The sequence below is a fragment of the Phalangium opilio genome, unplaced genomic scaffold (genome assembly GCF_054372755.1).
Source record: "Phalangium opilio isolate 3A_F unplaced genomic scaffold, DU_Popi_V2 ptg000537l_1, whole genome shotgun sequence".
Taxonomy (NCBI): Eukaryota; Metazoa; Arthropoda; class Arachnida; order Opiliones; family Phalangiidae; genus Phalangium; species Phalangium opilio.
The window spans coordinates 1,203,135-1,325,030 of NW_028324243.1; the positions used below are offsets into that span (position 1 = coordinate 1,203,135).

Here is a 121,896-nt window from a genome sequence, read left to right on the forward strand (position 1 = left end):
ATAATATGATTTACTTTTCTACTTAATGATCGCTCCAGCTCACTTTCAGTTCGCTACACACTGTAGAAACTAGAGGTCTAAAAATGGTCTCTTCATGGTTTAAACTAAAACATCATACCAGTAATAGTTTAAATTTAGGTGTATTATGGTTTGAAAATCGATTCAGTCAAAGTTAACCATAAATGGTTTGTCCATAAAGCTAGATTAAACCAACTATGTTCTGGAATTAGACATGGAACCGTTATGTTCTACTGTCAGACCCTTTAACTAATGTTCTGCTTTCAGAATATGATTCAGAAATGTACCGATTTTAAACTATATCTCGTTAATTTTCCGTCTTTAAACCATATTCTGTTAATTTTCTAATAATAGAGGTAAAGTTTAAATGTTCTAGAATGAGAATGAAAAATTTACTATTCTGATATCAGAATTAAAGTTTAAACGTTCAAACAGCACCTATGATAGCATTCTAATAAGGTGTAACACCCCGAAGCTCTTTCTACTGCCAGTTCACTTAAAGGGAGGGTGGTGTGGAAAATCAAGTGATTTTTTATCGATTCTTCTTCTAATTATAAGATCAGTCTGCACAGTGAAACATTCAGGAAATATCACCGAATGATTTTAAAATTCAAATTAGGTTCCGATTTTAAGAATAATTAGAAGTAATTCCCCTCCGACCAATCGCGTAACGTCCTGCCTTTTTATTAATAAAATTCTCGTGGCACGCTCCGTGTCGAATGAAATTTATCGCGAGATTTGATAAAATTTGCGCGCGATGTGACAATCGTGGCGCGAGACACGGAGCGTGCCACGAGAATTTTGTTAACAAAAAGGCAGGCCGTTACGCGATTGGTCGGAGGGGGATACTTCAAATTATTCTTAAAATCGGAACCTAATTTGAATTTTAAAATCATTCGGAGGTATTTTCTAAATGTTTCACTATGCAGACTGGTCTTATAATTAGAAGAAGAATCGATTAAAAATCACTTGATTTTCCACTTCACCCTCCCTTTAAGGAGAATAATCCTTACTATAAACTCAGTGCCCGGTTAAGATGGGATGAATGAATGTAATGAAAACTTGTCTGTTCTGCAGGATTCTTAGGGCACTGCAGTATTCCATGTAACAATAAATTACATTAAGTAATACACGTTGGTACAAGTATTCCATGTAACAATGAATTACATTAAGTAATACACGTTGGTACAAGTGCACTTAAACATGCAATAAACCAAAGCGGTTAAAGACCACTGACAGGTATCTCCACCCAAACTGCAGTCTACTTACAGCCCTTTTGCAACTCACTTACAGCTAATCACTGAAGCCCCATTGGAAGCACCGTTATAGTTGTTCTATCCCTTTCAGGGCCCTCATGTAAACGAAAAGACGCAAGATCACATAGAAGTGTGTTTATAGCGATAAGCTTTAATTATAAAACTTTATGTAATTTAACCTATTTTTGCCCCTATACCGATCATTTTAATTGGCTGACAGATATTACGTGCAGAAATTTAGCACAGCTTCATAAAGTCTGTTTTTAAGATACAGCATCTTATTTTAAGGGCTGCTTACAGATGTATTTGATGTTATATTCCAGTCAATGAGATTTGCAAACTCCTTTCTTCTAAGCTTGAGTACATCTATATTAAGGCATATCACATCATGGGCTACCATTACAGTTTGATTTCAGTCATGTTGTAGTATCATCAATTTGACTTATTTGCAAAGCTTTTCCAACCATCTAACAGCGATAACTTGAAAATGGTCCAAAGAAACATTCAATTTACAGTATTTTAATACCTGCAGCTATATGGCTACTTAAAACTTTTGCAGCTAGATTTAAGTCAGTTAAGCTGAACTAGCAGCTGTAGTGCAGCTCTTTATCAACTTTAGCAGAAAAATTCAGATCGATTTTTTGGCTAAATAATTTGCGGGATGAGTCTGCAGTCAAATGTAGTCTAGGTTCACTGGTTCAGAGAAGGTTCAGCCAACTATTCTAAAAACAGCTATAGTTTACACCTTATTAACAGCCACAAATTTATGTTCGGGAACGGTTTTCCATAACCGTTGTTTTTGATTCAAATTAGTCATATTCCTAAGGTATCGCACAACGCACAAAAATTAACCTCATACTTTTGATATATACCTGGTTTTTCATGTTTTTTAGTTTCGATGAGTCTTGATAACGTATTAAATAATTATAAATTATAATCGTAATCAGAGATTCATTTATTTGTAATAGAGAATATATCTCGTTTTGTGTTTTATTTGAATTTTTACGTTCGATGTGGGGATTTCACTTCCTACAGCTTTTTGTGGTCTTTGCTTTAGATGAAGATTATACATAATAATACATATACATACAAAATACGTATTTTTTTCGCATCTTCCTAATTCATTAGACTTAAAAATCAATCCAATATGTTTTTGGTGTGAGTTTTTAAATTCGATTTTGGGACCCTTTTTCTTAATGACTTCAAGGAAGTTTTTTTGCGTTTGATGAAAATTCTTAAAATTCGAAATGGAGATGTTGAGCTCTCTGATGAAATTACTCAACAAACATTACTTCCTGGAGTCAATGATCGAAATTATGCAAAATTGGGAAAGAAAAATTGACAATATTACTATTAATGAGGAAGTTTATTGCTTATGTGGATTCCGAGGAACCGCTTCAAATTAAGAGTGTTGTCCCACCCGAAGATGTTAAGGGATACATTTCTATCGAAACTTACAATCGCACGTCAAATGAGCCATCAAAGGTATAGGCAATCACAGAATTGAACAATAGGCTGACACAATGGTGCCCATTATAAAAATGAGGGATGTTGAGGGATGTTTTGAGGGTGACCAAGGACCAGGTTCAACTTAAACCTAAACAATAAGTTCGATTTAAAAGAATTATCTATTATTAACTATTTTGATATATACCTTTATAATTGAAATGTATAATTCATCCCATATTGTATGTAATTTTCAATTTTTACATATGCTATGTGGCCCCTCGTTCTAACGTTTTTCCATAATTGTTTTAGATTAAAATACGTGAGCTTCGTAAGGTTTAGGGTATCGCAAGTACGTTGAATTTTTGGTATCTACCTATTTAATTAAAATTTACAATACATACAATTTTTAGTTTCATTTTGACTATCTTCATCCGGTATTAGGACCTCTTTTCTAACGGTTTTTCATTATATTTCTTATTAAGGTGTCGTACAAAGCACTAAAATTTACCTATCATTTTTGATATATACAATTTTCTTTGAAATAAATAGAAAATTCAATTTTGGCTTTTTAAATCCGCAGTGGCAACCCTAGTTCCAAAGATTTTTCATGTTTTTTTAAGTTTCTATTAATCTAGATAATTTCTTAAGTTATCAAGTAATGCACTACGTAAGAATTGTAATCCAGATATACATCTGTTTTTCCTCAGACCACTAATATAGGGACAGTAAACTCAATGGTAATCGCCATTTTACATATGGCAACGCGTAGCAACCGCCACCTCGCGTCGAAAGCGTGAAATTATCGTACCCTGGGTCATGTATTTTTTGCCAAGGCTTAACTATATATCTCAATTTCACATCATGAAGCTTTCATAATATGTTTATTACTCGTTCAACATCTACGTAAATTTGAAAATAATAATAACTTTTAACTCACCTTAATATAATTATTTAATTATAATCCTCCTTCGATTAATTTCATCCTAATGTTCATCCTTGAGGCTCGTATTAGTTTGAGCTCATTGAGGCAAGACCTGACCTAAATTACAGCCTACATAACCGTGTTTACTACTGTTTAGAGGTACGTGCATCAGCTAGAGTTCGAAATATTCCAAAGTCGCCACCGCGGCGCTGCAATCAGGCGTTGCTCTAATCTAACCTAGCCTACTATTAAGATGACTGTCCCTATATTAGTGGTCTGAGGTTTTTCTAAATTGAGAATAAATCACACTTTGTGTTTTATTTTAGTTTTTACATTTGATATGGGGACCTTTTTTCCTACAGGTTTTCGTGGTCTTGCTTTAGATGAATATCACACTTAATCAAGCCAGGTATTTCTTCTATCTTCCAAATTCATTAGACTTAAAAATCAATCGAAAATGTTTTTGGTGTTGAGGTTTTACATTCGATTTTGGGACCCTTTCTTCATGATTTTTAAATTTTTTTGTTGAAAATTATTAAATCTCCTAAGGTATGACGCACTGAAAATTGCCTCGAATTTAATATATAAACATATTAAATTGAAATTTAAAATAATTCCATATGAAATCTATTTTAGAATTACGTCCGTTATGCTGATCGTTGTTAAAAGGGTTTTCATATGTTTTTAGATTAACTAAATAGACGCCCAATGGTGTACTTAAAATAGGCTAAAAAAATATACCTCTATTTTTCAAATTGAGAATTAATCCCTTTTTGTGTTTAATTTTGACTGTTTATAGGCGTTATGAGGACCCTTGTTATAAAGGTTATACATTTTTTCGTCGAAAATTTCACGAGCTATCTCCTATTACACTTAAAACCGCTCGATTTTTTGAGGTATTCTAAAATTATTATTATTATTAATAAATCCAATTTTATGTTTAATTTGTCACTTTTACATATAATATGGGAAAATTCATTAACAATTTTCATGTGTTTCTTTTCTCTGTTTATAGGGAATTACAAAAGTGATAATAGGATCCAAGTGTATTTATAGTCAAAAAAAGTATAACTGTTATATTTACGACTTAATAGTGTTCTTTCCTAAGAAAAGTAATTAAATGTATAAAACAGTAGCATTGAAAATTAAGAGCTAAAATTGAAAGTCGTTAAGGCTCGCCATAGAAATTTAAGGCACGATAAAAGCCCGAAACCAGATTTTCAACATGCAGCTAAAGGCTCGATGCTGGATAAGAAACTCGAGACTCGGCTCGAAGCTTGAAAATCGAAAAGAGAGAGGCGGGAGGCTCGACTCGAAACCAAAAAATCAAGACTCGCACAGCCCTTATATATAGTACATTATATATCAAAAATCTTAGTTACGACACCTAATCAAGTTTACTATTATTCAACCAAAAGAAAAATAATGAAAAACCGTTAAAAAAGGTCCTCATAGCGGATGTTGTAAGTCAAATTTAAACAGAAAATTTTATTTATCACAAATATCAATTAAACAGGAAGATATCAAAAATACGAAGCTACTTCAACTTCGTTATACGATATCTCGAAAAATCGCATTATTTTCACCTAAAGCAAAAAACATGAAAAACCGTTGGCTCAAAGGTCCCCGTAAAGGGCTTAAAATCCAAAATTAGACACAAAATGGTGTAAATTATAAAATTCAATTAAAAAGGTATATATCAAAACTTTTAGACATCATACCTTACGAAGTTTAATTACTATTATTCATCCACAAGGAAAATAACAAAGAACCGTTGGAAAAAGGGTCCCCACAGCGGATGTAGTAAGTCAATTTTAAACTCATATTTAAATTAAACAGGTATACATCAAAAATACAAAGCTCTTGCTACTGCGTTATACGAAACCTTAAAGCCTACCTGCACTATCCCCTTTCCCGGAGGGTACTTTCACGCAAAGCATCTAGCTCCGTCTCTTGTTTCCGTAAAGCCAACGGCGCATGCGCAAGCGAACAGGGCCCGTGACGTAGTTGGCGACAAACAAACGGGTTTCGGGCTTCGGCGCGACGTGGATAATAACGCGTAGATCATAGGAAGGCGTTAAGTTTCGCTAGCGGTTATTAATTTATTTTGTTTCTAAAATGGTCTATTGTTGTGCTTATTCGTGTAAATCTTCAAGCGCAAACCCCGGTAATAGTTTTTATCGTTTTCCTTTGCATAATAAGGATCTTTTAAAGCAGTGGCTAGCTAAAATTAAAAGGAAAAACTTCACGCCTACAAAGGCTTCGCGTGTATGTCATTTGCATTTTCAACTGGATTGTTTTGAACTAAGTGGAAGAAAAGAATTTTTGTCCTCAATTGGTTACAGTGGTAGTCGAAATTCAAAATTAAAACCCAATGCTGTACCAACAATATTCTCGTTCAATGAACCAAAGTTGGCACCTAAACGGGTGGCTGCGTTAAAACGGCGTAGAAGAGAGGTAGGCCTATTTATGAAGTTCGAAATATGCGTTTTTGGTTTCTATTATATTTTATTTTACATCTAGGTTGTGAGTGACTTAATTAAAGTTAAATCAGGTTCAGGCACTTTTGATCAGGAAATAAATAACGAGGAAATGCAGGCTGATTCCAGCGAACCTGATATTGACGAAATAATTATGGCCTCAACTAGTGGCATACCTTCTTCAAATAAGGTATTATGGTGTAAAATGATGAGAGTTAATAATTTAGACATAAAAATCATGATAAAGGTATAAGTGTAGATATTATATATTACATTTAAATACATACAGAAACAAGTAGAAGCCAAAACAAAACCTGCAAGTAGTCAAACCCCGAGAATAAATTATCGTTCAAAACTATCTCAGACAAAATTTGCTAGTAATACCAAAGGTAAATCTTAGCTGACAGAAGTAAATGTTTTTTTGGTTTAAATTAAAAATATTCTGATAATGTCGTTTACCTTTAAAGCTGTACAAACTGAAAATATACCTGAGATTAAGAAAACTAGTAACGCTGAGACACAGTGCAACCTTTACACATCTAACGAGCCTATAGTGGGTTTACGAAAAGAAATCCTTTTTACTGGTGATGATGATGATAACAGCAGCAATGAAGAGTTCCAAGATAACGAGAAAGAGGACCCATCTTTTAATCCCATTGATATTTCAGGGTATTTTTTTTCTCTTAATTAAACGGAATAGAAATAACAAATGAAAACTTTACAGATCTGAATCTGACGAAGATTTGCCCAGTCACGACATGAAAAATGAAAGAAAGTTTATAGTTTTTGAGAGCTGTCTGATGAGCCTTTTTGCAACCTGCTTAGTTTGTTCTAGTTCAACAGTAGCTAAAATTAAACAGGTTTTGGGTACAATGGTTGCCATAGAAATTGGATGTGTCAATCGTCATGTGAGAACTTGGTTTAGCCAACCAACTCATGGAAAAATGCCACTTGGAAATTTAATCTCAGCGGCAGTAATCTTGTTTTCTGGTGGTCACTCAACAAACATCATAAGAATGTTCAACTTTCTCCAAATCCCATTTATTTCATCTCGGACCTATTTCAAAATCCAGAAATTTTACTTGCATCCTACGATTATGCTTCGCTGGCAAAGAGAAGAAAAAGCTCTTCTTGGCTATTATAGAGCAAGGGCTGAAAGGTACACTTTTGGAGGGGATGGTCGTTGTGACAGTCCTGGCCATAGTGCTAAATATGGCTCCTATACCCTCATGGATTTAGAAACTGGAGAAATAGTAACATTTCAGCTAGTACAGGTACAATAACACGTTTGGTTTTTAAATAATGGTTTTTTATCATATTGAATTGGGTTGATTACGTAGAGTAACGAAGTTACATCTTCCACCGCCATGGAGTTAGAGGGTTTAAAGCGTTGCATGAAGGTACTGGACAGTAACGAAGTTTACCTAAAGACCCTAATTACTGATCGTCACATCCAAGTCAGAAAATACTTGAGAGAATCTTATCCTGAAGTGGCTCATCAATTTGATGCTTGGCATATTTCTAAAGGTACGTTTTAGTTCAAACATGAGTATCATTCCATGGTATTTATTTAACCATTTTAAAGCCGTTGCCAAGAAATTTAACCAAGCTGCAAAGATCAATGATTGCCAAATAATTGAGAGATGGACTCAAAGTCTCACAAATCACCTTCATTGGTGCGCTTGTAGCAGTCCAGGAAGACCTCTAGAGAAAAAGGACAAATGGTTGAGCTTGCTTAACCACATATCAAATAAACACACGGACCATGATTTGGAATTTTTCAAAAATTGCGTTCACCCACCAATGAATCAAGAAACGCGAGTGAAAGGGACGAAAAAGAAAAAATGGATTAGAGAGGGTAAGCTTTACCCTTATCAAATTACGATGAACCGTCAATTTTATAAAATTAAAATGTAATAACTAAAATTTAGGTACAATGGCGCACATTCAAGTGTCAAAAATTGTAAAAAATACTAGGCTTTGCAATGATATCAAAATGATATCCAGCGATGGTCAAACGAGTAGCCTTGAAGGATACCATTCGCAATTACTAACAATGGCTCCAAAAAATACACACTTCTTTTATGAAGGCATGCAGTCAAGGTAATGGACTTTATTTTAAACTCGTGTATACGGGATGTTTCTGAAAGGTCAATCAGAAATTAAAGGGGGTGTTCTTTTGGGCAAAATGTCATAGAATATTTTTAATTTCTGATAAACCTTTCAGAAACTCCCTGTATATCTCACGTCTAAATTAACAACAATCATTTCCTTATATGGGTTTTTCAGGTTAGCTCTGGCGGCTTTGCACAACAATGAGAACAGTTTCAGACGTCAAAAAGAAAATGCCAATGGAGAACTGCGCTACAAAACCAAATTTCCCAAAGCGAAGAAAGGGCGCTGTATTGTATCTGCAGTCAAAGAAGAGGCCACATATGGTACAATATTTGTCCTCAGTCAAAAAGAGTTCTAATTATAATTTTTAACAGATTACGTGGATCAACTAATTGAATTAGTTTTTGAAAGGAGAAATGAATTTCCATCTTACGAAGAAGCTAGATTAAATCTAGAAATGCAACCAAATCTTGTGCCTCCTCCTTTATCAAACACTTACACCACACCACCACCTAAAGCTGAATTAATTAGAAACCATGTTTCTAGATTCCAAAATTAAGGCTGATGACACTGGATTTTTTAATTTTTAAAATATTGTTGACCAAAGGTCTATTGTGTTATTTGAGTGCAGTTAATGCACTTTTCATATTACTAAATAAAAAAATACTAAAGAGCTCCCTGCTCTATGTTTTAATTTCATTCATCAAATCATATAACTTTTAGGAACTTTTAATGAGCAATAATTTGAGTTAGTAGTATCACAAATTTAATTTTATGACTTAACAATGTAGTATCATAAATTTAGTTTTAAGACTTAACAATATTTTAGTTTATCTTGGAAGATCAGAAATAAGATTTTGTATTTTAGTTTTTAAATATCACAAATTTTAGTTTTTACTTTTGACTTAGAAAGTTAAGACTAATAATATTTTAAACTCAATTTCTGGTTTAAACATATACAAATCCTTTGTATATCAAGTTTGGGGCAGGAAATCTTTCCCTTATCTTATTAACAACACAAGCTGGTATGATTACCCTCTGGCGTCTACCCAAGTGTTGATAAACAAACCGGACGAATTGTCGGTATGCTGTGTAACGATGTCTCCTAAAACGTATTAATAGCTAATTAACCTGGTAGTTTAACAATAAAAACTAACATCGTACTCGGCAGTAATCATGTTCCTATCATTCACGCCAAATCTTCTCATGTCCGCTCTTACATACGCGTTGTAAGCCGTCTTTAAAACTTCTTCTTCAAGACAGTTCAAAGAAAAGCCCACATGTTGTGTTACACAGAGGTGCCCACCTTCATTGGATTTTCTTTTAACTGCTACTTGTTCACAACAGCAGATACATTCTTCAGGGCTTCCCAGAACAACACAATTTTGACAGGTACACCTTCCAAATATACACTAATTGGTAGGATTGCACTAAATTTTTAAACTATTTTTTTCGGACTCCTCATGGTCCAATTAACTAGAAACCATTGTTAGTTGGATGGGTCACGTAAAGTGCAATCCTACCCACTAATTAAGGCTGAGTTCATTCAAACTAAATTGAAATTGAAAAACCCAATTACCATGTTCTGACATTCGTCATTCTATTTTCTATATCCATGGCACTCTCATCGGATTCTTCGCCCGAATCCCTATTTATAATTTCTTCGTCACTGGATGAGTCAGTTTCCGGTTCAAATTGATAAGGCTCAACGTTATTACCCATAACTATTAAGTTTTAATACTTAAATGTGCCGTACATTCCCAAATTATAACAAGAGAACAGTGAATTACAGCCTCGTCTGAGTCGTCTCTATCAAAAAATCCGCCGTATTTGTCTCCGACTACGTCACGCGGCTAGAGGGTGGCTAGATACAAATTCCCGCGGTTTTCGTGCATTCTGTCGTCTGCTAAAATTCGATCTAATTTAAAATATTAATTAAAAATTGGCGGGTGTTTTCGGGAAGGGAATATTATTTTCGTGTATTTTAATGTTGTATCTATCATTAGGTAAAATTAAATTTTTGTGTGCAGGTAGACTTTAAGGAATGGCATTATTTCCACCTAAAGTAAAAGAGATGAAAAACCGTTGGGTCAAGGGTCCCCACAAAGGGTGTGAAAATCCAAAATTAGACACAAAATGGTGTAAATTATAAATTTCAATTAAAAAAGTATATATTAAAAATTTTAGATACGACACCTTACGAAGTTTACCATTCACCTGAAAAATAGTGTAAAATGGGTGATATTAAATTACAATTCAACGGGAATATATCGAAAACTGATTTTATTTACTTACAAAGACTACTAACTAGAAACATAATGAAATACCGCTTGAAAAAGGCACCCCATAGTGGATATAAAGAGTTCAAAATTGAACAAAAATGAGACTAATTATGCATTTCAATGAAACAGGACAGGTAGATATCAAATATTCGAGGCTCTTTTAATGTGTTATACGATACCTTCGGAAATTATCCAGTTTTTATCTAAAGCAAAAACATAAAAACCCATTGGAAGAAGGGTCCATAAAACAGGTGTAAATAGTCACAATTAGACACAATACGGGATTTTATTAACATTTCATTTAAACAGGTTTACATCAAAAATTGTAATAATTTTTCGTGCGTTTGTTTGAGGAAGTTTTTTAATATTCATTAAAAGAAAAAAGACGAAAAATCGCTATCTCGGGTATGAAAATTTCACAGTTAAACTCAAGATGAATCATAAAATCTTAAAATTTTCCTTTAAAGCAAAGAAAGTGAAAAATTTGTTGGTACAAAAGTATTATAGATGTAATAAATCAAATGAAACACAAATAGAGTTTACTCTGAATATCAACTAAACAGGTACTTATCAAATTAATGATTATTTTTTAAGTGCAAAAATAAAAAAAATTAAAAACCATTGGAACACTTTGCAGTAAAAAATGAGCATGGAAAATATTTTGATAAAAGAGGAAGTTATTAAAAAATAAAACCCTATTCTAAGTTTAATTGACGATGCCTTTCGTAAATATATCCTTCTAACCTTTGTCATTCTTTAGAGTGTATTAGACTATAATAAATTGAAATACAGTATACAAAAACGAGTTTTTCTTCGCAGTGCTTAAAAAACTTCACATATAGACAATCATTGGCCACAGTTTTTTAAACTCACAAAGGCCCAGAAATTGGAAACTATTACATGTATTACCATTTGAATTTCAGTTTTATCAATACGAGAAATTTGGTTTTAATAGGTAGTTCAAACATTTGCTATGATTCGAAATTTTACAACAAAAACGTCTAACTCGCAAACCATTATCCACCTCGTAATGTTAAGCTCCATAGAGATTAGCATAACGATTTCGAATTCAGTATAAATAGAAAATATTCAAATACTTCTACTACGTGGTAGAACCTATTTTATTGTGGATATGCGTAAAAAACCTATCCTTTAAAAAATTGTTCTGGAAAGATTTAATTCTTGATTAGAATATCGAATCGAATTTTTTCCTCTCAACCCATTAAGCTATATTATATAATATCCAGAAAAATGGTGTGAGTTGCCTAATTTGGACATTTTTGGCTATAAAAAAATTCAAAATATTAATGCGGGAGTGAAAAGGGATTCAGTCTGGAATGATATTTCTCTTTGGATGAGAAAAATTCTCAATTTTTAGCTTCCACAATTCATTTTTTCTCCAGCGCGCGTTACGGTGAGCAAACAAGACGAGTTTATAGCCCTTCCGCCCCCCCCGTCCCAACCTTCTGAGTTGAGACTGAAGCTCGTTTATGTTTCTCTCGGCGCAAGCGCGACGTTTTAAAAATATCTTCCGCAGACCGATTTAAAAAGGGGGTTGAGCAGGCGGAGCGGACTCGTTTCCGCTGACGTAGTACCCCCTTTCTCACCGGATCTATCTCTCTATCAGTCTACTGAGGATAGCGGCCCCTTTGACGCCCCTTTTGATATCGGTCTATAATTGTTAAGTACCGTAGCATTGGCTTTTTGCAGTTTTTGATTGTCATTAAATTATCTTAAACTTATTATAATTCTAGGAGAGTGGTACCTCTCTTACATAAGCCTTCATACAGCCTTTAATGATTAATGAGGTGTTTTTTGATTGGTTTTAACCTTTTTCGTATTATTTTTACTGTTTTGAAAAAAATCTATAGAACAACAACCGGGACTCACAATATGTGGTTAAAATTTCGAAGAGATCCATCTAATAGTTTATTTTATAAAAAGTCAATTTGCTAAGGGTGGTTTTCATTAACATAAAATTAATCAGCCTTTATGGAAAAACTTGAAACTTCCCATTGAAATAACATGGGATTTTTTTTTATAAAAAAAAGCCAAATTCTGGACCGTATATTCCAAAAGTTATAAATTCCTTAGGATTCAAAACGTTTTTAAATGAACATAAGATCTTTATATTAGGTCCTTTTCTACTTTTCATCCAGAAACTTCTATGTTAAGTATATTTAGTTTTAATTTTTCAAAAATACCTCGATTTACGATTTTTTCAATGATGCCCTGTTTTATTAGAAATTGAGAGCACGATCGAAACTCGCATTTTTTAGCGTTTAGTGGCTGAAAACCATTGGAGTAATTCTATTTAAAGTTTTATGGATGAAATACTCTATAGAAAGTTAAGTAAGCTTGAATCCAAGCTCTGTCTGTTCGCGAGTCGATAACCTCGGTTGAAATCTAATTTATTTTCGTTAAGAATACAGCTCTGCACAAGTCTTTGGCATTAAAAAAAGAAGTAACATTGATTTCTTACTGTTTAAGACAAACAACGAAATTCTGATCATAGGGGACTCGAACTGTAACCTCAAAGCCACCACGCTATCGGCAAAGGCAAGACTACCTCTCAAGACACTGGGGAATTTCATACAAATGATAACATCCCCGATCAGAATTACCCTAAACTCAACAAGTTTGATTGATCATATTTATGTAAATCACCCGGAACGAATCACAGAGGTCATGGTAAAGGCATGTGGAGCATTTGACCATGACCTAACATGGATCATAAGGAAGAAAATGAGTATAAAACTGCATAAGAAAATTACCTCGAAATTCGTTCAAGAACTCCATACAAAATTAAACATGGCTAAGGAATCCATTGACAGCCCAGAAAGGGGCCTACAGATGTTACAAAATGAAATAATTGACCACCTGGACAAGCATGCTCCGCTAAAGGAAAAATATGTATCTACTAAAAGCGCCCCGTGGCTAACCTCAAATATAAAACATCAAATTCACATAAGAGACAAATTCAAGACAAAGACAACCATGCTCATAAGGAAAAGTACCAAAATATGTACAGGAAACAGACAAACTTGGTCAACGCTCTTATCCATAAAGAGAAGACAAGATACTTCAAAATTAATATTGGAATCGGCAGTAATGAAACGATCAATATTTGGAAAACCATTAAGCCATACCTCAAGCAAAAGAATACCAAACCTATAACGGAGATGGAATACAAGTCCAATAAAAACAAAGATCCAGAAACTGTAGCAAACATGCTTAACGAATGCTTTGTGAACATAGCAGGGGAACTGCTAAACATGAAGAGTGTATCAAGATGATAGCTAAAGCGCAAAAATTTGACTCACAGCTGCCAGCGCAAAAGCTAATATTACATCTCTGCAACATAATTACCACCTAGAAGTGCATAAATTCATGTACAGAATAAGAATTAGTTATTACCCTGACTTTATTCAAGGATGGTTTCAAACAACAAATAATCACGTAAAAACTCGTGGCACAACAAATAACTTCTATACGGAAAACTTCTCCAGATATAGAGATAAAAGCTTGAAGCATAAGGGTATAGTGCTCGGGAATAGACTACCAAATAGACATCAAACAAAATCAATCTTATAAACTTGTTATAGATAAGATAAACAATTAGTTGAACAATCTTACTAGTCTTGAGTAATAGCAGAAAAATTAGAGCTTTTCTCTCTTTAATTTTTAAATCTTAACTTAAAAGCAGGACACTTTTGTTAATAAAAAAATTCGAAAAGGTATATCCTAAATAAAAGCCTATTATTATTATTTAACATCCCACGATTATTTAGACATAACCCGGACACTTTTTACGTTAAAGGAGCTAGTTTAATTCCAATTAATAGCTAGGATGCAAAGTTCGTGCAATCTATTAAGTGAAAAATTCGACCTTTTCAATGCTCGTCTTCAGGATATAAATTAATGTTTACATTGTTTTGAGATTCTTTATAACATCATTTGTATAAATTGTATAATAATTGTCAATTACCTTAAGTCCATGTGTGCTTTATCTAATACAATTCCGTTTTTTTTTTTCATTTTACCATACTGTTCAGCATGTGCATGATCTCGTGTGTGTAAAAACATTTCTCATTGCACAATAAACAACACTTTCAATTCAATTATTATTATCATTAAACTAGATTACCGATTAAAGGAAGTTAAGCTAGATTACCGATTAAAGGAAGTTAACCTAGATTACCGATTAAAGGAAGTTAAGCTAGATTACCGATTGCAGAAAATTAAGCTAGATTACCGATGGCGGGTAATTAAGCTAGATTGCCGATTCGTAATAATTTCCAGTTAGTGTTTAAATTTCACTAACCACTTCTGCTATGAGGATCCTTTTTCCGAAGTTTTTTTTATTATTTTTCATATGGATGAATAATAGTAAACTTCGAAGGTTGTCGTGTCTGAAATTATTTAAAAAAAACCTTTGTAATTGAAATTTATAATTCACACCATTTTGTGTCTAACTTTGCATTTTTAAATCCTTTACGGGGACCTTTGACGCAACGGTTTTTCATGTTTTTTGCTTTTGGTGAAAATAGTGCGATTTATCTAGATATCGTATAACGAAGTAGAAATTTCTTCGTGGTTTTGATGCCTTTCTGTTAAATTGAAATCTGTTGTAAATCACATTTTGTGTTTAAGTTTGAAGTAATACATCCGCTATGGGGACCCCATTCCCAAATTTTTTTTATTATCTTTCATATGGACGAATAAAAGTTCACTTCGAAGGTTGGCGTGTATAGTATTATTCAAAAAAAACCTTTTACTTGAAATTTAAAATTTACACCATTTTGTGTCTAATTTTGAATTTTTAAACCCTTTACGGGGACCTTTGAGCCAGCGGTTATTCATGTTTTTTGCTTTTGGTGAAAATAATGGGATTTAATTAGATATCGTATAACGAAGTAGAAATATCTTCGTGTTTTTTATATCTTTCTGTGAAATTAAAATTTGTTGCATAACACATTTGTCTTTAAATTTGAATTACTGCATCCGCTTTGGGGACCAAATTCCCAACATTTTTTTATTATCTTTCATATGGATGAAAAAAAGTTAACTTCGAGGGTTGTCGTGTATAAAATTATTTAAAAAAAAACCTTTTTCTTGGTTTTTATAATTTACACCATTTTGTGTCTAATTTTGGACTTTCAAAGCCTTTACGGGGACCTTTGAGTCAACGCTTTTTCATCTTTTTTGCTTTTGGTGAAAATAATTCGATTTATCTAGATATCGTATAACGAAGTAGAAATATCTTCGTGTTTTTGATGTCTTTCTGTTAAATTGAAATTTGTAATAAATCATATTTTGTGTTTAAATTTGAATTACTATATCCGCTATGGGGACCCTTTTCTTAACGTTGTATTATTATTTTTCATTGTCGTATCTAAAATTATTTAAAAAAAACTTTATAAATGAAATTTATAATTTACACCATTTTGTGTCTAATTTTGGATTTTTAAGTCCTTTACGGGGACCATTGAGCCAACGGTTTTTCATGTTTTTTGCTTTTGGTGAAAATAATGCGATTTAACTAGATATCGTATAACGAAGTAGAAATATCTTCGTGTTTTTGATGTCTTTCTGTTAAATTGAAATTCGAAATATTCAAATTTTGTGTTTAAATTTGAATTACTACATTCGCTATGGGGACCCTATTCCCAACGTTTTTTTATTAACTATAGTTTTAAATATATTAAAAATAAGGCATTGTATAGTACACTTCAAGTTACCCATTAAAGCCTACCTGCACTATCCCCTTTCCCGGAGGGTACTTTCACGCAAAGCATCTAGCTCCGTCTCTTGTTTCCGTAAAGCCAACGGCGCATGCGCAAGCGAACAGGGCCCGTGACGTAGTTGGCGACAAACAAACGGGTTTCGGGCTTCGGCGCGACGTGGATAATAACGCGTAGATCATAGGAAGGCGTTAAGTTTCGCTAGCGGTTATTAATTTATTTTGTTTCTAAAATGGTCTATTGTTGTGCTTATTCGTGTAAATCTTCAAGCGCAAACCCCGGTAATAGTTTTTATCGTTTTCCTTTGCATAATAAGGATCTTTTAAAGCAGTGGCTAGCTAAAATTAAAAGGAAAAACTTCACGCCTACAAAGGCTTCGCGTGTATGTCATTTGCATTTTCAACTGGATTGTTTTGAACTAAGTGGAAGAAAAGAATTTTTGTCCTCAATTGGTTACAGTGGTAGTCGAAATTCAAAATTAAAACCCAATGCTGTACCAACAATATTCTCGTTCAATGAACCAAAGTTGGCACCTAAACGGGTGGCTGCGTTAAAACGGCGTAGAAGAGAGGTAGGCCTATTTATGAAGTTCGAAATATGCGTTTTTGGTTTCTATTATATTTTATTTTACATCTAGGTTGTGAGTGACTTAATTAAAGTTAAATCAGGTTCAGGCACTTTTGATCAGGAAATAAATAACGAGGAAATGCAGGCTGATTCCAGCGAACCTGATATTGACGAAATAATTATGGCCTCAACTAGTGGCATACCTTCTTCAAATAAGGTATTATGGTGTAAAATGATGAGAGTTAATAATTTAGACATAAAAATCATGATAAAGGTATAAGTGTAGATATTATATATTACATTTAAATACATACAGAAACAAGTAGAAGCCAAAACAAAACCTGCAAGTAGTCAAACCCCGAGAATAAATTATCGTTCAAAACTATCTCAGACAAAATTTGCTAGTAATACCAAAGGTAAATCTTAGCTGACAGAAGTAAATGTTTTTTTGGTTTAAATTAAAAATATTCTGATAATGTCGTTTACCTTTAAAGCTGTACAAACTGAAAATATACCTGAGATTAAGAAAACTAGTAACGCTGAGACACAGTGCAACCTTTACACATCTAACGAGCCTATAGTGGGTTTACGAAAAGAAATCCTTTTTACTGGTGATGATGATGATAACAGCAGCAATGAAGAGTTCCAAGATAACGAGAAAGAGGACCCATCTTTTAATCCCATTGATATTTCAGGGTATTTTTTTTCTCTTAATTAAACGGAATAGAAATAACAAATGAAAACTTTACAGATCTGAATCTGACGAAGATTTGCCCAGTCACGACATGAAAAATGAAAGAAAGTTTATAGTTTTTGAGAGCTGTCTGATGAGCCTTTTTGCAACCTGCTTAGTTTGTTCTAGTTCAACAGTAGCTAAAATTAAACAGGTTTTGGGTACAATGGTTGCCATAGAAATTGGATGTGTCAATCGTCATGTGAGAACTTGGTTTAGCCAACCAACTCATGGAAAAATGCCACTTGGAAATTTAATCTCAGCGGCAGTAATCTTGTTTTCTGGTGGTCACTCAACAAACATCATAAGAATGTTCAACTTTCTCCAAATCCCATTTATTTCATCTCGGACCTATTTCAAAATCCAGAAATTTTACTTGCATCCTACGATTATGCTTCGCTGGCAAAGAGAAGAAAAAGCTCTTCTTGGCTATTATAGAGCAAGGGCTGAAAGGTACACTTTTGGAGGGGATGGTCGTTGTGACAGTCCTGGCCATAGTGCTAAATATGGCTCCTATACCCTCATGGATTTAGAAACTGGAGAAATAGTAACATTTCAGCTAGTACAGGTACAATAACACGTTTGGTTTTTAAATAATGGTTTTTTATCATATTGAATTGGGTTGATTACGTAGAGTAACGAAGTTACATCTTCCACCGCCATGGAGTTAGAGGGTTTAAAGCGTTGCATGAAGGTACTGGACAGTAACGAAGTTTACCTAAAGACCCTAATTACTGATCGTCACATCCAAGTCAGAAAATACTTGAGAGAATCTTATCCTGAAGTGGCTCATCAATTTGATGCTTGGCATATTTCTAAAGGTACGTTTTAGTTCAAACATGAGTATCATTCCATGGTATTTATTTAACCATTTTAAAGCCGTTGCCAAGAAATTTAACCAAGCTGCAAAGATCAATGATTGCCAAATAATTGAGAGATGGACTCAAAGTCTCACAAATCACCTTCATTGGTGCGCTTGTAGCAGTCCAGGAAGACCTCTAGAGAAAAAGGACAAATGGTTGAGCTTGCTTAACCACATATCAAATAAACACACGGACCATGATTTGGAATTTTTCAAAAATTGCGTTCACCCACCAATGAATCAAGAAACGCGAGTGAAAGGGACGAAAAAGAAAAAATGGATTAGAGAGGGTAAGCTTTACCCTTATCAAATTACGATGAACCGTCAATTTTATAAAATTAAAATGTAATAACTAAAATTTAGGTACAATGGCGCACATTCAAGTGTCAAAAATTGTAAAAAATACTAGGCTTTGCAATGATATCAAAATGATATCCAGCGATGGTCAAACGAGTAGCCTTGAAGGATACCATTCGCAATTACTAACAATGGCTCCAAAAAATACACACTTCTTTTATGAAGGCATGCAGTCAAGGTAATGGACTTTATTTTAAACTCGTGTATACGGGATGTTTCTGAAAGGTCAATCAGAAATTAAAGGGGGTGTTCTTTTGGGCAAAATGTCATAGAATATTTTTAATTTCTGATAAACCTTTCAGAAACTCCCTGTATATCTCACGTCTAAATTAACAACAATCATTTCCTTATATGGGTTTTTCAGGTTAGCTCTGGCGGCTTTGCACAACAATGAGAACAGTTTCAGACGTCAAAAAGAAAATGCCAATGGAGAACTGCGCTACAAAACCAAATTTCCCAAAGCGAAGAAAGGGCGCTGTATTGTATCTGCAGTCAAAGAAGAGGCCACATATGGTACAATATTTGTCCTCAGTCAAAAAGAGTTCTAATTATAATTTTTAACAGATTACGTGGATCAACTAATTGAATTAGTTTTTGAAAGGAGAAATGAATTTCCATCTTACGAAGAAGCTAGATTAAATCTAGAAATGCAACCAAATCTTGTGCCTCCTCCTTTATCAAACACTTACACCACACCACCACCTAAAGCTGAATTAATTAGAAACCATGTTTCTAGATTCCAAAATTAAGGCTGATGACACTGGATTTTTTAATTTTTAAAATATTGTTGACCAAAGGTCTATTGTGTTATTTGAGTGCAGTTAATGCACTTTTCATATTACTAAATAAAAAAATACTAAAGAGCTCCCTGCTCTATGTTTTAATTTCATTCATCAAATCATATAACTTTTAGGAACTTTTAATGAGCAATAATTTGAGTTAGTAGTATCACAAATTTAATTTTATGACTTAACAATGTAGTATCATAAATTTAGTTTTAAGACTTAACAATATTTTAGTTTATCTTGGAAGATCAGAAATAAGATTTTGTATTTTAGTTTTTAAATATCACAAATTTTAGTTTTTACTTTTGACTTAGAAAGTTAAGACTAATAATATTTTAAACTCAATTTCTGGTTTAAACATATACAAATCCTTTGTATATCAAGTTTGGGGCAGGAAATCTTTCCCTTATCTTATTAACAACACAAGCTGGTATGATTACCCTCTGGCGTCTACCCAAGTGTTGATAAACAAACCGGACGAATTGTCGGTATGCTGTGTAACGATGTCTCCTAAAACGTATTAATAGCTAATTAACCTGGTAGTTTAACAATAAAAACTAACATCGTACTCGGCAGTAATCATGTTCCTATCATTCACGCCAAATCTTCTCATGTCCGCTCTTACATACGCGTTGTAAGCCGTCTTTAAAACTTCTTCTTCAAGACAGTTCAAAGAAAAGCCCACATGTTGTGTTACACAGAGGTGCCCACCTTCATTGGATTTTCTTTTAACTGCTACTTGTTCACAACAGCAGATACATTCTTCAGGGCTTCCCAGAACAACACAATTTTGACAGGTACACCTTCCAAATATACACTAATTGGTAGGATTGCACTAAATTTTTAAACTATTTTTTTCGGACTCCTCATGGTCCAATTAACTAGAAACCATTGTTAGTTGGATGGGTCACGTAAAGTGCAATCCTACCCACTAATTAAGGCTGAGTTCATTCAAACTAAATTGAAATTGAAAAACCCAATTACCATGTTCTGACATTCGTCATTCTATTTTCTATATCCATGGCACTCTCATCGGATTCTTCGCCCGAATCCCTATTTATAATTTCTTCGTCACTGGATGAGTCAGTTTCCGGTTCAAATTGATAAGGCTCAACGTTATTACCCATAACTATTAAGTTTTAATACTTAAATGTGCCGTACATTCCCAAATTATAACAAGAGAACAGTGAATTACAGCCTCGTCTGAGTCGTCTCTATCAAAAAATCCGCCGTATTTGTCTCCGACTACGTCACGCGGCTAGAGGGTGGCTAGATACAAATTCCCGCGGTTTTCGTGCATTCTGTCGTCTGCTAAAATTCGATCTAATTTAAAATATTAATTAAAAATTGGCGGGTGTTTTCGGGAAGGGAATATTATTTTCGTGTATTTTAATGTTGTATCTATCATTAGGTAAAATTAAATTTTTGTGTGCAGGTAGACTTTAAGTATTCAGATATTGATTTCTTATCTCCGTTATGGACTTTAAGAACCTCTCAGTTTTGGTATATTCAGACGTAATGGAAATTAGTAATCTATATATATATATATTATACTTTAGAGACATTAGGCTGTCTTATCTTAGAGGCCTACATAAACTTAAATATTGCTTACACCTTATAATTTTATTCATACTATTATTATCATTTGAAATTTAAAGTTCTTAAATTTTTATTAATACAGTAATACTGGCAACACATGTGCCTTTCCATAGTCGTTTTATATAAGAGCTAGTTAAGATAGTAAGTATTCATGTGCTTATCTTTTCAAAATAAAGAAAACGGTGCGTTTGTGTTTAATTTTTGTGATCATTGTTAAAATACCGCTTTTATGGGGCCTTCACTCGTACCGGAAGTAGTAGTGTGTGCTTTCTAGTTCTTGCGAGGACCGATAAGGGGGCGCTATTATCAGTCAGTGTGTTAAACAAAATCGGCCATGTGTAATTTACCGCCTTTGTGGGGACCACCTTAAAAACTAATTTTAAGCAATTAAAATCAAAAAATAATTAATTTGAGCATATGTTTTTTTTGGGTTTAATGGGGACCGGGGTGTGCGTCCCCATAAGTGACTACGGTCCCCACAGGATTGGTGTGTTTTCTCGTCGCGGTCCTCATAAGTATAGTAATGCAAACGCACCTTTTCTGAATGTATGATAAATGTCAGAAATACGACACCGCTTTTAAAGCCACAAATCAGAATGAGGAACCTCATTTTAGGAGTAGTAAAGCGACATTTTACTCGAAATAAGTGTTCTTATCTCTTCCACCCTGAAAAATTAAAATGCTAAAAGCTCATTTTGTATTTTTTTCACCTTAATTATTTGACAGGGATAAGTTTTACGGGAACAGATTCTATATAATTTCATTGGTGAAAATCTAAGCTCCCTTTATCTCGAAACGCCGCAATTATACCCGTTTTTGTTGTAAAATTTCTAATCATAACAAATGCTTGAACTACGCAATTGAAAGCAAATTTCTCATAACGATTAAACTTCATTTCAAATTGCAATACATACAATAATTTCTAGTTTCTGGCCCTTTGTGGGTTTGAAAAAGTGTCGCGGATTGTGTATAAATGCAGTTTTTTAAGGACTGCGAAGCAAAACTCGTTTTTGTATAATTACAAAGATACTCTACTAGAAATACTTAAGTCATATTATTGTTGTAAATGTCCCAGTGGAGAATACAGTGGTTGCAGCCCCCGTCCTAAATCATGCTTTTGCTAAGAAAGTGGTAATTAAAATGTTTACGTGTAATATTTTCAAGAATAAAGATTAAGATTGTTAATCTGAATAATTACGTTCAATCAATCAATCAATCTGTATGCGTAAAACACGTCTCTTATTAATAAATTCGGCTTAAATTCGCCTAACCAATTTAAAACTACCCCTTAAACAAGACTACAGTATACAAAAACATTTGCATTTTAGGCTTAAAAGTTAGGCCTAATATTATAGCAAAATGGAATAGAGGTTTGAAAACTTACAACCTATAGAAATTTTCGCCTTTACTTATTACGCAGTTTCCTCCCGATTGCGGCGCTGGAGTTCCATGTGAGAAAAAACTTTACAACTTTCCCCTATTCCAGCCCAGTGAAAAGACACCTTGTCAAATACCGTAGAAAGTACATTCAAAACCCCCGTTTAAGTAGACCAGAAAGCGCGCGCGTAAAAACAAACCCTCGCGACTAGTTCAGAAAACTTACCATGAATTTACTCAAGAACATAAGCGCATGAATGTAGAATAATAAACCTCGCCTCAGCCCCTCACTAGAGCATTATTAATACGAAAATTCAAAAACAATGAAGCTGTACACGTATTCATGGGTGTCTAGGACTGGAGCAACTTCATAATAAAGTATTTGACATATGTAGACGAGTTTTTACCTCTCCGAGTGACGATGACGTCACGGAGAGGTATTACACCGGCCGTGTCTGTCTGTCTGTCTGTGTGTGTGTCTGTGTGTCTGTCTGTCTGTCTGTGTGTGTGTCTGTGTGTCTGTCTGTCTGTCTGTCTGTCAGACCCCACGTGACCGCGTTCGCAGTTTACAAATCGGAGCAAACAAATAGCCTCGTTCGCGGTTCACGGAAATTTGGCCATTCATCTACCAACACCATTCTGGCTACGTTTAATTCGTCATCGTTTGGTTTCAAGATATACGCGGCGATCGGCTAGGGTTACGAGAAACGTCTAACCTCCCAATGGCAGGGCTTCCACCACCGGTTCACGCGAATGCGTTTTTATCGTTTGGTTTTAAGATATACGCGGCGATCGGCTAGGGTTACGAGAAACGTCTAGCCTCCCAATGGCAGGGCTTCCACCACCGGTTCACGCGAATGCGTTTTTATCTATTATTATAATGGAAACAAATCGTATATATACCCCAAAATTTGAAGAAAGCGGGCAAGAGGGGTACCCTTCACTTTAAACGTCAATATTAGCAAAGTTTCGAAAGATAAAAGGAATAACTTTATTTTAAACGATTTAACTATTTTTAAAGTTATTTACTGGCGATTAAAATAATAAATATCATTTATATTTAATTAATTATTTAAGATAAACTTATTTCTATGTAATGACACAAGTTAGAGTTTATATAGAACGTGTAATGAACATTGCATCCGAATCGAAACACTACACGCATATCAAAGTTAATATAAAGCGAGTAGGATGATAAGATCTCTTACAAAACGATAACATTTCCTTTTTGCAGAATATTAAATGGAAATATTTTAAATATTTTTCGGCATTACGATTTTTTAAGTAGTTGTGTAGCTATAAAGCTCTGTTTCATCTTAATATTCCAAGAATATCTTTTGATATTAACATTTCAAATTTGGTGTTTACTTTTTAATTCAGCTTTACTACTTTTATATATATTGTAAACGCATTTTTTATATTCAATAGATAATATGGATGTTAATTCTTCATCTATCCACAAGTGTTGAAACGATTGGGTCTGTGAAATAAGATATCCTAGATATAAACCAGAAATGACCTTGTTTCGCCTCCTCTTAAATTAGGTGTTAAGGGTTCAGGATGAGCCGAAAGTTAAATACACCCTTCAGTGATACATTTTAGGTCCTCATTAGAATTATTGAGGATACAAAGGAAATTGTTAAGCGCTTAAGCCTTTGCTAAAGACCTTGGCAATATTTCGCCAATTTGAACTATGTATTTCCGGTTTTTCTCATTGGCTGGTGGACCTGTGTTTAGGAAGTAAATTCGTCTCGGCTCGGAGAGGTTTATTTTGGTTTCCCAACTTGTTTAATATTTTCAACGAATAATGTATGGGTTTTATCCCTTGTTTTTTTGTTTTGAATTTGCGTGGACGTTTAATATGCTTCAATTATAATTTCCATGGAGCTACGTCGACTAAACTTTGGATAAAACGCAAGGTTTCGTTGCCAAATCATCATTCTCATTCTCGCAAAGATCTTGGAAGGACTTCAGCTTCAAACTCTCCTCTGCTTCAACTTGTTGGTAAGAAAACTTTCTGAATATTTTTATTTATTTAAAAACGGGATTTTAAACTACTAGAATTTCTTTTGAAATTTTCATTACAAAACGAACTCTTTTGTTTTTTAATAAATTGTTTTATAAAATTATTTGGGGACAACATTGGAGGTTTAAATTTCTAATAGAAGTTAAAAACCTAGTTAGAAGTTAGAACTTGAGAGGAAATTCAAACTACACTTTGGTATATTTAAATTTTTTGTAGTTTAATCGCGTTCGAGACCAGATTTTTAAAACTAATGCCTTAAATATAATTATAAAATTAAAGGGAATAACACGACGTGTCAGTTAAATTAATCATTACTTTCTTCTAATTAATTTTGATCTATCTTTTACTGAACTGAAAAGAAAACCAATGTCTCGAGGAATCCTGATTTGCTTCTTATTGGCTTGCTGCCTCGCCATTTCGATGGCCCAGCAGGGAAGAAGTAAGTTGCCTTACAGTTTTCGCAGAAAAAAGCAAATGGTTTTATTTCAAATTTTAAAATTACCTCTTTTCCTAAAGCATGTAAGAAGATAGGTGGGAATTGTCAATGCCGACCTGGTGCATTTTATTCAATGGGAATTTGCCAGTCGGATTCAACATGCAACTGCGATATAGGTAATTTAATTACTACAAATTAAGATAAACAACATGGAAAACTTTGGCGGGAGCAGTACTTGTAACTTTGAATCCCCTATCTTGTTTAATTACTTCTTTTCGTCCACATACCCTAATCTTAATATTTGCAGACGATACTGCCCCCTCCCCCACGTTGTAAAGGGTAACTTAAAATATAATTTTTATTTTATAGACTGCAGCGATGCTAAAAATAAGCTTAGAGAGGATAAAAATTATTCTTGCAAATGTCCCAACGGAGGCTACGGTGCGTGCAAAAAGGGAGAAAACAAATGCAATTATTGTCCAAACAATTGATTAAAAGGTTTATCTTGATGTGAAATATTTTCAAGAATAAAGATTAAGATTTTTAATCTCAATAATTACGTTCGATCAATCTATGTTTGTTTAAAACACGTCTCTTATCACTAAAGTTCACTTAACTTCACCTCATCTTTTAAAAACTACCCCAAAACAAGACTACACTACACGTAAACATTTCTGTTTTAGGCTTAAAAGTTAGGCTTAATATTATAGCAAAAAAATAAAAACTTAAAAAGGTTTGAAAAATTAAAAGCTCGGGAAGTTTTGCCTAAACTTATTACGCAGTTTCCTCCCAATTGGGTCGCTGCAGTTTCATATGAGAAAAACTTTCCAACTTTCCCCTGTTCCAGCACAGTGCAAAGACACCTTGTCAAATACCGTAGAAAGTACATTTGAAACCCCCGTTTAAGTAGACCAGAAAGCGCGCACAAAACAAGCCCCCGCGTTTTGTAAAGAGTGCATATCATGAATTTACTCGTATAAGCGCATGAATGTAGAATAACAAAACCTCGTCTCAGTCTCTCACGTAGAGACTACGCTATATTTCTACATATATAATATCAGGAGTTCATAATAACCCCCCTTCGGGGGAGAAGTATGAAACTGGCCATAGAGCTAATGGTAAAAATCGCAAACAACAAGATTCTGTCGTTGCGCATAGAAAGGATTAGCCTGTTTATGGACATACAACCTTACAGAATATCGCAGTGGTATCTATGCTCCTTGGTTTTCGTTCCAAAACTTCCGTTGGCTGGGATCTCCGTCGAAAAGAAAAATGGCGATATGGTGGACGTAGAAACACGTTGCAATTCTTATATTAAAGATACTGCGAATAAATTTGTCCAAACCGTTTTAATTTAACCACGGAATTCTCACTCACACATATCACAACAAAACATCATTGAGGATCGTTTAAATGTTTTGTAGAAAATTATAAACTCCGAATAAAAGCCAACTTCTTAGCCAAGGCTTAATTTACACCGTTCCGACAGATGCAGACGTGAGCCATTTTCGCTCCCAAAATCACAAGATAAAAATAGTGCTAAACCGGAAGTGTGTAAGTTAATGCGCGTGGGCGCTAAAAATGGGGTAACTATTTCTTTGGGAGTTAAGCGGTGTATGAATCCGCTGAGCTTTACGGCGAAACTTTGTTGTTACGGGCTTTTTAACCAGTTTTCGTACTTCGGGTTATTATGAACTCCTGATAATATTTAAATCAAAGCTGTATGTACATATTCATGGGTGAATTTGGATGAATTTGAAATAAAGAAGATAGATGACAGATGTAGACGAGGATTTCAAAATTTTAAACGTTCTCGTTCTTTCATATTGTCTTATTGTTTTGAATTTGCGTGGACGTTTAATATATTCATCAACTGTTTGCGTCGTCAGCAAAACAGTGGATAAAAGACCATGAACTTCGTTTGCCAAATCATCACTAACTCTCCCGGAGAACTCGAAAGTCAACTTCTTTAAAAGCGGGTTTTAAAACTTCGAAATTTTTATCTCAAAATTATTTGAAATTGGACTCATTAATAGAAGATTAAACAAACTTACGGAAACACCAAAGCGTGTCAATTAAACTAATTATTCTTAATTTAATTTCAAATTTTCTTTCGGAATTTTATAGAAAATGTCTCGAGGAATCCTGATTTGTTTCTTATTGGCTTGTTGCGTCGTCATTTCGATGGCCAAGCCTGGAGACGGTAAGTTCTCTTACAGAATTTCACACTTTTACAGAAAAAAGCAACTGCTTTTATTTACGATTTTAAAATCACAGTTGTTGGTAATGAATGTAAGACGAAATATAACATTTGTTACTGCGAATGGTGGAGACTATGATACGTTGCAGGGAACTTGCAAGCCAGACGGAACTTGCAATAGCGAAAATGGTAATTCAATTATTAGAAATTCTGTATTTAAAGATAGTTCCCGCTTCGAAGCCCAAAACGAGACAGTCCCCCAAACATACATGTTTTTTCGTGTTATACGTACAGTACTTATTATAATAGAGCTATTTCAGAGGGGGTAATGGCTACGTCACCAATGCTATTTTCCCATAGAGAAAACCTGCACAAAATGTCCGCCGCGGTCCGCCAAAGGCAGGCCCAATTTTCGTAGCAGACGAAATTTTTCCCCCACTGAAATAGCTCTATACTCAATCGATTAGTAAAAGATTTATTAATAGATCATTATTAAAAGAAGGGGTGTGTTTGAACACCTCCTTTGCCTTAAACGGCCTTAACATTGATAGGACGGTACGAGGACACAAAAGACGTGTGTAAATTAAGAACACAAGGACTACTTTGGTATATAAGTGGGACTGGTAACTTCGAAGCCCCCTATCTAATTAATTAGCATCTTTGTTGTTTTCATACCGTCCTAACAGTGTTCCGTCATTAACCCAATATACAGGGTGTTTGTTAAAGGTCCATTAATATTGAAAGGGCGTATTTATTGGGCCATTTTGAGTCGAAAATGTTCTATGACATTTTTCCGTCCGGGCCACTGTTTTCAAGTTATGATTGGAGAAATTTACGGATGACCCCTTAAATTTAATTAAGAAATTGAAAGACAGCGCTAATTTAAAGAAAGGGTCATCCCTAAAATATTCAAATCATAACTCGAAAACCGTGGCTCGGACGGCAAAATCATGTCATAGAGCATTTTCGACTCAAAATGGCCCAATAAATACGCCCTTTCATTATTGATGGACTTTTCACAAACACCCTGTATGAAGCAGACGACAATACGGCCACACAAGCCCTAACAAGTACCCCCTTTTGGAAAAGGGTACGTAGCTCAATTGAAACCGTTTCTTTACAGATTGCAGTCAAGTTGAGAAAAGATCCCCGATATCATCGATACAATTTTCCTGCAAATGTCCCGATGGAGAATACAGTGGATGCAGCAGTCATGGCTGCGATTGTTAATAAAATGTTTATCTTGATGTGAAATATTTTCAAGAATAAAGATTAAGATTTTTAATCTCAATAATTAAGTTCAATCAATCTATGTTTGTTTAAAACACGTCTCTTATGATCTTATCCCTATAAAGTTCGCTTAACTTCGCCTCATCTTTTGAAAACCACCCATAACAAAGAGTTAAGTAAAATCTATGGTAACTCTTGCGTTTTAGGGCTGTGTTTCTGTCGTAGAGGTGGAGCCAATTGGTATATAATGGGAAAATGCAAGTCGGATTTAACATGTAACTGCGAAATTGGTAAATAAATTATTACAAAATTCTGTATTCATAGATAATTCCCACTAACGACAGATTCACCCAAACTTGTCCGTTTTTTTTGTGTTACTTATATGATAATACTCTACCAAGGCTTAATAAACGAGTTAGGAATATACCATTTTCAAAAGTCTGTTTGTTTGTTACAAGCACCTTATTCGTCTTAGGATGATATGTGGACAACGAAGACGTGTAAATTAAGATATGGCTAATACCAGAAGTGAGATGAGACCAGAGGTACTGAGCTAACCAAATTCTTCACTCGGCGAAAGTGAATATACTTGATAACACAAGAACGGTTGGCCCTCTAGTAGCGGTTTCTGAATTTTCCCTCCAAAACGTGAGACGCTCGCGGTGGTAGACGGCCGAACTAGATTCAAGGAGCCGCGTCCGTGTTCGGCCGCTTTAGGTTGAGGGGAAGGGGGTAGGAAAGTTTTTGGAACTCGACCAATTTTTTTCTCTCTAGTGTAGGCGCGTTGTAAGCGGCATAAAATCCTCAAATTTGTTCACTAGTGCCAGGATCTACTATCAATGCTAGATCCCTTCACTTCTAGTCTCATCTCACTTCTGCTAATACTACAAGGAGTATACTTGGTGGGTGCAGGAGCAGGACTGGTAACGTCGAAGCCATTCCTATCTAATTAACGTCTTTGTTATTTAACATACCGTACTATCAATAATCCTTCTAACCCTTAAATATCAAGCAGACGATACTGCGCCACGCCCCCTTTATTTATTGAAAACTATTACCTATATTTTACAGACTGCGAACAAAATGAAAACTATATGGACAGTATGCCGTATTCTTGTAGGTGTCCCGATGGAAAACTCGGTTTATGCTACCGTTCTGTTCGATGCGATTGTGATGATGTGTAAATTTTCAAGGATAAAGATTAAGATTGTTAATTTCAATAATTACCTTGTTTTCTCAAAACACGTATCTTATCACTAATGTTCACTTAACTTCTCTTTATCTTTTGAAAACCAACCCTACAAAAGATTTTACTAAAATTTATGGTAACCCTTGTGCTCAAGGCTTAAAAGTTAGGCCTAATATTATAGCAAAATAAATAAACAAAGGTTTGAAAAAATTAAAATCTTGGAAAATTTCACCTATACTTATTAAGAAGTTTCCTACCTTCAAATGAGAAAAACTTTCCAACTTTCCCCTATTCTAGCATAGTGCAAAGACACCTTGTCAAATGCCGTAGAAATTACATTGAAAACCACTGTTTAAGTAGACCAGAAAGCGCACGCAAAAACAAACCCCCGCGTTTTGTTTAGAGTACATATTATGTATTAACTCGTATAAGCATATGAATGTAGAATAATAAAACCTAGTCCCAGTCTCTCACTACAGACTACGCTATATTTCTATATAATATTTAAATCAAAGCTGTATGTACATATTCATGGGTGAATTTGCATGAATTTGTAATAAAGAAGATGACAGTTGTAGACGAGGATTTCAAAAATTTAGACGTTCTAGTTTTTTCATATTGTCTTATTGTTTTGAATTTGCGTGGACGATTAATATATTCATCAACTATAGTTGCTCTGTCAGCGAAGCAGTGGATAAAAGGCCATGTTTCGTTTGCCAAATCATCACTAACTTTCCCTGAGAACTCGAAAGTCGGCTTCAAACTCTACGCTCTTCAACTTTGGTAAGAAAACTTTGAATTTTAATTTTTTTTAAAAGGGGTTTTAAAACTTTGAAAACAACGAACACTTCTTCGTAATTTGTTTTCAAAAAATTATTCTTAAAATTATTTGCAATTGGGGACAATATTAGATACAATTTAATAGAAGTTTAAGGAAAGTTCAATTAGTCTTTCCATTATCTAATTTTATTCTTTCATCCCCAACTTTGAAGAAAACCATGTCTCGAGGAATCCTCGTTTGTTTCTTATTGGCTTGTTGCGTCGCCATTTCAGTGAGAGCTTAGATTTTCACGTATGAAATAATATAGAATCTGATCCCGTAAAACTTATCCCTGTCAAATAATTAAGGTGAAAAAAATAGCGGATTGTGCTGAGTCGATTACAAACGCCTGCATTGAAGTTTTTGGTACAGAAGTTCCTAGAGTCTATTGTTGGGCACACGTGATCAGAAACATTGATAAACGAATTACGATGATACCAAACAAGGAGTTACAGAAACACATCCGAGCAGATATTTTAACATTGCAATTATGCAAATCAAACGCAGAGTTTGACGCAGCTACAGATTTGTTCGTCAAGAAGTGGCAGTGCGACCGTGGTGTTGAAAATTTTCTGTCCTATTTCACTTCCGAGTATTTGCAGAAATCGAGAGGATGGCACGTTGGGCAAAGCTTTGGTTCCCCTTGTACTAACAACGGTCTGGAATCTTTAAATGCATGCATCAAAAAGGACTATACGTTTCGCGAGCGTCTGCCTTTGCATCAATTCATTTATGTTTTGAAGAAAATGGTCACGGATTGGTCTCTAAGGTTATCACCAGGTGAAGTCAATCATTGTCCGTTCGCTCAAACACGAAGCGATAACTGGAAGTTGTCGAATCCATCAATTAGAACCAGAACATCAGGATGTGAAAAAATTTATTACATAACACCGTCCGGTAATCTTCCCTTGCAAACGTTCCTGCTCGATATTATGGATGGTTAAGATTAAATCAAACGACTGGGAAATAGGATCATGTACGTGTCCACCGTTTCTCAAAACATATGTATGCAAGCATCTTCTCGGAATAGCATTGATAGAAAAACTAGCAACAGTTCCTCCAGAAGCAAAAAATGTTCCCATTGGTGAGAAGCGGAAAAGAGGACGACCCTCAAGGGCTAGGAAGGCATTACTGGTTCAATAATTGCTTTTATTATTGTATTGTTTTATTGTAGACTTTAGTGAAATAAAAACAATTTTTCACAATTTTTGTAATTGTTGGTATAAATTACTTATTGAACGGGAAAGATCCACTTTAAAAAGGGTAAAAATAACCTAGTGAAGAGTGTAAAACGTACTAATTGTAAAATCACTTTTTTTGGGGGGTAAAATGTACATAAAAAGGGGGTTGATTAAATGGTACCCATACAAAATGAGCTTTTAGCATTTTAATTTTTCAGGGTGGAAGAGATAAGAACACTTATTTCGAGTAAAATGTCGCTTTACTTCTCCTAAAATGAGGTTCCTCATTCTGATTTGTGGCTTTAAAAGCAGTGTTGTATTTCTGACATTTATCATACATTCAGAAAAGGTGTTCATATGTGTGTTGTTACATCTTGTATAAGTTTTAAACTTCAATTCGAACTCGAGTCATAATCGTCCATTATTTAGCTCTTGCATGGTTCCGAAACGCCGCATTTATACCCGTTTTTGTTGTAAAATTTCTAATCATAACAAATGCTTGAACTGCGCAATTAAAAGCAAATTTCTCATAACGATTAAACTTCATTTCAAATTGCAATACAAAAAATAATTTCTAGTTTCTGGCCCTTTGTGGGTTTGAAAAAGTGTCGCCGATTGTGTATAAATGCAGTTTTTTAAGGACTGCGAAGCAAAACTCGTTTTTGTATAATATACTAATACACCATCTGCTATTGACAATATTATTTTTGTTAATTTAATTTATTGGTATTTTATTAATGGAAAAGTTCAGGTAACATAACAATATACCTTAAATGAACGGCCTTTTTCTAAACATAAATGAAGATAAATCATCTCTTATTACAAGATAATTAGCATTTAATTAGTATTAAAAACGTTAACTACTGCCCCGCCCCCGTCATTGGTGGCGTCTGCTAAATCAAACCACTAACGTGCGTGATCGAGTGGGCTATTCCATACCTTACAATTACCTATCTCAGTCTGTGAGAATTCCACAATTTCCGTAGGGATAAGTGGTTCGATATAGTAGACGGCACTAAACCAATGGCGGTTGGCGCAGTAGACCTCCTTTTTATGACTAATTAAGTGCTAATTATTTCATAATAAGAGATCATTTACATCTATCTATATCTATAAAAATCAAAGTCCTGACTGACTGACTGACTGACTGATAATCAACGCCCAGCCCAAACCGCTTGCCCTAGAAGGCTGAAAATTTGCAGGAACGTTACTAATATGTAGTAGGCGCGTACTAAGAAAGATTTTTCCAATCCGCCCCCTTCTTAAAAAATGGCGCCCAGAAATGTAAAACAAGTTGGGAAACCAAAATAAACCTCTCCGAGCCGAGACGAATTTACTTCCTAAACACAGGTCCACCAGCCAATGAGAAAAACCGGAAATACATAGTTCAAATTCGCGAAATATGGCCAAGGTCTTTAGCAAAGGCTTAAGCGTTTAACAATTTCCTTGAATCCTCAATAATTCCAATGAGGACCTAAAATGTATCACTGAAGGCTGTATTTAACTTTCGGCTCATCCTGAACCCTTAACACCTAATTTAAGAGGAGGCGAAACAAGGTCATTTCTGGTTTATATCTAGGGTATCTTATTTCACAGACCCAATCGTTTCAACACTTGTGGACTGGATAGATGAAGAATGAACATCCATATTATCTAATGAATATAAAAAATGCGTTTACACTATATATAAAAGTAGTAAAGATGAATTAAAAATAAACACCCAATTTGAAATGTTAATATCAAAAGATGTTCTTGGAATATTGAGATGAAACAGAGCTTTATAGCTACACAACTACTTAAAGAATCGTAATGCCGAAAAATATTTAAAATATTTCCATTTAATATTCTGCAAAAAGGAAATGTTATCGTTTTGTAAGAGATCTTATCATCCTACTCGCTTTATATTGACTTTGATATGCGTGTAGTGTTTCGATTCGGATGCAATCTTCATTACTCGTTCTATATAAACTCTCACTTGTGTCATTACATAGAAATAAGTTTATCTTAAATAATTAATCTATCTATCTATATCTATATAAATCAAAGTCCTGACTGACTGACTGACTGACAGACTGACTGACTGATAATCAACGACCAGCCCAAACCGCTTGGCCTAGATGGCTGAAAATTTGCAGGAGCGTTACTCATAAGTAGTAAGCGCGTACTAAGAAAGATTTTTCCAATCCACCGCCATCTTGAAAAATGGCGGCCGGAAATGTAAAAAAACTTCTTTATGCAATAACGTCCTATCGTTTCAACCAATTTCACAAATATTTAGTACACGGATTTCCTCTATCCGATAGACGGGCTTTATGTCCTTTTGGGTTAACTTTTTTGCCATCTTTTAAAATGGCGGCCGGAAATGTAAAAAAAATTCTTTATGCAATAACGTCCTCGCGTTTCAACCGATTTCACAAATATTTAGTACACGGATTTCCTCTATCCTATAGACGGGTTTTATGTCCTTTTTGGGTTAAATTTTTTGCCATCTTTTAAAATGGCGGCCGGAAATGTAAAAAAACTTCTTTATGCAATAACGTGATATCGTTTCAACTAATTTCTCAAATATTTTGTACACGGATTTCCTCTATCCTATAGACGGGCTTTATGTCCTTTTGGGTTAAATTTTTTGCCATCTTTTAAAATGGCGGCCGGAAATGTAAAAAAACTTCCTTATGCAATAACGTCCTCGCGTTTCAACCGATTTCACAAATATTTAGTACACGGCTTTCCTTTATCCTATAGACGGGCTTTATGTCCTTTTGGGTTAAGTTTTTGCCATCTTTAAAAATGGTGGCCGGAAATGTAAAAAAACCGATTTTATCCAATAACGTCCACGCTACGAGTAATTTTTGGTTGGGTTTACGGATTATTTTGAGGGGGCTAACTTTGAAATTTTGTGTGTGTGTGTGGGGGGGGGGTGCTCCACAAAAGGCCTAGCGACGCCACTGCACTATTAAGTTCCATAATCAGCCTGCGTTTGAGACTTTTTTACCAATAATTAGAAAAAACTTTCTTACATAAAGTTCAATATTGTGACGCTTTAAAAAAATTGAAACGTATGTCTAAAAAAATTAATACCCTGACTGACTCATAAACACCAAACACCCCTTACACAATAGCTTCCTTAACTAGCCTGCGTTTGAGACGCTTTTTTACCAATAGTTAAAAAAAATCTTTCTTACATAAAGTTCAATGTGTCACGCTTTGAAAAAATTGAAACGTAAGTCTAAAAAACGAATAATCTCAAAATTTTACGGTTTTCACCGCGTTCGGTCCTATTCTTTTAACAGTTGCAGATAAATTTATTCAATAGAGTTCGAGTTACTACTTATTCTTTTATTACCTCTCCGTGTGACGTAGTCCAGGAGAGGTTCTGTAACGGCCGTGTCTGTGTGTCTGTCTGTCTGTCTGTCTGTCTGTCTGTCTGTCTGTGTGTGTGTGTGTCTGTCTGTTGTTACACCCACGTGACCGCGTTCGCAGTTTGCGTATCGGAGCAAACGTGTTCGCCATTTCTGAACTGCTTTCACAGTCACGGAAATGGCTACTCTACTTGAGTTCCCACACCACCATCATCTGGTCTTTGTTCATCCCACACCACCATCTTCTGGTCTTTGTTCATCCCACACGTACACCAGTCTGTACTTACTGGCTTCTAATCACCACCATCTTCTGGTCATTGTCCATCCCACATGGACACCACTCGGTAAACACACTGGCTTCTAATCACCACCATCTTCTGGTCTTTGTCCATCCCACATGGACACCAGTCTGTACACCTGGCTTCTAACAACACCATCTTCTGGTCTTTGTTTTTGTCCATCCCACATGGACACCAGTCTGTACACCTGGCTTCTACTCCATCGTCATCGTTTGGTTTAAGACATTCGCGGCGATCAGCTAGGGTTACGAGAAACGTCTAGCCGCTCCCTAGGGTAGGATCGCTACCAAAGGTTTTCGCATTTGCGGTTGTTCTTGCTTATAACTGTAGTTCGACACCCTTATATACTACCTATTTGAGTAAGGCGAAGGAACCGGCGTATGCTTCATTTCAAACGCCAATATTAGTCAAGTCTCTCAAGAATTTTTAATTGTTCTTTTTAAAAAGGATGTAACGCTGAATAATGTGAATAACTAACGAAGAAAATATATTATAATAATTATATTTATTATATTTATTGTAGTATTTAAGGTAATCTTGTCTCTCAAAATAAAATTAATACGGAAAGGGTAAAACAGCAGTCTATGTGTTTGTCTGTGTGTGTCCGTCCGTTGTTACACTAGTGCTTCGCGTTAGCAGTTCGCCTTGTGTTGATGTGGAAAGAAATTCTACAAAACCTTAATGTTTGGTTTTCTCATAATGTAAAATTAATATATGGAAATATTTTTCGAAATTTCTATGCCTTTAGTAGTTTTGTAGCTTTAAAGCTCTGTTTCATTTTGATATCCCAAGAATATTTTTTATAATTATTATTTGAAATGGATGTTTATATATTACTTAAGCTATACTACATCTGTTTATAGCATAATCCTTTCGTTATTGATAACAAGAAGAACGCTACTATGTCGGTCAAATGAACTTATTTGTTAATAGGCCTAGTGAATCCAAAAGTAAACGCTTGGGTTTGGTTTTCGTTTCTGTAATACAGAGACATTAACGGTTCAGAGTGGGCCGAAAGTTAAATACACTTTTAAATAATCAGGCTTAGATTTTATAATTGAATAAAAAATCATGGTGAAAATCTAGGCCGCGTTCAGCAGAGCTCAGCGCTGTTAACAGTGTCACTCAGAAGGAGATTTTGTTTTTGAATTTTGACTCACGGTGCTCAGCGCTGAGCCAGCGCGATGACCAAAGAAAATAGTCGGGTTTTTGGATAACGTGACGTAAAACGCGTAGTTCTCAGCTTGGTTACTGATGTATAGAGTAATCATGATAAAAGCTTAAAAAATGTTTTATTCTTAATAAGAAAATAAAACATTTATTTTGTATCAAAAAATATTTTTGGTGCTAAGGTTGCTTTAGAAAAATCGAAACGGTTAGGCATTGGTAAAAAAGACAAAGGCCCACCTAGTTGAAAATAGACCTTTTAAATTTGCGGGAGCCATTCTTGAGAATGTTTCTTTGCTTGTATGTTGTCAATTTATCTACCGGTAAATATTTGTGTTTAGAAGTCGGATATTAAGTGGAATTAAGTGGTTGTAAAGAGCCAGCAGGTTTTTGTCGCTTCTTTTTGTGAGTATTTGATTATTGTATGTAAAATGGAGGAAGATAATGTTGAGAGTAAGGATGAAATGTTGAAGCGCAAAGCGCGGGAAAGGATGAGGGCAAAAAGGTTGACGTTTTCATTGGAAACTTAAGGTTATATAATCTTCTCGACACGGAGAGGTAATATTTTGGTTTTCCCAACTTGTTTTGAATATCTCAGTTAGTTGTAAATTGATTAGTTAACCTTTCGCGAAACAAAGTTTTCCGAATACCACGTGAAGTAAGGTGTATTTGAGCAAAGCAATGGAGTTTCTAAACGTTAATAGCGAGATGGTACCTCACACCATTGTTCCCATCGTTGGTGACGGTGCCTGCCTATTTCGGTCCCTCTCATATCTTATGTATGGCACACAGTCAAGGTGTACGGAGGTGCGTGACCGCATTGTGAGGCACGTGGTCAATAACTGGGAGGAGTTCTCTATCATGTCCCACGACAACGACGGCAACAACTACAGTACCTTCTCCGAGTACTTCGAGGACATGTCGCGAGCCTCAACTTATGCTGGTTTATGTGAGCTGAAGGCTGCTGGACAACTATTTAATTTCGTCTTTGAGGTATTTCGCAATGGTGACCTCTATGAAAGCTTCGGATTTGAGGGTCATCAGGTTAGGAGGTTACGCTTTACGCAGAACCTTTCTAGCGGCCATTTTGATGCCTATTTGCCTTCTGAACCAGAAAGACCGACCAATTCACCATCGCTTTCTCAGGCTGAATACGCCTCAATTCTGTCAAAGCCATCATCACCACCTATTCCCAAAAAGATCCCTGCAAAACGTCGTGCGAGATACAGCGACGATAAAAGAAGAAAACAACTTAAAAATGCAGCCAATAAATACGCGCTGAAAAACCCCGACGCACATCGCGCTGCAGTTGCCAAAAGCCAAAAAAGAAACCCCGAGGCGCATCGTGCTGCAGTTGCCAAAAGTCAAAAAAGAAACCCCGAGGCGCATCGTGCTGCAGTAGCTAAGTATCAGAAAAGCAACCCAGACACTCACCTTTCAGCATTGGCTAAAAGCCAGAAAACAAAACCGGACGCCCACCGTGAAGCAGTATCTATGTACCAAAAGAGAAATCCAGACGCCCACCGTGCGGCAGTATCTATATACCAAAAAAGAAATCCAGACGCCCACCGTGTGGCAGTATCTACATACCAAAAAAGAAATCCAGACTCCCACCATGCGGCAGTGGCTCAGTCGCAAAGAAGAAACCCCGACACCCACCGAGCTGCAGTGGCCAAGTATCAGAAAGAAAACCCCCAGGTTCACTCTGCATCTGTGGCCAAATATCAGGAATGTCACCCCGAAGTACACAGAGCGGCAGAGTCTCGGTATGACGAAAAAAACCCTGGACAACGAGTAGAAAGGCGAGTACGTCCGTGGAAGGTCAAGGCTCTCTCGGGCATGGCATATGATCCTGATCTAATTTATGAGGCTGATAGCATGGTAGCTCTGGGAACCATGTCCAAAAAGTGTCAGTACTGCAATGCCCTGATGTGGAAGGAAGAAGCCCCGGGAATGTGTTGCAGTGCTGGTAAGGTGCAACTGCCACCCTTTGAAAATCTACCTGACCCACTCCATAGCTTGCTTATGAATATCCACCCGGATCACGCTCACTTCATGGCCCGTCTTCGGAAGTACAACGGCTGCTTCCAAATGACATCCTTTGGCGCCCGTAACGTTGTAAAAGACGGCTTCATGCCTACTTTCAAAGTTCAGGGACAAGTGTACCACTTGGCTGGAGGTCTGATACCAGCAAATCAACAAGAAGCCAAATTTCTCCAAATATATTTTGTGGGCGAGGACGAAAGGGAAGTGAACTTAAGGTGTAGCAACTTTCCTGATGTTAAACCAGGACTGGTTAAGCAATTGCAGAAAATGCTTCATGATGTGAACAGATACATAAAGGACCTGAAAAGCGCGATGGACAAGGTGCCTGAAACCTGTCAGAATTTTCAAGTCGTTATAAATGCAGAAAGAAAACCAGTTGAGGCACACAAAGGGCGTTTCAACGCACCTACAGCTAATGAGGTGGCTCTGGTCATGGTTGGTCAGCAATTTAACCAAAGAGACATCGTACTGCAGAGTCATGACAATAAACTGCAGCGCATCAGCGAGATTCACCGGTCATACGACGCGCTACAGTACCCGCTCCTGTTCTGCCGTGGCGAGGATGGGTACTCGATTTCCATTTTTCAGCACGACCCCGTTACCAAGTTGCCCTTGAAGAAGACAGTCTCCGCAGCGAGCTTTTATTCTTACCGGATTATGATCAGAGAAGGGCAGGTCAATCACTTGATTTTATTTCGATCACTCTTTAGTCAATTTGTGGTTGACATGTATGCCAAAATTGAAACAGAGAGGTTAAACTACATAAGGAATAACCAGGCGCAGCTGAGGGCAGACAGTTATATTCACCTCAGAGATGCCGTGGGAAGGCAGGATTCTGATCCTGCTCAGCTGGGTCAGATGGTGGTGCTTCCTTCATCCTTCACTGGGGGACCACGATACATGCATGAACGAACTCAAGACGCCATGACATACGTTCGCCACTACGGCCGTCCTGATCTCTTCATCACTTTCACGTGTAATCCCAAGTGGAAAGATATCACTGATGCACTGTTGCCTGGTCAAAAGCCTCACGATCGCCACGACATCATAGCGAGGGTGTTCCATCTTAAGGTGAAAAAAATGATGTCTCTCTTAGACAAGGGCAGTCTATTTGGGACGGTAACGTGCTTTATGTACTCTGTGGAGTGGCAAAAGCGGGGTCTTCCACACATCCACATCTTACTGTGGTTAGAGCAGCGAATCTCTCCTGACATGATTGACAAAGTCATCTGTGCCGAAATACCTCATCCTAAACAAGACCCTATCCTTCATGACATCATCAAGGCCAACATGATTCACGGTCCCTGTGGAGCCTTCAATTTGAATTCGCCCTGTATGAAAGGAAATAACTGCAGCAAGAGGTACCCCCGACAACTTCTGAAGGACACCCAGACATTTGACGATGGATACCCGCAATACAGGAGGAGGTCTGCTGAAGATGGTGGCTTCTCGATAAATGTTAATGGAATCGAGCTAGACAACCGCTGGGTGGTGCCCTATAACCCTGTATTGTCACGTACGTTCAATGCTCACATCAATGTCGAGTTTTGCAACTCTGTCAAGAGCATCAAATATATTTGTAAGTACATCAACAAGGGCAGTGATCAGGCTGCATTTGCAATAGAAAATGCTAAGGATGAGGTGAAATTATACGAGAGCGGTAGGTACATCAGCAGCTCTGAGGCTGTTTGGAGGATTTTGGGGTTCCCAATACATGAAAGGTATCCAACTGTCTTACATCTGGCTCTTCACCTTGAGAATGGTCAGTGAGTGTACTTCACTGACAACAACCTTGCCGAGAGAATCAGAAATCCTCCTCAGACAACACTTTTGGCATTCTTTGACCTGTGCAAAATTGACGCTTTTGCAAAAACACTCCTATACTCTGAGGTTGCTTCTTACTTTGTCTACAAAAACAACAAGTTCTCAAGAAGGAAGCGAGGGAAGAATGTCGTCGGCTGGCCAGGAGTGAAGAAGGATCGCGCACTTGGAAGGGTGTACACTGTCCACCCGAACAACACCGAATGCTATCACCTCCGACTACTACTACATGAAGTGCGTGGCCCGATGTCTTTCTCTGACCTCAAGACCGTGAACGGTATCATCCATTCCACATTCCAAAGTGCATGTAACGCACTTGGCTTATTGGATGATGGAAAACACTGGGACACTACGTTGGAGGAAGCTGCCTTATGTCAGTCTCCCTTGAAACTGCGGGAACTCTTCACTGTGATGTTGGTGTTCTGTCAACTTCCCGATTCTCAAAGTCTTTGGAACAAATACAAAGATTATCTCTCAGAAGATATTATTCGACAAGTGGAGAGGAATTTGCTAGGCAACGCCCAGCACGTAATGGGCGAAGTATACAACCGATGCTTGGTGCAGATTGAAGACGCAGTATTGGCTTTGGGAGGAAAAGATTTAGCACAGTATGGCTTGAGTCGACCGACAAGATCTGGAGAAGTCTTTTTGAACAGGGATTATCTGAGGGAGACGAGCTATGACGTGAACGCCTTGGAACAAGAAGTGCTGAAGAACGAGCCTTTATTGACAAATGAGCAGCGGGCTTTGTATTCGAAAATAATAGCAAGCGTTGAGACAGGAGATGGGCAGGTCTTTTTCCTCGATGCTCCTGGTGGTACCGGTAAGACATTCGTCATTAGCTTGCTCTTAGCTAAGATTCGAAGTGGTCGTGGCATCGCTTTGGCTGTCGCTTCCTCTGGCATCGCTGCTACGCTTTTAGAAGGAGGTAAGACGGCTCACGCTGCATTTAAGCTGCCACTCAATCTCATTTATGCTGAAACTCCCATGTGCAATATCACAAAGCAAAGCACCACCGCCCAAGTATTGCGAGACTGCAAGCTCATAGTATGGGACGAAAGTACTATGGCGCACAAAGGAGGTTTTGAGGCTCTTAGCAGAACCCTCAAAGACATCAGGGCCAACGACGGTTTGATGGGAGGTGTCACTGTGTTGTTGGCGGGAGACTTTCGCCAAACTCTGCCGGTAGTGCCAAGAGGAACTCGAGCTGATGAGGTTAAGGCGTGCCTCAAAGCGTCGTATCTTTGGCCTCTGATTTGTAAAGTGTCTCTCAGGAAGAATATGAGGGTCCATTTGAAGGGTGATCCCTCTGCTGGGCTATTCTCTGAACTTTTACTCGAAATAGGAGACGGAAACTATCCCGAGTCCGAAGGGAAGATGACAATACCTACAAGCCTGGGATCAGTAGTGAAAACCCTTACAGACCTCACTGCCAAAATTTATCCTGATATATCTAATATCCACGAGAAGTCCATGGAATGGCTGTGTGAGCGTGCCATATTGACGCCCAAAAATGACAAGGCTGCCACCATTAACGACATCTTACTTAAGTCCTTCGAAGGAACAGAAATAGAGTACAGGTCTATTGACTCGGTATTGCGAACAGATGATGCCGTCCATTATCCAGTGGAGTTCCTGAACACCCTGAACCCTCCTGGCCTCCCTTCCCACAAGCTTCTTTTAAAAGTAGGCGCTCCAGTGATGTTGTTGCGGAACCTTAACCCGCCAAAACTTTGCAATGGCACAAGGCTGCAAGTGAAAGCCCTCCATAGAAACGTCATCGAGGCCACAGTGTTCACTGGCTGTGCCCGGAAGAGTCAGTATTCATACCGCGAATACCTCTCATACCATCCGAGTACCCCTTCGAATTCAAAAGGCTACAGTTCCCAATAAAGGTTTGCTTTGCAATGACAATTAACAAGTCTCAAGGACAGACGTTGAAGCTGGCAGGGATTGAGTTAAGAGAAGACTGCTTTTCACATGGGCAGTTCTATGTGGCCTGCTCCAGGGTGAGCTCGCCCACCAGTCTGGTAATCCTTGCACCGGAGGGAACAACGAAAAATGTTGTTTACAAGGAAGTTTTGTAAAAGGTAGTGGATTTAGGTCCGACCGTTTTCGAAGCTTTGACACAAAAATTGTCATAATAAAAACGTTTTTATTTGGATATATTTGTATTAAAATTCCGCAATATTAAAATACTATTAACTACAGATTTGATAGTGTGTATTTAATTGCATGAACATGTGCAAAGTCGCTGGCTAAAGCTTTCTGTTACAAAATCATATTAAATTTTCAAAATAAAACTTTACCCGGGCAACGCCGGGCACTCAGCTAGTTAAATATAAATGATACTAATTTTTTTAATCGTCAGTAAATAACTTTAAAAATAGTTAAATCGTTTAAAATAAAGTTGTTCCTAATATCTTTCGAAACTTTGCTAATATTGACGTTTAAAGTGAAGGGTACCCCTCTTGCCCGCTTTCTTCAAATTTTGGGGTATATATACGATTCGTTTCCATTATAATATTAGATAAAAACGCATTCGCGTGAACCGGTGGTGGAAGCCCTGCCATTGGGAGGCTAGACGTTTCTCGTAACCCTAGCCGATCGCCGCGTATATCTTAAAACCAAACGATAAAAACGCATTCGCGTGAACCGATGGTGGAAGCCCTGCCATTGGGAGGCTAGACGTTTCTCGTAACCCTAGCCGATCGCCGCGTATATCTTGAAACCAAACGATAACGAAGGGAAATTAGCCAGAATGTACCGACTGGCGTCCATGTGGAATGGACAAAGAACAGAAGATGGTGGTGGTGCTTGGAAGCCAGCAAGTACAGACTAGTGTCCATGTGGAGTGGACGAAAACTAAAACTCGTGGTGTGGGACAAACGCAATTTTCCAAATTTCCGTGAACTGCAATGCAGTCCGGAAATTGGGAACACGTTTGCTCCGATACGCAAACTGCGAACGCGGTCACGTGGGGTGTGACAGACAGACAGACACACACACACACAGACACACCCACACGTCCAGTGCAATACCTCTCCGTGACGTCATCGTCACTCGGAGAGGTAAAATTCTTCTCTACGCAACAAAGTCAGCGCGTTTCAACCGATTTCACAAATATTTAGTACACTGGTTTCCTTTAACCTATAGACGGGTCCTTCGGGCTCGATTTTTTGCTATCTTTTTAAATGGCGGCCAAAAACTTAAAAACCCTTCTTTATGGAATAATGTCCGCGTGAAAAGTAATAAAAAATGTCCCTAGGGGCTGACGGGCAACGCCGAGTGCCTTCGCTCCTAGGGTGCTACAAAAATATTAGTCATCAGTAAAATCTACCCTTTCTTTATAACTTTTTGATGGAAGTTCTTATAACACGCGATCGACGCCGCGGGTAACAGCCAGTTTTATACATACCTGTATTTTTTTCCTTTCATATATAGAAAAAGGCCGTTATTTTAAGATATAGTGTTATGTTACCTAAACTTTTCTTTTAAGATATTTTGAAAGAGTGGAGTCTTTAATAATTATAAATTAATTTTAAACTAATAAAAATTTAAAGCTTCCGGCCCTTCATAAGATTTCAGTTTTAGAAGAAAAGTTACGAGACAATTCTTGCTTGTACTTACTTGAAGTTTAGAGATAAAATAATGTAGTTGAAAAGGAATTTTGCATCGGAAGTAATTATTGACTCGCACATATTGTTAACAATACATATCAGCTCCCCCTTGAAATTATAATTATATTTTAGCATGGAAAGATAAATAACTCAGTAATATTTTTGATATGTGAGAATGTTTAAAACAACGGGCAACGCCGGGTAGCTTAACTAGTTTTTTATTAACATAAATAACAAGAAAAAGGGGGATACGGGTTTCATTAAACTTTGGGTAGACTAGTGGGAAAATAGAGCTATTTCAGTGGGGGAAAAATTTCGTCTGCTGCGAAAATTGGGCCTGCCTTTGAGTGTAGGGCGGACACAGGGTTGTTCATTTTTTTGATTTTTTCGAAAAAATCAAAAAAATCGATTTTTTTTATTTAAATCGGATTTTTTTGATTTTAATTGTTTTATTTGATTTTTTGGATTTTTATTGAACTAATAGATAGTAAATTACCAACGTGAAAAGTTTTGAGTCAAAATTAACCAAAAGCAAAATAATCATGACATTTAAGCAGAGTTCCATTTGATATTATTACTATTCAAATGCTTGTATAGAAAGACTAGCTTGACCGCTATTTCATTTCCTAGCCTTTCCAGCAAGACAAACTGGAGTTCTGGGAAAAACTTACATTGAAATATACCAAAACCATGATTATTTTTAATTTTAGGTCTTTTCTAGTTAAGTTTCTTCTCGAGTTTCTTAAACTAGGCCTACTTCTTGGAATCTTAGAAAACATTTTTTAAAAATAAAAATATATTCTTGATTTTAATCAAATGATTTTTTTAAAAAAAATCGCTTGATTTAAATCAAACAACCCTGCCCGGACATTTTATGAGGGTTTTCTCTATGGGCAAATAGCATTGGTGATGTAGCCATTACCCCCTCTGAAATAGCTCTATACAAACAAAATCCTATCCAAATCTTTCCTACGAAAGGAAAGTACTTAGCGCGAACAAAACCGTATTTTCACATCGAAGCGATCAGCGTAATCGGTAATATTCGCTTTGGACGATGCTCATTCAATTCATTAAAAGACAGGGTCAATTCCGAGGTTTAGTGGTGCTCTTAAAAGCCTTATCTCCAACAGATTTGTAAAAATCTCGGCGCAAATCTTTCTCAGGACATGCTTATAATATCCTGAAAGTTTGGTTTTGTATAGGAACTAGTAGTATTGATGTAACAGATGGATGAAGAATGTCACTTGTCGCTGTAGCGTAGGAAAACTTGGTACAAGACCCCCGTTTCATCAAGGAACATGGAGATAGGGAAGTTTCGTGTAACGCTATAACTCCGGTCGCCCAAAAATCCCGTTTTCGCGCGCCGCACTTTTCTCGCGCATCGTGCTGAGGTTTATACGGCACTACCGGTTTCCTGCGCAGTTCAAACTAACGCCGAATATAAGTCATGTGACCTGCTACATTTCGTGAAGAGAGATTCCTATTCTGACCAAACTTCCCTATCTCCATCTTCCTTGGTCTCAATGAGAATATTTCCATTTGGTTACTTTACTCCCAATGAATATGAGTAATGTGAGTAATGGTCGCGCTAAGCACTCTCCTTTCGTAAAATTAAGAAAAGATTCGGATAAGATTATGTTTGTATTTCCGAACTAGTCTACCCATAGTCGTAAATATTTTTCTAATAAAGTAACACAAACGTACAAATTTCTAATCATTGACTCAATTATTGTTGCAATAATGAAATCGTTCTTAAAAAACCATTATAGGCCTTTAACAAATTAATGAAATTGCATCTTACCCTTCGCACACCAATTCTAAGAGCCATTTCACTCGTTCTTGTTTAGAAAATGTCTTAATGCTTATTTGCCATCACTCCTAAGATTCGTTTCTTCTATATTTTTTCTTTGTTGCACCTTTTATACGGTTTTACCGAATTAATCATATAAATGTTGTCAAATAAAACGAATAGTAATGACAAACGTCATTCTTTCCTTTAATAACTTTGAGCGTAGCTAGTTATTAATGGAGGTAGTTTTGAATAGAAAATCCTTCAGCATTGTTAGAACGTTTACTTGATATATAACTTTTATTACGGATTTAGTACATTGTCAAACATCAAAAGATGCATAAGTGTATTATTGTTATGTAAGTCATAAATGGAACATTTCAGTTTTCCCAGCTAATAGCTGATATTATTCGGATTGTGTACGAACTACGAACGACTCAGAAAGTAAGAACAAGAGGAAGCCACGGAGGAACAAGACACCAAAATGATTGATGAAAAACATCGCTCAAATGCAAGAAAATTGTTCTTTAAGTAAAACTAACATAAAACTTTGAAACGCCTAATGTTTCCATTTAATTTATAGAAAAAGGTTAGGAAACATATAACATACCTTAAATTAACGGCTTTTTTCTAAACTCTTGTTAGATGAAGTACCGTTCTTTTGTAGACATTTATAACAAGGCTTAGTTTAATTGGACAATACTAGCAGTTACCCGCGGCGTCGCTCGCGTGAAATAAGAACTTCCATCATATATAAAGAATGGGTAAATTTTACTGATGACTAATATTTTTGTAGAACCCTAGGAGCGAAGGCACTCGGCGTTGCCCGTCAGCCCGTAGGGACAATTTTTATTACTTTTCACGCGGATATTATTCTATAAAGAAGGGTTTTTAAGTTTTTGGCCGCCATTTAAAAAGATGGCAACAAATCATACCCAAAAGACCATTCAGCCCGTCTATAGGTTAAGGGAAAGCGGGGTACGAAATATTTGTGAAATCGGTTGAAACGCGCGGACGTCGTTGTACAGAGAAGATTTTTACATTTTTGGGGGCCATTTATTAAGATGGCGGCGGATTGGAAAAATCTTTCTTAGTACGCGCCTACTATATAATATGAGTAACGTTCCTGCAAATTTTCAGCCATCTAGGACAAGGGGTTTGGGCTGGGCGTCAGTCAGTCAGGACTTTCATTTGTATGCGTTACTTTTAACAGTAGATTCCTTGCAAAATATTTAACCATGGTAATACTGTCCTACTCATTCCACTATACAGTATTACCATGGTTATATATAAATGCCATGAATATTGTGGATTCCTATAACCTTCCAACCTTGTGAATGAATGTAGAATAGTTAACGAAATGAAGTGAACTTTTCCAAATTTCTTTGAAAATGGGAATGCGATCCGTATTTTAAACTGCAAACGCGGTCCAGTGGCGAGTAACAACAGACACTTAGACACATCCAGGAACGTGCCTCTCCTTGACATGTGGCACTCAGAGAGGTAAATTAAAAGTTAGTATTCCTTAGAGTGTTGGTTTCAATCGTCAGATACTTTTCAGGAAAGATCATTTTCCACGGGTAGAATCTGACTCGACTGTCATCTAACAACTAAGTGACATTATCAAAATCAGAAAGACAAGTTTAGTTCTAATAATTTTTATAATTAAAAATATCATTTTCAAAGAGTGTACATGTATTGGCTCTCTAAAAATATAATGAAAATAGGACATTTCTTTTCTATCTTCTCTAATAAAAACTTTGGTATTTAAGTTTTTAGAGTGTTCATTATCTATTATTATTATTATTATTAGCGGTTTAGAAATCCAGAAAATTACCATAGAAAATATATAATTTTATTTTCTTAGTTTCGCCATTTCACATGCCGCAGAAAGACTTTATAGCTTTGACATGTTTGTTTATTAAAAAACAATCCTGCAGTTTTCGTTAATTCCAAAATTATACAGCAACCCCTTTTATCAGTTTAAATATGAAACGTCAAAAGCGTCATTTTTTCACTTGTATTTTCAAGAGGTAGCGGGTCAATGAACCTTGAAGGTTGTTAATGCAATTTCATCTGATGATACCTAGGAGGATATAGTGGTGAGGGAGTCTTCGACTGCCCGTTCTTAGAGCTCAGGTTTCGGCCTCTCCGATGGGAGATTCGTGCACGCGCACCTAGTTACCACGCAAATCCAATTCAAAAAAAGGCGGGTTTTTCATGCTAGCTTAGGCCTTTAAAGCAACGCCGCCTATATTTTAATTTTTATCCTTTTAATTTTATTTTTTAATTCGACCCTCCCACAGGCTTTAATCCATCTTAAACACTTATCTAGTAGAGTTTTTGGTGTAGTGAAAGAGTAAAAAGCCGTTACCTTTATGTAAGAACCATAATTTACTATTAATAAAAAATAAAATAATGATAAATGTTCCATTAAAGCACTAAAAAATTGCAGCGCGACGTATTAAGCCTTTAACAAAAATTAAAACAAACGAACAGGTGAGGCTCGATGACGATGTGCGCGGAACTATGTGCGCAACTAAGAATCTCCCAGAGCGAGTGAAAACGGGGGAAACCACGACCTATAATTTGTAAGCGCGTTACAATGGGAAAACGGGCAGTCGAAGACTCCCTCACCCCTATATCCTCCTAGATGATACAAAATAGCGGCTTAAAGGTGGAATTCATAAACGTCAGACGCAACGCAATTTAGTACAGGCAAAGGCAGGGCGTAGTGCGCAAAAGGCAGAAGTTTGCGCACGACGCCCTGCCTTTGCCTGTACTAAATTGCGTTGCGTTCGACGTTTATGAATTCCACCTTTTAAAAGTCTTATAATCTCGATCGGTATCCATGGTAACATGCTTTTTGGCAAAGCTATTTTGGTAAGGCAGCATTATAGCCACATTAAACATATTCTATGATTTATGTCGGGTGTACCGTGTTTGAGTAGTTCCCGAAATAGTGACCGCGATTCCATAAAAAAGAGCGATGTTCAAAACTGCTGTTTTAGAAATAGCGGCTGCTGTTTTGCGAAATAGCAGTTTTTAGCTTGAGTTTTGAACAATTCTTAACCATACACTTTATCTTACCTATATTAACTACAACAAGATCATTATACGCTAACCTAACCTAACCTTACCTAATACTATTCATTTTAGAATAACAATACCTAAACTGACCCTAATAATACTGGGGTTCAAACAGTCAAACCTAACCTAACCAAACCTACACCATCATACGCTAACCTAACCTAACCTAACCTTACCTGACCTAATTATATTCAGGTTGGAAAAACACTACCTAAACTGACTCCAAAATTACTGGGGTTCAAAAAGCCAAACCTATCTCATCATAAATGACTATCGTTTTTCATTTCTTGATTAATTGTATACTGCTCTTTTGGGAACTGCTGTAACAGTACGCCGCGTTTACGAGAACCACTGTAGAGGAAACTGCCGTAACGTGTAAACTGCGCTTTCGGGATACCGGTATCTGGGGAACCGCGGTTATGATTACCGCTATTATGGGATCCGCTCATACGGATGCTTATATAATGTCTAGCATAATACTTCCAATTTTGGCTCTTTCAAGATAACATGAAACGAAATGGAATTCAAAAGAATATAAATGAAATGGATTTCAAAGAATATCAATTAAATGGATTAGAAAAACTAGAGGAATTTATGTTAATATGAAATCAAGAGGTTTTAAAGTTGATGGGAAACCAAGCACACTAAGTGATCGAAATCGTTAACATCTTTTGAAGTTAAGAGTGAAGCAAGAGGTTGGTATTCGACAAGCTTTAGTTCCTGGACTCAAGCTTTATCAGAACTCCATTTTTGGCGCTCAAAAGTATGGATGAGCAAGCTAGTTGCAAGGGAACCTCCGTTCCGGCAGATGGAACCAGTTTGAAATTCTTCAAGATCTTGATAATGGCCAATTTCATTTCCAACTGAGCAAACCTTGACCCGATACAGTTTCTCGGACCAATGCCGTAACCGAAAAATGACCCCGTCTTCACATTGCCCTTGTTTTCGGGAGCGAAGCGTTCAGGACTGAAGGTCAAGGGATCGGGCCAGAGTTCCGGGTCGTGGTGCAATTGCCAAACGGGCGCTTGAACAACAACTCCCTTGGGAATGAAGACCGACCCCAAACGAATATCTTTCGCGGCGGTACGCAACAGGAAATGAGGCACAACAGGATATAACCTAAAAATTAAGATACTATAGTGGTAAGCCATAACCGTTAAACTCAGAAGGACTGGAATAATAAGGTAAAAACCTCCGTTTTTCTAATCGCCTGTCGTCGCACCTAGCGGGAGAGCCCCGAAACCTTTCGCCTCGTAAGCCTTATGTTATGGCTAAGGTCTGACTCGAAAAGTTTCAATAATGGTCTCGGCGTGGGGGAGGGTTGCGTAATCTAAGAGAAATTGACCCGCTAACTGTGGAACTGCTCAGGTCCGGAGGAACGCTAGAACCAGGGAGAGAATACACGGGAAAATGGCGGGCGGTCTTCCGGATTCGTCTGACGTAGACAGTCCGCCATTTTCCCGACCATTCCTCTCCCATTTCTAGCGTCCTATCGGACCTGAGTCGTTCCACAGTTTACCGTGCCGATTTCCCTCAGATTACTCATCCTTGGTTGAAGTTACCCGGTTACCAGACAAAGATTGCGCATAGCTAAACGAAAATGACGATTACGATAGAACGATTTATACCTGAGGGTTTCGTTAATGACTTGATCAAGGTAGGGCAAAGCGTGTGCCTCGTCGTAAGATGGCCTGCTAATATCAGCCAAATTTTCCATGATTTCTTCATAAAGTTTCTCCTGAATTTCCGGGTGGACAGTCAAGGAGTAGAAGACAAAGCCAAGGGTAGTAGCTGTGGTCTCGTACCCAGCCAATAGGAACAAGTGCGCGTTCGCTATGATCTCCCTGTCCGTCAAATTGCGTTTCTTGCTACTGAGGGGACAAATGAATTTAACTTGATATCACCAGGAGTATTGTAGAGACTTCATTAGTAACTCTAGCATAGCGACCGGCATCTATAAGTAGATAGCGCAGTCTTTTCCTTATGATTCTCATCTCCTTGGAATGGGTATAAACCGTAAGGCCTATGCTTCCGTGTATGGGGTAAAAGAGGGCAAGCGCCTAATCTCGCTCTAAGCAGGGATCTGATTGGGGTTTTGAAACTCTTACAGTAGCTTCCAAAACATACTACGCCTCCTGTTGTTGCCATGGCAAAAGAGATTTGCATAAGACAACAACAGGTTCAATAAAAAATGGCGGCCTCTAATGACTCCAATGTCACAATGTGGATTCGTTGAATGATATTTTTTTGGTTTCTAAAACTGTACATTTGTTCGATATGAAATTTGATGGTTTGCGCTAGTTGTTTACTCCTAAAGCCTACAAAATACTCCTGATATTACCTGTAGTATTGCTATGTTCATTTTGGAGCAACATTAATTTTGAATAGTAAAAGAAGCGGAGAAATCCTACGTCTCAAAATTAGCTCAAGAAATTGGATCTAAAAATCTTTAATATATAATCAGGAATGTATGGAAGGGTTGGAATGGCTAAGGTCAAATCCTAATCGGCGTGAAATGATCTTGGAAAGAACTGGCGTGGCTTAATTTACGCTAGTGACGTCATAGCCTGACGTAAAAATCGTATTTACCATTTAAATTATTTTCATTCATTCATTGGCTGCCCAAAAACTTGTTTCCTATAATTCTCCACCCTCTACCCTAGGTCCTCTGTCTAGGCTGAGATAATCGAATATGAACGCGAACGGCGGCGAATCAGCGCATTTAACTTTAAAAAATCTAAAGGTCACTTCTACCATGCCTTTTTTAACGAGTCATGACATTTTTCGCCTTCGGTAGACAGCTAAACAGACGTAGGGAGAGGAGCTACACTTCTCAAAAAACAAAAAGGACTCGCCTTTTGTTTCTACCATCAAGGGTACAACGAGAGCCCCCTTAGCCATTCCAGCCCCTCCATACATTCCTGATATAATTCATTGGCTGCGTCATATGCCAGCTGGTACTATACTGGATCCTAACATGTTAGGGTCAAATAACAAAAAAATTTAGAAAACCATAAGAATGTGAATAATGTGTGTGTACTTATTGTTGGTTGAATTTGCGTGCTTGGTGCCAACATCCACATCCTCAGCGTCCAATAACAATTGCAGAATATCAACTTGATTTTTATTTGGATTTTGACGTCGAATGGCAATGACCTTCTTCAAATTGTTCACTATCATATCGGTCAGTTTTCCAGCGGTCAAATACCTGTTTATCCAGACGAGTGGATAGCCAATGAATGGGAAAGCGATGGCCGCCTTTAGGACAGGGTTCAAAGTGTACCGGAAGTACTCCCTGACGGACAGGAGGAAAGGATCGCGCTCATTACGTTGGCAATCAACATTCAACGCCAAAGCGCATTGCGCAATGACATCTAAGGTCAACGCTTGCATTTTCTCCAAGATGTTAATCTCTCGGTCAACTACTTTAGAGAGTTCCGAGACTAGGGTGTCCGTTAAGTCGTTCATGGCACCTGCCAGCAGTTTCTAACAAAAACAACGATATTTCCATTAAAGTCCTTCGAAGAATACATCTGAGCAAAAGTGGATGAGAGGAAAAGTATGAAAACGGCCAAAAGTCGCGAGTCATCAGAGTTTCGCCGTAGTTGACCGTTCTATTGGCGTAGCTATAATGGGCCTGTTCACTCCCTTAAAATAGGTCTTGTGTTAATTCGCGGTTACGCGGTTACCATCGTCTGCTATTGTGTATGCTAGAACTTCCTCGATTTGTGTTTGTAGTCAGGACAGAGTAGCTGGTAATGTTTTAAAAGGTATTTGAAGGTATAATATGGATTTAAGTAAGGTTATCGAAGCGATAGAAGAACACATAAACCCTTGGCGCGAGCAGCTTGCGTCGTGATGTGCGTGATTGAGTGGGCTATGGTCAAACCAAGGAGCATAAATGTCTGAACTACTTTCAGTCGCGAGTTTGCAATTCCATCAGTCACTAAATAGTTATTGCTGAAACTTTGATGTCCGCGTTTTTTAACACAGGCTCTATGGCCATTGTCATACTTTCCCTCTCATCCACATTTGATCTGAGGAATCCTTACCAGTTTGCCGCTACTAAACGCTGGTGTCAATAAACTTCTAGTGTCACGCCATTTGTCATCCATTGCCATTAAGATACTTTCGGAGACAGGTTCAAAGGGTAGAGAAAATGTCTGCCTGCAACCGAAAATTTTCGTGTGTTATTGTTGTGTACATAAAAAAGTAGTCTAAATAGTTTTTTATGTAACAACGTAAAATAAAGAATAGGCCAAAATTTGTATATATATAGATAAGAGAATCTAGAACAGGCATCATTCCTACGCGCGCCGTGACGGTGATTAATTCATTTACTATGTATAAAGTTTAACGTTTAATGTAACCATTAATAAATTGATTTTAAACTACAACAAATAAGTTTGTCAATGTCGGCTCTTACATAAGTTAACCCCACACACAAACACAAAAATTGGCGACGGACACTACGAACTTTTAAAAAACGCGCGGACGCTGACGTCAGATTTCAAACAACTCTACTCATCGTATCCGTTACATCGGGAGCAGTTCGCACACAAACGACATGGCTTCTGGTCGACTTTTCGACCCTTTCGATGAAAACTTGGAAACTTGGACTATTTACGCCGAACGGCTGGAATTCTTTTTCCAAACTATGGGCATCACGGACGAAGATAAGAAGAAAACACACTTACTTACTTGCGTCGGCTCTACAGTATACACGACTCTTCGAAGTATCCTGAATCCAGTCACACCACAGGATGCCGCCTGTACTTACGCAACAGTTTTGGACACATTGAAAAAGTTCTACAACCCCATTCCGACTGAAATCGCAGAGAGGGAAAAATTCTACAGCAGATCACGTCATCCCGGAGAAACCATTGCCACGTACCTCACAGAGCTACGAAAGATGAGTGAGTTTTGTAAATTTAAAGACCTGGAAACAATGATACGTGATCGCTTGATATTTGGAATCAATAACCAACAAATCTACGAGCGACTGATTACTATAAAGGACATAACCCTGGAAATAGCAACAACCACGGCAGTCGCCATGGAAACCGCTGCCCGAAACTCCAGAGAATTGAAGCAAGGCCCTAACGCCAGCTCAACAGTAGTCAACGCAATACACAACCGTAGACCCAGATCTCACGCTAAATCGTCTCAAGCGAAATCTCAAAACCCCACGTTCAATCCACCAGCAAGGAAACCGGATCTTACACGTCAACGTAGCTGTATTCGTTGCAAGGACTCCAACCACATACCGTCAAGTTGTCCATACCTCGATGCTACGTGTTTAAAGTGTAACAAAAAAGGCCACATCGCCAGAGCATGCCTCGCTGACAGAATGAGTTCCAGACAACAACGTCACAACACGAATTTGATCACCTCGGAAGAACCAACGCAATTATCGACAGACACCGGCGCAAACCATCAGGAACATCATGGATACGAAATCTTCCACCTGAAAACCGATGGAGCCTGCTCGAAACACGAAAAACCTCCGAAACCAACGATCATCGTATGCGAAATCAATGGCCAAACCACGCATATGGAATACGATACCGGATCCGCATATTCCATTATGCCCATGGACAAATTCAAAACCATATCTACAACGGAAGACATACAACCTTTCACGGAAAGAACGCTTATCGCCTACAACGGGGACCCTGTAACCATCCTTGGACAAACCACAGTCCACGTAAACTTTTCCGGACGATCAGCGATGCTATCACTATTAATTGCCAGTGACAACAGACCCACCATTTGCGGTCGAGCATGGATTTACTCTTCACTACGAATTGAAGACCCTGCATTTCAAGCGCTCCACGTCAACCATATTAACAGAAATAATCCTGAAGTAATGGCAATCCTGGACAAACACAAGAAGCTATTTTCAGACACTATGGGTTGTCTGAAAGACGTCAAGGTACATCTACACACTAAAGCTGGAATCACACCCAAGTTCTACAAAGCCAGAAGCGTACCATACGCGTTGAAGGACAAGGTCAATGAGGAGCTGGATAGACTGGAGAAAATGGGAATCATTGAACCAATTCCTTATTCCAACTTCGCCACACCAATAGTACCAGTACTGAAACCTAATAAAACAGTGCGGATATGTGGCGACTACAAGATCACAGCCAACCTGATGATCGATACGGAAGTTTATCCATTACCCAAGGCTGAAGATGTCTTTGCCAAAATGGCTGGATGCAAAGTTTTCGCAAGACTAGATATGCGCGACGCATACAACCAGTTAGCCCTGGATGAAGAATCGAAGAAACTGGTGGTCGTCAACACGCCGAAAGGATTATACGCCTACAACCGCCTACCTTTCGGAGTTTCATCAGCCAGCGCTATATTCCAGAAGCAAATGGAAATATTGCTTGCCAAACATGATGGTGTTTGCCCATTCCAGGACGACACACTCATCGGCGGAAGAGACGACCAAGACTGCCTAAAAAGAATAGATCAAGTACTAACAACACTAGAAAAAGCTAACCTACGCTTACGCAGGGACAAATGTTTGTTCATGGTACCCGAATTGGACTTTCTGGGCTACAGACTTGATCAACACGGACTTCACCCACAAGAGGAAAAATTGAACGCCATAATGGAAGCGCCGTCCCCAAAGAACGCCGACGAACTACGCTCGTTCCTGGGTTTATTCAATTATTACTCGAAGTTCATACCGAATAACTCGACGCTGCTGTCACCATTATACAACCTTCTGAAGAAATCCGTAGCATGGACTTGGGGAGACGATCAAGAAAGAGTCATGAAAACAGCCAAGCTCGCTCTTAAGAACTCCAACGTACTAACGCATTTCGATACAACAAAGGACGTTCTACTCGCCTGCGACGCGTCACCTGTTGGAATCGGAGCAGTTATATCGCACATAATCGACGGTGTAGAGAGACCGATTGCTTTTTCATCAAGGACCCTCACCACGGCGGAAAAGAAATATCCCCAGATAGAAAAAGAAGCCCTCGCACTAGTCTATGGAGTGTCCAAATTCAGAGATTATCTACTCGGACGGACATTTACTCTTCTCACGGATCATCAACCATTGGTATCAATCTTATCAGAGAAAAAACCTATATCACCGATGGCCGCCTCCAGACTCCAACGATGGGCACTTCTCCTATCGTCACACAACTACAAGATCGTATACAAGAAAGGGATATTGAACTCAAACGCCGACGCCATCAGTCGTTTACCATTGATAACCGACGATTTCACTACATCTCAACCTCAAGAATACGTGCTACTACTTGAAGATTTGAACAACCAACCAATTACCACCACCACTATGATGAAAGCGACATCTCAAGACCCGACTCTACAGACAGTCATGGGATATTTACTACATGGATGGCCGTCAAAATCAGAAATTGAGCCCGAATTAACGCCCTTTTTCAAGAAAAGAGACGAACTATCCATTGCGCACGATATAGTCATAACTGGATCAAGAGCCGTTGTACCAAAAAGTTTGCAGCCTGCAGTATTGCAAGAACTTCACACGACACATGACGGCATCGTTCGTATGAAAAACAAAGCCCGCACAACCGTGTGGTGGCCAAAAATTGACCAGCAAATTGAAGAAATGGCAAGGAATTGCAAGACGTGTAACGAAAACGCAGCCATGCCACCACGAAACTACAATCCCTGGCCAATCACCAATGAAGCTTGGGAAAGAACTCATATTGACTATGCCGGTCCTCTTGACGGAAAATACTTATTCATCATAGTCGACGCATACACCAAATGGATTGAAGTTTACATAAGGGACAACACATCATCTGAATCTTCAATCACAGCACTAAGAGACCACGTTGCTAGATACGGGATAATGAAGACACTGGTCAGCGACAACGCCACGTCTTTCACAAGCGAACAGTTCAAATTATTCACGTCTCAAAATGGTATAAAACATCTTACGATCGCACCATACCATCCAGCTTCAAACGGACAAGCGGAGAGGAGCGTCAGAATAATCAAAACGTCACTTAAAAAGAACCCCGAACTAACAACTGAAGAAATCAACGTCTTAAATCATGGCTTCGACACTTACAGAAAAGGAACCCTAGCGCAACGTTTGGCACGAATCCTAATCAACTATAGACGCACTCCACTGAATTCTGGAAAGTCTCCGTCGGAACTACTTTTCGGAAGGAATATCACAACAAGACTAGACCTACTTCATCCGAAAAATTTATCTACACAAGAAGTTCAGACGCCACATGAAAAGCAACCGCACCATCGATCGTTCGATATAGGAGATGCAGTCTATGCCAACGTTCACAATCAATCAAGAAAAACCACATGGCTTCCAGCACTCGTTACGAAACGACTGGGCAATACGATGTATGAGGTCAACTCTGAAAACGGGACATTGCGAAAGCACTCAAACCAGCTACGAGGATGTTCATCGAACAGCTATAGACCGGAAACTGATCCTGAGCCTGAACCATACAGCTATCCTTTAGATTTTCCGGAACCTACAATCAACGAATCAGGAGGCACGACCCAAAGGCAAAATACTGAACAAGTCATCCTCGAGTCTACTGATCAAACCTTGCAGCCAGAACCTTCTACCTCCAGCGTCATTCCAATTCCTGTTGAAGCAACATCCAAAGCCAAATCTAAATCATCGACCTCAGCAACCTCAGTACCTGCCGGACCAATCCCTACCAACGATAACGACATTCAAGGAAATCACTCCGCTCAAGTCAGACGAACTTCCGGCCGACGAATTAAACCACCCGATAGATTCGGTCTTTAAAAAAGGGGATATTGTTGTGTACATAAAAAAGTAGTCTAAATAGTTTTTTATGTAACAACGTAAAATAAAGAATAGGCCAAAATTTGTATATATATAGATAAGAGAATCTAGAACAGGCATCATTCCTACGCGCGCCGTGACGGTGATTAATTCATTTACTATGTATAAAGTTTAACGTTTAATGTAACCATTAATAAATTGATTTTAAACTACAACAAATAAGTTTGTCAATGTCGGCTCTTACATAAGTTAACCCCACACACAAACACAAAAGTTATTAAATAATTAGGAAAAATCGCTCTGAGGGTTCGTAGGAAATATTCGGATTGCAAATCCCTGACTTTCCCTTGTATGTATACTTTTTGAATGCCCTTGGCGGCTTTTAGGTGATTGCCAGAGATCAATGGTAATGTTTGGGAAACAAAATGAATACCCGACATATTCCTGACCTCCTCCCAGATTTTCAAAACTATAATTTGTCCAATCGAACCCTGGTCTTATATATTTAGTGGTCGGCGTATGGACAAGATAATCCACAGAATTTTGGTTAATCAGTTATTCATGGATAATAATCAGACAATTATTCGTGATTACATTGCATTAATCATAGACTTCCCGTGGATAATTTCAAATTATGAATAAAGATAAAACAAACAGATATTATCCTATCCAAATGCCGACCACTATATATATTTAAATTTTTAGAGAATTTTATGAGTGTGAAAATTAAAAATAAATATAAAACAACTGATGTTTTGTTAATATAAGTACACTAGTACACCTGCATGACAAATCAAGTGTTTATATTTTTATAAATGCATATTTAGCAGCCACCCTATATTCTTTATCTCTTCAAAACAAGTTTTACTTCAAAATCATAAGTTTATAAGATATGTTCCATAAGAATGACACTTTCTACACTTCGTAATGCTAGTTCAAGAACGACGCGAGAATTGACTACACTCAGTTTTGCAGTCCATCTTCCTATTCAGTATCTACCAAGCCTTTGACAGCGCCTCACCGGGCGTCGCTTCATCAGAAACTATGACATTTCACCTACGTCACTTCATGACAAGTTCTTAGTAACCAGTGACAAACTTATGGAACATACCTTATGAACTAATGTCAAAATTAATTACTTCTCATGAACATTTTTAAAACTTGAAACGGATTTACTTCATGTGAAAATTTAATTTACTCAAATTGAATGACATCTACCGATAACTAACTTCAATTCAATGGGCCAAGTTTTTAAAAACCGACAAAAACTCTGGTTACTGTTACTTGTACTACTATGCTGACTCATTTTAAACAAATACTGTACCATTTTAACTCGCAAAAAATCTGTTTAACACTAATTTTATAGCAAAAACCTTCAAAAAAGACCGGCAATAAAATTTACAGTACCTGTTTGTAAAATCGTTAAAATTTCGTATCATAACTTCTTTCATGACATTAGCATCGTTAATAATCAAAGAAGCTTGTCTCCCGAAGAAAAATCCAAAGACATTCCCGTATTCTTGCAACCATTGGCTGATGACCTCATGGGGCATTCGACCTCCTGCCCTATAATGCAGGATATGCCCGAAGAACATGATAGGTTTCGGACCAGGAATCCCGTGTCTTTTAAATAGTTGAAAGGTCAGATGGTTTTCAATGACCAAGTACACCAACCAAATGACCACAAGAGCCGTAACTATTTGGAATGTAGATAGTGTCCGCAAATAACTCCAGAAGAATGTATCCTTTGTCCCCATTTCCGGTCTTCAAACAGCTATTAGAATTAAGGAGTGAAACTTGGATTAATAAACAACGACCAACTTGTTTGAACTTCATTTTTTAAGTGCTCATGTATAACAGAATATTAATAGTTGAAGCGTATTAATACGCAGAGATTTAATTTTAATTTCAATTAATAAAGACATTAAACTGTTACTTACGATTAGGATTAAACTTGGCGATAATTTATTAAGAAAATTATTACGAAATTTCTTACTTGAAAGGTTTTTAAACGCGAGGTTTTGGTCTTAGTCTATCGAAAACGAGCAAGTTTATCATCCAACACAAAGTTCCTTGACTCCCATGCCTCCTCTCGCGAAAATACCGGTCTTCTAAGCTATAAAATTCGTTCAAACACTTAAAGGTAACGAAGCTTGAAGGTAGGGACGATGATTCAGATAGACTTTTACATAAGTAAACCGTAAACCTCAGTAAGTTACACATTCAATTAAAGAAACTTGTCATTTCTTCACTGAATTTGAAAAACAGGTTTTTACAAAAGCAAGTAGTAGTTCTGTTAAAAAGAGTATTAAATCCTTAAATTAGGGTAGATCTTGTAATTACTTCATTTTGCCACCACGTTTAACAGATGTTAGGGAAAAGTGGCGCTAGTTACGGTAACAAGGCTTGCCCATAAATTTTAATCACCTTTAGGGCCGGATTAAAGGGGGGGCGAGAAGGCTTGTTGGGGGCGCATTGAATTAAAATATTCCCTCTCAGCAACATTTGCTGCTCCATTTTTTCCGACTTAAAAGGGCGCACACTATCTCGGCCCCGGGTGCAAAAGTGCTTAATCCGGCCCTGATCACCTTTTATTATTTTGAAAGGAAATATATAGACGCTGCGTGAATTTTGAATATTTTCCGAATTCTTCTTTGACTCTGCTTATTTATGGCGCTAGTTGACAATATCATAAGTTTATAAGATATGTTCCATAAGTATGACACTATCTATACTTCGTATTGGCAGAGACTTACTGAGAGCTTGTTGGAGAATGACGGAAGCGAGAATTGACTAGACTCGGTTTTGCTGTCCATCTTGGTTATTTAGCTTGTACTTAGCTTTTGAAAGAGCCTCACCAGGCGTCGACGCTTTACGAGAATCTATGACCTACGTCACTTCATGATAAGCTCTCAGTACCCACTGACAAACTTATGGAGCATATCTTATGATAGACTGTTCTGAGGGTTGTCCATAAAGAATACCTTGTACGTTACATGGTATTATTTTCCCAGATGGCCGCGGATAGACGAAATACCTTTGAAGCGTACCGAATATGCAATAATTGTGTCATGCAAAATTTTAACTTGGTAGGTAAAGTCGTTACTTTTTGTCGATCATATTAACATATGATAGGAAAGACCTTACCCTTGAATTATCTTCCAGCTCAATAGCTGTTTCGCTAAATATTTCTTTTTCTCTCCGCCCCCCCCCCCAACACGATCGCAGCGGGAAAAACTGAATAAAAAATTTGGTCGGTTGGTCTAACTTCGGAAGGCAAAATCGCTAGCCAATGCTTTGAAGTCGAAGTCGTTTTATTCAAGCCGGATTTCAGACTTAAAGCAAGGCGCGGGTCCAGTTGATCCCCTACAAGGTGACTGTCCTTACGAACTACAGTTTTGGCCTGGCCGAAGCCTCCGAGATATCTAGGCCCATGCATATCGATTTTTATGTGGGGAAGTATCCAGTTTCATAGAGGAAATATTTTTACCCTTTGTGTGTACGAGGTGGCGCTTTAATGACCGTTGCGACCGGGGTCTTCCATAAATTATCGATGACATATTAGGGACCAATTATAAAACTTTTATGAAAAACAAAGGTTTCACCTTTAAATTAACGTAATTTTTTAGGGGCTATTCACTTTTTATTGAATCTATTGGATAGATTGTATGGACAAAAAATGTAATTATGAGATTTTAACACCGTTGTTTTTTTAGTAAAACAAAACTTCTTGAAGTTGCTAATTCACAGTTTTCATATACCATTAGAGGATTTTTTTACCCCTTCAAAACCTTTCTTTTTTTTAACCTTAACATTTTTATCCTTTAATTCTTTGGAATGATTGTTTAATAAAGGTCTTCGGAAATTTTCAAAAACATTTTTTAACTATCCGCGACCTCGGCTTCACCGCTCTACGTCTATACCTTGCCCTAATATTGTAGCAGTCGACGGGGTCATGAGGCTGAACTTGTTTATTTTACGGTGCTGAAAGCGCCACCAAGCGGGAAAACACGGCAAACTAAATTAGTCAAAAAAATATTCTCGCTTCGCTACATGCATGGGCCTAGATATCTCGGAGGCTCCGGCCTGGCGAAGGCAAGAGGCATTGGTAGGCGGGACTTATAGGTGCTCTTTTATATCCCGCCTTCACGAAGCTAAATCCGGAGTTCAGGAGAAAAGTCAACTTGTAGGACCTGCACTTTGCTTTAAGTCGTCTTCTCGAAGACAAATTTAGCTTTCGGGCCTTGGTCTTAGACAGCCGGGATATCCTTAGACGGTGGGTGCTGTTCTTAATCTGAAGGTGAATTGGCAATTGTAAACTTATTAAACCAAGTTCCCAATCCATCTTTATTCTCAAGGCGTGTGCTAAGGCTTGACAGTTGACACGGGATTTTGAAACTGATAAATCGGGATCAGTATGTTGCGTCGTCTGCTTCAGAGTCAAACAGTTTCAATATTTTAGGCTCTGAAGTAGACGACGCATCATTTGACCCAAATTTGACAGTTAAGCCTCGGGATCGGGAATAAATTGGTTTGTTTTGGTCATGGATTTACCATAGAAGGTTACGCTTCCTGGATATATCACTCACCTTAAAACACGCACCACATTTATTCCTCGTCTGAAATGGCGCGAACTGGTTTGTGACGTAGAGTTTGAGGCAAATTCAGTGGAGGAGGGTGTGGTGAGTGGCACGAGCGTTTGTGACGTAGAATTTGAAGAAAATTCGGAGGAGAAGGTGAGGGTTAGTAGTTCGTGCGCCGAGAGATAAAGAACCCAACGAACCCGCGCGAATTTTTATGACATAAATGTGGTTAAAATCGAATTGCCTTACCGAAGGCTACGGTGATATATCCATGAAGCGTAAGCTTCTATACTAAATCCATGGTTTGGTGATGTAGCTCTTTTGAAAATGAAGCTTTCTAGGACGCTCAAATACTATATTTAACATTTTTCAGAAAGATATTGAAGTCGGTTTTTAAGTTGAGTACCATTATTGAAAGAGTAAAAATAAAGTTTCTTTAATATTTTACTAGATGTTATCTTAACCGCATTAAAATAAGTTATTTAAAATTAAGCCTTGCTTTTGTTCTTAGTTTGGTCTTAAGGTGGTGTTTAATAGGCCTAGGATCTCAGTAGTTGCGAGTATTGGCGAGAAATCACCCCCAACCACACATAGTTAATACATAATGTTTTTACGTGACTTGTTCATTAATTTTAGCACTATTAAACTTTCGATAGTTGATAATCAGGGGTTTTGAATGGGTTGCGGCAGAGAGAATTTATAATAGGGAGTGGAAGCTCTTGCCCTTGACAGTGCTAAATACAATGTAGATCAAACAAGTAGGCTGAGACGCTAAAACTGGCCAGGTAAATTTCCGGTCATATGCCACTCCTTTAATTGCAAAGTTTGCCCTCACTCACTATTGGTTGTACAATTACCCAATAAGGGTTCGCGATTTCGAGTGCGACTGGCGCCATTTGGAGTTATTTTAAGTCGGACGTTCCCCTTTCCCTAAAAAGGTAGTGTCCATCTCCTCTAGAGACCCTCCCGCAATATTCTAGAACCACCCTAGAGGGAGGGGCCACAAAACATTATACCGGAAATAGACCTGGCCAGTTTTGTTGATCACGTGATTCTTGAGCTACATAATATTCCTCAGTTTCCACTCCCTATTATAAATTCTCTCTGGTTGCGGGTTGTCATTTTAGCACAGTTATGGAAAATTGATCAAGGGGCTGCTCACTCAAATGTCCCTTTTAGTTTTGCACTATTGCAATTATCATAAAAGTTTTTTTTTTCCAAAGTAGCGCCATATTCACTAGAAATAAATCGAATGAATTACATTAGGTTATCTACAACGTAAATTCATATTGTTTTACCCTTGGTAAGTGAGATTTTCAAGCATTTGAAGCCCGCAACTCAATATGGTAGAGAAAAAAATGAAGAGGCTTTTCGAGATATTAATTCAAAAGAAGTATTAAATCGACGTATTTTTATTAGATTAGAAAATAAAGTGTTTTTAGCGTGTAATAAAGGTTTGTTGTTAATTCATTCTCAAATGAAGCTCATAACTTAAAGTCTGGATTTCTCTTTTAACAATTTGAGAATTATTATTTTGACCTTCTTAAAAAGACGTCATCATCACTTAGAAAGGTGTGTCATATATTTTTAATCGCTCAAGAGATGCGTCGTATAGAAGAGCCCGTCCCGAAATAACAACCGCCGCACTGCGATTCTAAAAGAACAGCGGAGTGGTTCAAAACTGCTGTTTTAGAAAAAGCAGTTTTTAGCTTGACTTTTGAAGAATTACCTATTAAGCGCAACAAGACCATCATACGCTAACCTAACCTAACCGAACCTGATCTATTCATTTTGAAATAACAATACCAGAAGTGGTATGATACTAGAAGTATTGAGCTAACCAAATTCTTCACTCGGCATTAGTGAAAAGACTTGATAAAACACAAACGGTTGGCCCTCTAGTGGCGGTTTCTGAAATTTCCCCTCCAAAACGTGACACGCTCGCGGTGGTAGACGGCCGAGCTAGATTCAAGGAGCCGGGTCCGTGTTTCGCCGCTTTAGGTTGAGGGGAAGGGGGTAAGAAATGTTTTTGGAACTCGACCAATTTTTTTTCTCTCCGCGATGGAAGCGGCATAAAATCCTTAAAACGTTAGCACGCCAAAATTAAATTAAAAATGCCGCAGATGTTCTTGAAATCATCATTTAATTCAAAAAACTCATCGTTAAAATCCTTTAGAATTTCTTTTAAACTTGGGCCCTGATGGGTTGTGAATGATTATAAGCTAAAACGTTTTTCTATTAGTAAATAACATCAATATCAGCAAACTAAATTAATTCAATCATGTACATCATCAATTGTGGCGATAAACTGCAGTGGCCACGGTTAGCCTCAGTCAAAAGCAGCTAATGTAAAATAAAACCGCACTATTTCTTCACGCGCAATATCACAAATTATCGTAGGTACGTGGTGAATAGGCGAGGGGGATGGAACAGATTTCGTGAGTATGCATTCACCCCTCCAAATGCATGTCACAGACGAAGGAGAGAGTCCGACACTTTCCCCTATTTATTTTTGCTATTATGGGATATCATTTCGAAAGAATGGTGTCAATCTCTGATTTTCATCATGCACTTCCGATTTTCAACGTCTGTTTTCACGAAAGTGCGTTGAGATCAAACTGAATCCGATACTATAGGTTGCCTCCCCCTATATTTTAATTGTAATGTTAATGACGAAGGTGATTTTCTTTCATTCTTAATCCTGTTGCTATCGCGCTACTTAATCTTGATCTTTTTATAATTACACTTCAAACGAATAAATGTTTTATAATTTCAAGGAATTAAAAAAAGAGAAATTGTGTAATTTACAAATGATTCATGTAAGAAATATACAATAATAAAAATTCTTGTCGTCGATGAGAAACATCATAAGTTCAATTTCATAAAATTGTCACTGGTTACTCTGAGAGCTTGTCATGAAATGACGTAGGTCATAGATTCTAGTAAAACGACGCCTGGTGAGGCGCTGTCAAAGGCTTAGTAGACTAAATAGAAAGATGAACTGCAAAATTAACCGAGTGTAGTCAATTCTCGCTTGTCGTTCTCGAACTAGTGCGAGCTGTAAAGTCTCTAGCATTACAAAGTATAGGAAGGTTCATCCTTATGGAACATATTTTATAAACTTACATTTTAATGGATATGCTCTTTCATATAAATAAGTCGATCATTAGAATTCGATTCGAAACATTTTCATCTAAACGAATATTTTTTTTATTCAAAACGAGTTTTGCTTCGCAGTTCTTAAAATTCTGGTTTATACACAGTTGTGGCTGAAACAAGGACACTGTTTGAATTCCACAAAGGGCGAAAAATTAGAAATCAATTCATGTATTCCAATTTGAAATTAAGATTAATCGACAGAGAAATTTAGTTTTAACATTTTTAATGATTTTTTTAAAAATAAAACTGGTATAAATGCGACATTTTTGGAAAAATCAGCTAATATCATTAAAAAAACTTGCCAAAATCTTTCCGTTAAATTTAAATAATATTTCGAAGTCTTAAAAGTAGATATTCTAGCTAGGCTGTTTTATTCCATGTGGTTATGTTATGTATCAACACGGTTGGTTATTTAGTTATTTAGAAAACCTGTGATGCACGTAAAAAGGCTTAAACTGTGCAATAGAACATAGGCTTCTTCGTTTTTTACCTCTCCGAGTGACGATGACTTCACGGAAAGGTATTTCACTGGACGTATCTCTGTGTGTGTCTGTCACCACGTTAGCAGTTGAAAAACGTGATCGCAAAAAGAAATTTTTGGCTTCTATTCCCATCATTTGGATTAAGAAATATGCGTCAATCGGCTAGGGTTACGAGAAACGTCTATCCTCCCAAATGTTCACGAAATTACGGGTTTTCTTATCATATATTGTGAATCATACCCTAAATTTCCAAGAATTGTTAAAGGGGCATACACTTGAATTCAAAGTCAACAATAGCTATGTTTAAAATGATTTTAGGAATAAAGTTTCTTAAAACGACTTAACTAGAATTAAGGTAAATTACTGACGATTAACATAATTAATGTCAAATATATTTATTTTATTATTTAAGAAAAACCTATTAATTGCCTCTCGACTCGGAGAGGTTTATTTTGGTTTCCCAACTAGTAAAAACATTCGCCCGAAAGTGAAAATAAACCCACATTGATTTTAACATTATAAATATGATAATAGCCCCATCTGTCTGTGTGTCATTCTGTCTGTCAGTTAAATTTTCACGGCTAAAACGTTGACACTGGCCAAGCCCATCTTGTTTTTAAAAGTCGCCGCAAACACTTTAACTGCCACCAAAAACTATTTTTGAGCAAAACATGTATGTTATTTTAAATACGTAATTACTAATTGACATCAATATTAAAGGAATAGCGAACTGATTTAAAAATTATCTCAAATCTAAAGAAAACCTTACTCTTTTGAGAGTTTAAACTCTTCTGATTCCAAAAATATGCTTAATAAATATTTAAATATGAGGGAAAACACAGAAAAAACACTGAAAACTTGAAATTCGGGGGGCCAAAGCAAATTTGCAGAGAAGATTTTTGGCGGGTTTTTCTCCTTGCTACGTCACTCACGGCATCTCGCGGAAAAGCCAAGCGCGAGCGCCCGTTACTTTCGAGTCTACTAATACCGCGCGAATCTGAATAAAATAGGCTTAACGCGGCGCTAAGACACTAACAGGCGTCACGTGAGCGACATCAAGAGAGAAAATTTCTCCTTACTACGTCATCAAGCGAAACAAAATTTTAACTAGGCCTTTTCCAAACACAAAACTTTGATTGCAATTTTATAAATTTCTACGAAACCAAATACAAAAGTAAACATACCATAATAAACTAGATTTTTCAAGGATTTTTTTCGTATTTTAAGTTTGTGGATGACGAAAATTATGGCTCTAACTCTTTAAGTTGACTAAATTTTAGCGAATGTTCGACTTGTTAAAAAAACAAGATGGCCCAAGGGCTGTAATCACATTGTTAATTAGCACATAAAAAAAAGGAAAGAAAAATAAAGACGTAAAAAAGATACAAATTCAGACGTATGCGACCACACAAATAAAGTGGGTTCCCCCATCCCCAACACCTTAGAGATTAATTAAATGTAGAAATTTTCATGGTACAGTATCTTAATTCTGTTCGAGCAACCATGGCTCGATTCCTGGTTGTGACCAGGATTTTTTTGAACTGAAATAAAATCTCTTACCGAGCTTAATTCCGCCTATGGGTGGGTTGAGGTACTATTGAGTTCCTTTTAAAGGGAGGGTGAAGTAGAAAATCAAGTGATTTTTATCGATTCTTCTACTAATTGTAAGACCAGTCTGCATGGTGAAGCATTCAGGAAATACTTCCGAATTATTTTAAAATTCAAATTAGGTTCAGATTTTAAGCATAATTTTAAACAAGGACCGACCAATCGTGTAACGCCCTGCTTTTTCATTAACAAAATTCTCGTGGCACGCTCCATGTCTCGCGCCACGATTGCCACGTCGCGCGCCTAACTTTTTCAAATCTCGTGATAAATTGCATTCAACATGGAACGTTCCACGAGAATTTTGTTAACAAAAAGGCAGGGCGTTACGCGATTGATCGGCAGTCCTTGTTTAAAATTATCCTTAAAATATGAACCTAATTTAAATTTTAAAATCATTCAGAAGTATTTCCTGAATGTTTCACTATGCAGACTGGTCTTATAATTAGTAGAAGAATCGATAAAAAATCACTTGATATTCCACTTCATCCTCCCTTTAAGCTAAAAACCTAAGGATAACGAAAGCAAAAACTCCAGCCACAACTACTACTACGGCTTGGGTAAAATTAAGATCATATCGTATACTACGATGTGGCTAAAATGGACCTATAATGGATTTAACGAAACGGGGTAGTTTTGTTGAAACAGCTCGAAAACGAAACATTATCCATGGATTCTCAGCATGTTATTGAAAGTCATGTGACTTAGATTATCGGTGAAGATACCAAGTCACCTTGAGACTTATAATTACCATTACTTATCACTACTTACTCCGTCCCGGGAAAAAAACCACAATTTGAGTTACGAGCTCAATTATTTAAAAAAAAAACTAATCACGTACTCACGTTGAAGGTCTTCAAGACCCTTGCCTTTAAAATAGACATAGAGCCTATTTGAAGGTAAAATTCAAATAGAGTTTCATGTGAACGGCTTAAGTCTCTTTTCCTCTTCCATTCAAATTTGGAAATAGTCTAACCACATTGTGCTGGATTATGTTAAGTCTTTCTTTAAAACTTTATGTCCTTAATGCGTTGATAGTTTGGCAAGTAAACGCGCATTATTTAAGCAACTTGCCTCTTAGTATATATGAGAACGAAATACTTCTACAAAAATGGAATTCTCTAGAAGATGACTTTAAAGATTATGGTGCCAACTTGGCTAATGATTTCCAATCAACCGTTGACGCTCTCAAATCCAACAACGTTAACGTTTCAAACCTTTGTTCGGTGGTGTTATCAGAAATGGTTACCGCATTGAGGGAATACAAATTATGGGCCTATGAAAGTAAGCACTAGACTAATATCGAAACACTGCTGAATTATTAATAGCATAACTTAAATAAGCTACGTTTTAAATTTTATCAAAAAAAAAAAAACCTCGGGCTGAAGTTTTAATTCCTTCCTTTCATATTTTTCTAAAGAAGCGGTATCTCCCTTTGATAAGACGTTGATAAGATATTGGTTTAATGTATAAGATGTCTTTTATTGATTGGATGCAACTTTTTTCGTATTGTGTTTGTTGTTTATATAAAATTCGACTGTACTAAAATCCTGGCCATTAATGTCTGGTTAAAATTTCAAAGATATCCTTCTAATAGTTTATGAAGTTGCTAAGGGTGGTTTTAGAATCCATAAATCCGACCATTAGGTGCAAAATACAAAATTTTTCCAAAGAGATAACATGGAAATGTTTTTTATAGTGAACCAAACTAAGGAAAGTTTTGTAAACGATCTTAAATGAAAGGTACCACTTCACGGGGTATACCTCTATTGGATAGAATCCCGTTGGACCGAATTCAGATTTGTACGATTGTAGCCAAATTTAAAACAATTTATAACCCAAAGAGCGATTTTCTGCTGAATGGGAATATTTATATGGACGAGCTTTCGACCAGAGAGAATTTATAATAGGGAGTGGAAGCTCTTGCCCTTGACAGTGCTAAATACAATGTAGCTCAAACAAGTAGGCAGCGACGCTAAAACTGGCCAGGAAAATTTCCGGTCACATGACACTCCTTTAATTTTAAAGTTTGCCCTCAATCACTGTTGGTTGTACAATTACCTAATAAGGGTTCGTGATTTCGAGTGCGACTGGCACCATTTGGAGTTATTTTAAGTCAGACCGTTCCCTTTCCCTAAAAAAGGTAGTGTCTATCTCCCCTAGAGACCCTTCCACAACATTCTAGACCCACCCAAGAGGGAGGGGCCTCAAAAAATTATACCGGAAATAGACCTGGCCAGTTTTGTTGATCACGTGATTTTTAAGCTACATAATATTCCTCAGTGTCTACTCCCTATTATAAAATCTCTATGTTTCGACTGAATGGAATGGGTTTTCACATATAAAATCATAGCGTTTTCCTTGAGTTGCCGAACTCCAGTAGCGCAATGAATAGAGTGAGTTGCATGATCGAAGAAGTTACGCAGCATCGAGCCGTCAGTATAAAGTTTAGGTTGGGTTAACTACAATGTTACGCCTTGTTGATTATCTTCATTGACTTCCCAAAATAATATGCCTTTTCCAAAAAATTGTTGTTTATCTTCATTGACTATCCAAATTAATATGCCTTTTCCAAAGATTAGGTTAGGTTAGTAATATTTTATAAAAAAAACTAAAATGTTACGCTTTTTGCAAAATATTGAAGTTTATCTTCATTGACTTTCCAAATTAATATGCCTTTTCCAAAAAATTACATTTTATATTCACTTCCGATATAACGTTATACTTTTTGAATAATATTTTTCTTTATTCTTGTACTAATATATTCGGTTTACAAATGAAACCATTTGCTCTGATCATACGAAAAAATACTAACTTAAAAAACAACAATTTGAAAAAAAAACAGAAATGAAAGGAAAATTCATGATTGGAAATCCGCCCAAATTGCGGTATCGGTCCAATGGGATTCAGTCGAACAAGACATTCGATGCAATGGAATTCGACCCAATGGTACACAATCCTTCACGGCAGTGCCTTTCCTTAGTTTCATCAAGAATAATTAAAATTAAGCATTACGTTTAAAAAATTTTAAATACATACACTGACTAGACTAACGATCTTTACCCTGAAAATAATACTGTTAGTAGTTCCGTGTTCAGCAGCTAAATCACTAATAACCTAGCCAAGAATTACAAAGTAGTATGAAGTACAATAATCGTGGTCCATATTGAAGTAACACCGCGGTCGCTCATTTTGGGCAACGAAACCCAGCGCCATTTTCGGAGGTGCAATGCTGCCAGACACTTTTCCCTAGCATCACGGACGTGATCGAGTTAGCCATGTTAAAAAATTCCCTCTATCCATAATTGGCCACCGATCAGATGATCATATTTCTCCGCGGAAAACGCCGCGAGATTCATGAGAACTCTTTTGGCACTCAATTGGAGTTGGACCAATACTATCGCTCTAAACGTTTCTCTCGTAGTGTGGTAGAAGAGGTTGGAAGAATCATTTATACACGCCAAGCTAAAATAAGCCAATGCATTCATACTGGAGCCGCGTATTTCAGCTGGTTTTTCTGTGTATTTATAAGGTTTTAGATTCTAAAAATAATTAACCATTCTCAAATTTTTTATTACAAACACTTTAAAATGCAGGCGGCGATCAGCTAAGGTTTCGAGAAATGTCTATAGCCTCCTACTTGGCAGGGCTTCCACAAGTTACACACTATTGCGCTTTTTCCTATCCCATATACACCGCTTCTTTGTAAACACGGGGTAAAACTTAGGCCTGTGCGAGTACTCGACTCGAGACTTGGAAATCAATATTTTGGGACTCGAGAATTATTTCAAGTCCTCAAAAATCCTCACTATTGGACTCGAGGAGTCGTCGAACCGATGCATGGCGGATGGCGCCTTATCCAGTTCAGAAAATTTTACCTTGATCTCGGTCACCCGGAATTTGAAGTAGAGGGCCTCATCTATAGTGGGGTTTTACCGATTTAGAGTTTAGAGTAGACAGAAGATTGGAAAAAAATTTGACGTCAGCTAAATCAGTTAAGCTAACCAAAACCAAGAAGCGATATCTAGTTTACTAGGGAGAAGGTATAAGATACCTAAATATTCGCGCGCCATAGTCCCAGTCCCCCTTTCAAAATACAAGGGGGACGTAAAAGGAGGCCGGGTTACTTTGCCTCTCCTCTGTCGGAAAATACTTAATTATAGTCATTCGCATCGCGCTGACGTGACTTTTCAAGAACCAATGAGATTCTGGTTGTAATTTAGAGGCGGGGATTAACTCCGGACCTACGTTTGGACTGGAGATAAACCTAGAAATGTGGCGAATTATACCTTCTCCCTAGTAAACTAGGTATCTCTTCTTGCCAAAACCAAAAGTTAAGTTATTGTTACTGCGCGTCATTTTGGTCGCGGGCACTGTACGTTTTATACATTGTAAGTATAATTTATCCTTATCAGAAATTAATTTATTATACGGGACTAACGAGGTTACCGCCCCCTTCTCGGAGAGATGGTCTGTCAAGGCTACGGTGCGTGTTCAACGGTATACTACTACTGGATAGAATCCCGTTGGACCGAATTCAGATTTCTAAAATTGTAGCCAAATTTAAAACAATTTATAGCCCAAGGAGCGATTTTCTGCTGAATGGGAATATTTATATGGAAGAGCTTTCTACTGAATGGGATGGGTTTACACATATAAAATCATAGCGTTTTCTTGAGTTGCCGAGCTCCAGTAGCGCAATGGATAAAGTGATTTGGATGATCGAAAAAGTTAAGCAGCATCGAACGCCGTCAGTACCTGGGAGGGAGATCTCTTCCGTTAGGTAAGGTTAGGTTAGGTTAGGTTAGGGTTAGACAATTTCAAAAATGAAAGGTACTTACTGAAATTTATTGAAGAACGTTATTGGTGAACATACATATTATTTGCTTCAATATCAAGAAGTTTAATAAGAATATTAATTTCATTTTTTGGTCTGGTCTGGTCTGGTTAGGTTAGGTTTGTTTAGGTTAGGTATGGTTAGGTTAGGTTAGGTTAGGTTTGGTTAGGTTAGGTTAGGTATGGTTAGGTTAGGTTAGGTTAGGTTAGGTTTGGTTAGGTTAGATTAGGTTAGGTTTGGTTAGGTTAGGTTTGGTTAGGTTTGGTAAGGTTAGGTAAGGTTAGGTAAGGTTTGGTTAGGTTAGGTTAGGTTAGGTTTGGTTTGGTTTGGTTAGGTTAGGTTAGGTTAGGTTTGGTTTGGTTAAGTTTGGTAAGGTTAGGTAAGGTTAGGTTAGGTTTGGTAAGGTAAGGTTAGGTTTGGTTAGGTTTGGTAAGGTAAGGTTAGGTTAGGTTAGGTTAGGTTAGGTTTGGTTAGGTTTGGTTAGGTTTTGTTAGGTTAGGTTAGGTTAGGTTAGGTTGGGTTAGGTTAAGTTACGTTAAGTTAGGTTAGGTTAGGTTAGGTTAGGTTAGGTTTGGTTTGGTTTGGTTAGGCTAGGTTTGGTAAGGCTAGGTTAGGTTAGGTTAGACAATTTCCAACAATGAAAATTAATTACTTAAATTTATTGAAGAATGTTATTGGTGAACATAAATATTATTTGCTGCAATATCAAGAAGTTTAATTAGAAAATCAATTGAAAAATAGGAATGAAAGAAAAAATCATGATTGGAAAACCGCCCAAATTGCGGTATTCGGTCGAACAAAACATTCGATCCATTGGGATTCGACCCAATGGTAGACAATCGATTCAACGACAGGGAATGTCAGCCAGTGACTAAAGGCCCCCCCCCCCCCCAGAATTACAGAGTAAGATAAAATATTAAGTCCCGCCTTCGCTTCCACCCCCATCCATGCAGGGGAGATTGTCGACTATTACGCGAGCAGTAGAGGCAAATTTAGGTCTTCTTATAGATACATTTCTTCTTGGTATCAAATCAAACTAGATCATAGCATTTTTATTGAAAATAAATGCTATGTAAAATTTTCCCTTTAGTGTTAGACGCAACGGGAAAGCTTCCATCTGGCATTCTTTCCTTTTCAACAAGTGAATTGGGATCGTACGAGCAATGTCTTCGCATTTCTGCACCCATCAGTTCAAACACCGAAAAACCAATCGAAGGCCAATATTGTCTACTGAAATTCATCTTGCCTCTTCCAGAAAAAACTGAGAAATCTCTTCCGCTTGGAAACATTTTTCCCTTCACAAACCACACTTTTAAGACGCAGGTTAGTTTAAAAAGTTATTGCTTTTAGTTTAACGCAAAACGATTTATATTAAAGAAACCCGAACTTAAAGTCCATTTAATAAAAATTAATTAAAAAAAAATTAAAAAAGAAGGATAATGTTTATATCCAAACGGGGAGTAGTAGATAAGGAGACGATTTGAAATCGCATTTTAGAATTACAAACAATAATTCTTCAATCCCACAACTAGCGAGATGGGAGAACACTTGGTTAGAACTAAACATGAACTGAATAGTAAGCAATCCTCTTATCTTTCCACCCCTTTTTGTTACAACTAGTGGACGTCTCGGTTTATACGGGCAAAGGTACGGCAGTTAAGGTCTGGATTGTTCACTATTTCGTTCATGAACTTATAATGCGATTAGAACAAAGATAATGCATAAGAGCAGAAACTCGGAGACAGACAAAATGCACGTAGTCCCCTTCCCTAAAACGTAAGTGTTCCGTTCCCCAGTTACCATGGTTACCGCTATCCCCATAGACATTATAACACTATTAAGGCCTAGACAAACTATTGGGGAAAGCGGTCCTTGAATGTTTTTGTGAGGGATTTTTCGCTTCTCCTCCTTCGCATGTGTGATGGGGTGAAAGACTGGTGGCGCTCCCCTATCGACGAGCAAAGGAGTTATTAATAAGGATGAGCTTAGAGTAGTGGCACTCTATGTTAACTCCCTATAGGGCATAATAAGTCAAACCCTCGGAGATGCCATTACTTCATTTCCAAATCTACCAGTGGCGTCGCTAGGCCTTTTTGGGGGGGGCTATAGCCCCCCCAAAAATATCCGTAAACCCTACCAAAAAATTGCTGTTGGCATCCTAAAATTCTGTAGCAATATATAAAAAAATATAAAGTTTCATCTCGGCAGAGATGAATTTCAATATCAAACAGTACAATTTTGAAGAAAAGAACAGATGGAGACAAGTAAAATGTTTCATGTTCTTTCGAAAGTAGTCCCAATAGTGTGGACTAAAAGCTAAACAAAACTAAAAATAAACTTAAGACGAGTGAAAATCCTTCATAATCGGTTCCATTTTTATCAATAAAAGGTTGTATATCTTTAAAATACGGATAATTTCACGTTGACACCAAATTGGGGGGTTCCCATTCATCCGAATCTCATTGGACAGAATCGCATTCGACAGAAAATGTTTGGCTAGAATTTCAAAATCTAGCCCAACGGCGGGTTTCAATTGAGGTGGAATATTTTATAACATTTTTAAAGTCAGTTTAGGTTAGGTTTGGTTGTAATTGCTTTATTGATAGGTTATAGGTTTGTTTTGGTTAGGTAAGGTTTGCTTTGGTTAGGTTAGGTTAGGTTAGTTTAGGTTAGGTTAGTAATATTTTATAAATCATTTAACTATGGTACGCCTTTTTCAAAATATTAATGTTTAGCTTCATTGACTTCTCAAATAATATGCCTTTTCCAGAACATTACTGTTATGTTATGTTAGATTAGGTTTGTAATATTTTATAAATCATTTAACTATGGTACGCCTTTTCCAAAATATTGATGTTTAGCTTCATTGACTTCTCAAATAATATGCATTTTCCAAAACATTACTGTTATGCTAGGTTAGGTTTGGGTTGGTTAAGTTAGGTTAGCAATATTTTATAAATCATTTAACTATGTTACGCCTTTTCCAAAATATTAATGTTTAGCTTCTTTGACTTCTCAAATAATATGCCTTTTCCAGAACATTACTGTTATGTTATGTTAGATTAGGTTAGTAATATTTTATAAATCATTTAACTATGGTACGCCTTTTCCAAAATATTGATGTTTAGCTTCATTGACTTCTCAAATAATATGCCTTTTCCAAAACATTACTGTTATGTTAGGTTAGGTTTGGGTTGGTTAAGTTAGGTTAGTAATATTTTATAAATCATTTAACTATGTTACGCCTTTTCCAAAATATTAATGTATAGCTTCACTGACTTCTCACATAATATGCCTTTTCCAAAATATTACTGTTATGTTATGTTATGTTAGGTTAGGTTTGGTTTGGTTAAGTTAGGTTAATAATATTTTATAAATCATTTAACTATGCTACGCCTTTTCCAAAATATTTATGTTTAGCTTCTTCGACTTCTCAAATAATATGCCTTTTCCAAAACATTACTGTTATGTTAGGTTAGGTTTGGTTTGGTTAAGTTAGGTATTTCGGCAGTTATATACTATATATATATATCTTTGGGAACGAATAGGTTTTTTAAGGGTTATGGTTTTCATAATATTCGAAAATGTCAAGTTAGTACTCTAAAACTGCAGCCAAAACCATGTAACGTGATAAATATGACTTAAAATAATAAAAAAATCTACAATTCCCTTTAAAAAGTAAATTTTCGGGGATCTGAAAGTTTTTGGTTCTTCTAAACTAAAATAGGTGCTTAATATTTTACAGAATGTTCGCGTATGGTGCTCAATTTCTTTGACCATTATTTTATTACAAGTCAAAGAAATTGTTTGCTTGCAAAGATGCAATCTTTGCGCTCCCGGGAATTAAATTAAATTTAGTTTCATCGGGTGTATATGCGCATGCATTCTTGTCCTAATGGACGGAACCGAAACCCGGAGAAGTGCGGGTTTTCGCTCCAAAGGGTCTGTCCCATTGGACCGAATCCGCCAAAAGTGCGGGTTTTTCGGTTGATTGGGACTGGTTTCGGCCGAATGCGATTCGGTCCAATGGGGCAGAGCCACAAAATTAGGTAGGTTTAAAGGTCTACACATTATCCAATGAACCCATTATGCAATTGTTTTTATTATTAAATTCTAATAATAACTAGTTTGCCCTGATTTAGCCCCCCCAAATTTCAAACCCTAGCGACGCTACTGAAATCTACTTCTACATTATGGCCATGACCAAGGCTTAGCTCGCCTTAAATGTTTTTATTACTAATAAATGTATAAAAAAAGACTCTTACCTTCAGAAAACGGTGGTATTTCCTCGAAAGTAAGTAGAAATACAAGTTCCAAGTGTTTTTTAAAAGATTTTACAGGTGTAAAATTTATAAAATACGTTTTTCCGCTCTTAGCTCGTCTCCGCGAATCACGGAAATTTTTTTTCCGTATAAAATGGAGTAATGGCATCTCCGAGGGTTTGACTTATTATGCCCTATAGGGAGTTAACATAGAGTGCCACTACTCCTTATTAATAACTCCTTCGCTCGTTGCTAGGGGGGCGCCACCAGTCTTTCACCCCATCACACACAGGCTTGGAAATAAGGTTTATTTCTGAACTAGTCCTCCGGACCAGTGACCCCTGATGTCTTAAATATGAGACTGGTCCCGGGACCAGTGACCCTTCCCCAATTTATTTTTCTACTGGTCCCAGGAATTGTGGTCGTTCTCTCTTCTAAAAAAATCTCTCTCGGCTTAGGGTTGTATACACAACTGGACTCCTGGAGTCGAAATTTATGTTAAAATGAAAATAATTAAAGAGGTCCCCATATCAATTTTTAATAAAAGTAGGAATTAATAAACTAGTCATTGGGACCAGTGACCCTCGCGTTTTGAATAAAAAAAGTGGTCCAAGCTATTAATAAACTGGTTTTTGACCTGTAAACCTGTCTTATTTCCTAGCCTGATCACACATGCGATGGGGCGAATGCCTTAAAACCGTCACAAAAATGACTCTCAACTGTTCCGCTTGCATCTCTATGGCTATCCCTCATGCCAAGAGAGCGTACGTTCTCGCGCATGCGTTCAAGCCTCCTTGTTCTAGCACGAGGCTAGATCAAAACGGCTTGAAATGAGAATATCCCACGTTTATCAACGGCTTGCGCGTTGGAGTTGCGCGCGCCACTGTATGCGGTACCTGCCGAGTTTTTCTTACCTCCCCCTTTTTTATATCCTCCTTGGTTAGAAGCGTCATATATTTCCCGCAAACCCGGAGTGTGAACTACCTTCTCTAGAGAATTCCCCATCAGGCAGAGTAAGATTGCTATTAAACATCTGAATAACTAAAAGTAATGGTTTGTTAAGGTATTTGAGCATTGGAAACAGTTCATGCGATTTCTATACAGTACAGCACCAACGCTTGGAATATGCCTTCCATCAGCATGCACCAAAGAAGATACTAGTTCAATCTCTAAATTTTGTAAGTGGTGCATAAATTGTTGCTTTATTTTTAGAACTATTTTCAAGTACTGTTTCCTTCTATAATAGAATACTAGTACTGTGACTATGAATTTTGAAAAAAGGCATATGTATTATTTAATTAATAGACCTTTTTCCTGGATAAAATAGCCATATTTAACGTCTTTGGATCAACATGTTCTGTAGTAACCCTATATCTATTCTATATCTATGTCTATGATGAAAAAAAAAGAACTCATTTAATTTTTCGTCTTTCCATTTTACAGTTTTAAAGAATATGCCCATTAATCCGATCGTCGCTAGGTGCGAAACGAACAAATCTGAAATGAAAACATTAGATAATGTTCAAATAATGATCTTGTGAGTACATAATTTTATTGCAAAAAAATATCAGCACTGAAATATTCACTTTAAATTTTAGATCGATGTTGAGTTTGTTTGTGCTTCTTGTACTCGTCTCTACAGCTTATATTTCTATAAGAAAGCCGGTGAAAGGTGCATCGAATGAAGGTACAAAACTCTCATTATAATAACTTGTCTTGAAACGAAATGAGAACAAAGCCAACTTCAAAAATAATATCCGAATTTATACCATAAGTTTAAAAGATATATTCCATAACTATTATAAAAAAACCGCTTTTACAAACGGAAAAAACCTGATATATACTACATCGTTGATTTTGTGTCGCCACTCACTGTTCTTGTCACGGCTTCTAAGGGACATATATTATTTATTCTAACCGTTTCATATAACACCACCATTTATTAAAGCGGTAACATTACGTCATGACAATTAATATCACATGTCATGACAGCACCAATTATTAAATCGGTAATATTACGTCATGACTATTAATTTCACATGTCACAGCTAAAAACTGTCGATTCTTATCAGGGGCGTCAACTTCATTATCTTAACACATTTTCTTTACTTTTTTTTTCGGCTGACATTTTTTGAAGCCAAAAATAAATTATTTTTGCCATAACAACGAAGTTATGGTAAAAATGTCAGCCGAAATAAAAAGTAAAGAAAATGTGTTAAGATAATGAAGTTGACGCCCCTGATAAGAATCGACAGTTTTTAGCTGTGACATGTGAAATTAATAGTCATGACGTAATATTACCGCTTTAATAATTGGTGCTGTCATGACATGTGATATTAATTGTCATGACGTAATGTTACCGCTTTAATAAATGGTGGTGTTATATGAAACGGTTAGAATAAATAATATATGTCCCTTAGAAGCCGTGACAAGAACAGTGAGTGGCGACACAAAATCAACGATGTAGTATATATCAGGTTTTTTCCGTTTGTAAAAGCGGTTTTTACCTCTCCGAGTGACGTATGTCACGGAGAGGCTCTAATTTCGACGTGTCTGTCTGTCTGTCTGTCTGTGTGTCTGTCTGTTGTTACACCCCACGTGACCGCGTTCGCAGTTTGCTAATCGGAGCAAACGTGTTCTCAATTTCCGGACCGCTTTTCCCGGAAATTTCGAAAATTGCATTCCATTCCATTGCCTGTCTAACACCACTAGCCTCTGGTCTTTGTCCATCCCACATCGACATCAGTCTGTACACACTGGCTTCTAATCACAATCATCTGCTGCTCTTTGCCCATCCCACATGGACACCAGTCTGTATACCTGGCTTCTAACACCACCATCTTCTGGTCTTTGTTTTTGTCCATCCCACATGGACACCAGTCTGTACACCTGGCTTCTACTCCATCATCATCCTTAAGGTTAAGACATACGCGGCGATCGGCCAGGGTTACGAGAAACGTCCGGCCTCCCTAAGGTAGGGCTTCTACCAAAGGTTCACGCAATTGCGCTGTTCTTATCCATAGCTGCGATTCGACACCCTTATATACTACCTATTTGAGTAAGGCGAAGCAACCGGCGTATGCTTCATTTCAAACGCCAATATTAGTCAAGTCTCTCAAGAATGTTTAATTGTTCTTTTTAAAAAGGATGTAACACTGAATAAGGTGAATAACTAACGAAGAAAATATATAATAATAATTATATTTATTATATTTATTTTAGTATTTAAGGTAATCTTGTCTCTCAAAACAAAATTAATACGGAAAGGGTGAAACAGCAGTCTATGTGTTTGTCTGTTTGTGTCCGTCCGTTGTTATACCAGTGCTTCGCGTTAGCAGTTCGCCTTGTGTTGATGTGGAAAGAAATTCTACAAAACCTTAATATTTGGATTTCTCATAATGTAAAATTAATATATGGAAATATTTTTCGTAATTTCGATGCCTTTAGTAGTTTTGTAGCTTTAAAGCTCTGTTTCATTTTGATATCCCAAGAATATTTTTTATAATTATTATTTGAAATGGATGTTTATATATTACTTAAGCAATACTACATCTGTTTATAGCATAATCCTTTCGTTACTGATAACAAGAAGAACGCTACTAGGTCGGTCAAATGAACTTTTTATTAGTCAATAGGCCTAGTGAACCCAAAAGTAAACGCTCGGGTTTGGTTCTCGTTTCTGTAATGCAGAGACAATAACGGTTCAGAGTGGGCCGAAAGTTAAATACACTTGTAAATAATCGGGCTTAGATTTTATAATTGATAAAGGGTCATGGTGAAAATCTAGGCCGCGTTCAGCTGAGCTCAGCGCTGTTAGCAGCAAAGAGAATATAAGGGAGGAGTGGAAGCTCCCCCGCTCCACAAGCGTAAATAGTTATGTCTCGCTTAAATTATACTAGCGGCAAGGCTAACGGTACGAGCAAAGAAGATACACGCCCCAGGAATGGAAACTGTAGCTTCCTCTAGTGTAAATTTTTGTCTCTCCCCTCCTAGTACGCTCCAAAGGCAGGCTCGGTCGACCGAGGTATTTCCGGCTACATCGAACTTGCATAGACCGGAAGTTCCTTGTCAACCCAACCCCGAGACATACCTTCCATTCCTGGAGCGTATATTTTCTTTGGTACGAGGGAGTTTCCGGGTCAATAGCGCCACCTACGATACCATTTAATGTCTCAAACGGAAATGCCTCGGTACTGCGCATTGAAGATGCGCGGTAGAAAAGCGAGACAAGTTTTGCCCCTCTTTCCACTCCTCCCCTATACTCTCTTTGTTAGCAGTGTCGTACAGAAAGGGATATTATTTTTGAATTTTGACGTCACGGTGCTCAGCGCTGAGCCAGCGCGGTCACCAAAGAAAATAGTCGGGTTTTTGGATAACGTGACGTAAAACTCTTAGTTCTCAGCTTGGCGGTAAAAACATGGAGGTATTATTACAAATAGCTCTTGCCGATTCTGATGGGACTATACCTATTTAATCGGCGTGAAACCAGTTGATCACGCGAGAATTTTAAGAGACATGTTAGTCTTTCTAATTTTAATTATAAAAGTTGTTCTTATCTATCTCTATAAATATGTTATATATGTATATCCTTATAGAGTAATTTCTTTCCCATATACGGCAACGTCATAACCCTCTATCTCTTACCTTAGTGATATCCCCCCTCCCCTCCCCTTCCCTTCCGGGGGCAAAGTTGCCCCTAACGTAGGGGATACACAGTTCACTCCCCCTTCAGTATTTGTTCATAAAAAAGAAACATTTCCATATCTAGGTAAATAAGTTTGTATGTAGGCTTCATCTTGACTCGGAGAGGTAATATTTTGGTTTTCCCAACTTGTTTTATAATATGTGTCCCTTCCTTGAAAGGCTTGGTCTTACTGATAATGAAATATGAAATGACTAATTTCAAACGGAATGGATATTTAAAAATACTTTTATAATGTATGATTGTATGGGTAGCAAGTTTTTATTTAAACAGTAGGTTTTATTTTTTTTTTTCAATAGTAGAAGGTAAACATCCTTGAGATTTGCGTAAAGCCTATCGCGATAAGTTATTTTTGAATCGTTGTAAACAGATTTTTTCTAGGAGAAGATTTTACTTTGCGACTCATTTTCACGCACAAAAGTAATCGACTAGTAGATAACTAAACGGTGGAAAATTAGGGAATGGGGTGGTAAAATTACTGTGACATACGCTAGAGTGAGACCACCAAAGTCTCAGTAAACGAATATATATCAGCCAGTAGCAGGGTGGGAAATAAGGGTTTTTTTTAAAGTGGACATTGGGCCAGCGACCCCTCTGGCCTGGAATAAATAAACTGGTCCATGACCACTGACCAGGGCGCGTCGTCTGCTAAATTGAACAAGTGGATAATTACAATATATTAGGTAATGTCTGGACTCTGGAAACTCTTTAATTTTCTTAGTGGTCCTGTGGACCACTGACCCCCCTCCGTTTTCATTTTTAAACTGGTCCAGGCAATTTTTAAACTGGTCATTTGCCCTGTGCCACCGCCTTATTTCCCACGCTGGCCAGTAGAGGCAACCGAACCTCTGATCCCCCACCAGCACCAGGGTTAAAAACGAATAGTCGTTTATTGTCGTTTATTCGTTTGAAGCCATAGGCCTGCCATTTGTGGCGTCAAAATTATCTACTCTCCAGTTCAAAAGAGGGGCAACCGAGCCTCTGACCACCCACCGTGACATACGCTATAGAGAGTACGGAGATACGTGCATTCTAACCTCAGTGCCTTGGAGTTACCAGAATTTTGAACTCGAGTACGTCGTTAAAAGATCCCCCACCATGATAAGAGCTAGATAGAGCCTACCCTCGAGAAAAACCTACGCGACTTACGCGACCTATACGCTCGTGGCAGCACAAGGGTTAAAAACGAATTGTCGTTTATTCGCGTGAAGCTGTAGGGTTGCCATTTCTGCACCTCAAAAAAACTTACGCTAAAGGGGGCTGTTTGCGACACAAGGGTTAAAAATGAATTGGCGTTTATTCGCTTGAAGCCATAGGCCTGCCATTTCTGGCGTCAAAATTATCTACTCTCCCGTTCCAAAAATTTGCCCGTACAAGGGCAGGAAACTCGAACGACCCGTATATATCAGCCAGTCTGTCGACTGGCTTAAATATGACAGTTTTGCAGTTCAGCTTCCTATTTAGCCTGTACTAAGCCTTTGACAGCGCCTCACCAGGCGTGGCTTTACGAGAATCAATCACGTTTCACCTACGTCACTTCATGACAAGCTCTCAGTAATCAAATAAAAATCATTTTACGAAAATACCTTTGACAGGTTCAATAAATCGCCTGGAAGTGTTTGAATCGTTCTGCTTATTTAATAATAGTCGAAATGTTTTCGACTTGAGTAGTTCTGCCAACGAAAATCTAAGTTTTCTTCATGGAATCAAAGTCATTTCAGTCATTTGGGTCATTGTAGGTCACGCTGTAGGTCATTTCAATATCGACGTACTTCGTAAGTGGTTTCCTATATCAGTTTCATATGCTAAATACATTTTAGTGAAAATTATTTATTTTATATTTCTATTTAGGCGACTTTTATATAAGTGAAGGTGCAACAAGATCCCTTATATTCCAAGCAATTATTAATGGGTTTTTATCGGTGGATTCATTTTTTTTTGTCAGGTTGAGAACAATTCATTCAGTATCATCAGGGATCCATGTAATTTTAGAAGTAGGAATGAAGAACAGAGAAATCTGGGCGCATGTCAAAGTCCACGTTCCATTAACCGGGACGGGGGGGGGGTATGAAAGAAGTGGCGGGTCACAACGACAGAGGTAAAATGGAACTACGCATTTTTCGCCGTCCCCGTCAGGAACGTCATCATAACGTAGTTTAATTGAGCCAATGAGATAATTTAAGTTTCTCGTTACGTGTTGAAGGGAGGGGCTCTATACTGGTCTATGAGTCGGACTGAAGTAAAAGCTAACAGTTCTTAATTCCTGCTTCTAAAATTACATGGATACCTGGTAAAATTTGAAAATTATTTTCGATTTAACATTTTGAATTTACCGTAATCTGAAATTGATTATAATTTCGAAAGTTTTAGCCTATTATTATTTACGGATATTTCATCTTTCAGTGGACTCCTTATAACTGCTTTGTCTGTCGAAAGACACAAACTAAAGAAGTTCAATCCCGTATTTCTAATACTTATGCGAATAGCGAGGTAATTATCTTGATGAAGAATACTTTGATATGTATTCCATAAATCGTAGGGTACTGTTTTCTTTGGGTTTAATCATAAGTTTATAAGATATGTTCACGAAGTATAACACTACGGGAAGATAGTTGGAGAACGAGGCGAGAAAGATTACACGCGGTTCTGAAGTCCATCTTCCCATTTAGTCTGTACTAAGCCTCTGACAGCGCATCGTCAGGTGTCGCTTTATGAGAATCTATGACGTTTCAACTAAGTCACTTCATGACAAGCTATCAGTAGTTAGCAACAAATTTATGGAACATATCTTATGAACTTGTGGTGTAACGTAGACGAATTAGTTTTACTATTAAATAGTTAACCTCTGCTAAATTGAAGGCTAATATTTTAATAATTGTGGTCCATTTAGATATATAACTGTTGTAACTTTATTAGTCTAATAAGTAATTGAGTATAAACTATAAATAGAACACGAACTGATTAATTTACTGGGTTTAACAAGATAACTATCCTCGGCGGATTTTCATTCAGGACTAAAATTTATTAAATTATTGTTCACACACTAATCCGTAAAGCAGACGATTCTATCAAGCCATAGGGGCTGAACATATTACATTAGATAAGATTATTTATAAGTCTATTATTCGTCTATTATCAACATGCCACTAGATAAGGTTATGTCTAAGTCTATTATTCGTCTATTTTCAACATAATATATCAATCGGAATACTTTAATGTAAGTAATCGTTGGTAAAGTTTGACAAGTCATTTATTATTTTGCAGACTTCTGCCTTCAGCTATGATTGTCCTGGGCATTTATCTTCTATTTCCTCTGCTGAGTAGAGGTCCATGTTGGAACGAGTTCTTCCCCATCTACATTCGTCTCATAAAAGCCAACTGGTGGAGACTTTTAACATTTACTAACAACTTAGTACCGCTGGAAAAAATGGTACCCTTTTAATTTCGACTGGCATCATAAGAGAGACTTCAGGGCCGGATTAAAGGGGAGGGGCGAGGGGGCAGGCGCAAGGCTTGTTGGGGGCGCATTGAGTTAAACTATTCCCCCTTAGCATCATTTGCTGATCCTTTTTTCCGACTTAAGGGGGCGCGCATTACCTCGACCCCCGGATACAAAGTTCCTTAAGCAGGCTTTGAGAGACTTAAATGAAAAATAGCCTATTTACTTCTTACTGACGTTCGAGAACTTCGCAATATATTTGCACGCCACTCTAAAAATGAGACAACAGGGTTGATGGAGTACGCGGAAAGTACTTTTCCAACATTAACTCGCGCGCCGAAAAGCTTATCTCATTTCTGGGAATTTATGATTTCAATCAATTCATGTCCCCCTTTTTGCGCATTTACCAAAAAAAAAAACCCACTACCCTATTTTGATGAATTTGAATTCTGGAATAATTTTATTTTAAAGATAGTTTTAAGATATTTGTTGTTTCAACTTTCAACTTCAAAAGTACCATTTTATAATATTTATAATTTTTTATGAAACATTATAAGATGATAAAATAAGAGAATATTTTTTTACCCAAGCCAATGGTCCACTACTGGTACATAGCCTGTGATATTCAATTTTTTGTTATTGGTGTACTATTCCTTTTGTTATATTTTAAGTATGTATTATGAACAGCTTCCTGTTTGGAATTGGTTCAGTATAGGACATTGAAACTCTTTTAATTCCTTTTAGAAAGGCAGTTGCTGCAGTTGCCTTTGGTGTTTTTCTTATCTTTGCCAGTATTTTAACCACCGCTGGATTGATCTACAAATACGATTTTGAACCATTCACAACAACTACGATCATCGATAGCAAGTACAGTACAGTTACAATTCAAAAGAACTATTATGGTTGCTCTATCTGTACCTTATAATAAAGTTAATTTAATATCTATTGAGTGGAGACAGGGATAGATTTAATTTTAGAAGAAGAAATGGAGAACAGAGTAATGTGGGCGCGCATCAAAGTCCCGGACCCCCTTCCACGGAATGAGGGGTATTAAAGAAGAGGCGGGCCATAGCGACAGAGGTAAAAAAGAATTACGTATTATTCGCCGTCCCAGTCAGCAACGTCATCAAAACGTAGTTTAAGTGAGCCAATAAGATAACTTAAACTTTACTCGTTGGAGAGAGGGGCTCTATACTGGGCTATGAGTCGGACTGAAGTAAATACTAACCGTTCTCCATTCCTACTTCAAAAATTAAATGTATCCCTGGTGGAGACATGTGTTCTCCACGTTATTAGGAAATTTTGGTCAGAATTTTATACGCACAAAAATTTTGATAAAATTGAGCTTTTCAAAAAAATGTTCATTTTTTCAATTAGTCGATTCGTGTTGCGAATAGTGATTTACTATTCAAATCGTATTCGAAGCAAATTCAAAATCCACTAGTCGAAACCCCTAACGAACTCATGTATACTTAACTTTACCTTGGATTTAGTGGTTAATGAGAAAACAGGACTGCTATTCTGTTCCGTCATGATCCAAGTACAATATTTTAAGTATAGCCCTAAACACCCAGTCTCTGATTTGTTTTTCAGTCGAGGAGAAATCCAGCGTGGCTTAATTCGATAAAACAAGATAGAAATAAGATTAGAAAATCATTTATAATATATTGTTTATCATTTTTGACGTTTTCTAGTTGAAAGAGACACAATTGTTAATGCTTGATCACTGTATCAGATAGAGTCAGTGAGCACGTATGAGAAGTAGGTTCGGAAGAAGAGACTGAATTCTCAGTCATCCCCCACTTCAACACCGGTACCCAGCTGTGGCTCAGTTTCGCGCAATCGACCCAAGAGAGAGAGAAAGAAGACGGGCCAAGGGCTCGTAATAGTAGCCACATCGTACGAGTGAATAGCCCCTCTATACCCTACCCTAATGAGTGGATAACCCCTCTATACCCTTCCCTAATGAGTGGATAACCCCTCTATACCCTACCCTAATGAGTGGATAACCCCTCTATACCCTACCCTAATGAGTGGATAACCCCTCTATACCTACCCTAATGAGTGGATAACCCCTCTATACCTTACCCTAATGAGTGAATTTTCAATGCTTAAATGATTTACCGTGCATAAAATCAGAGTTAATAGCCCCTCGATGCCCTACTCTAAACAGTGATAAAATTATAACCGTATAGATTTACTTATGCTGTAATTCTAATATTCCGGCGAATCGAAGAACAGATAGTTTTAGTGATAATCCCCTCGATGAGTTTACAACATAGACTTATACCGATGCACACTTATCGCATCTTATTTTCTAACAAAGACTTATGCCCAGAACTTTTGAAAGAGAAAGCTTAATTATAGTGATTACCCATTTTAGTGATTATCCCCTCGAATTACCTTTAGCAATGCTAAAATGATCAAACGCATAACGCTCATTTAACACTATGTTAGCTCTATCTAAACCCAGATTTGAATTAACCGCCAAAACGTTCCACTCAAACATAACATAGATGGCGATAGCTACCGAACGAGAACGAAACACATGAGGAGCGCGGTAGGAAACGGGGAAAATCTTTATCTACACATAAATAAAAAGAAAATAAATATAAAAAACCCAAACATACAAATTCATAAGTATCGGACCCTACAGATAAAAATTCAAAAGTATCCGACCCCAGAGATTAAGAGGTACCCCACCCCACATCACCCCGACATTTTAGAGATAAAACTTAAGGATAAAAACTGGGAGTTTCTATCAAGTCTCTATGGCTCAGTCGTAGAATGTCTCTCTACTGCGTGAGCGATCCGGGTTCGGTTCCCGGCTGCGATCCGAAAAGTTGTTTAATTAATATTAAATCTCTAACCGAGCCCAGTTACCCCTATGGGTGGATTGTGGTAATGTGGAGTTCCTTTTAAGCTAAAAAATAACGATAACGAAAGCGAAAACTCCGGCCACAAGTACTACTACTACTACTACTACTACTATTACTACTACGGCTCGGGTCAAACTAAGAGCCTCATCGTATACTACGATGTGGCTAAAAATCGGAGAAGATTGTTTACGTGACGTCTGGCTCCTCTGCTGTGCGCCGAGATAGGTGCGCATGAGAGTGATATCGGGCTGTGCCTTTATTATTGACTCTCCTTCTCAAACGTGCTCACTGAAAGAGGGGTGCTCGTTTTGAGTATTTCGAATACGTGCTACTATCGAAGCTCATTCGAAACGTTTTGTTATTTAGGGCCTTCAGACGAAACCTCTTCATTCACTTTTACCCATCTACTCATTTGGGTCCTTTCGTTGTTGGCTTACTAACTGGGCATTTTGTTATCAGAAATCCTGACTTCAAAATATCCAAAGTAAATATAAAAATAAAAATTTTGTAGCCGAGGTGGTTATTTAACATATGTTTGCAACTTTGCTTTTTTTTGCTTATTTTCGAATCATGAAGTACTAAACTGAAACATTAAGAAAGATTATTTTACAGGTTAAGATGGCACTTGGTTGGAGTATATCCGGATTTAGTAGTTTTGCTACTGTATTTGGTATCTATTGGTGGAGTAACGGTGCACCTATTACCATGATGGCAAACTTACTATACGGCTCTATTCACAGAACAATTTGGGCACTTGGTTTAGGTTGGTTAAGTTACATGTGTGCAACTGATAAAGGAGGTAAATATTAATGTTTCATTTTAACAGACAATGTCGGAATCTTTAAAAGTGTTGATAAATACGGATACCCGGCAGGGGCGCCGATCATTAAATTTTACCGTGGGGGTCGGGCCCTTCTGTCCTTACATGATCGGCGCCCCTGATACCCGGTGTGGCGACCTGCATGAGTGACCAGTAATACCAGACGTTGGGGTTGTGAGGGAGGAATGTAGGACATAATACCCTGGTCATATAATCCCCCCAACAGAGCCAAATAGGTCAAAATCCGGCTCTGCCCCATTGGACCGAATCGCATTCGGCCGAAACCAGTCCCAATCAACCGAAAAACCCGCACTTTTGGCGGATTCGGTCCAATGGGACAGTCCCATTGGAGCGAAAACCCGCACTTCTCCGGGTTTCGGATTCGGTCCATTGGGACAAGAATGCATGCGCATATACACCCGATGGAACTAAAATGAATTTAATTCCCGGGAGCGCAAAGATTGCATCTTTGCAAGCAAACAATTTCTTTGACTTATAATAAAATAATGGTCAAAGAAATTGAGCACCATACGCGAACATTCTGTAAAATATTAAGCACCTATTTTAGCTTAGAAGAACCAAATACTTTCAAATCCCCGAAAATTTACTTTTTAAAGGGAATTGTAGTTTTTTTTTTCATTATTTTAAGTCATATTTATCACGTTATTAGCTAATTAATAGGAGATTTTTTTGGAAAAGGTGGCAGCTAACTATTAGGAGAATATTTTGGAAAAGGTGGCAGCTAATTAATAGAAGAATATTTTGGAAAAGGTGGCAGCTAATTAATAGGAGAATATTTTGGAAAAGGTGGCAGCTAACTATTAGGAGAATATTTTAGAAAAGGTGGCAGCTAATTAGTAGGAGAATATTTTGGAAAAGGTGGCAGCTAACTATTAGGAGAATATTTTAGAAAAGGTGGCAGCTAATTAGTAGGAGAATATTTTAGAAAAGGTGGCAGCTAATTAATAGGAGAATATTTTGGAAAAGGTGGCAGCTAATTAATAGCAGAATATTTTGGAAAAGGTGGCAGCTAATTAATAGGAAAATGTTTAGGAAAAGGTGGCAACTAATTAATAGGAGAATATTTTGGAAAAGGTGGCAACGAATTATTGGAACCATTGTTTTGGAAAAGGTGGCAGCTAGCTATTAGAAGAATATTTTGGAAAGGTGGCAGCTAATTAATAGGAGAATATTTTGGAAAGGTGGCAGCTAATTAATAGGAGAATATTTTGGAAAAGGTGGCAGCTAACTATTAGGAGAATATTTTGGAAAAGGTGGCAGCTAATTAGTAGGAGAATATTTTGGAAAAGGTGGCAGCTAATTAATAGCAGAATATTTTGGAAAATGTGGCAGCTTATTAATAGGAAAATATTTAGGAAAAGGTGGCAAATAATTAATAGGAGAATATTTTGGAAAAGGTGGCAACGAATTATTGGAACCATTGTTTTGGAAATGGTGGCAGCTAACTATTAGGAGAATATTTTGGAAAAGGTGGTAGCTAATTAGTAGGAGAATGTTTTGGAAAAGGTGGTAGCTAATTAATAGGAAAATAACTTAACCGAATCGAACCTAACCTACCCGAAACCAAAATATTAAAATTTTAATTTAAAACTTAAAATTGATGGAACTACCATTAAGATTATGCTTCATTTTAAGCACAATTTGTTTATTAATTCTAAATATCTCTTGCCTTGAAAGGAATGAAAGTGAGCGATTAAATTAGTATCACGAAACATTTAATTTATATATTTTAAAACTACACCAACGAATCGCTGACGGCTATCGTGTTTCAAGTTATATTGATGTATTTTTTAGGGCATATTTGGAAGATAGAGATTTCGGTCCATCGGGAATATAGCCATTGGGCTAGATTTTGAAATTCTAGCCAAACATTTTCTGTCGAATGCGATTCTGTCCATCGAGATTCGGTTGAATGGGAACCCCCCCAAAATCCACCGGACAAATATCGCCGAATGGCTTTTGAGGACAAAATTTCCCGGACAATATCCCCCGTAAGGATGTTGAGGACAAAATACCGAAACAACAGGTCAAATTCCGCCCAAAATGTGTTTACGTCAAAATATCCCAAACCACGGTTTAAATCGATAAGAAGTTTAATAAAGAATGAAGACATAAATACATTTGTTTTATAGAAGAATAACAAGCACTTCCAAATTCACCAATTACACGAAAAGACGCACAGGTTATAAGAATTTAACATAACCTAATCAAAAAAAGCCCAAATTAACATATTGTCAAACAGAAAGGCTAAAGTGAACGTCAGTGTCACCACCAATTAAAAATTCCGAATCAAATATCGTTTCTTATTTGCAGATCTTCTCCATTATTTACGCTTATAAATCATAATTATTAATTCTACCTTTTTGCCTTGAAATGAATGAAAGTGAACAAATTAATTAGATACAAGTCAAATTAAATTTTAACTTTGTTTACTTACCTTCGGGGATTCGTACCCACCATCCACCGTTCCGCTGTACACCGTCACCAACGGTGAGCTGAGGCCTGCCGCCTGCAGTGTTTCAGAATATATTGACATTTTATTTTTTACGACCTTTTATTTTCTCTATGACTAGGGCTTTTTGTCTACAGAGTCATAGAGACTATAAACCCGAAGGAGTGGCAGGAGTGCCTCAACTTGTTGCCCTTAATATAGGCGGCGTTGTTGGTACAAGGCGACTTCCGCTAAGCAAAATTAAACGGGCCGGAAGCTCTCATGTACCAATTTAAGAGCAACATCATTATTTGCGCTTGTAGAGCGGGGGACCTGCCACTCCTTGGGGTTTATAGTCTCTATGACAGAGTGAAGGATTTGTACCTTTCTATGATGGTGGATAGTGATCAGGGGATTTTGTCTCAGGGTTGGCACGCTGGTATCCAGTCCGGTTTTATCCATCTGGATTAAACCGGTTTAAACCACGTTGAAAAATCCAGTGGATTTTTCCAAAAAAAATGATAATATAGGTACCATAAAGGAAAGGTTTGACCTACATGTCTTTACCTCTTTATTTCATCGAAATGGTCGATTCCCATATATTGTGGGTTAGTTTGGCGCGCCCTCCTCTCACTGTCCCATCCGAAACTCGTGAGACTGAGTTGAATTTTTCGCAACGCTAAATTGTTGGGTCGGACCGCGCATTTAGAAAAATATTTATCAGACCCTGCCCTATTGAAGATCACAAAAAAGCCTTAACGGGCCCGACCCTGCCCTATTGAAGATAATAAAAATGTCTACCCGGGCCCGACCCTGCCCTATTGAAGGTAATAAAAAATGTCTACCCGGGCCCGGCCCTGCCCTATTGAAGGTAATGAAAAATGTCTACCCGGGCCCGACCCTGCTCTATTGAAGATAATAAAAATGTCTACCCGGGTAGATGGTATGATAACCCTGCCCGACCCGACCAGCAAAACGTTTTAAATAATTTTCGACCCGATATGGGTCGGGTTTGAAAAATCCCGATTAAATCAGGGGCCCTACTCATCTCTAAGGGAAATGTCTATAGTTTTATCAACTTTATCAGACGGCCTAGCAAAAGACAACTAGCGCACTAAATGTAAATAGAAGTGCTAAAATTAAGCACTAGAGAGTAGTTTTAAAAAAAGCTGGATAAATCCAATAAAATCCGGTTTAAACCAGCAAAAAACCATACCAGTGGCTTTTTCAAGAAAAATCCGGATTTTTGCCAACCCTGTTTTGTCTAGAGAATGAAAAGATTTTGTACGTTTTCTAGGATGGGGGAAATGACAGGGGAATTTTGTCTTGAAAGCCAGGATTTATTTCAAGTATGGGGGGATTATGACCGGGGGTCTTTTGTCTTGGGGGTATTTAATCCGTATACCGCAAGGGAGAGTGAAGGGGGGTCTTTTGTCTTGGGGGTATTTAATCCGTATACCGCAAGGGAGAGTGAAGGGGGGTCTTTTGTCTTGGGGGTATTTAATCCGTATACCGCGAGGGAGAGCGAAGGGGGGTCTGTTGTCTTGGGGGTATTTAATCCGTATACCGCAAGGGAGAGTGAAGGGGGGTCTTTTGTCTTGGGGGTATTTAATCCGTATACCGCAAGGGAGAGTGAAGGGGGTCTTTTGTCTTGGGGGTATTTAATCCGTATACCACAAGGGATTTCGCGCCGATGTCAACTAGTATTTTGAATCTTAACAGAGGCAATCTTTTACATCTAGTCCCCACCATGGATAACAAATTTGATTTATATGCAGATCAAATTCCTAGTGGTGCCTCAGATTAGGAAAGTTTTGTAAATTTCACTTCTATTGAGCAGTTGAGAAATTCTCACATGCGTATGCACGGTACGGCAAATAATTATGCGAGGAATAAACGACTTAATACCGATATTGGTATTGGCTGGGCGCAATCCAAGTTGATTAATTTAAACACCTAAACATGCTCAGGTATATTGGCTGTTAACAAATAAGTATCGTCTTTGGGTTGTCCAGCATCTAATCTATACCCCAGACCAGAAGTACGATAAGGGACTAGAAGTAAAGAGCTCTAGCATTGGTAGTAGATACTGGCACTAGTGAACAAATTTGAGGATTTTATGCCGCTTCCATCGCGCCCACACTAGAGAGGAAAAAGTTGGTCGAGTTCCAAAAACATTTTCTACCCCCTTCCCCTCAACCTAAAGCCGCGGAACACGGACGCGGGTGCTTGAATCTAGTTCGGCCGTCTACCGCCGCGAGCCTCTCACGTTTTGGAGGGAAAATTCAGAAACCGCTACCAGAGAGCCAAACGATTGTGTGTTTTCAAGAATATTCACTTTCGCCAAGTGAAGAATATGGTTAGCTCAATACTTCTAGTCCCTTATCTTACTTCTGCCCAGACCAATCCGCTTTTCCTAGGAGGTTGAAATTTTAAGTAAAATCATAAGTTTGTAAGATATGTTTCATATCTCTGTTTAAATACAAGTTTGTACTAAGCCTTTGACAGAGCCTCACCAGGCGTCAATTTACATAACCACACAGAGTAAAAACTGGCTTTATTGCCTTTGACGCTCAGTTTTTCGCCATCTTATAAAATGGCTGGCCGAAAAATGTCCCGACCGACCGGCAACAATGGGTTATTTTTTCTGCTATGGTCCTTATATTTCACGAGGCTTGCACTTACATTTTTAGATATTTATAACTTCAAAGACGTTCGTTTTCGCAGGTTTTATCAACGCTATTCTTGGATCGAAACTATTTCTTCCTTTGAGTAGATTGACGTATCTGACATATCTTGTCCATTATGTGGTGTTAACATATTTTTGGTCGATTCCACACGGTGTATTCGATGCCAGTTACACTCTAATGGTAAACATATGGAGCATAAGAAGAACCGGACGTGATACTATTTTTATAAACAAATTTAAAACTTTTTTAGATATGGTTCATTATTGGAATTATAGCAACAAGTTTTGGATTTGCATTTTGTTGTTACGTCTTATTTGATGGACCAGTAGGAAAACTTCAAAGAATATTTCTTAAAAATAAACTATAAAATGTAGAAGATAGTTTATATGAATCTTTGGCGTTCATTAACAAAATGGTGGGGAACTGTCATTGAATAGAATTTGGTAAACCAAAATAAACCTGTCCGAGTCGAGAAGCAATTAAGAGCTTTTTCTTAATTAAATAATTCAATAAAAATAATTGATATTAATCGTCATTAATTTGCCTTAATTCTAGTTAAATCGTTTTAAGAAACGTTATTCCTAAATTCATTTTAAACATAGCTATTGTGGACGTTTGAATTCAAGCGCATGACTTTTTAACAATTTTTGGAAATTTAGAGGGAATAAAGCGATTTATTCACAATAAATGATAAGAAAAACCGCAATACACCTAAAAATAAATTCATTCAAAATTTACAACGGCCATACGAGTTTCTAAACCGGGCTTTCACGAATGAGGGGTGATCTTATTGGTTCGCTAAGAAATGAGCAGAGGCAGAATTTTAGTGTCAGAATGTTTTCAGCCAATGAAAAAATGTCACCTTTGAGTTTGTATTTCTGTTCACTAGATGGCGCTTGCTTCATTGTCAATCTGACCCTTTTCGGGCGTATATATATGGCCAGCTTGTTTATTTATTTTTAGGTCTATTGCGTGAACCTTTGGTGAAGCCCTGCAATTGTGAGGCTAGACTTTCTCGTAATCCGAGCCGATCACCTCGTACTTCTTAATCCTAACGATGGGAGTGGAAGCCAAAAATTGCTCTCTGCGAACACGTTTGCTCCGATTTACCAACTGCGAACGCGGTGACAGACACGCAGACACATCCAGTGTAATACGTCTCCGTCACGTCATCGTCACCCGGAGAGGTAAAAATATCAGACCTTTACGGAAAAAAGTCATTTTTGCTAGGCGTTGTTATGTAACCAGATTAGGCCCGGGTACACGAAGAACAAGTTGGGAAACTAAAATTGACCTCTCCGAGTCGAGACTATAGCTATCTACCCACTTAATTACCTGGATATGCAACTATCGCTTAAAGTTTTAAATAATTAATTATTCAAGCGTAATGGTTCCATTGACAACTCGAATGGCGTGTAAACACCACCCTCTCGTTACACCTCAACAATATTCTTAGTTATGAAGCATGACTGTTAACGTTTCTCCATACTAAAGATAAATTATCTCTAGCCGTTTGAAAAGATAGCATGCGGCAAAAAATGGAACCTTGCCCGATCAGACCTATAACCGTGGCGATCTTATGGCGGTTATGACTCTTGATTCTATCTCAAATAGGATACGCAATAGAATAATCGACAGTTCATGAACTCAGTTCTCTTTGAATTTTTTTGGAAATACTTCTATTAGTTGGTTGCCACGAGGTTAACTTTGTGTAAATATCACATCCCACCAGCCTAGTGGACATACAATAAAGCAGACAACATTTTCGACCAAAAATTATACTTCTTGAACAAATGTCTTTTTTCCATTATGTGGAAAATTTTTGTTCTACGTGTTACAAATATATTTGTCAAAACTGATTCCTCGTCTCGCAATGGAAAAATGTTTATTTTATTTTTTCCGAGAGGTAAGCAGTCTGGGAAATAGCACACTTCCTCTGGTCCAAAACCTGTTTATTAATTGCTTGGACTAGTTTTCAAATTCAAAGAGTGGGGGTTACTGGTCCTCGGGACCAGTTTATTAATTGTAAATCTGTAGGAGAACAAAGGCGGGGACCAGTCCTAAGACCAATTTATTATTATTATCACTGGTCCCAAGGACTAGTTTAAAAAATATCCTAATTTCCCAGACTGAATAAGAGGTCTTACTCCGTTGGAGGAAAAACTGGTTAGCCCTTATTTGCTTCCCATGCAAATCAGACGATTGGGAATAGATCAACAAATAGATATTTGTGGCCACGTAGTAAATGTACCTATTAATTTGTATTGATCAGTTTCAAAATTACCAAGAATGGCAATTAATACCCAAACTATTAAATTACAATCAATGAGAAAAATGAATTTACTATTATCAGGAGTTCATAATAACCCGAAGTACGAAACTGGTTAAAAAGCCCGTAACAACAAAGTTTCGCCGTAAAGCTCAGCGGATTCATACACCGCTTAACTCCCAAAGAAATAGTTACCCCATTTTTAGCGCCCACGCGCATTAACTTGCACACTTCCGGTTTAGCACAATTTTTATCTTGTGATTTTGGGAGCGAAAATGGCTCACGTCTGCTTCTGTCGGAACGGTGTAAATTAAGCCTTGGCTAAGAAGTTGGCTATTAGTCAGGGTTTCCAGTTTTCTACAAAACATTTAAACGATCGTCAATGATGTTTTGTTGTGATATGTGTGAGTGATAATTCCGTGGTTAAATTAAAACGGTTTGGACAAATTTATTCCCAGTATCTTTAAAGGAACTGCAAAGAAGGCATCGGCGGGTGGGTAAAAATTATTTGAAATACGTCACAGACATCACGTGATACCAAGATACAAAGACTCCTCATAGACTGGAACTTGACATCTAGTCCTTGTTTTTCGCGAGATTGCAGTGCCTATTCCATGAAGTGGTAGTTTTCGAAATGAAACGAACTTAGCTTATTTGGACCACGCCTCTCCTCAGTCACGTGCCTCTGACGTATTTCAAATAATTTTACCCACCCGCCGATGCTTTCTTTACAGTCCCTTTAATATAAGAATTGCAACGTGTTTCTACGTCCACCATATCGGCATTTTTCTTTTCGACGGAGATCCCGGCCAACGGAAGTTTTGGAACGAAAACCAAGGAGCATAGATACCACTACGATATATTGTAAAGTTGTATGTCCATAAACAGGCTAATCCTTTTTATGCGCAACGACAGAATCTTGTTGTTCGCGATTTTTACCATTAGCTCTATGGCCAGTTTCATACTTCCCCACCGAATGCCCGGGGGTTATTACGAACTCCTGCTGTTATTTAAGAAACGGTAAGACCAAGGCGGATCATAGATGCTGCAACTTCTCTTGTTAAAATCCCCTTATTGTATAAAGAACGAGATAACGCTTTCCAATGAATTACACGCTCAAGATCCAACTCTCGATTTTGTGGTAAATGCATCGGATCAAGGATTATTTAAAATGTCTAAGGATAAAACGCAGAGAAGGAAATATCGAAGGTAGATGTTCCAAACGGTACCTAGCGGGCACAATCGGCAAACCGGAAAGCCAATATTTTGAAGCGTCAACACGTGACAGAGTTCTTGAAAGTTTTGTCGCTCTCTGTCTGCTCTAGCAGATCTACAAAAACCTAAGCCTTGCCTATTAAACTAAATTAGTGTAAAGTCACGTCGTATATTCTTGCACTGAATGTTTGCTTTAGTCAGGGATTTTCGCTTTAAAATATTATTAAAATTAAATAATGATTTTTAGGAACTAAACTCATTCTTGAATTTTGAACTAAATGTTCTTAACGACCGTTGACAATTCGAAAAAGAACTCTATACAGCATGCTTTCGAAAACTATCCCTCTTTCGTCTATGCTTTCGCGATAATAAGATAGATGGCGCCATATCTATATTTCTTTTCCGTTTGACGCACCAAAACAGTAGGTGGAGAAGAGGGGGATGGGTTAAAATTTCGGAACAACTAGAGAACATTCCCTTACTATAGAGATCTGTGTGTGCGTTTTATCCTTAGACATTTTAAATAATCCTTGATCGGATCGAACATCAATCGCTCAAGAGATGTATCACATTGTGTAACTTCGAAAACAATGTCAAAAGCCCCACGCTATATATCATTTCGAAGGACAAGGGTCAAGCTATGATTTTCATCACGCACTCCCGAATTTCAACGTCCTGAGTCATGAGAGTTCCTTGCGATCGAACTGTACCAACTCCCTGGTTTTCTCATTCAAGCTTAACGGTTGCTTCCCCCTAATTTTTCATTGTAACAGAAAAGGGTAATATTTAATGACAAAGGTGATTTTCTTTCATTAGTCCTGTTGCTATCGTGCTGCTTAATATCAAAAAAAGTACATATGAAATGTCTTTCTTCGATAAGTTTCTGGTATGCACGCGCATCTCTTCTTTAGTCTTACCAGGAGAAAATAGCAGGAGTGGCCCTCTAGCAGGGATACGCGAGGCGTCACATTCTCGATATTTTCCCGCGTTCCTAGCTCGGTCGTTTTCGCGGTAATTCGCGGATGAATACACGTTTTAGAGGTGCTACGGCGAAAAGTTGATAATTCGTCTGCTTCATAGTCTTAGGTTAGAGTTAGGTTCGTCTAAGTTATAACAGAACTTACAGAAGTGCTTAAAAGTCTTCTGAAGTTCTGATCTGGTAAGTAATTAAAATTTTAATAATAATTAGTTAGTAATTATTGAACTTTGAACCAGAAGATTACAAAATGGATGAGATTGAGTCGAAAGAAGCCTTTAAGGCTATATCGCTTTATGAGAAACGAAGTTGTATATTTTGCCCCGCGCATTTTGAAAGAGCAGACAGCTCTAGTTTAGTGTAAAAGTTTGTCGCAAGAGGGAACAAAATTGAATTTAGCACTACTTTCGCCCTCTCCCAAGAGCTCTTCCTGATTGGCTATCTATATCGCGAGAGTGTTTTCGTTGGTTTTGGGACGCCTTGCACTGGTCAAAGCTACAAAGAGCCACTCCTGCTATTTTCTCCTGGTCTTACCTATCTTAAAATGCAGTATTATTTGAGACCTCCTTCATTTAATGGGGCAAAAAATAATATATTTTAATGGTTACGCTCCATTACCTTTTATTTATTTGAAATGATACTATCAAATAAAACGACTATTAAAATTCAATTCGAAAAACATTTTATCATAAAGGAATATAATAAAGAAAGGTGTTTCAAGTCCGAGGTGTTAAACTGGCGGCAAGTTCAAAACTATGGGAAATTGTTGAAAGCTTGCAAGACAACGGTTAAAATAAAGCTATTGAGGATAATATAGCAGCTGATTAAAATAACCTGACACATTAAAATTCAAACGACAAGTTTATTTTCAACTTGTTAAAACATAAGAAGGCATTTATCACAGCGTGGGTAAAATGTATTTAAATCTAGTTTTTCTAGAGAGAGGTTTGTTCTTGAACTTTTTGTACTATTATTTGCGATCTGTTAAATCTTACGCGTATTGTCAAACAATGGTCTTATAAACTTTGAATGGAAAATTGATAGGACATTATCCACGGGAGTGCGCAAAATTAGAGACGTTTCTCCCTAGCCAAGCTATCAAAACTTCTGAAATTTTATTGGTCAAACTATCCAGTGGACCTCTTAGTTCTTAAAAAAATATGAGCGGCTTAATGTGCACCTGTTTTTGAAATTATCAAGTTTTATCAACTGAATATATTTCCAAATTTTACAAAATTTTACTAAATTGGATATATTTTTACCCTTATTTATTGCTACCTTTCCGAAAATTATTGCTAATTAGCTTTTTTATTGCAACCTTTTCCAAAATATTGTTATTTTAGTTTCTTTCTACCATAAAAAGAGGTGCACCTTTAGCCATTCTAATAATAGAAATTTATTGGACATTTTAAAATAGTCCGCCATAAGAGAAAGACGTGACGTCATGCGAGACTGCGCAGTACGAATTTACTTTCGTCATCGCGAAAATTCGCCTCAGAAAAGCGCCATCTAACGGTTACTAAGCGCAAATTCAAAGTGTCACTTATAAAATGCTTCTGTTGTAAATTTCAAGGCCTAGTATTAAAGATGGCAGTGGTACTATACATATGGTTTCGTAAGTTCCAAAAACCAAACCAAGGCTTAACGAAAAGGTAAAAGAGATAGATGATGGAAAACATAGAGTAAAATAAAATGTTAAGTCCCGCCTTGATTTCCAGCCTCCCCCACCCACGAGGGGGGAATTGTCGACTATCACGCGCTCATCGGACGCCATTTTAGGCCTTCTTACAGTAAATTCCTTCTTGATAAAATAAATTTAAGTCAAAGGATGAGCTGAGTCGCTCAGTTCGGATAGGGAGTATCAGAAAATTATTTTCGTCACGGTTTCGCCCAGCGGAAACCGACAACACAAGATAAAAACTGCCTTTGCGGTTTTTACCTCTTTTTGCAACGAAATTCGCCCAGTGAAAACCAAGTGTAAGCTTTTGCTACAGTACAACAATCTGCTGTGTTCTTTATTTCTTTATCTGATGGGCGTACACCCCCAAAATTTCACTAAAATCAAATTTAAAATCCTTAACTATTCCTTGGAGACTTCAGTTACCAAATATTGCTAGCACAATCATAAATTTAAGACATCCATGCTCGTTTATATTTGGGCATTATACATCTTTCGTTTTCATTATACATATGTTAGATTTATTTGAGATTGTTTTGTTAGTTATTTATTATATCTCTATCCGTAAAAAGTAAACAGAACAACATTAGAAACAGGCTTAAAGGTATGTTCCCTTTGAACCGAATTCCCAATGGACCGGATCCCATTCGACCGAATATAGTTCAATGATTTTCAGATTCCTACCCCAATGGCTATATTCCCGATGGACAGATATCCCCATCGTCCGAATATGCCCGTAAAAAATACGTCAATATAACTTGAAACACTAAAGCCGTCAGAGATTCGGTGTTGTAGTGGTTAGGTGAGGTTAGGTTAGCTGACGTTAGGTTAGGTTAGCTGATGTTAGGTTTGGTTAGCTGATGTTAGGTTTGGTTAGGTTAGGTTTGGTTTTTTTTAGGTTAGCTGAGGTTAGGTTGGGTGCTTTGAAGTTAGGTTTACCGTAGGTAAAACGTAGTTAAAATAAGTGTAATAATACAGTTTCAACTTATATTTATTTCAACGAAATTAAGTGATGTTACTTATAATCTTTCAGTTTTCAGGAATATTTAGGTTGACAGCAATTGTAACAAGAAGAGCTATATATATGTATTTAATGCAAAACCACACACTAGGTTCAATGATGGGTCTACATTGTAATACAAATCGCACCTTTTGGCTACGTTCGGCTGAAAGGGACACCGCAAAAGAACCCTTCTGTCGATTGGAAATACGGTTGTATGGGACCAAAGCCTTTTAAGTGGACTAATTGCCAGAATTTGTACGCACAGTATAAAAAATGAACTATATCGGATTTTCAGACTTTTGCGATGCAAAGGTAGCCATAGACTTTGTGTAAAGAGGACTTCTGAGATGTTTTGGCTTATTTTAATGTATGACTCTTATTACCAACTTCTTTTAATGTTTATAGTAGCACTTCATTAATTAGAAACTAAAAAACGTGTTTCCAATATCAGGACCTCACAGAAAGCAGTAATGACATCTACTCCATTGTCATCGTTATGATTAAGATGTACGCGGCGGTTATTAGAAACGTCTAGCCTCCCAATGGTGGAACTTGCAACAAAGGTTAACGCAATTGCGGCTTTTCCTTATCCTTTGCCGGGAATTGACCAGCTTATATATCCCAAATTTCCAAAAATTGTTAGAGGCTTTCGCTAGAGTTCAAACGTCAACAATAGCTGTGTTTAAAATTATTTTAGGAATAACGTTTCTTAAAACGACTGAACTAAAATTAAGGTCAATTACTGACGATTAAAAAAAAATTAAAATCAAATACCTCTATTTAATTACTTAAAAAAGTTGAGTGGGTAGTTAGCACTCGGAGAGGCTTATTTGGGTTTTCCAATTTAGTTGAATCTAACAAGTAATTAGCCAAAGTAAGTCACACGTCGGTTAATCAATCCTTTCTGACTCAGTTATTTTTGTTTTTATAGCTATATACTTTTGGTGCTCGATTTTTAAGCTTTCGTAAAGACGTAGAGTTCTAAGTCACCATAACCGAGAAAGTTTGGTAATATTGCAGATTTACACCAGAAAGCTAAGATCGATGATGAAAGGTTAGATATTATTTGCCGAAAATTTAAGTTCTTTGCCCAAATGAGGCCGGTTTTTCATTTTTGGTTCTTTTGCGAAAATAAATTCGAGGTAAAAATATCGAGCGTGGCAAAAAGACTCTAATCTTGTTCACAAAACGGCTCGTAGGCCGTCGACTGCCTTTACCGTGTTAGTATAGGTTAAAAATTGCGTGTGAAAGGAACATTGCCAGAATCAAAGCTCTTTAAATATTCTTAGCGTGGAACTCAAAAACATTTTAATAATGAAAAGTGTGTATCAATCGATTCGGTTTACTCCAGTAATTAAAAACGAACCTTTTGAGATACTAGATATTTCTGGAAGATATTCTGTTTTATAAAATAGAAGGAGGCAGTCATGAACCAGAGCTTATGCACTATAAATTATTCGATAGGAAATGTAAGTACTGCTTATTTTTTTAACAATTGGGTTGTAACTAGGAAAACTACCAAGGCATATTCTTACAAAACATTTTCCATTTTCTTCCACTGCTGATTTTTTTACTTTAATCTGGTTTTTATTCCCAAATTATTTTGCATTTTGTGAACTCCATCACGCTAGCTACTTTATTTAGGGTTAGGCCCATTTAAAATCACAGTAAAAGCGAGAGGGCGGACCTGGTGAATTCCGAAGAACGGCGTTGTTTTGGAAGGATTTTAAGTAATAGACAATTTCGTTTTATTACAAAACAGAGAAACCAATATATAGGGGCGAGGCCGCCATTGGGGTGTCTTCCCTCTCGCGAAGAAGTTCCGCCAGAGGTAGTGCGAGTTGGTTAGCCTTCAGCATGCAGTTAACGGTATCCTCCCAATGGACCGAATTCCCAATGAACCGAAATCCCATTCAACCGAAATACGCCAAACTAGATAAGAAACTAGCGAAACGGCGGGTTTTCGAACCTCTGGGATTTGCGTAAGATAAGGAGATCCCATCGATTCGAATGCAACGGGGTGACGTTGATGTAGGACAGGTTAGGTTAGGTTAGTAATATTTTATAAATCATTTAACAATGCTACGCCTTTTCAAAAATATTGATGTTTAGCTTCATTGACTTCTCAAATAATATGCCTTTTCCAAAACATTACTGTTATGTTATGTTAGGTTAGGTTAGGTTGAGCGACGTAAATGTTTCGTACTTTTCATGAAAATACCATTGGAAACTTACTTTTAGAACACTATTCAATTTGAAACAACCAAGTAGAAATAAACAGAGGAAAAATTATTAGACTTTTTGTAACAAAACTGATGCCGCTATAAAATTACTCGATTCTGTTGCTGTAAACTTGTATTACAAACAAAACATAAAATTTTTGAATTAACAATATAGTGTATTATGCTTATTCACATTGATATAAATATAAATCTCTCGTTTTAAGTATCATTTTAAAGTAACATTAAAGAAAATGTTTCGGTTTACGGCTTATTTTAGCTTTCCCTTAAATTGACATAAGCCTTTAAAACCGATTCCACGGTTAAACCGCCCAACGTGCGGGATTACGGTCCAATATGACCTCCCTTCTTTGGTTTCGGTTGAATGGGATTTCGGTCCAATGGGAGGGAATCCAGTTAACTCGGGCTCCGTCTGGCGTTGCTTTTGGCGAGAGGGCCCCTGTGTGTTGGTTTCTCTTTTTATAATAAACAATTTTGTCTATAGTTTTAGTTTGGGCTTCAGTAAGAGTTGAAATTGAATCGATACCGAATTAGATTACAATAATTAAATTATTATTCTATGGTGTTAAGTCTAAAAACATTTTATATCAAATAAAAAATTGAACGCAGGTTCGGGTGCGTTCTGAAGAAATTTGCTTACCTCGGTGGTAAATTATTCAAAAACGAGTTTTGCTTCGCAGTCCTTAAAAACTGCATTTATACACAATCCGCGACACTTTTTCAAACCCACATAAGGGCCAGATACTAGAAATTATTATATGTATTGTAATTTGAAATGAAGTTTAATCGTTATGAGAAATTTGCTTTTAATTGCGTAGTTCAAGCATTTGTTATGATTAGAAATTTTACAACAAAAACGGTATAAATGCGGCGTTTCGAGATAAAAGGAGCTTAGATTTTCACGTATGAAATTATATGGAATCTGTTCCCGTAAAACTTATCCCTGTCAAATAATTAAGGTGAAAAAATACAAAATGAGCTTTTAGCATTTTAATTTTTCAGGGTGGAAGAGATAAGAACACTTATTTCGAGTAAAATGTCGCTTTACTACTCCTAAAATGAGGTTCCTCATTCTGATTTGTGGCTTTAAAAGCAGTGTCGTATTTCTGACATTTATCATACATTCAGAAAAGGTGTTCATATGTGTGTTGTTACATCTTGTTTTAAACTTCAATTCGAACTCGAGTCATAATCGTCCTTTATTTAGCTCTTTGTTCCGAAACGCCGCATTTATACCCGTTTTTGTTGTAAAATTTCTAATCATAACAAATGCTTGAACTACGCAATTAAAAGCAAATTTCTCATAACGATTAAACTTCATTTCAAATTGCAATACATACAGGGTGTTTCTGATAAGTCTGCCATAAATCAAGGGGCGTGTTCTTTGGGTCAAACTGAGTGGAAAGTGTCAAAGAACATGGGGTGTACAATAATTTGCAACGAAGATATGGCCCCCCAAACATTGGCCCCTAAAACAAGAAAATATTCGAATATGTAGACTAAAACAAATTCAGCCTTATCAACTTGTCTAGAAATAATGAGACAATTTCAATAGTTTCCCTCTAACATCGTTATTGAACTTTCACCTGGCAGAAGTGTATTAAATGAGTAGAAGTATGCCTACTCTAGTAAAGTAAATTCAAAGTATCATGGTACCTTTCGGTTGGTATTACTTTTATTCTTAACAAGTTAACATGGACGTTACAGGTATTGTTCAAAATGTCCACCAACGGCGTTAAGACAAACATGAACCCGTCTTTCGAAAGATTCTTGGACATGTTGGAAGATTCCTGGCATGTTCCTGATTGTTTGACAACCTTCAATAATTCGTCTTCGCAAGTCTTCCTCATCACGGACTTCATTCTTGTACACGATGTCTTTGAGATGACCCCAAAGATAGAAATCGCACGGATTTAAATCCGGAGATCTGGCTGGCCACGCAACTGGTCCTCCACGCCCAATCCACCTCAAATTAAACGTAGCATTAAGATGTTCTCTAACTGCACGGCTGAAATGTGGGGGTGCCCCGTCGTGCATAAACCACATGTCACGAAGTAATGCTAACGGTATGTCCTCGAGTAGTTCAGGTAAAGTGTCTCTTAAGAACGTGAGATATGCTTCACCATTTAGTCTGGGTGGAAGAAAATGCGGACCTAGTAAATGATTACCGACAATGCCGCACCATACGTTTAAAGAAAATTGCTGTTGGTGACTTCTAACACTAGTTGCGTGTGGGTTTAATTGGCGCCATTCGTGGTGGTTGTGATAGTTCAGAATTCCATCCCGGGAAAAATGTGCCCCGTCGGTTACTAAAAGGACCCGTGGAAATTGATTGTCCTCTACTCTGGCCAAAAACCACTCGCAAAAGTCGATGCGTCTTGGATAATCTGCCGGGTTAAGAGCTTGCACCTTTTGAATATGATACGGGTGAAACTGATGTCCGCGGAGAATTCGCCAGACCAAAACGTGATTAACATGTAATTGTCGTCCAACTTGTCTGGTACTTGTCGAGGGGTCCTCATCGAACATGGCAAGGACGTCTTCCTCGATTTCCTCCATGTCTTCTGGAATGTCTCGCTCTCGAACGTTGTTGGGTTGTACTTGTCCGATGTCCCTCAAGCGCCTGTCAACAGCCTCGAACGTACGACGATTTGGTATGCGTCGTTGCGGAAATTGTTCCTGGTATCGCCGCTGTGCTTCCACTGAATTGCCCAGCGCCAGTCCATACATGAGATGCATGTCTGCATATTCTGCATTGGTATACGCCATACTGTACTACCACACGTTCGTTCGAAGTGATACTGTGACGTTATCAACAACATCGCGTTACTTTATAGCAAACCACCGTTTAGTTTTTACGTTGGCGTCATGACTGTCAGCATTGTTTTTTATTCACGGACTTATTCTTGTACACGATGTCAAAAAACTCTTTGAGATGACCCCAAAGACTTTTTAGCAAACCACCGTTTATTGTTTACGTTTGTGAATAAAAAACAATGCTGACAGTCATGACGCAAACGTAAAAACTAAACGGTGGTTTGCTATAAAGTAACGCGATGTTGTTGATAACGTCACAGTATCACTTCGAACGAACGTGTGGTAGTACAGTATGGCGTATACCAATGCAGAATATGCAGACATGCATCTCATGTATGGACTGGCGCAGGGCAATTCAGTGGAAGCACAGTGGCGATACCAGGAACAATTTCCGCAACGACGCATACCAAATCGTCGTACGTTCGAGGCTGTTGACAGGCGCTTGAGGGACATCGGACAAGTACAACCCAACAACGTTCGAGAGCGAGACATTCCAGAAGACATGGAGGAAATCGAGGAAGACGTCCTTGCCATGTTCGATGAGGACCCCTCGACAAGTACCAGACAAGTTGGACGACAATTACATGTTAATCACGTTTTGGTCTGGCGAATTCTCCGCGGACATCAGTTTCACCCGTATCATATTCAAAAGGTGCAAGCTCTTAACCCGGCAGATTATCCAAGACGCATCGACTTTTGCGAAAGGTTTTTGGCCAGAGTAGAGGACAATCAATACCACGGGTCCTTTTAGTAACCGACGAGGCACATTTTTCCCGGGATGGAATTCTGAACTATCACAACCACCACGAATGGCGCCAATTAAAACCCACACGCAACTAGTGTTAGAAGTCACCAACAGCAATTTTCTTTAAACGTATGGTGCGGCATTGTCGGTAATCATTTACTAGGTCCGCATTTTCTTCCACCCAGACTAAATGGTGAAGCATATCTCACGTTCTTAAGAGACACTTTACCTGAACTACTCGAGGACATACCGTTAGCATTACTTCGTGACATGTGGTTTATGCACGACGGGGCACCCCCACATTTCAGCCGTGCAGTTAGAGAAAATCTTAATGCTACGTTTAATTTGAGGTGGATTGGGCGTGGAGGACCAGTTGCGTGGCCAGCCAGATCTCCGGATTTAAATCCGTGCGATTTCTATCTTTGGGGTCATCTCAAAGACATCGTGTACAAGAATGAAGTCCGTGATGAGGAAGACTTGCGAAGACGAATTATTGAAGGTTGTCAAACAATCAGGAACATGCCAGGAATCTTCCAACATGTCCAAGAATCTTTCGAAAGACGGGTTCATGTTTGTCTTAACGCCGTTGGTGGACATTTTGAACAATACCTGTAACGTCCATGTTAACTTGTTAAGAATAAAAGTAATACCAACCGAAAGGTACCATGATACTTTGAATTTACTTTACTAGAGTAGGCATACTTCTACTCATTTAATACACTTCTGCCAGGTGAAAGTTCAATAACGATGTTAGAGGGAAACTATTGAAATTGTCTCATTATTTCTAAACAAGTTGATAAGGCTGAATTTGTTTTAGTCTACATATTCGAATATTTTCTTGTTTTAGGGGCCAATGTTTGGGGGGCCATATTTTCGTTGCAAATTCTTGTACACCCCATGTTCTTTGACACTTTCCACTCAGTTTGACCCAAAGAACACGCCCCTTGATTTATGGCAGACTTATAAGAAACACCCTGTATAATCATTTCGGTAAGATTATAGTAAATCGTAACTTACATTTGGAAATTGGAATGGTCGGATAATACAATGCACTGTATAAAAACACACTGCTAAATATTCGTTGAAACCATGTGAAAATTATAAAAATTCTCCAACTATTTCTTTGTCATCATTTAACCTTAGGCTTAGAAAGACAAAAATAGGCCCAAAACGTTTTAAAAAATCGCGTGAACTTAATTAGAGAATCAAAATGGTGAAATTAAGCGCGAGATTTGAATTGAAACTTTTATTGAAATGCAGCGCGTGCTGGCGCGTGAGCTAGCACGTGGTTTAAAAATATTTTTTTTAAACGTATACAAAAAGCTCCTGGCCCATTGGGCCGAATCCCATTAGTCCGAATGTCCCATTGAACCGAATCCCGTTGGACCGAATATAGCCAAAATGTGCGGGTTTATTATCTTAAAATTTTCATTGCTATTAAAAGATATATTTTTAACGCCGTATTTCAAAACTGAATTAAAAAGTACCTCCTTTGGTTTAAATAAAATACCCTTGTCCTTAAGATAGCGTCTATCAATACACTTTCCTATATAAATAATTATACTGTGATGGTCAAAATGCCTCTATTGTAACCGAGCCGAATCAAAGCCAACCTGAAATGACCCGTAAAACAATCATTATTTTGGAAAAGGCATATATTTATTGTTCAAGGAACTTAATAAATGCAGCGTTAATTGCTCCAGAATCTTTTTAAAAATAATTTGTTGGAAAAGGCCCGCTTTTATTATGCAAAGACCTCAATGAAAATAAAAATATTATGGAAAATCGGTTATCCAACCAAACCTAACCAAACCAAACCAAAGCAAACCAAAGCACACCAAACCAAACCTAACCAAACCTAACCAAACCAAACCAAACCTAACCAAACCTAACCAAACCTAACCAAACCAAACCAAACCTAACCTAACCAAACCTAACCTAACCTAACCTAACCTAACCTATAGTCTGTCAAACGAAAGAAGAGCCCTGAGAATTTTGTCCAAATTGGAGTCGCCACCATCGACCCCATAGTACTTTATCAACTTGTTTTGTTTTGTCAATAGTCGTCTGTAATATAGTCTGCTATACTTTAACTAATGTCATTAAAATATATTGAAATGCTAGTTCAATAAAGATAAAACTGGTGTCTTTTCGTTAGTTTTGTTTTATATTCTTTAATACTCGATGATCGTAAAAAACCATGGAACTTAAACATATTAAATACATATTGCAAAATGTATTGGTTCTGTTGCGATTAAGCCTATCTGTTTATAGCAGACTATATTACAGACGACTATTGACAAAACAAAACAAGTTGATAATGTACTATTGGGTCGATGGTGGCGACACCAATTTGGACAAAATTCTCAGGGCTCTTATTTCGTTTGACAGACTATAACCTAACCTAACCGTAATGTTTTGGAAAAGGCATATTATTTGAGAAGTCAATGAACCTAAACATCAATATTTTGGAAAAGGCGTAACATTGTTAAATGATTTATAAGACTAATATACTTTCGGTTGAAGGGAATTCGTTCCAATGGGATTCGATGGGATTCGATTGAATGGGAAAAAATTCCCTTTTTTATAGAAAACCGCCATTGGGCTAGATTTTAAAATACTGGCTAGAAATGTTCGGACGAATGGGATTCGTTCCAATGGTATTCGGTTGAATGGGCAGACTCCATACAAAAAGGCCAAGATAACATTACACTACGAGAAATGAGATACTATACCTTTTCAGCCTTTGCTAGTGCTGTAAAGTTAGGCTGTGAAAAAAGTGTACCCCCTTGGTCGCGAAACCTTGGGTCTAACTCGCAAAAATTTTTCCACCTCATAATGTTAAGCTCCATAGAGTTTAACATTATGATTTCGGATTGAGTATAAATAGAAAATCCCTGACGAGATTTTCTTAATACGCAGTGTTTTGGTCAAGTGGGAAGTTCCCACTGGGAACTTAGCGAAACGGATATATGGGCTTCCAAGGTGGTCGCCCGTTTCCGCACAGTTTTATTTTTCACATCTTAAAAACCTATAGCCCGTTTACGCACAATTTTTCATAACCCATTTCCGCACAGTTTGCAAAACATTTTAAAAACGGAAAATAGCCAAATTGTGAAGTTTTATGATTGTAAAATTTTCAATGCTTTTTAACGATAGATTTATTTTTAATGCAGAATTAAAAAATAATAATAATAATAATAATAATCTAAGCTTTGCCTATGAAGGGATTTCCACACTAAGCCTGTGGCTTGTTTACAGGTGGGTCCCTTTACATTGCATAGAGGGGTGGTGGCTAGCCCCTTTGCCACAGCTAACCTACAGCGCCCTATACTAACTATTACCCTCCGCAAGTTTTGATGCACCCTTATAATTCTATTTTTAAACAAAAAACACACTTGGTTTAATGCTTACATCTATCAATACACTTTTCAATATCGATAGTGATATTGCAATGGTCAATAGCATGCCTCTATTGTAGCATAACCTAACCTAACCTAAGCTAACCAAAACCTGACCGAACCTTATCTGACCTAACCTAACCCAGCCAAACCTAACTTAACCCTCACCGAACCTCATCCTAAACTATGTCGATAGTGATATTGCAATGGTCAAATAACGAGTTTAATAGCATGCCTACATTGTAGCATAACCTAACCAAAACCTAATCGAACCAAACCTAATCTAGCCCTAACAGAACCTAATCTCAACCGAACCAAACCAAAACTAACACTAAAGGAACCAAACCTAACCTAATCAACAAGAAAATAAATATGTTTTATCGCTCCGGGCAATGATTCTCGAATACTGTGCTTAAATGGGCATCGTCGGGCTTCCAAACATGGCACCTAAAACAAGCATGCAGTCACACTTGTGGATTAAGTCAAATCGGCCTGTTATTGCACCCTCTTAACTAAGTAACTACACGTTGAAGACATGACCCGCTCAGTTTCACTCAAAGAACATACCATTTAATTTACAACAGACTTGTTAGAAATCCTTGTAAGCCAAGACTACATTAGGAATAATGCCTCATATTTTCTTTAAGGATTATCTGGAAAATGGAGTTCATGAGAAATTTAAAACCGGACATATTTTTAAAGACGACATCTCTCTATCGGTGGCTCAATACGTTCTCCTTAATTTAAAAAACGTCAGGTATTGTTTATTTGCAAATAGTGCTATATTCATAGCAAGGTTCCACCTTGAGAGAACTTAAGAGGAAAGTTCTTGCATGCAGAACTATACCACTGCAACGCTCGCATGCAGCATGAATAACTTCTGAAAAAGGCAGAAACTTTAAATTAGTATAAATTCATCGGGTATTGAATTGGTTTTGGAGGCCATAATATCCAAGCAGTAGATACAGACGTACTCCGTAACTTTAACAATCTCTTTTCACGAAGAGTTTTTCGAGCACCAGAAACGCGTTTGACCTAATCTACTCTAAAATATTTAAAAAAAAGCCATTTTCTACTCTAATTTTTCTCAAAATAAAGATAAGACATGTCACAAAAGTTGGCGTCTATAGTCGCCCTACTGGAGGCCAGTACCTAACCTAGTCTCATTTTTTTAGTGTCGCACAATACTTTTAAAAGTATCGCATAATACTTTCAAGAGTGCAATAGCGTTGCTAGGGTTTGAAATTGGGGGGGGGGGCTTAATCTTATTATTCGTATATTAAAGATATACAAACTTTTATTGATAAAGAGTACGGAACCTAGTTATTGACTATGAGACATTTGTGGATGAAAGAATTTCACTCGTCTTTTTTAAGTTTAGCTTTCGTTTGCTTTTAGCCCCCACTACTGTTTGATATTGAAATTCATCTCTACAAAGATGAAGCTTAACGAAATTATCATAATAATTATTATACACTAAATTGCTACAGAATTTTGGGGGCTACGAGCAATTTTTTGGTAGATTTTACGGATTATTTTGAGGGGCTAACTTTGAAATTAGGGGACGCTATAGCCCCCTAAAAGGCCCAGCGACGCCACTGCAAGAGTGTCGCATAACACGTTCAGCAGTGTTTTATAAAAGTACAATACCCCCTGATTAGGAATTTCTTTGTTAATTTTATTTAAAGGATAAAAATATATTCTTTCTTGAATTTCATCTTTAAAAAAATGTTTAACATTTCAGTTTTTCAGAACTTTTGTACTGTTTGGATTGACTTTGATATTAAAACATTAATGAAAATGAAAGACCTTATTTAAGAAACCAGCAGTCCTATATTTTTCCATTTTTAATTTGAAAACGGTGTTTTAAAAGTTTTATTTTACACCGAATTTACACTTTAAATTGGCCACAAAAACTCAAGGTAATAAAACTCTACGAGTGACGTTTCTAGTCATGACAAATGAGACTCGCGCTCAGAATCGTAAGAGTGTATGGCTAAAGAATGCGCGTGAGGAAATTTGTTTTCATTCATTTGTTTAGGATAGCTTGAAAAACGTGATGACGATTTGTTACTTTTCAAGAAGTTCAGCAAGTCCAAATACTTTATATATCCACCTTTTACGTCCGACCTAAAGTGCAGTTTCAGTTGCTTTTTGCAGAACCGTTTTGCAGCAGAGGTACTTAGTTTTTCGGTCAAGTTGAAACCTACCTTTAGAAAGTTAGCTTAGTGATCCTTGCAGTAATATTGGGCTTTCCCGGCAGTGTGGCACTAATAATTGAGGATCAACCGTATGTCGGCAATTCCAAATTTGTTACTTGTTAGATCTTTTCAACATTTCATGGCTTTATTTTTAAAACTTTGGCATTGCAATAAACGTTACAGATTGAACTTTATTAAACCTCGAGAGGTTACTTCTCGATTTACAAAGAAAGATGTCAGTGGCAAACAAGAAATAATGTTTTTATTCTTCGGTCTTCAATATAAAGTAAGACAGTTGTACCAAGTTTTAGGTTCCTCTTGGATCACTGGTTAAATCACAAACCATTGAAATAAAGGAGAGAACATTTTCGGTGACCTTGTACTTTGTCTTCAAGGACATGATATTATTTTCACTATCTTCATCTTAAGTTGAATATTTCGTCCAAATTTTGTGATTTAACCCCAGTGTCAAAGAAAACTAACACTCTGTGATGAACAACATTACCCACTAACACTTAAATATTTATTTAAATTTTAGGTACTGGACGTTAATTTGTTCCTATTAGCTCCAGGACTGGAATATTTTCGCAAATACCATCTTACTTACAGCATTATAATGGACAGATACTTTATTTATACCTGTGCTGAAAAGGAAAGAGCTAAAACCAGTTCTTACTCAATAAATGGATTCTCGAATGAAATTTGGGAAGTTTTCATAACTTTTATCATATTTCTATCGTTACTTTCGAAGCTTTCACAAATTGTCGTACCGAAAGACTGCAATGCCCGATTTCGTTCATTGCCCAATTCTCTGTGGTTCTACTTGGCAGGAATTCTTCATAACTGTTACGTATATGCTCATCAACATAGAACCAGGGATAGATGTAATTTTAGAAGTAGGAATGGAGAACAGAGTAATCTGGGCGCGCATGAAAGTACACGACCTCCTTCCCCGGGACGGGGGGTATGAAATAAGAGATGGGTCATAGCGACAGAAAAATAAACGAACTACGCATTTTTCGCGCTCCCCGTCACCAACGCCATCATAACGTAGTTTAAGTGAGCCAATAAGATAATTTAAAATTTTTGTTACGTGTTGAAGGGAGGGGCTCCTTACTGAAGTAAAGACTAACCGTTCTTAATTCCAGCTTCTAAAATTACAGGAATTTTAACCAAAAATATTTTTGGGTTATGAACTAATGCTATTCACAAAAAGCATTTTTTTACCAAAATAACACGAAATGTCACCGGATATTTATAGTGACGTGATTCGAGAACATTCGAGACTTTTACGGTCTCTTTTGGTTGTGTTATTTTAACGATGTTGCCGAATGTTAGCTCATGGAATCAGAGAGGGGAAATTTGAGAGGGAGTGTTGCTCTTATGTTAAAGGGAATGCGAATTTACAATTTCATATCATATTTTACCACGAAAGTGGTATTATATTACACTTTCAAGTTTCTACTTTCAAAATATCAAGTTTTTAATATAATGGAACCAAAGTTTCTATTTTTAAATCCATTGGAAAATCACGAAAACTCAGTTTTGATATACCAATAATTTTGTCTTGTCGAGCTTGTTCGCCCGTTTTATGACATCACTATGACGTGGGGATTAAAAGCGAGGGAATCCTATACGCGTCTCGAGCTTCTCGCCAGTCTAAATTCTGGGTCTTGTAGCAGAGAGAGTGGCACCATCTCACGTGAAAAATATATCTGTGACGTCAGCCAACAGGAAACGTTTTAGCCTTTCGTAAAAAGTGGATTTCAAATAATTTCATATGAAGCATTTTCAAATGCAATTGCCAAATAACTAGAAATCGGAGAATTAAAAGCTTGATATTTTTGAATTTCCAGATATTAATTCTATAGATCTTTTGTTATATCAAAAATAAATAAGGGAAAGTGTCGGACTCTCTCCTTCGTCTGTGTCATGTATTTGGAGGGGTGAATGCAACCTCGCGAAATCTGTTTCATCCCCCTCGCCTATTCACCACGTAACTAAGATAATTTGTGATAATGCGCGTGAAGAAATAGTGCGGTTTTATTTAAAGATCGTCTGCTTACATTAGACTCTGCTTTTGACTGAGGCTAACCGTGGCCACTGTAGTTTATCGCCGCAATTTAACTTGATGATGTACATGATTGTATTAATTTAGTTTGCCAATATTGATGTTATTTACTATTAGAAAAAGTTTAAGCTTATAATGACAACCCAGGGCCTATCTTTAAACGAAATTCTAAAGGATTTTAACGATGAGTTTTTTGAATTAAATGATGATTTCAAGAACATCCGCGGCATTTTTAATTTAATTTCGGCGTGAGAGAGGGTGCAGCCAGTATACCGAACAAAGATGGCGGCCACTCAAGGGGGAGGAGTCGGGTTTTTTCGATCTCCTCTCTTTACCTGTCAATATTTGATTGATTGTATAGGCTTATAACAAAAGATGGTTTTGTAGGAATAAATTTATAAAGACCGTAACATAAAGTAAGTTATCTGTATGAGTAAGCTTATAAATAAAGACCATAATATAAAGTAAAAAACTATTTATTTTCTTTAAAAGTATAGGTTCTAATATTAAAGATATTTTTTCAATTTTCATTTTAAAATGCATTTGATTTATTCTAAAATAATTCCTTCTATCTTCGTAAGGAAGATGATAAATTTTAATACTATTTTTAAATCTTACGTATGTCATTAATTTTTTCTTTGATATACAACGCGTTGAGTTGTTTTCTAACGTAGAGCTCCAAAACTAATCTTTCGAGATCTTTAGTTTTAACTTTAAATGTATGATAAGGTTCTTCCGTGTTTTCTAAGGGGTTTTCCGGTGTTTTTTCTTCAGTTTTGATTTTTATATTTTTGGTGTACGTCTCTGTTTCGTCAATGGTAAAGGGTATATTTTTAGTAGGCCCACCTCTGATAAAATTACATTTAGGGAAATGTTTTAAATGTTCTTCGTAAGGATTATCGGTCGGTTTCCAGGCTAGCAAAATCCCATTACATTCGAAGCATTGTACTAGATCATCGGTATGTAACGAATAAAAGCCAGCGCTGCTTAAAGCTTTTTTATAGTTTTCATCTTGAGGCCAGGAGTAAATAGAATGATATCTTTATACTGGCATTTATATAATACTACCAAAAAAAAAACACCAATTTTACCCTGCACTAGTGGCTTATTAGTAACTAATACGGAATTTCATACGAATATTACTAAATTACAAGGGATTTATATAAAATACATGCAAAAGTTATAGCTGACTACTACTAAAATACACATGAATATTGATTAAAATACTGGCATTTATATAATCCTCCCAAAAAAAAACAATTTTACCCTGCACTAACTAATACGGAATTTCATACAAATATTACTAAACTACAAGGGATTTATATAAAATACATGCAAAAGTTATAGCTGAATACAGGCTAAAATACACATGAATATGGATTAAAATACAAACATTGTTATAATGCAAAGTGAAACATACCCTTTTTTATGAAGCTAAAGTTGATTTGTATTAACTATGATGCTTCCACAATTCTATTTCATCTCGAAAGTCACTGTTGTACCTGATTTAAATCTCTGGTGAATCATCCGTCCAATTGTAACACGGGCACAAGTCCTTAATCCGGTATTTAAACTCACCGCACAGAGTACAAAAGTTTCGCTCGTCAAGAAGATGTCTTCGCTCTTTTTGGGTCGACATACGGATAAAGTTTTTAGACTGAACTAAAACACAACGTCTGAAGTGCGCACAATCACGTGATGTGCAGAAATAATTTAATTGGCCGCAGTCAGGCACGTCTTTTAAAGTCCCATCACAATGAGGGCAGTGTAGATGACCCGTACGTGGCATGGGGACATACCCTAGTTTTTTGAGGTTTCCATGAACATTTTCGGCCATACCGAAAGAGATGTGGTCAAATGAATGAAATATACCGGAATATTGCTTATTATGCTAAAAAACTTACCGATCTTAACATTTCAGAGTAAAGTATACACGGATATGGCTAGACTGTTTCATATGTTTTCTATTTAGCACACATTTTAAGGGACATTTTTACCAAAAAAGAATTACATATTACGTAAGGTGCATTGGAGGAAACACGGGTTTGTCACCTGTGAAGCGTTGTTTGTGAGGCCCAAATTGATTACATTTAATACAATTAAAATCGAGGGACGTTTCTTCAATGCAGTCGTCGCAGACCAAGATGCTAACGCATAAGATGGCTTGATGCTCGAGTATCTACCCGTTATACGAAGGTATTTACTACCCCCCCCCACCGCAAACCAATTTTTTGAGGTGTTTACCCCCAATAAACCCCCCCATCTGTGACGTATGCAATATCTTTGAAAATATTCTTATTTTAATTAAAGAGGACCATTATAAAAAATGTACATTATACAAACTAACAATAACGAAAACCGTTCTCCTTTATGATCTATTATTTTGTATGCCAATAAGAAATCCATATTTAAATGCAATAAACTTAACTTTAATTTTTTAAATTTTACACTATTAGCATTAAATTTATACTGTCCTCGTTCTGGTATACGAAATCAGCGTATAAAAGGCTCTTTTCCAATGCGCACGGACGATGACGGGCTAACGTGTTTCTTTGGTGGTCATAGAGACAGGTGACACGTGTCTCACCTTCTATATCCATGGCCTTTGGACAATCCACGTCATTCAAATTTATGACTTCTTTATTTAAAATATTAAAAAGAAAGAAACATTTTTGATTACCCTTGCAATATATACGGTCTGCGAACCGGGTACCTAACATGAGACAGCGACGAAGATTATGATAAGGCGTTTCTCCTCGTCCAAATGAGATTCCGTGTAAATTTCTGGTGATATAGCTATTGAGTCGTTGTGTAGACGAAAGAAGCGTAGATTGACTATAAGGCGGTAAAAATGTCCATGACACTATTCCTGGAAGTTTAGTAACAGTAGCACAACTTAGTTCTTTAACAATCAGATCGCCTGCGAGGTTGCATTTTTCGTCCTTCCCGTGTAGATACTCAAAGTCAACTACTACAGATTTCATGTTATCTAGAAGATAGTTTCCTAAATGATGATTCTCCAAATGGTTGGAGTGCGGTTTATATACTTTTCAAAGTCCTTTCACTCAGTATATTAGCTATAGAGTATAAATCACATGACGGAGGGGGGTGGCATGCTGAAACACGTATGACAATAGCTCTTAAGAGGTCCAATCGTTGCCCCCAAATTGACAGTCGGCATAACAATAGAACTGTGTTTTCGACAGAAGATTAGAAATGCAGACAACAATCTCTTTTTAATGTCAGGCGGTCAAACATTCTCCACAAAAGGTATATTGACAGATGTCTTAAAAGGGGATGTAAAGGTAAATAATGAGCCCATGGCTAAATTTATTAGACAGATAATTATAGTTTTGTTGAACCCATGTACCCTTAAAGCATTAACGTCTAAAGTACTGTACCAAGAATGCGTACGAGATCTTAGATAAATCTTCAAACGTTTCTTTGTGATATTGTGTATACTAGTTTTTAGCTAACGTTTCAAAAACTTTAACATAAGAATACGCCTACAGTCAAACCATTCAGCAGTGAGAAAAAATAGGCATTTCAACGTTTCTTATTGTATTGTGTATTTTATTACAATTCTGTATACTAGATTTAGCTAAGGTTTCAAAAACTGACATAAAAATACGCCTACAATCAAACCATACAATTCAACAAAAGGATTAATTATTATAACAAAGGAATTGATGCGTCATTCCATTATAGTCTGTCAAACGAAAGAAGAGCCCTGAGAAATTTGTCCAAATTGATGTCGCCACCATCGACCCCATAGTACTTTATTATAAGAACTATGGGGTCGATGGTGGCGACTCCAATTTGGACAAATTTCTCAGGGCTCTTCTTTCGTTTGACAGACTATAGTGGGTTTTACGACAGTAAACTTTGGTCTCCGAAGATGCATTGTTAAGAAAAAATTTCTTCAATCAATCAAATATTGACAGGTCTATTGAAATGCTAGGAGTAATAGATAAATAGGTCAAGATTACTATTGTATAATTTATTTACTCGTAAACTATTATGTAGTCAAGTACACAAAAGTTGTCAAGAATACGTCAGATCTTGGAGATTAACCCTCCAAAAACTACTTATTGTATTATTTATTTTATTGATTTTAGGGGTACTGGAATTCCTTAATCTCTGGTTTCTGAACGTTGACATAAAAATACGCTTACAGTCTAACAATGGGACAGTCAAGGTCAATAGAGTAATTCGCAAAGCACCAAGGGCGAATTTTTTTTTCCTCCTGCAAATTTGATAATTTTACACTATCTTTAAGAATATGTTCTTTTAGATTGGCGATATTATAATAAATTTGCATATCTAATACTCTTTAATAAAGATTATCGTTATATTCAACAACGAAAGTCTTTGATAGTTATTACAATGTTTAAAAAAGGAAAAAAGTACTAAAAACCTGAAAAAATCTGTGCAGATGTGTTTGAAAAGTATTTTGTTACAAAATTAGTTTAAAATAAAGTTAAGAAAAGAAATGAAAAAAGTTTAAAATAAAGTTAAGAAAAGAAATGAAAAAAGTTTAAAATAAAGTTAAGGAAAAAAGTTTAAAATAAAGTTAAGAAAAAAAAGTTTAAAATAAAGTTAAGAAAAAAAATTATAAAAAAATTAAAGTTTAAAAAAAAAATTATCAAAAAATGTTTTTGTTTTTTTTATAACTGATATTGATTTTATAAATGGTTATATAACAGAATACACAAAACAGTAACATTTTGTGATTTGTCTAATACATTTTCTCCTTGTGTTATACTTAAGGGATCGTCATTCTACAATTCAACCTATTAATCTATGGTTAGATCTTATTTGTCGAACATCCTCCACACCTTCCCCCTGCTGAATATATCTGCTCGGCTTCTTCACCCTTCAGTTCCATTGTATTTTAGGATGCCTAGCTATTATCTATTACATTTTCTCCTTTGGTTATACGTAAGGTGCTTTCATCCTACTCTACCTAGTGATCTATGGATAGATAAATTGAACAACTATACGATTATCTTATTTATCCAATACATTTCCCCCTTCCCTGTTGATTATATTCCTATGGATTACTCGCCCATTTTTTAGAAAAAATAGACCTGTCAATATTTGATTGAACAATTCAACGAAATATTTTTCTTATTCAAGCTAAATTCTTTTATTATAAATACTATAAATGAAGATGCCTTCGCCCTTGGTGCTTTGCGAATTACTCTATTGACCTTGACTGTCCCATTGTTAGACTGTAAGCGTATTTTTATGTCAACGTTCAGAAACCAGAGATTAAGGAATTCCAGTACCCCTAAAATCAATAAAATAAATAAGACAATAAGTAGTTTTTGGAGGGTTAATCTCCAAGATCTGACGTATTCTTGACAACTTTTGTGTACTTGACTACATAATAGTTTACGAGTAAATAAATTATACAATAGTAATCTTGACCTATTTATCTATTACTCCTAGCATTTCAATAGACCTGTCAATATTTGATTGATTGAAGAAATTTTTTCTTAACAATGCATCTTCGGAGACCAAAGTTTACTGTCGTAAAACCCACTATAGTCTGTCAAACGAAAGAAGAGCCCTGAGAAATTTGTCCAAATTGGTGTCGCCACCATCGACCCCATAGTTCTTTATCAACTTGTTTTGTTTTGTCAATAGTCGTCTGTAATATAGTCTGCTATTATGTCATTAAAATATATTGCAATGCTAGTTCAACAAAGATAAAACTGGTGTCTTGTCGTTAATTTTGTTTTATATTCTTTAATACTCGATGATCGTAAAAAACCATGAAACATAAACATATTAAATATATATTGCAAAATGTATTGGTTCTATTGCGATTAAGCCTATCTGTTTATAGCAGACTATATTACAGACGACTATTGACAAAACAAAACAAGTTGATAAAGTACTATGGGGTCGATGGTGGCGACATCAATTTGGACAAATTTCTCAGGGCTCTTCTTTCGTTTGACAGACTATAATGGAATGACGCATCAATTCCTTTGTTATAATAATTAATCCTTTTGTTGAATTGTATGGTTTGATTGTAGGCGTATTTTTATGTCAGTTTTTGAAACCTTAGCTAAATCTAGTATACAGAATTGTAATAAAATACACAATACAATAAGAAACGTTGAAATGCCTATTTTTTCTCACTGCTGAATGGTTTGACTGTAGGCGTATTCTTATGTTAAAGTTTTTGAAACGTTAGCTAAAAACTAGTATACACAATATCACAAAGAAACGTTTGAAGATTTATCTAAGATCTCGTACGCATTCTTGGTACAGTACTTTAGACGTTAATGCTTTAAGGGTACATGGGTTCAACAAAACTATAATTATCTGTCTAATAAATTTAGCCATGGGCTCATTATTTACCTTTACATCCCCTTTTAAGACATCTGTCAATATACCTTTTGTGGAGAATGTTTGACCGCCTGACATTAAAAAGAGATTGTTGTCTGCATTTCTAATCTTCTGTCGAAAACACAGTTCTATTGTTATGCCGACTGTCAATTTGGGGGCAACGATTGGACCTCTTAAGAGCTATTGTCATACGTGTTTCAGCATGCCACCCCCCTCCGTCATGTGATTTATACTCTATAGCTAATATACTGAGTGAAAGGACTTTGAAAAGTATATAAACCGCACTCCAACCATTTGGAGAATCATCATTTAGGAAACTATCTTCTAGATAACATGAAATCTGTAGTAGTTGACTTTGAGTATCTACACGGGAAGGACGAAAAATGCAACCTCGCAGGCGATCTGATTGTTAAAGAACTAAGTTGTGCTACTGTTACTAAACTTCCAGGAATAGTGTCATGGACATTTTTACCGCCTTATAGTCAATCTACGCTTCTTTCGTCTACACAACGACTCAATAGCTATATCACCAGAAATTTACACGGAATCTCATTTGGACGAGGAGAAACGCCTTATCATAATCTTCGTCGCTGTCTCATGTTAGGTACCCGGTTCGCAGACCGTATATATTGCAAGGGTAATCAAAAATGTTTCTTTCTTTTTAATATTTTAAATAAAGAAGTCATAAATTTGAATGACGTGGATTGTCCAAAGGCCATGGATATAGAAGGTGAGACACGTGTCACCTGTCTCTATGACCACCAAAGAAACACGTTAGCCCGTCATCGTCCGTGCGCATTGGAAAAGAGCCTTTTATACGCTGATTTCGTATACCAGAACGAGGACAGTATAAATTTAATGCTAATAGTGTAAAATTTAAAAAATTAAAGTTAAGTTTATTGCATTTAAATATGGATTTCTTATTGGCATACAAAATAATAGATCATAAAGGAGAACGGTTTTCGTTATTGTTAGTTTGTATAATGTACATTTTTTATAATGGTCCTCTTTAATTAAAATAAGAATATTTTCAAAGATATTGCATACGTCACAGATGGGGGGGTTTATTGGGGGTAAACACCTCAAAAAATTGGTTTGCGGTGGGGGGGGGGGGTAGTAAATACCTTCGTATAACGGGTAGATACTCGAGCATCAAGCCATCTTATGCGTTAGCATCTCGGTCTGCGACGACTGCATTGAAGAAACGTCCCTCGATTTTAATTGTATTAAATGTAATCAATTTGGGCCTCACAAACAACGCTTCACAGGTGACAAACCCGTGTTTCCTCCAATGCACCTTACGTAATATGTAATTCTTTTTTGGTAAAAATGTCCCTTAAAATGTGTGCTAAATAGAAAACATATGAAACAGTCTAGCCATATCCGTGTAT

At 37.1% G+C, this 121,896-nt stretch overlaps 7 protein-coding genes and 1 long non-coding RNA gene across 14 annotated transcripts; 4 read left to right on the plus strand and 4 right to left on the minus strand.

Annotated features, from left to right (window-relative positions):
- The first annotated feature begins 5,761 nt into the window (after nt 1-5,761).
- LOC149588715 (uncharacterized) lies at nt 5,762-8,908 on the plus strand. Its single transcript, XM_089862157.1, has 10 exons — nt 5,762-6,102; nt 6,169-6,315; nt 6,415-6,514; nt 6,593-6,794; nt 6,850-7,399; nt 7,466-7,652; nt 7,711-7,983; nt 8,057-8,228; nt 8,415-8,563; nt 8,615-8,908. The coding sequence occupies exons 1-10, from the start codon at nt 5,764-5,766 to the stop codon at nt 8,797-8,799; spliced, it is 2,304 nt and encodes a 767-aa protein (XP_089718283.1). The 5' UTR covers nt 5,762-5,763; the 3' UTR covers nt 8,800-8,908.
- A 7,588-nt stretch (nt 8,909-16,496) lies between these two features.
- Nucleotides 16,497-19,643, plus strand: LOC149588716 (uncharacterized). The gene is made up of 10 exons (XM_089862185.1): nt 16,497-16,837; nt 16,904-17,050; nt 17,150-17,249; nt 17,328-17,529; nt 17,585-18,134; nt 18,201-18,387; nt 18,446-18,718; nt 18,792-18,963; nt 19,150-19,298; nt 19,350-19,643. The coding sequence occupies exons 1-10, from the start codon at nt 16,499-16,501 to the stop codon at nt 19,532-19,534; spliced, it is 2,304 nt and encodes a 767-aa protein (XP_089718311.1). The 5' UTR covers nt 16,497-16,498; the 3' UTR covers nt 19,535-19,643.
- A 27,731-nt stretch (nt 19,644-47,374) lies between these two features.
- On the minus strand, nt 47,375-59,759 carry LOC149588717 (cytochrome P450 3A8-like). Of its 3 annotated transcripts, none has more exons than XM_089862320.1 (6): nt 59,613-59,759; nt 59,024-59,390; nt 52,875-52,989; nt 51,863-52,308; nt 50,451-50,693; nt 47,375-49,941 (listed from the first exon to the last, which is right to left on the minus strand). In XM_089862320.1, the coding sequence occupies exons 2-6, from the start codon at nt 59,371-59,373 to the stop codon at nt 49,536-49,538; spliced, it is 1,560 nt and encodes a 519-aa protein (XP_089718446.1). In that variant the 5' UTR covers nt 59,374-59,390; nt 59,613-59,759; the 3' UTR covers nt 47,375-49,535. The 3 variants fall into 3 exon arrangements, with proteins under 3 accessions (XP_089718446.1, XP_089718447.1, XP_089718445.1); XM_089862321.1 differs by having other exon boundaries at nt 50,451-50,690; nt 59,557-59,743; XM_089862319.1 differs by having other exon boundaries at nt 59,557-59,741.
- A 10,353-nt stretch (nt 59,760-70,112) lies between these two features.
- Nucleotides 70,113-76,713, minus strand: LOC149588718 (uncharacterized). 2 transcript variants are annotated; one of them, XR_016379873.1, is made up of 3 exons: nt 76,548-76,713; nt 71,028-71,364; nt 70,113-70,962 (listed from the first exon to the last, which is right to left on the minus strand). XR_016379873.1 is itself a non-coding variant. In XM_089862322.1 (2 exons), the coding sequence occupies exons 1-2, from the start codon at nt 76,711-76,713 to the stop codon at nt 71,228-71,230; spliced, it is 303 nt and encodes a 100-aa protein (XP_089718448.1). In that variant the 3' UTR covers nt 70,113-71,227. The 2 variants fall into 2 exon arrangements, 1 of the variants encoding a protein (XP_089718448.1); XM_089862322.1 differs by having other exon boundaries at nt 70,113-71,364.
- On the minus strand, nt 72,054-73,135 carry LOC149588719 (uncharacterized). Its single transcript, XR_016379874.1, has 2 exons — nt 72,287-73,135; nt 72,054-72,203 (listed from the first exon to the last, which is right to left on the minus strand). It is a non-coding gene; the product is annotated as an uncharacterized LOC149588719 (long non-coding RNA).
- A 43-nt stretch (nt 76,714-76,756) lies between the features above and the next one.
- LOC149588720 (nose resistant to fluoxetine protein 6-like) lies at nt 76,757-94,055 on the plus strand. Of its 2 annotated transcripts, XM_089862318.1 has the most exons (14): nt 76,757-77,557; nt 77,608-77,722; nt 77,988-78,081; nt 78,143-78,231; nt 82,842-83,021; nt 83,098-83,191; nt 83,650-83,736; nt 84,511-84,676; nt 85,276-85,355; nt 85,430-85,552; nt 87,931-88,048; nt 88,177-88,363; nt 93,564-93,706; nt 93,777-94,055. In XM_089862318.1, the coding sequence occupies exons 2-14, from the start codon at nt 77,632-77,634 to the stop codon at nt 93,891-93,893; spliced, it is 1,569 nt and encodes a 522-aa protein (XP_089718444.1). In that variant the 5' UTR covers nt 76,757-77,557; nt 77,608-77,631; the 3' UTR covers nt 93,894-94,055. The 2 variants fall into 2 exon arrangements, with proteins under 2 accessions (XP_089718444.1, XP_089718443.1); XM_089862317.1 differs by having other exon boundaries at nt 76,757-77,722.
- A 22,494-nt stretch (nt 94,056-116,549) lies between these two features.
- On the minus strand, nt 116,550-117,332 carry LOC149588721 (uncharacterized). 2 transcript variants are annotated; one of them, XM_089862196.1, is made up of 3 exons: nt 117,190-117,332; nt 116,856-117,131; nt 116,550-116,780 (listed from the first exon to the last, which is right to left on the minus strand). In XM_089862196.1, exons 2-3 carry the CDS (start codon nt 117,124-117,126, stop codon nt 116,587-116,589), a joined length of 465 nt encoding a protein of 154 aa, XP_089718322.1. In that variant the 5' UTR covers nt 117,127-117,131; nt 117,190-117,332; the 3' UTR covers nt 116,550-116,586. The 2 variants fall into 2 exon arrangements, with proteins under 2 accessions (XP_089718322.1, XP_089718321.1); XM_089862195.1 differs by having other exon boundaries at nt 116,856-117,332.
- A 3,300-nt stretch (nt 117,333-120,632) lies between these two features.
- LOC149588722 (uncharacterized) lies at nt 120,633-121,415 on the plus strand. 2 transcript variants are annotated; one of them, XM_089862192.1, is made up of 3 exons: nt 120,633-120,775; nt 120,834-121,109; nt 121,185-121,415. In XM_089862192.1, the coding sequence occupies exons 2-3, from the start codon at nt 120,839-120,841 to the stop codon at nt 121,376-121,378; spliced, it is 465 nt and encodes a 154-aa protein (XP_089718318.1). In that variant the 5' UTR covers nt 120,633-120,775; nt 120,834-120,838; the 3' UTR covers nt 121,379-121,415. The 2 variants fall into 2 exon arrangements, with proteins under 2 accessions (XP_089718318.1, XP_089718317.1); XM_089862191.1 differs by having other exon boundaries at nt 120,633-121,109.
- Nucleotides 121,416-121,896: the final 481 nt, after the last annotated feature.

Excerpts from the sequence above, each read along its gene's own strand:
- LOC149588720 (XM_089862317.1), top strand. The coding sequence starts at position 77,632 with ATGCGATTTCTATACAGTACAGCACCAACGCTTGGAATATGCCTTCCA. Across the intron at positions 83,192-83,649 it reads GATTCATTTTTTTTTGTCAG|TGGACTCCTTATAACTGCTT; the intron begins GTTGAGAACAAT and ends TTCATCTTTCAG. Across the intron at positions 85,553-87,930 it reads ACTACGATCATCGATAGCAA|GGCCTTCAGACGAAACCTCT; the intron begins GTACAGTACAGT and ends TTTGTTATTTAG.
- LOC149588716 (XM_089862185.1), top strand. The coding sequence starts at position 16,499 with ATGGTCTATTGTTGTGCTTATTCGTGTAAATCTTCAAGCGCAAACCCC. Across the intron at positions 18,719-18,791 it reads GAAAAAATGGATTAGAGAGG|GTACAATGGCGCACATTCAA; the intron begins GTAAGCTTTACC and ends ACTAAAATTTAG. Across the intron at positions 19,299-19,349 it reads CAAAGAAGAGGCCACATATG|ATTACGTGGATCAACTAATT; the intron begins GTACAATATTTG and ends AATTTTTAACAG.
- LOC149588717 (XM_089862320.1), bottom strand. The coding sequence starts at position 59,373 with ATGGGGACAAAGGATACATTCTTCTGGAGTTATTTGCGGACACTATCT. Across the intron at positions 52,309-52,874 it reads CGTTTAGTAGCGGCAAACTG|AAACTGCTGGCAGGTGCCAT; the intron begins GTAAGGATTCCT and ends TGTTTTTGTTAG. Across the intron at positions 49,942-50,450 it reads GTCATTAACGAAACCCTCAG|GTTATATCCTGTTGTGCCTC; the intron begins GTATAAATCGTT and ends CTTAATTTTTAG.
- LOC149588718 (XM_089862322.1), bottom strand. The coding sequence starts at position 76,713 with ATGCCATTACTCCATTTTATACGGAAAAAAAATTTCCGTGATTCGCGG. Across the intron at positions 71,365-76,547 it reads AATACCACCGTTTTCTGAAG|ATGAGGCCCTCTACTTCAAA; the intron begins GTAAGAGTCTTT and ends ACCCCACTATAG.
- LOC149588722 (XM_089862191.1), top strand. The coding sequence starts at position 120,839 with ATGAAATCTGTAGTAGTTGACTTTGAGTATCTACACGGGAAGGACGAA. Across the intron at positions 121,110-121,184 it reads TCGTCGCTGTCTCATGTTAG|AAGTCATAAATTTGAATGAC; the intron begins GTACCCGGTTCG and ends TTTTAAATAAAG.
- LOC149588721 (XM_089862196.1), bottom strand. The coding sequence starts at position 117,126 with ATGAAATCTGTAGTAGTTGACTTTGAGTATCTACACGGGAAGGACGAA. Across the intron at positions 116,781-116,855 it reads TCGTCGCTGTCTCATGTTAG|AAGTCATAAATTTGAATGAC; the intron begins GTACCCGGTTCG and ends TTTTAAATAAAG.
- LOC149588715 (XM_089862157.1), top strand. The coding sequence starts at position 5,764 with ATGGTCTATTGTTGTGCTTATTCGTGTAAATCTTCAAGCGCAAACCCC. Across the intron at positions 7,400-7,465 it reads TAACATTTCAGCTAGTACAG|AGTAACGAAGTTACATCTTC; the intron begins GTACAATAACAC and ends TTGATTACGTAG. Across the intron at positions 8,229-8,414 it reads TATGAAGGCATGCAGTCAAG|GTTAGCTCTGGCGGCTTTGC; the intron begins GTAATGGACTTT and ends TGGGTTTTTCAG.